The sequence below is a fragment of the Neophocaena asiaeorientalis genome, unplaced genomic scaffold, assembly GCF_003031525.2.
Source record: "Neophocaena asiaeorientalis asiaeorientalis breed wild unplaced genomic scaffold, Neophocaena_asiaeorientalis_V1.1 scaffold49, whole genome shotgun sequence".
Lineage (NCBI taxonomy): Eukaryota > Metazoa > Chordata > Mammalia > Artiodactyla > Phocoenidae > Neophocaena > Neophocaena asiaeorientalis.
Window position 1 is genome coordinate 4,986,104 of NW_020172456.1, and position 133,188 is coordinate 5,119,291.

The 133,188-nt window shown below is 41.3% G+C and overlaps 3 protein-coding genes, 1 non-coding gene and 1 pseudogene across 9 annotated transcripts in view; 1 reads left to right on the plus strand and 4 right to left on the minus strand.

Moving 5' to 3' along the window:
* The window catches only part of YLPM1 (YLP motif containing 1), a 66,817-nt gene extending 29,393 nt beyond the window's left edge, over positions 1-37,424 (minus strand). For 2 of the 3 annotated variants that reach the window (XR_003002241.1, XM_024737776.1), the window contains exons 1-6: positions 36,408-37,424; positions 26,592-26,828; positions 25,452-25,631; positions 23,246-24,240; positions 4,104-6,215; positions 1,353-1,473 (exon numbers count right to left, since the gene is read on the minus strand). Coding sequence is in view for 2 of the 3 variants with exons in the window: in XM_024737776.1 (XP_024593544.1) it covers positions 1,353-1,473; positions 4,104-6,215; positions 23,246-24,240; positions 25,452-25,631; positions 26,592-26,828; positions 36,408-37,280 (4,518 nt within the window). In the remaining variant the exon portion in view is untranslated. The remainder of the gene's footprint in view (positions 1-1,352; positions 1,474-4,103; positions 6,216-23,245; positions 24,241-25,451; positions 25,632-26,591; positions 26,829-36,407) is intronic. The other variant, XM_024737775.1, reaches the window with a different exon arrangement.
* A 12,112-nt stretch (positions 37,425-49,536) lies between these two features.
* LOC112394905 (protein SET-like) lies at positions 49,537-50,397 on the minus strand (annotated as a pseudogene).
* An 8,357-nt stretch (positions 50,398-58,754) lies between these two features.
* On the minus strand, positions 58,755-74,155 carry FCF1 (FCF1 rRNA-processing protein). The gene is made up of 8 exons (XM_024737896.1): positions 74,127-74,155; positions 73,758-73,825; positions 72,490-72,561; positions 71,735-71,883; positions 63,105-63,177; positions 61,141-61,228; positions 59,821-59,915; positions 58,755-58,954 (listed from the first exon to the last, which is right to left on the minus strand). Exons 1-8 carry the CDS (start codon positions 74,127-74,129, stop codon positions 58,906-58,908), a joined length of 597 nt encoding a protein of 198 aa, XP_024593664.1. The 5' UTR covers positions 74,130-74,155; the 3' UTR covers positions 58,755-58,905.
* On the minus strand, positions 65,056-65,128 carry TRNAE-CUC (transfer RNA glutamic acid (anticodon CUC)). Its single transcript has one exon. It is a non-coding gene; the product is annotated as a tRNA-Glu (tRNA).
* A 73-nt stretch (positions 74,156-74,228) lies between the features above and the next one.
* AREL1 (apoptosis resistant E3 ubiquitin protein ligase 1) lies at positions 74,229-115,832 on the plus strand. 4 transcript variants are annotated; one of them, XM_024737830.1, is made up of 20 exons: positions 74,229-74,389; positions 92,545-92,864; positions 96,760-96,820; positions 97,670-97,896; positions 98,836-99,073; positions 102,519-102,688; positions 102,934-103,114; positions 103,314-103,561; positions 105,618-105,695; positions 106,466-106,607; positions 106,738-106,859; positions 108,166-108,241; positions 108,769-108,878; positions 110,410-110,589; positions 110,763-110,888; positions 112,594-112,723; positions 112,811-112,869; positions 114,764-114,853; positions 115,263-115,438; positions 115,548-115,832. In XM_024737830.1, the coding sequence occupies exons 3-20, from the start codon at positions 96,805-96,807 to the stop codon at positions 115,648-115,650; spliced, it is 2,472 nt and encodes an 823-aa protein (XP_024593598.1). In that variant the 5' UTR covers positions 74,229-74,389; positions 92,545-92,864; positions 96,760-96,804; the 3' UTR covers positions 115,651-115,832. The 4 variants fall into 4 exon arrangements, with proteins under 4 accessions (XP_024593598.1, XP_024593595.1, XP_024593596.1 ...); XM_024737827.1 differs by having other exon boundaries at positions 115,263-115,832; XM_024737828.1 differs by having other exon boundaries at positions 92,550-92,864; positions 115,263-115,832.
* The last annotated feature ends 17,356 nt before the right edge of the window (positions 115,833-133,188 follow it).

A 133,188-nucleotide genomic window follows, 5' to 3' on the forward strand; every position in this document is an offset into this window, starting at 1 on the left:
GGCAAAGAAAAAAAGACCCAAAGAGGAAAAAAAAAAAAAAAAAAAAAAAAAAGAAAAAGACATGAAATGTCTATTTTGGCCAGCAGTCACATCAGTGCTGCCTAAAGTAGAGTGTAGGGTAGTCCTAACTACAAAGTGGCATGAGAGAACTTTTGGGGGCAATGGAAATTTTTTTTCTCTTTTGGTACACATTTGTCGAAACTCAAACTGTGGGCTTAAAACATATGTAAATTATAACTCAAAATTTGATTCAAAAATATTTTAAAAATAATCACTCTGGAAGCAGAATGAAGAATGGATCAGAGGGGAATGAGATGGAGAGAGATGAATTAGGGTGTTTCTGAAATAATCTAGGCAAGAACTGACAAAGGCTAGAACTGAGGTTGTAGGGAAGTGGAGGATAGAATACTTGAACAATATTAAAAAGATAGTAAAATTAATCAACAGAATGACTGAACACAGAAGGTTAGAACAGAGAAAAGAGTTAGGGCTGGCTTCAGGTTTCAAGTTCGGGTGACTAGGTGATAATGAGGAGAAAGAACAAGTTTTCATGGAGGATGGTAATGAGCTCCATTTTAAATATGCTGAGTTTGGCAGGAGACACACCCAGAGAGAAACCCTGTAGGCAGATGGATGCATACACAGGCCAAGAGATATGATCTGGGGAGTCAACATCATGGTGGTTGCTGACGTCAACAATTACATCCGAGTGTTGTGTGTTAGATTAGGATGGAAGGGAACGTTGAGAAATGAAGAGTTAATCCGATGAAATGGTTTAGCAGTGTTTTTTTCTCTCTCTCACTTATATTTGCATGATAACGTTTTTAAAGCCCATCACTGGCTTAAAGGTAAAACGACAACAGCAACAACAAAATGAAAACAAAACAAGGGGAGAGCTTAATCACACAAGTCTTTAACGTAGCTTCACTGCCTGAACTGGGGCATGATGTTCAACCCCTTCCCTAGCTAAAGGCTAGTAGCCTGAAGAGGCAGGGAGACTACGAAGCTCACATGAGCAGGGCTCACAGGGAGTCCCTATACTGTCCAAATGGAAAACAGGACTATTTGAACAAAAAGGATTACCAGGAAAATTCTACAATTTTGTGAACACAAAGCCATATATATAGTTCAGGTGTACTTGGTGTACTTATCAAACCAAAAGCATTTCTGTCACACTTTTGACCATACTCATAATATTTTCAAAGGTCCATTACCATTAGCTTTTTACTTTTCCAAAATTTACATTTTTTATAGAGGAAATTTATACTTATTGTAATACAAAAAAAATCAAATGACATACAAACATACAAAGTAAGAACCATTTCATTTTCTGGGCACATATTTTCCCATACCGGATACATTCCAGGTCTTGAAGGTGTATTCTGCAATCTCGAATCCTGGGGTGGTAGATGGTCAGGCATCTGTGGCTCAGACCCATAGTCTTTCATCTTTTGAAGCTGTTCTTTCTGTTCTCTGTAAACAAATAAAATTGCCGTTGTACATAAGGCATGTGTTCTCCATTCCTAAATAACTATAATTAATATTGAAGAACAAAAAAGGAAACTAAAACCTTTTTTCAAACCCTCTACAGTGCCCATAAAACATCTCCAGGGTAATACTCTCTTGCCTTTATGAGCCAACTGATCAGTCATCTACGACCTATAAAATAATGATAAATTATTGATCTTCAAGGACCGATTCTAGAACCTGCCTCTTTAGTCTATTTTAATATCTCACCTACTTGTCATGTTTTTCTTTCATCCGACAAAAACCTCTCTTGCTATTTTTTTTTGTTCAATAGTCTTTAGATAAGAGGTTGCAAAATGGTGGCACATGGGCCAAATATCAATGTATTTGGATATATATGAATATATAAAAAGGTTTTTTAAAATTTAGCTTCCATATTAGTTTTAAAATCTGAGCTAGCTGCCATTACTTACAAAGCAAAATAATGTATTTTTCCATATAAATTCAAATTTTAAAGAGATCTGCAGACACTGGGCCTACATTCCCGCATGCCAACAATCAGCTCAGTGGAGCAGTGGCTGCCCGCTTTAGATGAAGCAGTTTGCCACAGTCCTCACCAAACCCAGTAGAGTTACACTGGCCTGCTTTCACTCATTTTAGTTACCTGTCTGGTTCTTGTGGGCATTTTAGTTTACAGCCCCTGCCGTATACAGTGAGAACAGTTGTCAGTCTAAACCTTTAAAAACAACACTTCATACTCCTAAAGAGTAATTATGTTAACTCTTCCAGTTTTTCTTTAAATTGCTGGTCAAATTCCCTTCACTTTTCCTTACAATGCCCACAGTAAACACATACAACATCTACCACAACCTCTTCAGACCTTTTACAATTTTCTCCCTACCATTTTGTAAAGTGTAATGACCCAAATGGACACAAAGTAAGGGTCAAGTATAAAAAAAGATTATTTTCTGCCTCATGTAAATCATACTATGACTTTCCCAATGCAACGTGACTGACCTGTATTCAACTATGACCACTCTTACCCATCACTTCATATATTTTGTTTTATTATGTGGCCTAGAAAGAGCTTTAAAAAAAGGATGATGAGGCACCTTGTATCCAGCATTTCTATACAAAGCAATAACGGGTGAAAAGGAGATTTCAAAAAGGAAAGGAAAGAAACCTTGGCAGCTTAGTAACACCAATCAGCTTGGTGTTCTCCATAAACAACTTAGATTTTAGAGACCGGGTTCAAATTCTAGGTTTACCAATTCCGGTAGCCAAGTGGTACTCTCTGAGCCTTAGTGTCTTTCTTTGGTGAAGTGGGAATACTATTGCTTATCTTTGCAGGCCTTTGAGATAGGGATTTGAGATAGGAGGATTGAGATAATACATGCTAAATTATTAGCACAGTGCCAGCACACAGTAGGTGTTAAATTAAAGGTGTCCATAATTTAAAAGTGAACAGAGAATAGCTAAATGTTCTATAGCATACTTTCCACATTTACTACTTTCTTCAGGAGTAATCTGGAAAAGTCAAATCTCTTAAGAGTATATCTTCTATAGACCACAGAAATCTGTTTTGTTTCCTGAGGCACCTGATCTTTCATCTTTACTTACAGGTATTTTTCCTCATTATACTTTAGTCATAAAGCTTCAGTTATGATTTCAATCAGCATAATCCACAAATGTAAACCAGAATTGAAAAATGAAAAAAACACAATACATTGGAATATATCAAAAACTAACCATTAATTTATTTTCACAAAACATTGCTAATTCCTAAGAAATTACTCAAAAAGTAATTTCTCATTGCAATCTGTCAGTGACTCCTAAGTTCTCATCTCAGGATATAGTTGGTATAAGGATTACATGAATTAATACATACAAAGCACTTAGTACAGTTCCTGGTACATAGTAAGCGTGCAATAAATGTTAGCTTTTATTATTACTGCTACTAATGGGAAGCATTATGTAGATACCTATAGATAGTTGGGTGATTGTAAATCAAGAAATCCAAATTCTATTCTCCATCTCACAAAGAAAATATTTGATTATGTAGAAACAAGTAACATCCTCAAGTAGAGATACCTGCTTCCAGTTATAATGAAAGATAAAACATCCCAAAAAGAAAGAATCAATAGTTAGATAAATCTGAGGCTGCTTCCAGGTAAACCATTCTTAGCTTCAACAGAGAAAAATATAAATCCTTCCAGCACCTTCCAAAGTTATACCAAAGATTAGTGAATATGAAGTCTATCAGATCTAATACCGAAGAGCAAACTGCCTCGGGGAAAAAGGGGATTTTACGTATGAGCTCTGTGAAATCCAGAGCACTGGGAAGTTGAAGTTTGAACTTGAAACAATCACAGGCATGGCACGTCGGCAACATAGCTACAAAAGCCAAGAATGGCTATCAAATTTTCATATTTCAGGACATAAGTTTATAATTATCAGTTCCTAAATATCCATCCTACCCTAAAACAGCACTCAATGACTAGAAATTAAAATGAAAATCATGTGGTAATAAGAACTTGAAAAAAAATGATTCCATTCAAATATAACACATCATTTTAAAAAGAGCAGTCTGAATGCGGTTTTGACTAAAAAGAAATGATCTTAAGTAGTTAACTTACCGAAGCATTTTCAGTTCTTGTGCAGCTTTCAAAATGATTTCATGCTGCCTCTGACTGAGAACCATTACCCCTCCAAGGCCTTGGTCAGAGTCTAAGTTTGCATCCGACCCCATCATTTCAGAAGAATGATGTGAGGAGGGCATATGTTCCGCCATGGGGGAATGTCTATCCACATCAGATGGGTACCATCTGTCTGACAATCGTTCTCTTTCCCAGTCCATTCTGTCAGGAATATAATCTCGCTTTTCCCGCCACGTATCTCCTCTTTCTGGGTACTCTCGGATCCTCAACTCACCCCTATCACGGAAATCTCGATCATACCCATGGTCTCGATTTCTTTCTTCTCTCCATCTATCATCCCGATATCTATCCACAGGTGGAAGAGGTGGGAGGGGTGGTAAAGGTGGAAGAGATGGAATATCTCGTTCACGGAACTGTGATTCTTGTTCATCCAGTGGTCTCCCATAATCTCTGTCCCACTCATTATCCAAATTTCTATCATACATATCCATAGGTCTTCCAATCCGATCCACATCCCTGTCCAAGTCCCTGTCCATTTCCCTGTTGTAGTCCTCATCCATATCCTGATCTCTCTCCCAATCATCCCACCAAGGGCCTCGTCTATCTCCATCGTGAGATCGAGATGGTGCCGAAAACCTGTCCTCTCTGTTATAGGAATCTAGTGTATCATCTTGATAGTCATGTTCACATTCTCTCCAGTATCTCTCTCTATCCCAATCATCAAGTCTTTCTCGTTCCACTGGAGCATTTCTACCATCTAATGGGAACTCTTCATGCCCTCTCTCTTCTCCATGGTTCCATGTTGCCCTAGGAGGCTCATCTCGGTGATACGAATACATTTTTTCCCCACCATCTCCTGGTTCTGGTCTAAATGGACCTCTGTCACGACCAAACTCTGGTCTTCCCAGACCCCTTTCCCGACTGCCAGGCCCTCGAGGTGGTCCCGTCTCCCTGCTCCCGGCTCTTCGGGGTGGTACTCTCTCTCTACTCCCAGGTCTTCGAGGGGGTCCTCTCTCCTGACTGCCAGCCCTCCGAGGTGGTCCCCTTTCTCGGCTACCAGCTCTACCCCTCTCCTGGCTGCCTTGCAGACCACCTGGCATTTTCTCCCGACTGCTTCCTGGCCTCACCAACCCTCTGTCCCGGCTGCCTTCTCCTCTACTCATCTTCTCTCGACTGTCTTCTCTTCTACCCATCATTTTATCACGAAAGTCTTCTTGCTTGACCAGCCCTGGGCCACGGCTGATTGCCTGGCCTCGACCTCTATTTACTAGTCCTTTATCCCGTGTGTCTTCCATTCTGCTTTGCCCAGGACCTCTGTAAGATGAGCTGCTGCCTCGATTGCCTTCTAACCTATTATCTCTGTTATCTGGCCGAGGCAGCCCTTTATCTTGGTTGTTTTCTGAATGGGGAAGACCAATACCCAAAGGTTTAAAATCATTATCGGCAGTTAGTGATGATGATGTTGCTACTGCTGTTCCTCCCTCCATCCCCCCTGTTTTTGAGGGAAAAGTAGATTGAGAAGGTACAGGTTTATTTGCAAGGGGTACAGGCTGAGTAACAGCTTGGGCTTTGTCCATTTGAGTCTCCATACTTTGAGAATTCTGGTCCCAATTAGAAGGCTCTATGGGCCCTTCCGAGACTTCGCTTTTAGGTGGCTCTTGTTGAGAGTCGCTTAGATTCTCATTTGACTGAGCCGCCTTGGCATCCTTTACATCTGCAGCAATGGAAAATGCAGCTGATTGCATTTTAAAATTCTTCTGCTGGTTACTACTGGTGTCTGCTAATGGTTCTTTGTTTCCTGGTTCTGCTTGTGACTTAGGTTGCTGCTGATGTTGCTGTCCAAAAGCTGGTTTGGGGCCTTTCCACTGTGGTCCACTCTGTCGAGGACTGAGGGATGTATTGGGGGTAATATAGAACTGAGATGCTGGCCCCCGGGGAATCATTCCCCATTTGCTTTTAGCGCCCTCTGTTGGGTGACCTTCATATCTGGGTCTTGGCCCATCGGGGCGATTTCCTTCAAAACGAGGCCCTTTGGGTCTCGGTCCTTCACACCTTGACCCTAAATCCTCAAATCTTCGAGGACCATCAAATCTACAAGTAAAACAAAAGATATTACTCAAGACAGTAAAGCAGAAAAAAAAAATTCTCCATGTAAAAATATTTAAGGCAATCTTGCCTTAGTATCTGTTTACAAAAATGACTCTTAGTCATTAAACAAACCCTGAGATATCTATCTTAGAACCAGTATGTTAAGGTGGCAGAGCTCAGAAGGTCTCAGGACAAATCTCCGGCAGCAAGTCACTGATATACTGAATTGTTAAAAAGCAATTATAAATATTGTGCCTTAGTAGACAGAAAAGGCCACTCATTTCAAACAGAAAAAAAAGTCCCGCAGCTAATTCTGAAAGTACTTTTAGAGTTAAATTATAACTAAAAACTAAATATGAAACAATTAACAAGATAATATAGGATGATTACAGATATTGTTGGAGCTAACATTATCATCTTGACTAATTGACAAAAAGTTGAAAAAACAGCAGCCAGCTATGTCTTAAGAGCATGCCCTGACATTTAAAAATCTGGACAGAGATATTTTTGCTATGGACCCACTTGCATATTTGGTAAATATTTAGTGTATATCCTCTGTCAGGCACTATGCTACATCCAAGGGATACATGAATAAAATGTCTTCTTTACCCTCAAAGGGTTTACAATGGAAAAGAAAGAATCTAAGTGTAAATAACTGCCAAAAGGTACAATGACTAAAGTCTATCTGCATATAATAAGGGCAACAGAGAAGAGAATGGTTAGTTCTACCAGGGTGAAGGTGGTGCTCTCCAATAAAGGCTTTATATCATAGAAGATGCTTAAGTTAACTCTTGAAAAACAAATTCTCAGAGATCAGGTTAACAGAGAGTATCGGAGATGATGGCAGTGGGTGGCAAGGACATCTCAGGCTAAGGAAGCATTATGAGGAAAGGCAGAGAAACACATACCAGCATAGCATGTTTGGCAAACAGTTTAGCATGGCTGAAAGAAAGAGGAAACAAAGTCTAGGACACCTAGGAAAGGAGAAGGAGTGGAAAAGCAGCACACTAAGAGATAAGGTAAAGAGGCAGGCAAGGGTCAATCTCCAGAAGACCTTGTATACCTCGGTGGCATGGACTACTGGTACACCTCCAATATTCATTCCCCCTTTTTCTACAGTAATTGAGCCTCTCCATTATTAGCTAGACATAAGGATAGCCAGACTAAAAACTCCTTTTCCCAAACTCTCTTGCAGCTGGAACTTTTAGCCATGTTCTGGCCAATGAGCTGAGAGTGAAAATGATTTACACATCCTTCAAGGTTGTAAACTTAAAGGGAAGAACACATCCTTCTCTTCACCATTTTCTTTTTCATGCTGGCTCTGACATGGTGGTGAGGCATCCTGAACCATGTAGATAAGGGCAACATACTAAGAGATGGTAAAGTAACAAATCAGAAGGAACCTGGATTCTTGACACTGTAGAGCCACCATATAAGTCCCGAGAGAGAATAAACTTCTAACTTGTTAAAGCCATGTGACTTTGGATCTCTGTTACAACAGATGAATTAATTCAGCTGGGTAAGGAGTTGGAAATTACCTTAAGCACGTAGAGCCACTAAATATGACGTGATTTTTAAAAGATTTCTCTAGCAGAAAAGTAGTAAATGGATAAGTGGGAAAAGCTAATTGTATATTGTCTCTACAATTTGAGTAAGTGAAGGTGAAGTCTGTTCTAAGGCAGTGATTGGTATGAGGATGTAAAGGAGGAGATAAAAGAGAGATGTGAAGGAAAGTAAAGCTGATAAATTTTCTAACAGGTGGGATTAAACTAATGGAAAAGGAAGAATTTAGGATGGTTCCAAGGTTTTTGGCTTCGGTGATGGTGATGCCTTTCATGCCTCTAATGAGAAATAGAAGGGTTTTTCTTTCATTTGTTAGGGAAATAAATGAGAGTAATAAATTCGGTTTCAGCAAAATATTAACTTCCCATCCCTGTGACATCAGTCTTTGGTGATCTAGAAGTCTTAGTTTCAAAGGGAGAATGCTTCTATCAGGGGACACAACAATGATTCTATTAAACTCCAGTTCAGACTGCCATCTGGCCACTTTGGGTTCTGAATCAACAAGCAAAAAAGGGAGTTACTGTACTGGCTGGGGGGGATTAATCCTGTCATTCAAGGGGAAATTGGGTTATTTCTACACAGTGAGGGTGAGGAGTATGTCTGGAATGGAGGAGATCCTCTAGGACACCCCTTAGTACTTCCATGTCCTGTGATTAAAGTCAACAGAAAACTACAATAACTCAATTCAGGCAGAGTTGAGAATAGCTCAGACCTTTCAAAAATGAAGGTTTGGGTCACTCCACCAGACAAGGAACCAAGACCAGCTGCGGTGCTCACTGAGACTAAAGGGAATATGGATTAAGTAGAGGAAGAAGGCAAGTTATAAATACCAACTGTAATTACATGACCAGTTGCTGAAATAAGGGCTGTGATAGTTATGAATATTTCTTCCTTAACGTTTGATATTAAATGTTTAAATATATACTTATTAGTCAAATATTTTTGATTGATTTTTCTTCCTTATCATCTAACATAAGATGTATTAGTACTAGCTAGCTTTATATCTCAGAATTTAAGTTACAGAATATCAAAGAGGGGATGTAAACCAGCTAGGGAGAATGATGATTTCCCCAAAGACAAAAAAGGGGCTTTATAATCTTTTCTGGGGAAAGGGTTAGAAAATTTCTGGTTGACCAGGGATAAATGTTTCATGTTAGACACAAAAATCTCCCCTGTGACCCACCCTAATAAGAAACATAGAAGAAAGAAAGAAACACGGCTGGAAAATGTACTTCAGCCCAGCCAAGTTGACACTATATAGTCATCGCAAGAAATTAAAAAATACATAAACTCATGCCGTGGAGCGACTAGGCCCGTGCGCCACAACTACTAAGCCTGCGCTCTAGAGCCCAAGAGCCACAACTACTGAAGCCTGCGTGCCTAGAGCCAGTGCTCCGCAACAAGAGAAGCCACCGCAATAAGAAGCCTGCACACTGCAACGAAGAGTAGCCCCCGCTCGCGACAACTAGAGAAAGCCCGCGCACAGCAACAAAAACCCAATGCAGAAATAAATAAATAAATATTTAAAAAATAAAAAAATAAAAATAAAAATACATAAACTCACTATAAACAGAGAGAAGGGGCTACCAGTAGATGAGAATTTTGTTTTTAAATTCTGGAAGACAAAGAACAAACATGAGTGGTAACACATGGAACAGGAAGAAGCCGCAGTGTAGAGTGCTGGTAGCAGAGAAGGTTGCAACCAAAATGGGGCTGGCCTGCCCACAGAAACCCAGAGAGGATCAGGATTCTCAGAATCCAGGGATGCTGGGGAAAGACAAGTAAGACTTGGGGCTAAAATTATGTAAATTAAAATCTATATTCAGAACCACTGATCAGCCTTTCCTTGGTCTTGAATGTCTCTAAATGCCTGAATTTGAGGGTCCCATAGCGTTAGCAGTTTTTTGCCCTATCACCTAAAGCAAAATCTGACAATTGGTTAGCCCCCCATATACACACAGAGCTCCCAATCAGCTTCAGTGTCTCCCACTCTTAAACATAAATGGACAACCAGAGATCACAATATATTTGAGAAATGTCTCCAAGATGAAAAGAAGAGTGGGAGCCCCATTGGCAATGATTTTTTGATTCTGACATCAAAAGCAAAGCAACAGGGACTTCCCTGGTGGTGTAGTGGTTAAGAATCCGCCTGCCAATGCAGGGAACACGGGTTTGAGCCCTGGTCTGGGAAGATCCCACATGCCGCGGAGCAACTAAGCCCACGCATCACAACTACTGAGCCTGCAAGCCATAACTACTGAGCCCGTGTGCCACAACTACTGAAGCCCAGCACCTGGAGTCCGTGCTATGCAACAAGCCACCACAATGAGAAGCCCGTGCAACTCAACGAACAGTAGCCCCCGGTCGCCACAACTAGAGAAAAGCCTGAGTGCAGCAGTGAAGGCCCAATGCAGCCAAAAATAAATAAAGTAAATAAAAGTTTTTTAAAAAGCTTCCTTAAAAAAAAAAAGCAAAACAACAAAAGCAAAAATAAAGTGGGACTACATCAAACTAAAAAGCTTCTGCACAACAAAGCAAACCATCAATAAAATGAAAAGGCAGCCTACTGAATGGGAGAAGATATTTGCAAATCATGTATCTGATAAGGGGCTAATTCCAAAATATATAAAGAACTCATACAACTCAACAGCAAAAAAAGAAACAATATGATTTTAAAATGAGCAAAAGATCATAGATACTTTTCCAACAGACAAATGACATTTTTCCAAAGAAGATACACAGATGTCTTTCCAAAGAAGACATCATGAAAAGATGCCCTACATCACTAATCATCAGGGAAATGCAAATCAAAACCACAATGAGATAGTACTTTACATTTGTTAGAAAGGCAATTATCAAAAAGACTAAAAATAACAAGTGTTGGCAAGGATAGAGCAAAGGGAACCCTTGTGTACTACTGGTGGGAATGTAAACTGGTGAAGCCCACTATGGAAAACAGTATGAAGGCTCTTCGAAATATTAAACATAGAACTATCACATGACCCAACAATTCCACTTCTGGGTATTTATTGGAAGAAAATGAAAAAACTAACTCAAAAAGATATATGCACCTCCCCCCAACCCCGTGTTCACTGCAGCATTATTTACAATAGCCGAGGTATGGAAACAACCTATGTGTCCATTGATGGATGAATGGATAACGAAGATGTGGTATATACATTCAATGGAATATTATTCAGCCACAAAAAAGAATGAAATCTTTTCGTGTGCAACAATATAAATGGACCTGCAGAGCATTATGCTAAGTGAAATAAGTCAGAGGAAGACATACTATATGATCTCGCTTATATTTGGAATCTTAAAAAAATTTTAATTAATTAAAAAACCAAGTTCATAGATATGGAGAACAGACTGATGGTTGCCAGAGGCAGGGTGTGGAGGTGGGAAAAATGGGCAAACTTTTTGTTTTCTTTTGTTTTTTAGTTTACATAAATTATAATAAAAATATATTCAACCTCAAATTATATATCCAAATTACTAATCAAGTGTGAGGTTAGATTAAAATATTTTCAGGCATGCAAGGGCTCAGGAAACTCCAACCCACAATTTCTTAGTTGAGAATGCACTCCAGGAAAAGGAGGCACTAAACCACAAGCTGGAAGCCATGAGATTCAGTAAACAGTGAATCCAATCTAGAAGGAGAGTCAAGGGAAATGCTGGAGTAACAGCCATGACAGATCTTGAAAGCAGCAAACCAGCCAACCAGCCCAGGCAAAAGCAAGAGAATGCATGAATCTGGGGGAGAGATCTCAAGAGAAAAAGGGATGTTGCTTTTGAGTCTGGAGTTGGAGGATTATTTTAAAGATGTTGCAAGAAGAGGGACTTACCTGGTGGTCCAGGGGTTAAGCCCGCGTGCCACAACTACGGAGCCCACGCATCACAGCTAGAGAGCCCGCATGCCACAGCTAAAGAGAAGTCTGTGTGCCACAACTAGAGAAGCCTGTGTGCCACAACTAAGAGCCCATGCACTGCAACAAAAAGATCCCACGTGCCACAACTAAGACCCAATGCAGCCGAATATTTTTTTAAAAAAGATGTTGCAAGAAAGGCAACTGGAAATTCTAAAAAAGTTATTATGCTAAAGGAGATGTAATCACAGTACACTGCTTACCTCTATGAACATTATTTACTGAATGAAATAAATATATTGGGCAGATGGAGTTAGAGAACAGTATAAGAACTAAACCTTTATCTATCAGAATAGGAAGTAAACATGTAGTATCTAATGTATACATGTGTAAGTCAAGAAAGTAGCAACACATTATTTAGTGATATGAAGGTAACTACCAAAAGAAACAGCTAAAGAATTAAAAGATGTCATTAGGAAATATGTCTAGTGTGGTTTGGGGCAGTGGGTGGTTGTTTCTCTTGATTTTTAAAAAACTATGTGTGTGTATCACTTTGATAAAAATGTAAAATGTATTTCTTTAAAAGACACACAGAGAGTGTTAGCCCTAACCAGGAAAAGGGCTTCTTCTGAGAGTACAAGAAAGATTAGGATGGTAACTTAAGTAATGGTAAGGCCGGGAAGTGAGTTTCATTGGGCCTGAAAGCCTTGATCTCTCTGTGAAGCAGGAAGCTAAATGAAAGATACAAAGAGAAATAATAATGTTTGCTAAGACAGAGAAAGCAGCATTAGCACAGATGGTCTATGCAAAATAGTGAAGGCTTGACACAGCTATTGTTGGACAAAGAGGAAAGGAGCTGACCAGGTGCTTGTCAAAACCATGTCACAGGGAACTCCCGGTTAGGACTCCGAGCTTCCACTTCGATCCCTGTTCAGGGAACTAAGATCCCACAAGCTGCATGATGCAGCCCCCCCAAAAAAAGGTACGTTGCAGTGCTAAAGATAAAGACCACATATTTATGAAGGAAAAGAAGTATGCCATTTCAGGTTTTGTGATGATTTGGTTCCTTTTCTTGAAGTTACATTTATTAATTCAAAGTGTCAGAAATAACACCTTAGGTCATTAAAGATATGTAAAGTCATCTGTTTTGTATTGAATTCAGCAATTATTAGTTCATATAAGTGATAAGAGAAGGCTATATATAATACACAAGTCAGTATAAGAACACTTTTCAACATGTTAGCTAGTGTTATAATCAAATTCTGAATATGAATGAACTGCTTTTTAACTAAACTGTGAATGCCTTAAGAATTTTACCCATAACTAAGACATTCTGGCATAAGCAACATTTATTGAACACCTACTAATTGTCGTGTACTGTGTTACTGCTGGAAATAAACTGATACCTAACCTCAAGGAGTTCACAGTCCATAAGAAGAATGAAACAAGTAAATCAACAGTTAGAACAGAACTTGATAAATATGGAGCATGTTGGTCTTGCTCACTTAAGTATCCCCAATGTCTGACTCACTGAAAGATCTCGACACATAATTACAGAAGTGCCATCCCCAGGGCAGGAAAAGTAGGAATTGATAAAGCAAAAAATGACAGAAAGGGGATTCCAAACAAGGAAAAGAGCATAGGCAAAGGCCAGAGGGAAGGATAAAGGAAGCAGAAGGCACTAAAAGGTATAAAGATATAGAAGAAGTGAACATGGCGGAAAAGTTGTATAACATAATGAACTCACTTCTGTAAGCCTCATGCCTGCATATATAATATGCAGTGTTTATGAAAAGGTACGGTGCTTTGCTTTTAGATTTAATTGTTGACCAGGAGCCAAGGGTCATCATTTTATTTTTATTTGGGGAGTCAGAATATGTTAAACCAATTGAAATATACTTTCAACACTACATATAAATGGAAATTAGTTATCAATACTGCACTTCAAATTTTTCAAAGTTCAAGGATGTTAAAAATGTCAGACTATCAAAACCTTTTTGATTTATAAAAGTAAAGCGCTTTTAGGCCTTTGGAATAAATATATTAAGAGATACTCATATTAAACATATGTACGAAAATAAGCCATCTTTACATCAACACAATGAACTACTATGACCTTTTTAACATATAAAAACGTACTGGAAATAAAGTACAAACGTAGTATACATCCACTAAATACAATCACACAAAAACACATGCATTGTACATTGGTTAGATGAAAAGAAAAAAAGACAAACATCTGGTGTTTAAATATTTTGAAAATTTTTGCTTGTACAGTTAGGTATTTCATAAACTTCTAAAAAATAAAACCCCTAAAACTAGGTATGAAACCATTAGAACTAGGTATAAAAATTTCAAAACTTGATACAAAAAATATACTCCAAATTGGGTACAAAAACTTAAGAGGGATGCAGAAATACAAATACCCTTAAACAAGATAATGTCTGATTATCACAATATATAAACACATTCACATCAGCAGACCACGGTAATTACAAGATTTTAAATTCTGGAATCAAATTCCTGCCTTTTTAGTTTTCATGTGAAATAACGCCATTTTCTAATATGTATAACCAAGATCCTAAAATCAAAATTCCAAAGAGAAATAATCACTATAAACAGGAAAAGCCATGGCAAATGGAAGCATTAAGAAAAATTATGGTGTTCATAGTCCCTTGTTAAACCTAGTAAGACAGCTACAGAATGGAAGAGGTCACAATTCCAATCCTAAAACTAATCAAAAATAGGTATAACTGATCAGAAGCCTTGATATTATTAAAATGCCTGTTCTTCCTCAACATGGTCAATAGAGTCTATGCAATGTTCAGCAAAATTCCAGCGTATTTTTGAAAACTGACAAGCTGCTTCTAAGCATTATATGGGAAACAGAAAGGACCAAGAATGGTCAAGACAATCTAGATCAGGGGTCAGCAAACTACGGCCCAGGGCCAAACCCAGTTAAGACTGATTTTTAAAACATTTTTATAGGTTAAAAAAAGAAAGAAAGAAAAAAAGGAAGAAAGAAAAATATTTGACAGAGACCAAACATGGCCCACAAAGCCTAAAAATATTTACAATTCAGCCTTCACAGAAAATGCCTGATCTAGAAACACAGAATTGGAGGACTTACACTAAGAGATATCAAGATTTATTATGAAGCTACAGTAATTAAAACTATTTGACGGGCTTCCCTGGTGGCGCAGTGGTTGAGAATCTGCCTGCTAATGCAGGGGACACAGGTTCGAGCCCTGGTCTGGGAGGATCCCACATGCCGCGGAGCAACTAGGCCCATGAGCCACAACTACTGAGCCTGTGCATCTGGAGCCTGTGCTCCGCAACAAGAGAGGCCCGTGCACCAAGATGAAGAGTGGCCCCCACTTGCCACAACTAGAGAAAGCCGTCGCACAGAAACGAAGAGCCAACACGGCAAAAATAAATAAAATTAATTAATTAAAAAAAAAAAGAAAAAAAAAACTATTTGACACTGGTGCAAGGATAGACAAATAAACCAAAGTAACAGAATCCACAGACAAATCCACATATATAGTCACTTGAGTTATGATGGAGACACTGTAAAGTAGTAAGAAAACGATGACTTTTTCAATAAATGGTACTGGGGTCAACTTGATAGCCATATGGAAAACAATGAACTTTACCCTACCTCATACTGTACATTAACAAAAAAATCAATTCTATATGGATTGTTGATTTTAAAATAGAAAGGTAAAACAATAAAAGAAAACAAATACAATAATGTATTTATGGGCTTGGAGTAAGCAAAGATTTCTTAAACAGGACATGAAAAGGCGCTAACCATAAAGAAAAGATCAATAAATTAGATTACTAAATTAAAAAAATCAAGAATTTCTATTAATCAAAAGATACCATTGGGCTTCCCTGGTGGCACAGTGGTTTAGAGTCCGCCTGCCAATGCAGGGGACATGGGTTCATGCCCCGGTCCGGGAAGATCCCACATGCCGTGTGGCTAGGTCCGTGAGCCATGGCTGCTGGGCCTGTGCGTCCGGAGCCTGTGCTCCGCAACGGGAGGCCACAACTGTGAGAGGCCCGCGTACCGCAAAAAAAAAAAAAAAAGATACCATTAACCCTTGGGGTTCATTTGGGTTCACTGGATTCAATTATAGTTTTTGAGTTTTTTAAAAACAGCTCTATTTGTAAGGATTGATATTTCACGACTTTTTTTTTCCTACAGGCTTTCCTAAGAACAAAGAGAAAATTTACTTTTTGAAAAATAGAATGAAGTTTACATTATCTTGCAATTATCATATAGGTCCACTGAATTCTTTCATAAACCTAAGATACATTATGGGATCTTCTTTCTATATATTGAAACATTTTGTGGTCTTCTTATCCTAGAATTCATTATTACTCATCATTCCTTATCAATTATCCCCAACTACGCTAAAGATCAAAATACAAAGACAACAAAAGAATGATGGAATTGTAAAATAAGCTGTCACCCCTCCTTGCATTGTCCAAAATACTGCAGCCTGCTTTTAGGCTTCATTGAGCACAAGTGAGAATTCAGAAATTTTCATTTCCTGACAATGAAAAGTGACAGAGAAAGTTATGTCAAAATTATTAGATGGGCCTTCCCTGGTGGCGCAGTGGTTAAGAATCCACCCACCAAGGCAGGGAACACAGGTTCAAGCTCTGGCCCGGGAAGATCCCACATGCCGCGGAGCAACTAAACCCATGCGCCCCAACTACTGAGCCCACACTCTAGAGCCCACGAGCCACAACTACTGACGCCCGCATGCCTAAAGCCCATGCTCCATAACAAGAGAAGCCACCACAATAAGCTCGCGCACTGCAATGAAGAGTAGCCCCCACTCGCCACGACTAGAGAAAGCCTGCACACAGCAACGAAGACCCAACACAGCCAAAAATAAAATAAATGAAATAAATTTATTTAAAAAAAATATTAGGGCTTCCCTGGTGGCGCAGTGGTTGAGAGTCCGCCTGCCAATGCGGGGGACACGGGTTCGTGCCCCGGTCCGGGAAGATCCCACGTGCCGTGGAGCGGCTGGGCCTGTGAGCCATGGCCACTGAGCCTGTGCATCCGGAGCCTGTGCTCCGCAACGGGAGGGGCCACAACAGTGAGAGGCCCGCATACCCCAAAAGAAAAAAAATTATTAGATGAATCAAAAGATAAATGCAGAGACAGCTACACTCTAGGTCCTAATAAAGATGTGAAATTAATCATACAAGCAAAATCTCTGACTATGAGTCCTCGGATGACAATATCCTAGATGAATATTCTCAAACTCAAGATAGGACGAGTGAACAATACATTTCTAAGGACAGAAAGGAAATGTGGTATCGTCATCCAGTTAGTTATTAAACAGGAAAGACTTCATCACATATTTTTGGCAAGAACCTGGACCATTCTGCTTTGCTAAAAGAATATGTGACAGAATTATTTCATCTTCTATAATGTTTGTCTGTCAAAATTTACTTGATACAAAAAGTTTTACTCTTTAAAAAATTTTTTTTTTTTTTTGCGGTACGCGGGCCTCTCACTGTTGTGGCCTCTCCCACCGCGGAGCACAGGCTCCGGACGCGCAGGCTCAGCGGCCATGGCTCACGGGCCCTGCCACTCCGTGGCATGTGGGATCTTCCCAGACCGGGGCATGAACCTGCATCCCCTGGATCGGCAGGCAGACTCTCAACCACTCCGCCACCAGGGAAGCCCTCTTTAAAAATTTTTAGGGGCTTCCCTGGTGCCGCAGTGGTTAAGAATCCTCCTGCCAATGCAAGGGACATGGGTTTGAGCCCTGGTCCGGGAAGATCCCACATGCTGGGGACCAACTAAGCCCGTGCGTCACAGCTACTGAGCCTGTGCTCTACAGCCTGCAAGCCACAACTACTGATCACTTGTGCCACAACTATTGAAGCCCACACACCTAGAGCCCATGCTCCTCAACAAGAGAAGCCACTGCAATGAGAAGCCCGCACAACTCAACGAAGAGTAGCCCCTGCTCGCCGCAACTAGAGAAAGCCTGCGCACAGCAATGAAGACCCAATGCAGACAAAAATAAATTAATTAATTAAAAAATTTTTAATTAAAATTTCTAGTAAGTTGTTTTCATTATGCCTTTATTCTTAATTCTGTAAATTACTTGTAAAATTACCTTTAAATTAAAAAAATAAAAAGGTTCCAGGGCTTCCCTGGTGGTCCAGTAGGTAAGACTCCACGTTCGCAATGCAGGGGGCCCGGGTTCAATCCTGAGTTGGGAAACTAGATCCCGCATGCATGTCGCAATTAAGAGTTCGCATGCCGTAACTAAGAGTCCACAACTGCAACTAAGAAGCCTGCATGCCGCAACTAACAGTCAGCATGCTGCAACTAAAAATTGTGCATGCTGCAACTAAAATCCGGCACAGCCAAAATATAAATAAATAAATAAATATATAGATTTGGTTTTGGGGGTTTTTTTTTGCGGTACACGGGCCTCTCACCGCTGTGGCCTCTCCCGTTGCGGAGCACAGGCTCCGGACGCGCAGCCTCAGCGGCCATGGCTCACGGGCCCAGCCGCTCCGCGGCATGTGGGATCTTCCCAGACCGGGGCACGAACCTGCGTCCCCTGCATCGGCAGGTGGACTCTCAACCACTGCGCCATCAGGGAAGCCCTTAAATAAATATTTTTTAAAAAGGTTCCAATGCACCATCTAGATGGTAAAGTGAAGACTACTTTTTTAGTATACTGAAGGACAAGAATGCAAAAAGTGCTGCAGAGTGAGAAATAGTCAAGACAATCTAGACATATGAACTGATATCTAGTATACATAAAGGACTCCTACAAACCAATAAGAAAAAAACATAACCCAACAGTAAAACAGGGAAAAGACTTGAATCAGCATTTCATAAAAGAGGAAATCCAACTGAACGAAAATCAAATGGAATGGAAGTCAATCTCATTCGTCATCAGGGAAATATAAATTAAAGCCATATTACAATACCACTAGACATACACCAAGATTGCTAAAATTTTAAAGTTTAATAACACCAAGTACTAATGAGGATACAAGAAAACTGCAATACAGAAACACTGGTGGTGAGAGTGTAAACTGACACAACCACTTTGGAAAACTGTTTGACAATATCTATCAAAGCAGAACATATTCGTACTCTTATGACCAGGCAATTCCCATCCTTGGCATATATCTAAACAAAATTAAATACAAACACACACACACACACACACACACACACACACACACACCCACCCCGAAAGGGACATATATAGCATCAAAGACACAAAGCAGTGTTTTTCATAATAACCACCAAAAACTTAAATGACCATCAATATTAGAATGGATAAACAGATTGTGGTATATTCGTACAATAAAATACTGTAAAGAAATGAGAATGAAACAAACTACAGCTACACACGTGGATGAATCTCACAATAATATAATGTTAAGTGAAAGAAGCCAGACTCAGGAGTACATACAGCATGAGTCCATTTATATAAAGTCCAAAAATAGGCAAAACTAATCTATTGTGTAAAAAGTTGGAATAGTGGCTATCTGTGGGATGAGGAAAAATGGGAAGGGGCATGAGTGGCACTTCTCAGACACTGTTAGTCTCTGTGTCTTAAGCTGAGTCGCTGTAACACAGGTGTGTCTGTGAAAATTTACTAAGCTGTACACTTACGGTTGTGCACATCTCTGTATGTTCCTCTTCGATAAGCAAAGCTTTATTACTGAAAATAAAAGATTCTTGGAAACCAACATCTACTAACATGACAGTTTACTGGAGCTGTGGTAGTCTTCTACAAGACTTCATGAATCCAATGATACATACACATATAAACAGTTTCAAAAAGCTGCCCCAGATGCTCAACAATGTGGTATGCTACTTACATATGATGCATTTATGTCACTTGACTTTTTGAAAACCTTCAGTTTTTAGAAAGCAGCCTAAATCTGGATTTTTCAAAAAACTCAAAGTAATTTCCAGTACTTTATTTAACAGTGCGTAATTGGTAAGTCAGTTAACTGTATTCTCAGTTCTTGTTTTTCTACCCAGCTTTGTTTAAGAAACAACACACACACACACACACACACACACACACACACACAAACTAGAGTGGCTTACCGTATGTTATATATATAGCAAACTCTGAATTCAACTAATAAAGGAAATTCACAAGTTTTCTTAGTAGTGTGGATTATTCTTACCTCAGTCTCTTTTACTCACTGACCGGCTTCCCACTGATCTCTTTTTCTCCCACGTAACAAAGGTTAAAAAACAAAAACAAAAACAACCATGCCTGGGCAACAGTCACAAACTATACTTTACATGGGCTAAGTGAACAAAAGAAGTAGAAGGGTAATAGAAATGGCAATGACACAGCTAGATCAGGGAAAGGTTTTTAAAACAAGGTAGGAAAAAAAAAAACCAAGGTAGAAATGTGAGCAGGATACAATTCAAGGACAAAATATGCCATCCTTATCAAAGCTGCAGGTGGAAAAAGCCAGAAAGGGATATCTCATATCTAAAAACAGTGTAATCTCCATTCGTGAAGATTCAGCAGACTAGAATGCAGGCCCAAACCTAACTAGATGAAATGTAAAGTCTTAGAAAAAAAAAAGAACACAAGACAAAAAACTGTACAAGTTCAGGGTGACAGAGAACTGGCTTAATAACAGTAAGGTGAAAAAGACCTGGCTGGCCAAACTGATGTTAAGCTCAACATGAGTCAACACTGTGAGAGTACTGACCCCACCCCCAAGAAAAAGCAATCTGTTCAGCTATATAAGTACATTTTTATAACAAAGTTAGTAATAGGCCTATGGTCTTTCTCCATCTGAAGTAAGTGTTCATTCTGAAAGAGACTGACAAACCAAAGGCCCTTCAAAGGACAGTGAACAGGGACTTCCCTGGTGGTCCAGCAGTTAAAACTCCACGCTCCCAATGCAGGGGACCCAGGTTCGATCCCTGGTCAGAGAGCTAGATACCACATGCCACAACTAAAAAGATCCCGCACGCCACAATGAAGATCCTGAGTGCTGCAACTAAGACCCAGCGCAGCCAAATAATCAATCAATAAATTTTTTTTAAAAAAAACGACAGTGAACAATATAGCAGGACAAAGCTAGCACCGACGTTAATATGAAGAGAACTTCAGTTTATGTGATGGCACAGCAGAATGGTTAAGGTGGGTGGAGGGAGACAAGAGGATGGTCTTTAAACAACGGCAGGATACACTGTAGAAGAGGGACAGGGTAAATCATTATGTGTTGCACCACACAGGCAGATCTAGAATCAACAGGCAGAAGTCAAGGCAACACATTTATGTTCAATGTAAGAAATATAATTTCTGTAAAACTGTCAGCACCTCGTGGGGCAGTGTTCCTTATCACAATGCCAACGCTCAAGCAGAGCTCATCAGCTGCTTGTCACAGGAAGCACAGTGGACTTAAGAGTGGGTCAGAAGGCCCTGGATTCTAACCCCAACTCAACCATTTATTTGCCGTGTCATCCGGGGCAATTTATTTATAACCTCTCCAAATCTCAGCTCCCTTTATCCATTTACTTCATGAGATCACTGAGAGGAATAAATGAGATAATATGTGCAAGACCTAGGATGACAAAACGCAACACAAAGGTGAGTTGCTATATAGAGGGCAAGTTGCACTAGGTAACTGCTAAGATCCTCCTAGCACTGAAATTATTAACTGTACCCTGAGGCAAAAGAAAAAAAGTTAAAGTAGGTCCTAAATTTACAAAGTCAAGATTTGGTAGGCAAAAGAGAGAAAACATTATTATGACAGAAAAAAGGGAGCAGGAAATCTATGTTTTATGAGGTTATAAGAACGTACTTCTCATATAGCAAATCAGTTACCGTATCTAAAAGGTAATGCTCAATCCAGGAGATAAGCAGGAATTCAAATCAAGATGAAACACATGTCAAATAAATCAGGACTACAAATGCACTTGTAATCACTGACAGGATGAACATCACTGAATCACGGCATTAAACACAGTGCTTAACTAGTGCTCTTGCTCTGGGGACCCTCTGGACTCAGCTCCCACCATGTGGACTTACGCTCTACTCTCCCACCTACATGATCCTGAGCAAGTTATCCAATCCTCTCAGCCCCAGTTTGTAAAGGGGAAATGTAGGGTATGAAACTACCAAGTTCACAGGTTGTCGAGAAGACTCCATGGGATAATGTATGCAAAGCTTCTGACAAGGCTTCTGGTACTCAGCGGAATTCACGTTAATTGCCTTTAATTAGCTTTCATTTTTGGATGGAGTTCTGTTTTCTGAATATAAACTTGGAGAACAAATAAAAAATATATTTTGTTTTCAAATATTGAAATTAGGTTCAAATTTAAAATGATGATGTAGATCCATCAACACTGAGATGGAAAACTAACCAATGCTGACAAGTGGAAAAACCAAGTTACAAAATAATACACTTAGTATGCCTCAATTTTTTTTTTTTTTTTCTTTTTTTGCGGTACGCAGGCCTCTCAGTGTTGTGGCCTCTCCTGTTGTGGAGCACAGGCTCCGGACGCGCAGGCTCAGCGGCCATGGCTTACGGGCCCAGCCGCTCCGCGGCATGTGGGATCCTCCCGGACTGGGGCACGAACCCGTGTCCCCTGCATCGGCAGGCGGACTCTCTCAACCACTGCGCCACCAGGGAAGCCCTGCTTCAATTTTTTATGACATATGTTTTAAAAATTATTACCTCCAGATAGTAGAATTAGGTGACTTTTACATTTTTTCAATACTTTCCTGTCCTGTCTAAATTTTGTATAAGGAGTATTTCCAGTACAATTTCCAACTGGAAAAAAAATCTGATTGAAAATATTTTTCTATAAGAAAATTATCATTTAGGCCAACTTGGGGAAAAAATATTTTTACAAACTTGGAAAAATAAATTTAACACCTTTTAAAAGGTAAAAGAAAACATTTAGAAACTACTAGTAAATGTTTTGTGTGCTTTTCTAAAAAATGTGGTTCAAACAAAAGAAAAACATCTCCTAAACTGAAGAAAATATAAAGGATAAAGTTCCATGGGGGCAGGGATTGTGTCTGTTATGCTACATTCACTGCTGGAGGCACAAATATTAATAAATATTTGCTGAACAAATGGATAAAATAAAAGTCCTATTTACCCTTACACTAAATTCCATTACCTTATTTCACTAGATGCTTATTCATTTTTATCTCCAACAGCTGGCATATCATGTCACAGAAAGTTACCAATCCAGTTATTTGTTACATAAACAAAAAGCAAAAAAGATCAACAAATCTAATACAAATTGCTTCTGAAGCTAAGGAATTGATAAGCATTACTCTAAACCACTACATTCATCCTGGACTAAAATCGTTACATACAGGATAAAAGCAATGACATCAAAGAAAGGGGGGCATGTTGCCATTTCTAGGTTCCATTATGTCATGTCTAGCAAGTGAACAACACTACCATTATTAACTGTAAACCAGGAATGTATATAAAAGTACAAAGAGAACATGAAAGCCTACTCAGCCTGTATCAGCAAAGCAGCGAAACCACCACACCCCCACTCCCCACCCGCTCCCAAAAAAAAGGCAGACCTACCTTGGGCCTCTTGGACCTTCCAAGTAACTGCTTCTAGGAGGATCTGGAAGCAATCCACCTGACCTCCCTGGCATGTCCTTGACTGCAGTGATTGGCTGAGATGGAGCAGCTGAAGGCTCCCCAAGTCCTTGCTCAGATGAGAATGAACTGTACGGCAGAGCAGACTTGCTCAGTGGAGCTTTAGAATTCACTTGTTCAGATGGGCCAATGGCTGATTGCAATGGAGGATGGTACGTTGAGGGTGGGGCTGAACCAAAAGACACAGGAGTGGGAAGCAGTGCTGGTCTAGGTTTCTCTGGAACTTGTGAGTTCTGAGAACTGGAGGCTGGTGGAACTGGGGCTGTTGTTAACTGAGGAGGTATCCCTTGTGGAACTCCAGGGGGAGGTATTCCTGGAGGAGGTGTGGCTGAAGATAATGGTGGGAGGGGCATAACAGGTGGAGGCGCTGTTGAAGAGAGAGACGGTGGGGGAAGAACTGGTGGCGGCCCTGCAGAAGAGAGGGAAGGCGGGGGTAGAACTGGTGGTGGCCCTGTAGAAGAGAGAGATGGAGGCATCACAGGTGGGGGCACAGAGGTTGGTAGAGAAGGTGGCATCACAGGTGGGGGCATGCCAGGTGGTGGCACTGAAGCAGGCAGGGCAGGGGGCATCACTGGTGGTGGCAATGATGGAGGCAATACCGGAGGAGGCATTGTTGGTAGAGGTGGAGGCATCTGAGAATATGGGACAAAAGGTGGCGGCATGGACATGTTCCCCATATACTGGTTCTTCATGTTCTGAAATGAAGTGACTTTCTCCTGGAGATAGGTCTGAGTGGCTTTCATATGTCCCTGCCATGTTTTCCATTGCTTCTCATACTCCTGAAGCTGATCTTTATGAGGATAGGAATGAAGCTGTTCCTCCCACAGCTGAAACTCTCGCTCCCATTCTTGGTAGAGATGTTGAAACTGCTGCTGCTGCATCTCATAATGCCGCATCTGCAAATCTACAGACATGGTCTACAAATAAAGGGATAAAAATTATTTCAAGACATTCATATAAGAAAATTAATAAGTTAAAGTATTAATGAATCAAGGGCATTTGCAGCCTTAGGAAATTAGAACACAAGACTTTGGGAGGCTAAGGATAAGCTTGTTAAATCCTTTCCATGATGATCATTTGCCTTTCGCCCTTTGACTTATTTATATGTTATCACCGAGTTGGAAAAAATCTACCGAACACTAAAGCAAATAGCTGTCTCAGCAATAAGTATTTTTCAAGTTTTTATTACTACTATGGGTCATTTTAAATATTACTATTGAAAACGATCTGTTATAGACATACAGACGTAAGTTTATACCTCACAGATACAAGACAAACAAGTATCTAAGTCACTTCATCTTTTGTGGTGCATTTGCTTAGGTTTTTTGTGGTGGTTGCTTTGATCTTGCTGATGGATTTCTGCTTGTTACTGCAGTGCTTTTCAGGCAAAAACACAGGTTACCTTGAAGCGACATAAGAAGCCCTGGTTCTTCTTCTTTTTTTTTTTGGCCACTCTGCGCGGCTTACAGGACCTTAGTTCCCCGACCAGGGATTGAACCCCGCGCCCTCAGCAGTGAAAGCACAGAGTCCTAACCACTGGACCACCAAGGAATTCCTTTTTTTTTTTTTTTTAAATTGAAGTATAGTTGATTTACAATATTGTGTTAGTTTCAGGTGTACAGCAAAAAAAAAAACCATACACACACACACACACACACACACATTCTTTTCCATTATAGGTTATTGTAAGAGAGTGAATATAGCTCCCTGTGCTATACAGTTAAGTCCTTGTTGTTTATCTATTTTATATATAGTAGTGTGTATCTGTTAACCCCAAACTCCTAATTTATCCCTCCCCCTGCTTTCCCCTTTGATAACCATAAGTTTGTTTCTATGTCTGTGAGTCTGTAAGAAGCCCTGGTTCTTAAATCCCTTACCAACAGTACTCTAACATCTGCCTGGGTTAACATGATCAGAAGATTCCACTATACCTGCCCTTCCCCAAGAGCATTTTCACAATACCACATTTCCAAGCCCCCAGTAATGTGACAAATAACTACTCGGGCACTCCAGGCAAAACATCTGGTATCTTTCCTTCTTCATACTTAAATCTCTTTCATGAGAAACAAATCCCTTTAACATCCTGGGGCAATTTCCCATGTGGCTGAGGAACTGAGGAAGCACTCACCTGTATATGTGGTGGATGCTGTATAATCTGCTGGTACTGTTGTAGGATCTGCTGTAACTGAGTGTGCTTCTGCATTATTCCCTGATACTGGAAGCCAACTCGATGCTGCTGGTGCTGCTGCCAGTGTGCTGCTGCAGCCTGCAACTGTTTTAACCTGGCGTCTTCTTCTGGGTCCTCAGACTAAAGATAAAAGAGAGGGTACAGTCTTTTTCCTTTTTCTAAGTCATAAACAGCAACCAAATTTATAAGAAACCTGACTATTTTATAAAGTATTATGTTGTAATAGTATTGTGTTATAAAGTCCAGAATCCCTGCAACTGTGAGAAAAGCTATTCTATCCTTAGATAAAATACTTAGTTCTATCTATACTGTGATCATGGATACTAATACAAAGGAATTTATAAATCCCACAGTCTTTACGAGAATAATCACCTCACTGTTCCTAAATAGGATAACCATTTCCCCAGCAGAAAGTCAATCCACAGTTACTATCCTTTTCACTATATGAGAAATCTCTTTTTTCACCTTAGTCACTTTTCACCAGCTGCCTACGGTGTAATCATCATGTTTCATTAATGTTTCCATGTAAGGCTCTTGGGAGAACAGTGACCTTTGGACCAATGTGAGAACTTTCCATGTGCCAGTCAGTATGCTAAGCAACAAGGATTATCACATTTAATGCTTTAATAGCTCAATAAGAAAGCTACTATTTGAATATGCCCATTTTGTAGATGAGGAAATTGAAGCATAGAATGGTTAACTAACTTGCTCAGAGTCACCACCAGCAAGTAGCAATGCCTGGACTACAGCCCAGGCAGTTTGACAATAAAAGCTCAATCTCTTAATTATTGCCCTGTACTGCCAATATGAAAACACCCACCCTTGCATCCCTTTAGTGCTTAGAGACACTCAATTCAGAAGAGTGTCTAATTCTTCACTCTCACTTAAACGATGAAAAAATGCCTTTTCTAAACCCGATATGGCACACATCTGACTATTCCACAAATGAAATTTTACATGCACTTAAAAAAAAAAAATGAAAATATATATCCCTTTATATATAACAAAGGTACATATATATATGAATCAGAAAAAAACGGAACAACTTAATAAATACCAAGTAATTAACTTCATGGTTACCTGGGGTTCCTCAGGTGGGAGAGGAGGTGGTACGTCCTCATTAGGGGGTGGTAATGGGGGCTCCTCCGATGGAGGGGGTTCTGGTACTTGGCTGGTGGCAGGTACAGTAACTTCTTCCTTTACCGGCTCAGCTGCATCCTTTGCTACAACAGGACCCTTTTTGTGTCCCGGCAAATGCACTTTTGTCCTCTGCTGCAAACTAAGCAGGTGCTGTCGATACCAGTACTGCTGCTGTTCCTACAACAGAAACCATTTTTAAGTCAGAAAGAGAAAAACAAATATCGTATATTAACGCATATATGTGGAACCTAGAAAAATGGTACAGATGAACCGGTGTGCAGGGCAGAAACAGAGACACAGATGTAGAGAACAAACGTATGGACACCACGGGGGGAAAGTGGCGGGGGTGGTGGTGGTGGTGTGATGAATTGGGAGATTGGGATTGACATGTATACACTGATGTGTATAAAATGGATGACTAATAAGAACCTGCAGTATAAAAAAATTAATTAAATTAAAATAAAAAATTTAAAAAAAAGAATTTTAATTGACAATCCTGTATATCTGCAACTTGGTTTTGACAGGGAGCTACACTTGTGTCTGTGTTCACGTATTTATATATAAGAAAAGGCAAACCTGAACTGAGAAAGGCAAATAAATAAACATGATCTTTCAATTCCTCCCCCAAATTTATATGTTTAAATTAAATCATACATGTTAATTCAACATACTTCTCTATTCTCATTAAAAAAACATGCTTTTGGAGGTGAGAGTAGTCTTTCTGATAAAAGATCAGAGTAAATCTTTTCAGTATTCATAGCTATTGTTTTTAACTTGCCTTTAGTTGGTTCAGTTTTATCCACGGGGGTCTCGTGATTAATGAATATAATAAATAGTCCTACCTCTTCTCTCTGTCTTCTCTTCTGCAGTATCCTTCCCTCTTTTAAACACCTGCTGTATCATTAATCTTGCCATACCCAGGTATATATACATAAATGAAAATACATTGGGTTTTAGAATGCTTTCTATTTATTTTAAAAGTTTCACTTTGTCTTCCAAGTTATACTGTAATTTGATTTTCTGGAAGCTTATTTTGTGCTTCCACTTTCTAAAAATTACCACAATAATAAGTTTAATGTGGAAAAAAATTAGAAGATACAGCCTATCCTGATTATTCATGGATTCTGTATTTGTGAATTTGCCAACTTGCAAAAATTTATTTCTAACTCCAAAATCAACACTCAGGGAACTTTCACAGTGATTTATGGACACGCGCAGATGGGCAAAAAATTAGTTATCTGACTTGCACGTCCCTGTCTGAGGCAGAACACAGCCATGCTCTGCCTTTTTGTTTAGCTCTTATATTGTAAATAAGTGTTCTTTTCAAGGTCTATTTAGGGCCACATTTTTCACATTTCTGTACTTTTTGGTTGAAGATTTTGCTGTTTAAAATGGCCCCAAGCATTGTGCTGAAGTGCTGTCTAGTATTCCTAAGTGCGAGAACGCTATGATGTGCCTTAAGAAGAAAATACTTGTGTTGGATAAGCTTCTTTCAGGCATGTGTTATAGTGCTGTTGGCTGTGAGTTCAATGTTAATGAATCAACAATATACATTAAATAATTTGTTTTTAAACAGAAACACATATAAAACAAGGTTATGTATTGACTGGTTGAAGAAAATGTGACCAAAGGCCCACAGGAACCTAACCCTGCACTTCCCCTAGGAGCAATTGTTCAGTATTCACTAATTCAGTGTTCTTGACAACTTTATAAAATATAAATACCTCAAATAAAGAGACTCGACTACAAATAAGCAATAATTAAAATCAATTTTAAAAAATCTCACCACTCAGAAGTAACTACAGGATCTTCATTATCCCAGAGTTCACTATATAATTCCCCATGGTTACAAGGTGGCATAAGGAAAAAAAAGTTGTCATAACACTAAAATATTCACTAATGAACTGCCCTATATACTTCTATAATTAACAACAGCATATAAACAGAAACAAAAACAATAGCATACACTTCTATTACAATTATAAAGATGCAGGATCTAGCAGAAGTACTACCAGTTAACAACCAAAAATAATTCTTATAATAGGAACTGCAAAAGAGAATGACATGAATATCAAATGTTGAAAAACAGCCCTTGGAAAAATGTATAAATCCCCAAAATATTTTTTCAACATATTCAAAAATGAAATAAATGATGATAATATAGTGTTATCACACAATTTTGTCACAAAAATTATAGTACAGAAACCTAATCTACAATTTATTCTTTATAAACTCTAAGACTCAGCTGTTCTTTATGATTTTTGAGCTTTATTTTTCAAGATTGTGTCCCAAATAAAATTTTTTACTTTTTACAATAAACTTTTGGTCCTTGTGTTAAATGGATTCATTTTACTTGCATTCACTGAGATTCATTATCTCTGGATAACCAGGATTTCCTATATTGTTACTATTTTACTGTATATCCACTCCAATTTTCCACATGCAAATATACATGATACTCTTTTCTCATGAAACATACTGTCTTGTTATCTGTTTTCTCATTTGCAGAAAGTAACTGTCTTGGGAGAGAGGTGTTTCATGCTTTTCTCATATCCTGTCTGGTGCTTAAGCATAGTGCTGGAACACACAGTAGAATGTCAATAAATAGTTGCTGATCAGCTAAAGACTTCCCTTCTAGGCTACTAATTTCTATGACCTGAAACTTGCTACATCCCTTTGGAAGAGTAAATTCCATCTCACTAACTCCATCCTGAAGTTTGGGTCATGACTCGGTTTTTCTCTTTTTAATTATCATACACATAATCATCAGTTCCTGAAATATAATTACTTTTACTATTCAACATGAAAAAAAAGAAAAAAAACCAACACACTGTTCATGATAGTCAACAATTATGTGGTATTAGAACATTTTCAACTTTCTTCCATTATTGTATGAAAATACTGAAAACAGCAACAGGCTTGTTTTTTAGCTTTAAAAAATTAATAAACTCTTTCAAGTAGAAGTTAAAAGTTTCCTTTTTTTTTTTTTTTTTTTCCTTTTTTTTAAGTTACTTTGAAAGCATCACCAAAACATACAAAGATGCAAACTATCTTTCATAAACTAGAAGCCAGTGGCTATAGATAGGAAGATTATTCAGGTCTAGATTCCTTATCAATTTATACCCACCTTATTCCTTATTCTTGTGCTTTCTATCTCTTTGTCTTAGACCTAGTCTAAGGTTAAGAACCGTGTTAGGAGCTCAAGTACTTGTTGATTTACTAACAGTATGCACTGCAGATCAATTTCTATTTAATATGAACCCAATAAGCAGAAACCAGATCTAATTCAATCCTAGGACGAGGCTTTGGCACATTTTTAAAGCTCTGCAAATGAATAATGATGAAATCATTCAGAAATGTCCTCAGTGACCCCAGAGAAGGTTGCTTTATCTCTATTTTAAAAAGGAATAAAACCTGCCTGGACTTGCTAATGAAGCTGAAATAGTAGCCAGTTCTTCTGAATGTCCCATTATATCAGACAACGCCATCTCATATGGGATGTTAGTTCATAGGTAGAGGAAAATCACAGTAAATGTCACATTCACAAAGAGATTGAATAGGGCTCCCCTGGTGGCACAGTGGTTGAGAGTCCGCCTGCCAATGCAGGGGACACGGGTTCGTGCCCCGGTCCGGGAGGATCCCACATGCCGCGGAGTGGCTGGGCCCGTGAGCCATGGCCGCTGAGCCTGCACGTCCGGAGCCTGTGCTCCGCAACGGGAGAGGCCACAACGGTGAGAGGCCCGTGTACCACACACACACAAAAAAAGAGATTGAATAGAGTTAAAAAGTAAGGATGTATCTGTCATAAATACCAAAAAAGATGCTAATTAATTCAGCAAGTATTTACTGACCACTTGCTACCAGTACAGTAAGGAACTAGGTACTAAAAGATTCTGCAAGTAGGGAAATATAAAGAAGGAGGGACAGGGAGAGAGAGAGAGAGGATGAATGAATGAATGGATGAATGAATGAATGAACACATGTGTCTATGTGTGTGATGTTTTAAAAATTTTGAAAGGTTGCCTTTCCTGTCCAGGTTGATTAGGATAAATGCCTGTAACATTACATGTTCAATGTCATATCCTAAAGCAAGTGGGATGGGGAGGGGAGACTTGGTAAAATAATGAAATGGATTTCCATTTTTTTAATTTATTTAAAATATATTTATTTTCAACATTTTTGAAGTTCACACTCTACTCCAGGAATTAAGGTCCCATCTTAAAAAAAAAACTCCTTTACTGTGCCTCTTCCTCCAGCTCCTGCCCACATTCTCTCTCTCTCTCTCCTTCAGTCAAACTTCTTAAAAGAGTTGTCTATACTCACCATCCCCATTTCCTCACCTTCCATCACTCCTCAAATCAATGCAATATGGCTTCAGTCACTATGAAACTGCTCCTGCCAAGGTCAACAATAATCTACATGTCAGTAAATGCAAAAGATAACTCACAGTCTTCATCTTGCTTGACCTCTCAGCAGTAACACAGCTGACTACACCCTCCTCCTAGAAACAGTCTTCCCTTCACTTCTGTGGCACTGCACTGTCCTGATTTTCCATCTACCTATTTGGCCTTTCTTCCCATTGGTTCCCTTAGGTACTGTGGTTCTGCAGGGCTAGGCTCAATGTCCTTTAAACTTTATTCTTACTCTACACACACTCTTCAGGAGACCTCATCTATTTCTGTGCCTTCAAATACCATTTTTATGCTGAAGACTCACAAGTCTATGTCTCCCAGATCTCACTTCTAGACTCCAGACCTGTATCTAACTTCTAACTGGACATCTCCATTTAGAATCTTATGTCTCAAGGATCTTAAACTCAGTAAGTCTAAAACTTAACTCATCATTTTCCCTTCCTCCCCAGACCTGTTCTTCCCCCTCCTGTAGGTTATTAGTATATGGAACCACCATCCACCCAGTTTCCTATCCCAGAAACCCAGGAATCGTCCTTGATGCCTCCCTCTCCACTACTGCTCAATCTCCAACTGGATTCTAGCACCAAAATATTTCTCCAGTCTTTCCACTTGTCTCCATCTCCTCCATCACCATCCAAGTCCAAGCCACTACTAACTCTTGCCTGGATCACTCTATTCACTATTCTCTCTAAATCACTCTTGCTCCTTTCGATTCCACTCTCCCCAAAGCAGTGTGAACTTTCAAACAAACCAATCTGTCACATTTGGCTATATAAAATCCTTCAATGGCTTCCTACTGCCCTTGGGATAAAGTCTTCATAGGTCCTCCCTGGCCTGGTTTGTACATTCAGTAAGCCCTACTGAACTTAATTCTTTGAACTCGTATCTGGTTATTTCCTACCCATTCTTCAGGTTTCATTTAAATATTACTTGCAAAGGGAGGTCTCTTCAATTAGGTTAGAGCTCCCAGCTATATTCAATCATTTGAAAAATATTTATTGTTCACCTACTATGTGCTAGACCCTGAGCAAGTCCCTGTGAATACAATGGTGAGCTTAAAAAAGCTCACCTTTTCCTAATCCTTATGGAATGGTCTAGTGATATTTTCTATTTTATAATTCCACAGCACCTTACATGTCTTCAATTACTTTTTAAATGTCTTTTCCCCGCACTGGAACAAGTGAATGAGGGCAGGTACCTTGTCTATTTTGTTCACCATTTCATCTCCAGTACTAAGCACAGTTCTTGGCACACAGTTGTTACTCAATATATATTTAAGTATTAGATAGTGACTAAAAACTCTAATCAAAGTCAACAGCTTTACCTAAATAAGTTTTAAGAATAAAAGAATAAATCACAGTTCATTAAAAAAAGACCAGTATGGGCTTCCCTGGTGGCACAGTGGTTGGGAGTCCGCCTGCCGATGCAGGGGACGCGGGTTCGTGCCCCGGTTCGGGAGGATCCCACATGCCGCGGAGCGGCTGGGCCCGTGAGCCAAGGCCACTGAGCCTGCGCGTCCGGAGCCTGTGCTCCGCAACGAGAGAGACCACAGCAGTGAGAGGCCCACGTACCGCAAAAAAAAAAAAAAAAAGACCAGTATGCATTTTAACTAGCCAGTCCTTTAAAACACACAGAAGAGTTAATTCTTCAAAAAAGACACATTCCATTATATCACTTTACTCTGAAAACTAGAAATTAAATGGAAGAATATCAAGCACTTATCCTGTCTTTTCTATATAGGCTAACTGTATGTCCAATCAAACAGCCCTAGTTCACGAGTGAAAGTTTTTCTTTACAGAATTCCTTATGGTAAATATAGAAGAAACAGCAGGAAAAAAAATCACCATATTGCAACCTCTAACAAAGAAATAATTTACTCAAGCAAAGACCATCAACGGATGAACCACTAGATGAAATATTAGATTCAAGATTGATGGGAAGCTTTACAGCGGAGAAACCAGTCACCCCCCCTTGATCAATCTTGGCACCACTAACTATGGGACAACCAGGCACTGAGTGACTCCTGATGGGATGCAAATGAAGTACACAGCACTACCTAGGTTACGAAGTACACTTGCCAAAAGAAAGGTGAACTTAAATCTAAGAAGGTTGCACAGTTAATGCCTAGTTTACAAAAAACAACATGGGAGAGAGAGGAACAAGTCAAATGACACCAACGAGACAGCAGACAAATCCAGGACGTGGGACATTCTACAGGATAACTAACACAGATTTTTCAACAAGCTCAACGGCAAGGGTAGAGAAACAGAATAGGAGAGACTGACCTAAATCAGGGATTCTCAAGTGAGAGTGATTTTGCCCCCCAGGGGATATTTGGCAATATCTGGAAACATTTTTGGTAGCCACAACAGGGGGCTGCTACTGGCATCTAGCAGGTAGAGGCCAGAGTTGCTGCTAAACATCCTACAATGCACAAGACAGCCGCACAACAGAATTATTCTGCCCCAAAATGTTTATACTGAATCCCAATTTGAACAAACCATCAACACTTTATTAAGTCCACGGGGGAATTTTAACATGGATAATATCAAGGAATTATTTTTATTAGTATGATGAGACAATAGGGGAAATCTGAACAGATCTGGCATTAGATGATAGAAACTTGTTAATTTTGTTAGGTGTTATAACGTGTTTACCTTAGAAAAAGTCCTTTAAAAAAAAATGTCTAAGAATGTAGGAAGGAAATGATGTGAGATCTAAGATTCATTTAAAAATATTTCAGCAAGAACAACAGTAAAGGGGCTTCCCTGGTGGCGCAATGATTGAGAGTCCGCCTGCCGATGCAGGGGATACGGGTTCATGCCCCGGTCCGGGAAGATCCCACATGCCGTGGAGCAGCTGGGCCCGTGAGCCACGGCCGCTGAGCCTGCGCGTCCGGAGCCTGTGCTGCGCAACGGTAGAGGCCACAACAGTGAGAGGCCCGCGTACCACAAAAAACAAAACAAAACAAAACAAACAAACAAACAAAAAGAACAGTAAAGGCCTAGGTGAAGCATACATGGCAAAATCTTGATAGCTGTTGAATCTGAGTGATGGGTATATGGGGAGAATCATACCATTTTCTCTACTTTTGTGCATGTTTAAAATCTTTCACCTTAAAAAAATTTTTAATGAAATATTCCAAAAATAAAATATGAATCAACAGAGAAGCGTTAATTGTCAGAGATTGGCACTGGCATGAAGAAAATGTTACCACCTGATAAACCAAAGTAACCTAAGTATAGAACACGACAACTCTTGTATCTTATTCAACAAAACTTTGTGGAGAGCTGACAAATTGGCAAGACACTGGCCTAGGTGCTACAGGGGATAAAAAGGTAAGTGAGGCAGTCCCTGTCTGCAAGGGACTTAAGATTTGAAGAACAGAACCAAACCACACGGGTAAGCTGAAGCACGGCTTCATAGAGACCCTGATATTTGAGATGTGCCTCGAAAGCAATACAACTGTAAGGGGGGAGAGAGGGTTGAGGAAGTTGGGATGAATTCTAAAGAGAGATTAAAAAAAACCTAAAGAGGCTTAGCAAGGGCCTTCTTGATCTGGCCCATTCCCACCTCTCAAATCTCATCTTCCACCACTTTCTTTACGGCTCTCATCAAAGAATCTGAGGCACTGAATAGTCAAAGCACTAAAAGAAGTTCACTATATACAAGGGTACAAAGGCAGAAAAACAAAAACAGTGTTCGTGCTAAATATTCATATTAAGGACCAGTCTGATTCCCGCCCCCCCTCCCCCACTACCAAAAAACAATTCATTTGTCTAAGAGGCCAGAAAAAGTCCAGTAGAGATGAGGATATAAATGTCATATTTTGGCTTGGACTAACTCTGAGAGTGCTGGACAACAAAAGCACTGGAAATCTCAGAGTGGGGTGGTAAAGGGGGCAAAAATTCCATCTCTATTATAATGGAGGAATCTGGAGAAATAACCTGATGGGATAGTACTAATTTGGTGTAAGCTAACAGAATCTCTCATTCTACCGTTTTACCCCAGCATCTCAAGTGTTTTCTCCTGATGATGTGCCAAGCACCACATCTTGCTTACTTAAAACAACCTGTTTTCAGCCCGGTGCTTTGTGACCACCTAGAGGAGTGGGATAGGGAGGGTGGGAGGGAGGGAGACGCAAGAGGGAACAGATATGGGAACATATATATATGTATAACTGATTCACTTTGTTATAAAGCAGAAACTGGCACACCATTGTAAAGCAATTATACTCCAATAAAGATGTAAAAAAAACAAAAAAAACAACCTGTTTCTCTTCTTAATTTCTAATGCCAAACCACTGTAAAATTAGAATAATATCTTTTGGAAATCTTTATATGTGAATCTGAGCTTGTAGATTAAACGATTCTCTTTTTTCATGAGGGAATCTATGTAGATTACTAATTGCTAAAAGTGTCTATTTTAAGAAACCAAAACAAATTATTTCTTCCACTTTAATTTTATCTTCTTTCTTAAGAAAGGAATTCATTTATTACTGCTACCCTATCAATCTTTGACAGGGAAGCATCACTTGAAAGAGAAGTTTAGAAGACTGGCTCTCTCATGAATGAAGAGATGTCACCAGCATTTTTTTAAAACTTGGCCGAATTCCAAGGCTGTTAACTGTGGAGTAAATGGTAACAACAATGCAATGCAGCAAACTGGTCATGTCTTAAAACTACCTTTAAGTGATGTGAGAACAGGATGTATGGGTCAGTTCCTTAAATGACCAACAGATTCCCAAAAAGGTCAAATATGTAGACTTCCCTAGGTATTGCATATATATCTATAAACATAATTAGGATGTTCCTGATTAGAACAAGATTTCCACCCTTCATTTGCTGAGACTTCTTAATTCAGGAAGCTGACAGCTATCAGTGGCCCTTAATTTTCTTTTAAAGAAACTAACTGGTCATAAGATTCATATGCATTTCAGGTGTCAGCCCTTTGAGAAGCTTCTTTTTTATGCTGCCTCTAAAATAGAATTTTAGTTTAAGTTACAATTAAACAACAACAACAACAAAAAAAAGCCCTTTGCAACAGCAATAAAACCTAGAAGCATGATCAAAGGAAACCAAGGAATATATCTGAGAAGTAACTCTTGAGCCACCCCATCACTCTGGTGTCTAGAAATATCTTCAAACACTGTTCTTTTAATAATCCACATTTAGCTAATTAAAAAGCTGGGATGTCAGACCTTTGACTTTTATGGAATACTCTGGAGTGTAAATTAGCCAGTTATTGTGTGTTGGAATTAGGCTAAGCACTGGGTAAAGCCCCCAGGCCTGCTCACTTAGGGCCCTCTAGGTGAGAGAGGCAGCTTGGGCAGATGTTTTCTTACCTGTGGAGTCATCGTAGAGGGATCTGGCTCAGGGGCAGCTTGCTGCTGTTCAGCACTCTTGTTCTTGGACCCGCTCTCCAAAGGCTCTTGCTGGACAGTCGTCTTATTCCCAGAAGGGGCGGACGGCGGTGGCGGAGCTAGCAGCTGGGATTTAGAATGGCCTTGGGAGGGGCGGGAAGGAGATGCCTGAGAAGAGGGCAAGTAGGACTGGGAATGGCTCAAATAGGACTGCGAGGAGGAGGAAGAGGAAGAATAAGATGGGGTGGGCGCCAGGTAGGACTGGGAAGGTGGGGACTGAGAAGGGGACGGCTGAGCGGGAGGCAGGTAGGGCTGAGACGAGGCCGGGGGGTAGTACGAGGGTGGTGGCTGAGGTGGAGGCATGTAAGATTGAGACGGAGGCATGTAAGACCCTGGCGGTACTGGGGGAGATTCAGGGGGAGAATCCAGCTCCATGGGAACCAAACCAGGAGGCCCGTCTCGTTGGTGGTGGAGCATCTGGTGTTTGTACTGCTGCTGCTTCTGATAGCTGAGAGCCGGCCCAGGTGGCGGGGGCATCGGCGGCGGCGGTGGCTGCCAGTCCCCGTAGCCGCCCCCCGGCATCACCGGCGGGGGCGGCAGGGGGGGCGGAGGAAGGTGATGGGGCTGGAGCACGCACTGCATTTGCTTCTGGTGCATCTGCTGCAGCTGCTGGAGCTGCGCCAGGTGCTGCTCGCGGAAGCTCATGAAGCCAGAAGAGGAGGGGGCCGCGGGAGTCGTCGAGCTCGAGTACCCGGGCCCCGGCGAGGCCTCAGGAAGCGCCACCGGCGGTGGCGGCGGGACCGGCGGCGGCGGATAGTGGCTGCTCCCGCCATACCGGCCCCAATTCGGGTACATATCGGAGAAGAAGGCGCAGCACTCGTCCCGGCGTCGTTACGCGTCGCAACCGACCTCCAGGAGCTGCGGCGGCGACGGCGACAGCCGGAACTCGCGGCGCCTACAGGCCCCGGAGCGTGTAAACGGAGCGCACCAGTGCGCCGGCGCTACCGAGCTGCGCCCGCGACCGGGAAGGTGGGGACGGTACCGGGGCGATTACGCCTGCGCAGTAGCCACAGAGAGGAGAACAAAGGCAAGATAGAGCGGCCCTTTGCTTAGCGACTCTCGGTTGCCACCTTCCTTCCGGTTCGGATAATGTAGGGGCGAGCTGAATGTTCCTATATAGCCAAGGAACCATAGAGTCTCACAGCTGAGAGCGGTGGTAGAGATCCTATCGCTCTACGGGTTCGCTTTTGAATGGAAAAAAAAAAAGGTTCCATTCACAATAGCAACAACAACAAAAAAACATGAAGCAGGTAGGAATAACACTAATAAGAATAAGCAGAATCTATATAAAGGAAACTACAGAACTATACAGACTCATATCCGAGTGGAATAAAATTAGACTTGAAATAATGGAGAGGTTTACCATGGTTCTGAATGAAAAGAGGAAAAATTATGAAGATGTCAGTTCTTCTCAAATTAAGTGAATAGACTTAATTCAATTCTAACAGAAAATCCAATTAGGAACAAATCTGTGAAGATGTATTCTGAAGACAGAATATAAGAGTACATCAATTCCTGCAGGTATTGTAAAAGGGAAGAAAGGGAATTCTTTAGAATAATTCAATGCAGAAGGCTTTATGTTGGAGAATATCAGTCAAAGGAAAGGTAGCAAAAGCCAGATAACAAGATTGTCTAGAGAGGACCAGATTGGATTTAGAAAATAATCCAATCTCATGTAATACTAAACATGAACCCATTTGGCTTGAGAGAATCACTGAAAAACAAAGCTGATACATACTGAATTCTGAAAACAAAACAAAACAAAAACCTACCTAACTCTGAGACTATTAAGTGTGTCAATGTGTCAGTTGTGCACCACTTAAAAGTTTGACCTTGCTTCCATCTTAATAACCCAGATCTTCACCTCTCATAGGAGGTGGATGTGAGCGGAAAGTGGGGCAGCTAAGTTTCCTTTGGAAGAGAAAGCTTTTCATTCTCAAATAGGAATTTAGCTGTGTTTCTTTTAGCTTTTATTGAAATATAAAGTATATACATAAAATTACAAATCATAGTGTACAGCTTAGTGAATTTTCACAAACCAATCACACTTGTGTACAGATCAAGAAACAGAACATTACCCAACTCAGAAATCCCACTTGTAATTTTAATATTTTCAATTGAAATTCTCTTTGAAAACTATAAAAATAAATGTAATTTACTATAGAACAGACAAGGAGAAAATCAGATGATCATCTCATTAGATGCAGAAAAATAATGTTTTCTTTCATTTCATAAATTTCAATATCCATTTATGATTTTTAAAAAGATTTGCAAGCCAGAAGTAAAAGGAAACTTCCTTAATCTTATACAGAGTATTTACTAAGAAAACTACAGCAAACATCACAGTTAATGCTGAAAAGTTGAAAGTTTTCCCACTGAGATCAAGAACAGATGTCCACTACTATCATGTCTGTTACGGGTTGAACTGTGTCCCCCCCACACCCCCCCAAAAAAGATGTTTAAATCCTAACCCCCAGCACCTCAGAATGTGACGTTATTTGGAAATAGGGTTGTCCCAGGTGTAATTAATTAAGATGAAGTCATACTGGAGTAGGATGGGCCCAAGTGGTCTCCTTATAAGATGGCCATTTGAAGACAGCACACAGAGAGGATGCCATGTGATGGTGAAGGCAGAAATGGAGTTATGCAGCTGCAAGCCAAAGAATGGAATAAATGGAATTCTCATATGCTGCTGGTGTGAGTGTAAATTGGGATGACTACTCTGAAATACTATTTGGCACTATCTACTAAAGCTGAACAGCCCCAGAGCCTATGACCCAGGAATCCCACTCCTAAACATATAACCAACAGAAATGCATATATATGTTCACCAGAAGGCATGTACAAGAATGTTCACAGCAACATTATTTGTAATGGCTGAAAACTGGAAAACAACACAAATGTCTACCTACACTAGAATAGGTAATCAAATTGTGGTATATTTGTACAATGGAATACAAAACACCAAAGAGAACGAATAATCTATAAGTACATGAAACCACTCAGATGAATCTCACAATGTTGAGCAAAAGAAGCTAGACAGAAAAGAATATATACTATATGTTCTCACATATATAAGTTCAAAAATAGACAAAACTTATATATAGTGTTAGAATTCAGGACAGTGGAGGGATAGTGACTGAAAGGGAGCTGCGAATGCTGTTTCTCGATCTGGGTGCTTGTTACATAGGTATGGTCAGTTTATGAAAAGTTCATCAAGCTGAACCACTTTTGATCTGTGCACTTTTCTGTTCGTATAATTCAAAAATAATGTACCACCAAGAAAATTGTGAAAGATGGAAGTTCAAAAGAATAGTTACTGTAAAATTGACTTTACATATAGTTCAAAAATAGACAAAATTAAGTCATAATGTTAAAAGTGAAGGTAAGGACTTCCCTGGCGGTCCAGTGGTTAGAGCTCTGCACTCCCATTGCAGGGGGCATGGGTTCAATCCCTGGTTGGGGAACTAAGATCCCGCATGCCACACAGTGAGGCCAAAAAAAAAAAAGAAAAAGAAAAGAAAAAAGGAAGGTAGTGGCTGCCTTTGGGGAGAAGGAAAAGTGTAGTGACCAAGAGGGGTCACAAGTAGGGTTTTAGGTGCTAACAATGTTCTGTTTCTTGAACCAAGTGGTAATTACATAAATATTTGCTTTGTTAAAACTTACTGAGCTGTAAATTTATCCTTTGTGGTTTCCTGTTTGTGTTTTGTACCTCACAATTTTTTTTTTAAGTTTTTAAGAGTGGGAAGGAGAAGAAAAGTGATGGTAGTGGAAGACAAAGAAAGATGAGATTAGGTTGAGGAAGGCAGGAAGCTCTCTCTTTGCCTTTTCCTTTCCTACCTGGCATGGTAAGTTCTAGCTGTCAGGCCCCAGGCCCTGTATCCAGAAACCCTCCCTCAGCAAGGCACCTAACAGGGAAACAGCAACGCTGTTTAAAACAGGCCCTTCCATGTTCCCCTCATTGTTTCAAGATAGATTTCAGCATTGTTCTAGATCCTATAGGAAATCCTATCTGCTACATTCTTTTTTTTATATATATAAATTTATTTATTTATTTATTTTATTTTTGGTTGCGTTGGGTCTTTGTTGCTGCGCTTTCTTTAGTTGTGGCAAGCAGGGCCTTCTCATTGCAGTGGCTTCTCTTGTTGTGGAGCACCGGCTCTAGGCGCGCGGGCTTCAGTAGTTGTGGCACACGGGCTTAGTTGCTCCGCGGCATGTGGGATCTTCCCAGACCAGGGCTCCAACCCGTGTCCCCTGCATTGGCAGGCGGATTCTTAACCACTGCATCACCAGGGAAGCCTCTATCTGCTACATTCTTACACTTAAGGAACTAACATATAGTTGGCCATTCAAATTTTGTAGCCTGCACAATTAATTCTCAAAAGTCACAGCCATCTTCGTTATACAGAACCCGTCTCCAGAAAATTATTTAAAAGAAGACTCATTGTTTGTGTAATACTCTCCTCATGACATTTTAGTAACATTAATTTCACGTTATATGATCAACCCCAAGCCCATTTTTTAGAGACTAATTTTACTAATCTAGAATGTAGAAAGTAAAGTTACAATGAAAACGTAAAGTGCTCTTATTCAAAATGAAATAAGGGATGAATTAAAGCACAAATCACACAGAAGGTTTTGTGTGGGAAACTCTGGGGGGTGGGGTCAGCTGTTAATTGTCAATGCTGTCAAAATCAACTCAGCATGAGCCTTCCCTGGGTTAGGTTTATAATCCAGCTGCCCGGGACTTTCCTGGTGGTCCAGTGGGTAAGACTCTGTGCTCCCAATGCAGGGGGGGCCAGGGTTCGACCCATGGTCAGGGAACTAGATTCCACATGCCACAACTTAAAGGGTTCGCATACTGCAACTAAGACCCGGTGCAGCCAAATAAATATATAATTTTTTTTTTTTTTAAATCCAGCTGAAAAAAAAAAAAAATCCAGCTGTCCTTCTTTCCTTATGTTTCATTCTTGCTGTTACTAGGGGGACTTGGGTGAGGGCGGGGACAAGGGGGTGACATTTGATTGGTTAGTGGTTTGAAGCCATATTCTGATTGGCTGGTGGCTTGCGTATTATTTTGTGGAATAAAATCCCTGCTACCTCTTGCAGTTTGTACCATTCTAAACAACAGGATCTAGAGGCAGATTATCTGCTATTGGACCTCTTAAGATTTGGGATGGATAGTGTCTAGGCTCAGGGTAACCTGGTCATATATAACCTGGGCAGTGTGAGTACTTCCTTCCCTTCTTATCACCATGGAGTCACGCTTTCATTTTATCCTAAAAATAAACTCCATAGGTGTTAATAAGTAATCTCAATTGCATGTGGTCAGTCCTTCATTCCCAGTGGGTCTGCACAGTTTAGGAGAGCCTGTAACTTAAGAGCAGTTGACCGCTTACAGTTCTTTGGATGGTATCCATAGCAGCAGCTAAAACTTTAAAAGAAATATACTTGGAAAGATATTATGGAAGTCACAAAACAGACAAGAAGGCCATATAACTAGGTCTAGGAGCAGGAAAAAGCCAATCCAGGAGCTATTCTACTATCAAAGCTCTGGATGCTGTATGAAACAAAGTTAAACTCTTTTTTTTTTTTTTTTTCCTTTAGCCACTCAATGCCTTCTCAGATATAGGGGGTGGTGAGAGTGCTGCAGGAAGGGGAACCTGTTCCAGGGCTAAGAGTGGGCTCTTGTCTAACACTCGGAAATGAATTGTCTGAGGAGACACACGTGCTGACAAAACAAGACTTTATTGGGAAGGGGCACTCAGGTGGAGAGCAGGAGGGTAAGGGAACCTGGGAGGACTCTCTGCCACGTGGCTTGCAGTCTTGGGTTTTATGGGAATGGGGTTAGTTTTCGGGTTGTCTCTGGCCAATCATTCTGACTCAGGCTCCCTCCTGGTGGCTCGCGCAGTGCCAGGCCAAAATGGGTTCCAGCAAGGATTCTGGGAGGTTGGAAGGACATATGGATTGGCATCTCCTCTCTCCTTTTGACCTTTCCCGAATTCTTCCGGTTGGTGGTTGCTTACCAGGACCTCCTGTTTAAGATAACTCATGCAAGTGGTTACTACGTTGCCTGGCCAGGGCTGGCGGTTTCAGTCAGTGTTTCCCTAACAAGAGGAAGGATTCTCCAGTTCTCCCCTTCAACATCTATAGTGAAAAGGCTGGGCACTCTGATCTAAATCCTAATACAACTGCATATGATTTGAGTGTAACATGCCAAGAAAAAAGTCTGGGTACGGCTAGAAAGAAGGAGTGGATGTGAGCAAACAAAAGCAACAAATACCCACTCCCCTGGGGGAAGGGCCTCCATTTTCAGGCAAATGTATTCAAAGACCTGGGCATAAAAAGGAGATTAGCATTATGAATCAAATGCAAAAAGAATACCACCACAAAGATTTTGAGAGAGAATAAACAGAGGCTTTCTGAGCAAGGAAAAATTGGGAATGATTTTAAAATCAAAGAATAAATGTAATAATTAGGAAGTAGTCCAAGCTGCTATAGCAATGAGACACTGAAGTACAGTGGATTAAGCAAAACAAAAGTTCATTTTCACTCATAGAACAATTCAGAGGTAAGCAGTCCAAAGTTGTCATCTTCAACCTAAAGCTTCCATCTCTGGGTTCAAGGTGGCTGCTCTGGCTCCTGCCATCAAATCTGCATCTAGTCAGTAGGGAGGTAGAATGGGTTAGGGGAGCATACCTTTTTAAAAAAAAATTTTTTTTAATTAATTAATTAATTTATTTTTGGCCATGTCAGGTCTTAGCTGCGACACACAGGATCTTCGTTATGGTGCACAGTCTCTGTAGTTGTGGTGTGCGTGCTCAGCAGTTGCGGCTTGCGGACTTAGTTGCCCCCCAGCATATGTGATCTTAGTTCCCTGTCCAGGGGTCGAAGGCCCCCTGCAGTGCAAGCACGGAGTCTTAACCACTGGAGGGCCGGGGAAGTCCCAAGGAGCATGCCTTTTAAGGTCATAACCCAGAAGAGATACTTATCATTTTCAGTTACACCCTGTTGTCTACAACTTAAATGGTAGGCCATGCCTAACTGCAAGGAAGGCTGGGAAATAAAATTTCTACTTGGGCAACCCAAATAAAACTCATAAGACCTATTATTAAAGGAAGAAGGGAAGAGTGAATACTGGGACAACTGGTAATATCTGTTACACTGACAATGACAAGTTCTAATATGGCTGTGGAGCAACAGAAACTCCCATACTGTTTATGGGAGTACGAATGTGTACAGTACTTAAAGAATAATTTGAGAATATTTTATCGTCAATAATTTGAAGACATACAACGCCTTATGACACAATTTCACTTCTAAGTATATTATCTTGGATTACAAATACTTTTTTACATATGTACAAGGAGGCATGTAAAAGAATAAAGCTCGGTTTCTAATATTAAAAACTGCAAAAACTTAAATGATCATCTACACGAGCATGAATAAGCAAATTGTTTAATATTCACACAGTGAAATATCATACAGCAATTAAGGTGAGTGAACTAAAGCTAAAACTAACATGGATGAATCTCACAAACATAACTCAGAAAAAAAGATAAAGTTGCAAAAAACTATATACTGGATATATAGTCCAAAGAATTGAAAGCAGAAACGTGAACAGGTATTTGTACACCCATATTCATAGCAGTATTATTCACAATGGCCAAAAGGTGGAAGCATCCCAAGTGCCCCATCCACAGATGAATGGATAAACAAAATGTGGCTTATACATACAATGGAATATTATTCAACTTTAAAAGGAAGGAAATTCTGATACATGTTACAACATGAATTAATCTTGAACATTATGCTAAGTGAAATAAGCCAGTCACAAAAGGACAAATACTATATGATTCCACTTATATGAGGTAACTAGAGTAGTCGAATTCATGAAGACAAAAAATAGAATCAGGATTGATAGGGGTTGGGGGAAGGGAAGAATTGGAAGTTTTTGTTTAATGGGTACAGTTTCAGTTTTAGAAAACAAAAAAATTTGGAGTTGGACGGTGGTGATGGTTGTACAACAGTGTGAATGTACTTAATGCCACTGAACTGTACACTTGAAAATCGTTAGCATGGTGAATTTTATGTTATGTATATTCTACCACAAAAATTACTATATACAGCATGTTTTCATTTATAGGCAATTCAAAAGCATACACATTACAAACATATTGTTAAGGTATACAAGTAACGGGTAAAACTATAAAGTAAACCAAAAGGATGACAATTACAAAATCCGGGAGAGTGGTTACCTAAGAGGTGGGGTGGAGGTGAGAGAAGGAGGGAACGTAATCAGAGAGGATTATATAGAAAGTGTCAAAGTTATGGGTAATATTCCTTTTCTTAAATTAGGTTATATGTACAAGGGTGTTCATCTTAGTAATATTCTTTATCCCTTAAATATACTCTACGTATGTAATATTTTATAGTATCTGTATATGTTATACAGTATTTCATACAAAGGTATACATTTAAATACACATATCATATATACTTAATATAAATGTATGCTTTTGAATGTATGAAGTATTACATATTTTTACGTGGGAAAATTAAAGGAGAATTAAGAAACATTAAAGTGGGTTACTTGAGGAAAACTTCAAAAAACTAATGTTCAGAAACTCTCTCTAGGCTGAAACAGTTCCAACTTGTATAGTTCCACCTCAAACAACAGGTTTGTTTGAGAATGAGGTGTAGTGAATACTATTGTCTGCCTTCAGGACATCCATTTCCTTCTTTCTTCCTTCTTGATAAAATCCTAGTTTTGTTCAGGAGTCGACATCTCCCCTTACATATCCCATGTCACTGAGAAAAAGACGACTATCTTCAGCTCCAAGAGTAGGTCGCTGCAGTTAAAGTCAGTCATGCCCGTACCATTCCCTTGCCTTTTATTGGTTCAGAGATTCTGGCTTAACCTAATCAGCCTGTGGCATTTCTTTTTTATTTTGTTTTGTTTTGGCTTGGTTTTTTGGCCCTGCTGCGCAGCTTGTGGGATTTTAGTTCCCCGACCAGGGATTGAACCCTGGGCCCTCCGCTATGAGAGCGCAGAGTCCTAACCACTGGACCGCCAGGGAATTCCTTGCATGTGGCATTTCTTAGGCCATTCAAAGATTGGCATCTGTCCATAGTTGGCACAATCATGCTGACAAGCAGGATTTTTATTACATGGTTTGGGGAAGAGACCCTATTTCTCTCTAACCCGTACACTAACACTAACCCGTACCCTAACACGTACCCTAACCCTAACCCGTTGTCGTAACCTAACCTGTACCCTAAATCGTACCCATTCCCTAACCCTAACCCTAACCCGTACACTAAACCTAACCCGTACCCTAACCCTAACCCCAAACCTTACCCTAACCCGTACCCTAAACCTAACCCGTACACTAACACTAACCCGTACTCTAACACATAACCTAACCCTACCCCGTTGTCGTACCCTAACCTGTACCCTAACCCTAACCCGTACACTAAACCTAACCCGTACCCTAACCCTAACCCCAAACCTTACCCTAACCCGTACCCTAAACCTAACCCGTACACAAACACTAACCCATACTCTAACACATAACCTAACCCTAACCCGTTGTCGTACCCTAACCTGTACCCTAAACCGTACCGGTTCCCTAACCCTAACCCCTAAACCTAACCCTTACACTAACCCATACCCTAATCCTAACCTGTACCCTAACCCTAACCCGTTGTCATACCCTAAACCGTACCCATTCCCTAACCCTAACCCTTACACTAACCCGTACCCTAATCCTAACCCGTACACTAACACTAACCCGTACTCTAACACGTAACCTAACCCTAACCCGTTGTCGTACCCTAACCTGTACCCTAAACCGTACCCATTCCCTAACCCTAACCCTTACACTAACCCGTACCCTAATCCTAACCCGTACACTAACACTAACCTGTACCCTAACACGTACCCTAACCCTAACCCGTTGTCGTACCCTAACCTGTATATGAACAAGGAACATGTCGTTCCAACTGCTGTTTACAGCCAACTGGGGGCTTTGATGACAAAGCCAACAGAGGGGGAAGGTCAGAACTGAGAGATATGGAGCTTCAGCCCTGATAGTGCTGTTTATAGAGTTCACTACCTTTGAAACTCCTGTTATTTGAGATGTATTTCCTTACTGTTTAAGGTAGACTGAGTTAGGATTCCCGCTACTTGAACTGGAACCACCCTAACTGAAACCTGGAGGTACATTTTAAGGATACATAGAGAAACAGGAACCTCAGACACACAGTTGGGCCCCATGGAAGTTCAGGAACCCTACTTGTCACTACAAGAAGGGCTGAATATGTAGGTCTCACAGAGAGTGGAACGTAGCTCAGGAACTGGGTGGCCCTTAGGACCCAGTGTAGACCTGGCTGTCACTCCCTCAGCATTAGTAAGTTTTTGATCAGTTCTTATCCCAGGACTCTGCCATCTTGGTACTCTTGTTTCAGGTGCACCCCTGCTTTTCTTTATGTATGATTTCTTTTCTTTTTTTTTTTTTTTTTTTTTTGCGGTACACGGGCCTCTCACTGTTGCGGCCTCTCCCGTTGCGGAGCACAGGCTCCGGATGTGCAGGCTCAGCGGCCGTGGCTCACGGGCCCAGCCGCTCCGCGGCATGTGGGATCTTCCAGGACCGGGGCACGAACCCGTGTTCCCTGCATCGGCAGGCGGACTCTCAACCACTGAGCCACCAGGGAAGCCCGTATGTATGATTTCTAATCTTGCTATAGCTGTTCAACTCTTCATGTCTTGAGATCTAAATTCCCCAAAGAGAGGATCAATTTCCTAAAGACAGTCCATCTCATGAACCCCCTGCCAGTCTATAGATAAGATGTTTGTGGGTAAGATGCCCTACCCTTGACTCAATTAACAGTAGTCGAGGGACTTCCCTGGTGGCACAGTGGTTAAAAGAATCCGCCTGCCAGAACACTCTATGACATAAATCACAGCAGGATCCTTTTTGACCCACCTCCTAGAGAAATGGAAATAAAAATAAACAAATGGGACCTATGTATACGTAAATGTATATGTATAACTGATTCACTTTGTTATAAAGCAGAAACAAACACACCATTCTAAAGCAATTATACTCCAATAAAGATGTAAAAAAGAAAAATCCACTTGTAAAGGATTATTGAGATAGGCCTTCTCACACCCTGGTGGTAAAAGTATAAATTAATATAATTTATCTAGAATGCAACTTATTAACCTATGTCTGAGTTTTAAAAATATGTATTGTGACTTCAGGAACTTGAGCCTGTAAATATACTGTAAAATATAAACAAACACTTATGAAAATAGATGTATAGTTCACCATTATTTCTAGAAAAAATAGGAAATAATCTAAAATCTAACAATAGAAGAAATAGAAGAGTCTGCAATAATTAAGAGTTTCCATTTATTGAGTTTTCATAACATGTCCAATTTTGTTAAGGGCTTTGCAGATGTGATCTTATTTTGTCTTTATAATGACACAGGGAAGTAGGGACTCTTCACATTTTATATTTGAGAGATTTCTATCAGAGAGAGTAGGGACATAGTGGACATTACCAAACACACATGGTAAGGTTTGTATTCATGTGATTAAAAAGTGAATGTTCTTCAATACTACGTACTTCTTTCCCCTATAGTAATACTATGCATCCTTTTAAATGAGCTGTTCATTTTGTTGAATCACCACTGAATTGACCTAGAAATAATGCTGGTGAAGCGTAAATGTTATTTCATTAAAGTTTAGTCATTGATATCGAAAAAAAAAAAAAAAAGAATCCGCCTGCCAATGCAGAGTGCACAGGTTCAATCCCTGGTCAGGGAAACTGCAAGTTGCAGGATGCAGCCAAAAAAAAACTAAGTAAATAAACACCCTATACACTTCATTTAGGCATATCATTTGTTGATGTTTTGCTACATTCTCTCTCTCCCTCCCTCTTCTATCTATCTATCTATCTGTTTTTCCCCAATCCATTAAACAGTTACTTGAAGCTATTGTGACCCTTCACACCTAAACATTCAGCGGGTATTTCCTAGGAACAAAGCTATCCTTACATGCAACTACTATATACTATTCACTCTAAGGAAACTTAACATAAATACAATTACAATCGGCCCATTATTTAAATTTCCTCAATTGTCCCAATAATATCCTTTACAGTTTCTTTTTTTTGGTGTGTGTGTACACATTTAGTTTTATTGTAACAAAGTAACTCGTACACTTTTAACGTTTAAAACTGAACATCATCTTTCCTTTCCAGTGAAACAAAAAGAAAAATTTTAAACTAAACAGGAACAAAATTACAATAGAGAATGTCAATTGCAAATAAGATCCTACAGGTTCTGCTGATTCTCCCATCGAGTGGTAGGGCTCAAGTCATCATTAGGAGATAATTTTATTTTAAAAGTGTCATCTTAAATTGCAAGGATGTCCGTTAAACATCACAATTAAACATGCCAAAGGAGAAGCCATGTTGTCAAAATGCCCACTTAACCCACCCAAACATCTCAAACCCACCCTTTGCTGACCTTCTATAACCCCATTTTTTAAAGGTTTTTTTTCTTTTTTTAAACAAGAGAAAGTAGACAGATACATGTTGGTAAACGCTAACTGTCCATACTCACATAGAGACACAGTGTAATCTCTGAGCCCAATATACAGAGAAAGGAGGGAAAAAGCTAGAATTCTATGTATTACTACACAGGGGCCTAGCACCCTCCAGCTTCCAGCAGAGCTAAGGGAGCAGAAGGTTTTTCTTTTTTCCCACAGAGAATGGTGGTGTTGATTCCATAAAGTTTTTGTTGAGACAGGAAACGATAAAAATGAATTTGGAACAGAAAGGGGTAGAGCTTCTTTTCCCACTGAATTCTGCTCAAGGTATTTTCCCCCAAAATAAGTTGTGAGCCATGGTATAAAGGAGAAAAGAGACCTCAAAAACAGGGTGCCTGAACACAAGAGGAGGAGAAAAGAAAAAGACTGCAACTTGCTCCCAGAGACTGCAGAAAATTAAAAAAGGAAGGTTGGAATCCATCAGTGTTCCATTAGTCATCTTCTCCATCTTTCTCTCCTCCCTCCCCCTCATCATCATCTTCATCTTCTTCACCTTCATCCGCACCCCCTTCTTCATCAGTATCTTCCAATCCTTCTTCCTCTTCATCATCATCTTCTTCTCCTTCCCCTTCCTCATCATCCACGTCTAGAACCAAGTAGTACTGTAATGGATTTGGCCAAATATCATCTTTGATGACCTCTCCTAACTCATCTGCACCTGCATCAGAATGATCAGTAAACCAGGTGAAGCAGCTTTCTGGTTCCTCATGCTGTCTCTTCCTGCTGGCTTTATTCTACGTTTGATTTGAACATTTTGTCAAATCCTTTCTGGATTTCCATTTGAGTGGACTTTGAAGATGGATCACCACTCTCATTCAGATGAAGTTCTTTGGAGAGAACTTTATTTTCGAAGTCAGGGTTTTCATCAAAATAAAAATCTATTCTGTAACCTGAGTTAGTATCTTCAAATTCTGTCACTTCACTCTTGTCAAATAATGCAGCGCCTCTTCATCCTCCTCCCCAAGCAGTGCAGACACTTGCGGATGGGTAACAAATGTTACCCCAAAATTTGGGATTTTGGCCATCAATTCCGACCTCTTCTGAAAAAATGGTTGGCGGAGTTTGTTCTATTTCTGTTCTACTTTCAACATCTCCTCACTGGCTTGTTCGTTAAGTCTGTCTGTTTCATTTTGTACTTCATCAATGTGTTCAATTGCTTCTTGCTGTTCCTTTTCTTCGTTGGTCAAGTTCGGAGAAGCAGACGTTTCCTCTGGCCTGGAGGCAGGAGTCAGTCTCGGTTTCTTTGGTTTCTTTGCTTGGGGTGGAAGTGAAGAGTGGTGTTTGGGGGCCATGCTGGGAGAAAAGCCAAGAATCCACCCAAGGGAAGACGATCGTACCAGGAGCTCTGAGAACTCTACAGTTTCCTATTTTTTTAATTCAGGGTACAATCAAGGATCACACATTGCATTTAGTTTTCATGCCTAGTGTCCTTTAATATAAAAACAGTTCTGTAGCCTTTTTTTTTCTTTCATGACATTGACATTTTTTAAGACTCCAAACCGACTGTTTTGCAGAATGTCCCTAATCTTTGGATTTCAGTTTCCTCATAATTAGATTTAGTTTTTTTTTAATTTGGGGGGACAAAAATACTACATAGTTAATGTATCCTTATATACCCCACACCATGATGTACATTATGTCAGTTTGTCCCATCAGTAGTGACATCAAGTTTGATCACTTGGGTAAGGAAGTGTTTGCCAAATTTCTCTATTGTAAAGGTATGTATAGTAATCTATGGGATAATACTTTGAGGTTCTGAAAGTATCTTGTTCCCTACAGCTTTTTACCAATGGTTCTGACATCCACTGATGATTCTTGCCCAAATCAGTTATTACAATGGTGATTGTAAATGATTTTATATTTCTATCCTTCCTTCTACATTAGTTGTAATATTCCTATACAAAAAAGCTCCCCCATCTCTCCCATTTTCTTTGTTTACTCTTAATATCTTATGGACACATGGATTCTTTATTAAAAATGAACATGTTGTACACCTTACATTTATACAATGTTATACATCAAATATATATCAATAAAAATTAAAAATAATCATGTGATAATCCACTACTGTCATTACTAATTTTGATCCTTAAATTGTCTCAAATTTGACCAACATGAGACTTTTCAAGCTGGTTCCTGTTTCTTTTGGCAAGTCCCCATCAATTTTTGAGCACTTCCTTGCATTTTTCTATAAGTAAAAAATTTCCTTATTATGAAGAGGGACCAAGATGGTGACATAGAAGGCTCATGAACTTCCTTCCTCCCATGGACACACAGAATGTACAGCCACGTACAGAGCAATTCCTCTGGGAGAAATCCAGAAACTAGCTTAGCGACTTCTACACATCGAGTAGATGAGAAAATACTCACCTCAAAATGGGTAGGAAAGGCTGAGACACACTCTCACCATGAACCTCATCCTCAGTACAGGGCTGTACAATTGGGTGGGGAACCCCCAATTCCCACCTTCTCCCTGAGGAGTGAAAGGTTTGGACCCACATCTTGTGCGCCAACTTTTAAGGGTCTCACATCAGGGATGGGTCCCTAAAACACCTAGCTCTGAAAGCCAACAGGGCTTGTGTCCATGAGTCCCACAGGACTACAGCAAACAGAGGAGCAATTCTTAATGGGTCTGTGACTTCCTTTGATCATTAAACTTTCATTTCTCACTGTGCCATCACTTGGATCTTATAATACGTTTTATTAATTGCAGTAAAACACACATCACATTACACTTGCCATCTTTATCATTTTTAAGTGGATATTTGGGTTTCTTCCACCTCTTGGTTATTGTGACTAACGCTGCAATGAACATGGGTGTGCACATATCTCTTTCAGACTCTGCTTTGAATTCCGTTGTATATATAACCAGAAGTAAGATTGCCAGATCATATGGTAATTCTATAATTGTTTTGAGGAACCACCTCAAAAACGACTATTTTCCATACCAGCTGTGCCATTTTACATTCCTACCTATACTGCACAAGTGTTCCAATTAATAGGATGTTGGTCACATCCTCACCAGCCCTTGTTCATTTTCTGTTCTTTTCATAGTGGCTACCCTAACGGGAGAGATGTAATACCTCATTGCGGTTTTGATTTGCCTTTCTCATGATTAATGATGTCGAGCTTTTTCATGTGCTTGTTGGCTATTTGTATATCTTCTTCAGAGAACTGTCTGTTCAAGTCTTTTGCCCGTTTTTAAAATCAGACATTTTTGTTGTTGAGTTGAAGTTCCTTATAAATTCTGGATATTAATCCCTAATCAGATATATGATTTCCAAATATTTTCTCCAATTCCATAGATTGCCTTCCACTCTCTTGATTGTTTCTTTTGATACACAAAAGGTTTTAAGTTTGATGTGGTCCCATTTGTCTAGTTTTGCTTTTGCTGTCAATGCTTTTGGTGTCACACCCAATAAATCATTGTGAAATCCAAAGTCCTAAAGTTTTCTCCTAGTTTTATAGTTTAGGTCATGTGTGTAGGTCTTTAATCCACCTTAACTTTTGTATATGGTGTAAGAGTCTAACTTCATTCTTTTGCATGTGGATATCCAGTTTTCTGAGAACCATCTGTTGAAGAGACTGTCCTTTTCCCATGTGTGGTCTTGTACCCTTGTAGAGAATCATTTGGCAATACGGTCAGCCCAACATGTCCGAAGGTATTGCACCGGTGGATTCAAGCAGCTGGGGATAGAAAAAATTTGGGGGAAAAAGTTCCAGAAAATTCCAAAAAGCAAAATTTGAATTTGCTGTGCACTGGTAACTATTTACATTGCATTAGGTATTATAAGTAATCTAGAGATGGTTTAAAGTATATGGGAGGATGTGCATAGGTTATACGCAAATACTTCACCATTTTATATAAGGGACTCGAGCATCCACAGATTTTGGCATCTGTGAGGGTCCTGGAACCAATCCCCTGCTAATATAAAGGAATGGCTGTATGTGTATGGGTTTATTTCTGGGCTCTCTATTGTTGCATTTGGTCTATATATCTGTCTTTATGTCAGTACAACACTGTGATTACTACTTTGCTTTGTAGTATGTTTTGAAATCAGGAAGCATGAGGCCTCCAACTTTGTTCTTCCTTTCCAAGATTGTTTTGGCTATTCGGGATCCCTTGAGATTCCATACCAGTATTGACTTTTCTTCCTTTCCATTTCTACAAACGTTATTGGTATTTTGATAAGAGATTGTATTGAATCCATAGGTCACTTTGGGTAGTATGGACGTTTTATTGCTATTGAGTGTTCCAATCCATGAGCACAGAATGTCTTCCCATTCTCTTGTATCTTCTCTGATTACTTTTAGCAACATTTTGTAATTTAGTGCACAAGTCTTTCACCTCCTTAGTTAGGTTTACTCCTAGGTATTTTATTCTTTTTGATGCTATAGCAAATTGGATTGTTTCCTTAGTTTCTTTTTTGATTGGTCACTGTTAGCGTACTGAAATGCAACTGATTTTTCCATGTTGATTTTGTATCCTGAAACTTTGTTGAAATCATTAATTAGTTGTAACAGATTTTACAAATGGATTCTTTAGGATTTTCTACGTAAGATCATGTCATGTGTGAACAGAGATAATTTTACTTCTTCTTTTCCAATTTGGATACCTTTTCTTTTTCTTGTCCAACTGCTCTAATCCAGACTTTTCAACATGTGCTTTATCAGTCAGTATAGGCTAAGTTATGCTCTTGTAAAAAACAAACAAACAAACAAAAAAACCAACCCAAATCTCAGTGGCTAAAACAACAAATGCCTATTTTTCATTTACCCTAGTGTTGGGATGTTCTGTGGGATCCAGGCAAAGCAAGGTTCCATCTCTATGTTTTCATGATTTGAAAGGCAGGCCAAAGGGAGCATAGTTCATCACATAATGACTTTTAAAACTTCTGCCTAGAAATGATATATGTCATCTTCACTCACATTGCCACACCTCACTTCAAAGGTGGTGGAGAAGAGCCATCCTACCCTGGGTCCATAAACAAGAGAGCCAGAAATATTTGGTAAACAGCACCAACAACTGCTACACTCTACCCTTCTAGTTACCAAATGTTGATTTCACTTTCTCTACCACAGGCCACGTATACACTACACAACCCCCTCCTCCACACAGACATTCTCCAAGTCCTGTCCAATCATGACATCATGCTCAAAGTCCAAGAGATCTAGGTGGAGCACAGCTGTCTCTACAGCAAGGGGTATATGTAGTAGTATCAATATCAGGAGGTGTGGCTTTTTTTGATCTAGAGACCTATGCACCAAGAGGGCAAATTATCTGCCCTTATAACACCAAATATACAATTGGTAGTATAGGAACAGGACAACTACAGTGAACACTCCTATTCAGAAACGGAAACAAAACAAACACACAGAAGTGACTAGTCTCTAGCAATTTTGTCTACAAGATGAACTGTGCAAGGGCACCTTACTTTGGGGGTAAGGAATTCAGAAAAGCTAAAAATAAAAGGACAGGCAAAAGTAGATAAGGCAAATGCATTACAGAAAAGAAAAAGAAAGCAAAGAACCTTTTCTTTTTTTTTTTTTTTTTTTTTTTTTTTTAAGATCCTGTTCTTAATATAAGAAAAAGTAGAATTCAGGCTAAAGAGCATTAAATGAGACAAAAAGAATACGCTCTAATGCTAAAGGCTACAGTTCACACACACAAAAAAAAAATCAGTTATGAGTATCCATACACAAAACAACATAGTAGCAACTTTCATCAAGTGGAAACTCTAAGAAATGCAAGGAGAAATAGACAAAGTATACTAAGATTAGAAAACTCTATTTCTCTCAGTGTGAGACTGATCAAAAATAAATGTAAGGATACAGAAGACCTAAACAATCAGGTAGATCTTATGCATAAATATCAAACCTTTTACCCTGATAATACCAGATAATACAGAATGTACCTCCTTTTCAGGTGTACATGGAACTTTCATGAAACTGACCGTGTTAGGCTACAAAGAAAACCTCAATATTTTCCATATCGCATATTCAAACAGCATATTATTTTTGCATGCCTTTTCCCATCTTTTAATTTACTGAGGTGTAATTTACAAATAATAAAATGTACCCATCTTGTGCACATTTCAATGCTTTTTGACAAATCAATATATCCAAGTAGCCATCACGGCAATCAAAATACAGAAAATTTCCATCATCCCCCCAAACTCCCTTGTACCTCTACAAGAGCCAATCTTCTCTCTCCACATCAGGCAATCAATTTACTTTCCATCACTATAGATTGGGTTTGTGCTTCCTAGAGTTTCATACGTACGGAATCATACAGTATACATTCTTTTGTGTCTGGCTTCTTTTGCTCAGCTTAACAGTTTTAAGATTCATCTATGTTATTGTATCAGTAGTTCATTCTTTTTATTGCCAAATAGTATTCCATTGTATGAATGCACAGTTTGTTTATCCATTTACTTGTTGATGGATACTTTGGTTGTTTCCAGTTCCTATCCATTGTGAATCAAGATAATATGAACATTGGTGTACAAGTCTCTGTGTAGATTAAGTTTTCATTTCTCTTGGTTAGATTTCCTAGGAGTGGAGTTACTGGGTTGTGTGGAAAGTGTATTTTCCCATTATTTCCAACAGTTTTGTGTCATCTTGATTTAGGCACATCTTGTAAATACCATATAGCCACAAGATTTTAAAAATAGCCAATCTGAGCATTTGTCTTTTAATAAGGGAGCTTAACCTAGTCACATTCATTCATCATGACTACTGTGTTTGGACTCTTCCCTACCCAACTTAGTTTTCTATTTTCCATTATTTCTTCTTCCCTCCCCCTTCTGCATTTCTTTTTCCTCTTTCTTTTAGAATTTACATATAGTGAAGTATACAGATCTCCAGTGGTGTATTCTGCTTTTTTATTTTTAATTTTTTTGTTAATTGAGCTTCCCTTTTCCACTTAATTTCTGTTGGTTTAGGAGACGTACATCTTACATTAGTTAGGATTAGGTTTGGCTATACAATTAAAGTAAAACCCAGGTAGCCTTTTCTAATGTACTGGCACAACTGGTCACTCAATTCCAAAGCCAACATTATCTAACAGTTCTCTCGCAGAAGAAGAACAACTCTCCAGTAAGAGCTCTGATTAAGACTATTTGGCTTGACCCTGATCACCCATGTTTGAAATAATCACAATGGCAAAGGGAATAAGGAGGTTCTAATTAGTCCAGTTTGACTCTAGGTACCTCATATAAGTGGAATTACAGTATTTGTCTTTTCGTGACTGGTTTATTTCACTTAGCATAATGACGTCAAGGTTCATCCATATTGTAGTATGTGTCAGAATAGTATAAACGCATACTATTCCACTGCATGTATATACCACATTTTGGTTATTCATTCATCTGTTTGGACACTTGTGTTGCTTCCACCTCTTGGCTATTGTGAATAGTGATGCTAATGAACATGGGTATACAAATATCTCTTCAAGATCCTGCTTTCAATTCTTTTGTATATATTCCCAGAAGTGGAATTGCTGGATCATATAGTAGTTTATTTAAAAATTTTTGAGGAACCGTCATACTATTTTCCATAGCAGCCGTACCATTTTACATTTCCACCAGCAGTACACAGCAGTCCCAACTTCTCCACATCCTCATCAACACTTGTTTATTTATCCTTAACAGCAGCCATCCTAATAGATATAAGGTGGTATCTCATTGTGATTTCAATTTGCACAATGATTCAATTTCCCTAATGATTAGTGATGTTGAACATCTTTTCATGGGTTTTTTGGCCATCTAAATGTCTTCTTCAGAGAACTGTCTGTTCAAGTCCTTTGCCTATTTTTAAGTCTACCTCATTGTTTTTAAATGCACACGGCATTCCATAGTATAGACATAACATAGTTAAAACTTTCTGACGGATATTTACATTCTTTTCAATTTTTCTTTATTATAAATAGTGGTGCAGTAAGCATCCTTCTACATACACTTCCTTGTACACATGTGTGAATATTTTTTACACATTTATCATGCATTTACATCACACTGAGCATGTGATGCAAAGGCACTGATCATTTTAAAGGAAGTCACCTATATGATACCTGTAAATAACCAAAAAATAGAATTGGGCTCACACGATATCTGCAATTTCTATTTTAGTGGATCCTGCCCAACTGATGTCTGAAATCGTTATACTTATCTGCATTCTTGTCAGCACTACATGACTATCCATTTCCTCATACCCTTGTTATATATATTGGAAAATCTTCTGGTCAGTCATTTGTCTTAATTTTGGGGGAAGCTGTTTTGCAGAAAAATCTAATTTTAATGTATCCACACTTAGCAATCTTTTCTTTTATGGCTTTTACGTTCTTCGTCTTCTTTTAAGAATTCTACTCAGAGCCTATACACATTTTTCTTGTATTTTTCCTAATACTTTCATAGCTTAAAAAATATTTAGACTTTGATCCAGTTGAAACATTTTCTCGTGAAGGATATGAGGTAGAAATCTAATTTTTTTTTCAAATGGATAGCCAACTTGTCATTATAATACAATAATCACTAACATTTATTGAACAACACTTACTTGTAACAGGTACTGTTCAATTCAACCCCATCTTATTGGGGTTGTTTTGAGGATTAAACAAAACATTTTAAAAGGGAAGCAAAGAAGGTATCAAATGGCTATGTGGTTTGCCCAATTCATACAGATATTAACTGGTGAAATTAGGATTCTAACCCTAATGAAATGACTCCACAATATTTGGCTTTTAATGTAATTTCCTTTTCATATAGATTTGAAATACCAGCTTTATAACATACCAAATTGCCATAAATATATAGGTCTATTTATGGACTTTCTAGTCTGTTTCAATGATCTATATGTCCATTCTTAGCTATGTTGTGATCATGAAAAACATCTAATCTGATTATGTTATCCACCCTAATTAAAGTTTTAATAACTCCCCACTGACCTTAGGATTAAGTCCAAACCCTTTAGCATGTCATATAAAGCCCCTCCCTCCCACCTCCTACCTCTGGAGTCTCAGATGTGGGTACAGACACCTTCCCTTTCTAATTCTTTTTAAAGATTAACTCAAACATAACTGCTTCTGGTCTTTCTCCCCTCCCCATCCCAACCAAGTAGAAAGAAATCATTCTTTCCACCTGTATGTCTACTCCCTCATACTTTTATCTTAGCATCATTATTTTACCGTATTTATTCATCTACACGTTTCTCTTTTCCACCATAAATGAGTATCTTGAGGATAAGACCATATCTTATTAAATACCTAGTATCACCTTAATAAATATTTGTTGAGTAAATCAATATAAAATGACCATCAAATTATGTGAGCAATTATCTGATTTATAAAAAGATGCAACAAATTTTAAAATGACACAAAATACAATTTTCAAAACAACATTAAAGGGGCTTCCCTGGTGGCGCAGTGGTTGAGAGTCCGCCTGCTGACGCAGGGGACACGGGTTCGTGCCCCACTCCGGGAAGATCCCACATGCCGTGGAACGGCTGGGCCCGTGAGCCATGGCTGCTGAGCCTGCGCGTCCAGAGCCTGTGCTCTGCAATGGGAGAGGCCACAACAGTGAGAGGCCCGCGTACCACAGAAACAAAACAAAACAAAACAAAACAAACAAAAAAAACCCAACAACAACAAAAAAAACATTAAAAAGTGAGTGTATTTAACCATATTCAGCTCATTACAGAACAAATGGGTGAGTGGAATAATAATTCATGCTACAGCATGTTTAATGAACTGGCAAAAGAGAAAGTTGGTCGAAGGAAGGCAGACGAAATTTGTCTTTTAAGAATTAGAACCGAGGGGCTCCATAATCATCTGGCATCCGCTCAATATTGTACCTGGTCAGAACAAAAAATTAACACTGGTAAGAAATGTGGGTCCAGAACCAACCTTAAAAACCCATCCTTTACTGATTACATCACTCTCACCTCCTGTTGTGAATCCTTTTTGTCAGTGGGAACTAAATTTTAAAGGCCTATCATAATGAATGATTTACAGCAAAATGCTGACTATATTATCTTTATTCTTCAAAGTGAGAAAGTTAAGTTGGGGAGCCAGGCTCTAAGTCCGGGTAAGTCCAAGGCCCTCACCCATATTCTTCCCATTCTGTTGTATTTGTCCCAGGATAAAAGCTGGCCAATAATATCTGAGGACTGACATAGGAATATCCAAGAAGGATAAAAAGCAGCTTTTGTTTGTTTGTTTGTTTGGCTTAAAATAGTGGTCATTTATTTATTATTTAGTACAATTGTGAGGGCTGATTAGGTGGTTTTGTTGCGGCCTCCCTGGACTCACAGACCTGCCAACAGCTGGGGGCACAGCTGGCACTGGGTGTCCACAGCTTTTGTTGTTTTAATAAACTTTTAGTTTCCCAGATGAGGTGCTAATCACATGCACTAGGTTTCAAAAAAATATTTCTAGCCAAAAAGATTAGCTTGATTTTAATTACTGCTTTGTATTTAAGGCCACACATCTCCCTATTTCTTCTAGTGATCTTATTGTAACAATGTGAATGTCTGCCTCATTCCTAAATCCTAGCTCTATCTTCTGCCTTTGTTCTTGTTACTTTGCCTCATTTCTTCAAACAGAACTATGTAAACATTTGATACATCAATCTCTTTCAAATCCTTCTATAACTTGACCTCATTTTTAATTGATATCAATTATATACTTTTAATCACTTCCCTAAGAAAAAAGTTCTCACCTATGGTTAGAAATGTACATGATGGGAACTCCAGGGATCTTCCGGATTCTCCGTTTAAGGTCCCGGTCAACTGTGGCCACAATGTAACACTTGTGCTGGAAGAGACCCATTGGGTGTTCACATAGAGCTCATTCAGTGATACTGGATACAACCACTGTCTAGTCTGAGGAACTATTCATTTTCACAGTAAATAGGAATGGAAAGGCTAAACCAATTTCTTGAGTAGCTACTATGTTCTAGGAGCTCAAATTTGTAAGCTGCCTGAGCTGAATGTAGTTCTAATAATCTTGAGGGGGAGAAGATAGAAAAACTATTTAAAAGCTGCAAATTGGTTTTTGTCTTATAAATGGAGAGGATTTTCGTATCTGGGACAGACAATTCCTTGGTTTTTGGAAAAAGCCCTTAGAGACTCTACACAAAGGTAGAGTAAGTGCCTTAGATCCGAGGGCACAACTTTTGTGGTCTGTGGCATCTCTGGGGCTGACCTACTCTGAGGCCTCCTAGCAGTGGGGGTAGGCTGCCTCCTTGGCCCTAAAGGCAGAATAGGAGGATCTCCAGGACAAGTCTGAGTCAAACAGCTCTGAAAGCACTAACATTTAGCTACCAGTTTGGAACTAATTTGTATTGTACTTTGCTTCCATCCTACCCAAATCTCTCACTGAGTTCTAAAGAGTTGCAGATTGGTGTCAGCCATGCTGTGGGAAATTAAAGTAAATGCTGGCCCCACCCACGGGATGAAGTGGCTAAAAAGACGGCAGTGTGGTCACCAGATGAAGATGATTATCCTCAGCAGAGAGAGGCTCTTTAAGGGCAATCAGTAGCAAAAGTTCTTGTAGTATTTGACAAGGAAGCCAGAACACAAGAATCAAAAACCTACTTATTCTAGGGTATGTGTGAAACAGCATCCTGGGAGACTTAGACGTAACAAAATTCCTACACAGGGAGTAAATGGAACCTCACTTTAGATTCACAGGGAGGTGGAATCTGATATATTATTATGTCTATACTCACTCACTTAAACCATCTTACAGAGAAGATTTGTGGAATAAAGAATCAGTAAATGCTCCAAATTACACACCCAATAAATGCAAGTGCTAAGATTTGAAATCCTCCCTACGCCAGTGATCTTTCCATCATGGTTATAGTATACACTTCCAATCCATTTTCTCAAGTAAACGAGGACACCTACACTTCCCATCAAGGGATTCTATATACTTTTTTTTATCATTTATATTCCTAGATACTTTACATGAACATTCAGGAAATAAGTTTATCTTTTTTTTTTCATAGCACAAAGTACATATTAAAAAATGATGATACCTGAGTTACTCTTTGTACTAAGCAGTCATCTGCATAGGTTCCTTTGTGTGTGCATGGTAATCGTTCAAATCTTGGATCCTTGGCAATCCTATATGGTTATAAAAGGGGACTGGTGAAAACATTCAAGCAATTGAATAACTTCATGACTCTCAATCAGTGAAATAAGAGTAATGTGATCTATCTGGAGATTTTAAGACACCCCTCTCCTCCTGAAGCTTATCTTCTAATTGAAAGACAATTTAGAGAGAAGGGAATTAAAGCTTACTGACTGACAGCTGCTGTGCCTTACATCATGTACTTGTCACAAAACTGAATTATTATATTTCCATTTTACAGATAAAGAAGCAGATTCAGAGTCAGAGAGATTGATTAATTTGTTCAAAGCTACACAGCTGGGAAAAGCCAGGATTCAAAACCAAATCAATTTTAACCTAACCATTTTACTTTTAGAAAGTTGTCTTACACACACGTACAAGAATACAGGCACAAGGATGTCACTACTACACAGTTTAGAAGAGTGGAAAACTGGAGATAATCTGATTATCCACCAGCAAGGTAAAAGTTAAATACATTTTGGTACCCCTATCCTATTTTAAAAAATGAGGTAGAGTTGTATATACCAATGTGGAAGGACATATAATAAATTGTTAAATAAACAAAGCTGACCATATATATGTGTGTGTGTGTGTATACACACACACACACACACATATGTAACATAAAAAAAATCATATTCATTAATATCTTCACTGGTCTCAACAGAAAGGTCTTTAGTATTGGGAATGTGATAAGCTTATGATTTTCCAAAACTCTAGTTTTTCACTTGAAAGCTCAATTTTTATCATTGGTAACTAACAGAGTAAGTTGTTTTCCTTGAAGTGACAGGTTCATTTCATTAATTTTTGAGAAAATACCTGCTAAATACCAAAGTCTGAAAAATCAGTGTTTGCCAGTTGTTCTTCACATAAAAATGATATTTCATGAAAAAGAAGCTGGTTCAGCTCACAACTCAAGCACAAAAATGCTTTTCATAGAGACAACGTTCATCCTTTGGTATGTTTTTCTTCTTCTTCCAGTTTTATTGAGATATAATTGACATACAGCATTGTGTAAGTTTAAAGGTATACAGCATTATGATTTACTAGTAACAGTAAAATTAGTAACAGAACTTACATACATCATGAAATGATTACCACAGAAAGATTACTGAGCATCCATCAGGAGAAATGCTTTATGTGTACTTCACATTTCACCACACAGAATACTGATGTGTACAGCAGGGTTGAGATTTAACAAAGTTAATGAATTTTACTGCTCTGTTAAGCATATTCTTAAGTGACTGGCATTTTTTTTCAACTGCCAGTGGGTGGTAGTGAAGAATACAAAAACTACTAGCATTATTTGGGCCCACTGCCTTGATTTGTACTAAGGCACTGGCATTTTTTGCATTCAGTGCAAATGTCAGCACAGTGAAAAAGGCAACATCTTGGAATTATTATGAAAATAGTTTTGCAAACTCCCTGCAACGATCTCTAGGACTCCTGGGGTGGGGGAGGGTTCCATGAGCCATACTTTGGGAACCACTGCTGTAAACTCAAGGGCACTTTCCAGAATAAACTCAAAACCTCTTTAGGTAAACTCAAAATGCTTTACGTGTGAAATTCTGAAGAAGATAACTAGATAACAAACTAACAGAAAAACACTTTCTAATTGAAAATCTAGAGGAACTTAAATGGAGGCCCATGAGACCAATATGACTAATTAACTTAGTTCAAAAAGCTTCAGCTTGAAAACCTCTAACCTTCCAATGTTTGCTTTCTTAATTATAAATAGTTAACTAATTTTGTATGATTTTTATTTAAACTAACCAGACAAGAAATCTTCGGATAGCAAACAGCTGAAGGAGGGTCAAAACAATCTTCCTTACACCAATCTAGAACAAATCTGGACCAGGTCCTTCCTACCTTAGAGCCACTCGATACTTCTGCCCCAATTTCTCAATTTCAGCCATTACGCAGTCAGTTATACAAGGGATACCTGTTAGGAAAAAAAAAATTAGTAACAGAACTTGTAAAGGAACTGATTTAACTCTCTCTGAATTATATCCTGTTGAGAGTATGTATGTATGTATGTATGTATGTATATGTATTTACTGTTTGCCGTGCCACACGGTTTGAGGGATCTTAGTTCCCTGACCAGGGATCAAACCAAGGCCCCCAACAGTGGAAGCGCAGAGTCCTAACCATTGGACAACCGGGGAATTCCCCTGTTAAGAATCTTTGAAATGACAGCAAAATAAGCACCGTACAGTGAACAATAATAACTAGAGAAGAATAAAATCCCTATCTATAAAGAAACTAGGGAACTATTCCAACCCCACATCCCATTCCATAAAGTATCTGTCATAAACATAGCTGGGGAAAAGAACTGAGCTGGATCCCTGTCATTGTTTATATATTAAAATAAATTCTAGATGGAAAAAACTTTAAATGTGAATCAAAATACTTAAATGTGAACCAAAAGAAACCATGAAATTAACCAGAGAATATAAATTTGATCACATAAAAATATAAAACTTCTGTTTGACAACTATCAAACGAAAAGTCATACTAAAGTAAAATAAAAATAAACTGGGAAAAACATTTCTACACATTTGTCAAAGGGTAAATTTTCTTAATATACAAAGAGCTTTATAATAATAGCTTGGAAGCACTGAAATTGAAGCTGTGATTAAAAAATCTTCCAACAAATAAAAGCCCAGGACCAGATGGCTTCACAGTCGAATTCTATCAAACATTTAGAAAAGAGCTAACACTTATCCTTCTCAAACTCTTCCAAAATATAGAAGAGGTAGGAACACTCCCAAACTCATTCTACGAGGCTACCATCACCCTGACACCAAAACCAGACAAAGATGTCACAAAGAAAGAAAACTACAGGCCAATATCACTGATGAACATAGATGCAAAAATCCTCAACAAAATACTAGCAAACAGAATCCAACAGCACATTAAAAGGATCATACATCGTGATCAAGTGGGGTTTATCCCAGGAATGCAAGGACTCTTCAATATATGTAAATCAATCAATGTGATAAACCATATTAACAAAGTGAAGAATAAAAACCATATGATAAGCTCATTAGATGCAGAAAAGGCTTTCAACAAAATTCAACACCCATTTATGATAAAAACTCTCCAGAAAGTAGGCATAGAGGGAACCTTCCTCAATAGAATTAAGGCCATATTATGACAAACCCACAGCCAAATCCCTGTATAGCACAGGGAACTATATTCAATATCCTGGGATAAACCATAATGGAAAAGAATATAAAAAAGAATGTATATATATGTACAACTGAGTCACTCTGCTGTACAGTAGAAATCAACACGACGTTGTAAATCAACTATACTTCAACAACAAAAAATAAAGAATACTATAAGTGAAAAAAAGAATAAGGCCCATCTATATATATTGGCACAGAAAAATGTTCAAGATGTATTTGTTCAATGTAAAAAGCAAGGAGAAATAGATAACTAAGACGTGATCTATCCATACAATGCCATACAATGGAATATTATTTGGTAGCAAAAAGAAACGATATACTGATACATGCTTTAACGTGAATGACCCTTGAGAACATTACACTAAAATGAAAGAGGACCAAAAATATGTGACCCCATTTTAACGAAATGTCCAAAATAGGCAAATCTATATATAGAGAAAGCAAATTAATGGTTGCCTATGTGCGGCAGGGTGGGGTGGGGGGTTGGGGGGAATAGGAAGGGTTGGGGGATGATGGCTAAGGACCTCAGTTTCTTTTCACATAATGAAAATATTCTAAAATTGACTATGAATACACTAAAAGCCACTGAATCATATATTTTATTTATTTATTTTTTTGTGGGATTTTAGTTCCCCGACCAGGGATTGAACCTGGGCCCTCGGCAGTGAGAGTGCAGAGCCCTAACCACTGGACCACCAGGGAATTCCCTGACTCATATATCTTAAATGAGTGACTTATATGGTATGTGAACTAGATCTTAAAGCTGTTTTTTTTTTAAAAAAGCATGAAGATAAAAAAGTAAATAATGCATGATCCATTCTCATTAATAAACAAAAGTAACCTTCACCCCACAGAAATTGTATATGAATTTTTAAAAGCTGCCCCTTTCTGAGGAAAAGCTTTATAGGGAACTTGCATTTTCTTTATGCTAGATTTTCTTTTTACAAATACATTAACACTCTTGAAAGCAAACAAAGTTAAAAAATCTTAAACTAAAATACAATGCCCAGAAGAAAAAGCAGTTGTAAAATGGAGGAAAGAAGAAGTCAGGAAGAGCAGACAGTCATGGAATCAGAGGGCAATACACGCCTTAAAAGGATCAATTTCAGAGCCATGTAGCACTGAAGCAAGGGCTTGCATCGGGAGCAGGGAAGCAGGCTCAGGAAGATCACTACAAAGAGGACTCACGGGCAGAAAAGAAAGCTCATGGGTAGCTAACCATGCTCCTTTGTTAGAATATCAAATGCAAGGGACCAGGAGCTATGAAAAGGTCAAAGGGGCCTCTCCAAGGCAAGAGGAAGATAAAGGCATTCTTTTATAAATAAAGGCAAGTGAAGAAAAATTAAATAAGCAGAGCTTCAAACAGTTAAGGAATCTCCTAGGTAACTGAATTTGTACTGTAGTAGAATGTTTCTTCAGACTTTACTTTGAGGTATTATGTTACACAGAAAGTGGTATTTTCCTTAATAAGCTTGTTTTTGGAAAAGGCACCATGAGAACATTTAGCTGTATGCATTATAGCTATACTCTATGGTATCCATATCTGCAGAAAAACCTAACTATAGGACTAAAGCTATCCTAAACAATCATCTTTTTTTCTTTTTTCTTTTTTGGCCACACTACGCGCTTGTGGGATCTTGGTTCCCTGACCAAGGACTGAACCTGCACCCTCAGCAGTAGAGTGAAAGTGCCGAGTCCTAACCATTGGACAGCCAGGGAATTCCCCTAAACAATAACAATTTAGATAATAGTGGCAGAGCTATACAGTCAGGGAAGCAATTTCACCTCCAAGGGGCCATGCTTGAATCCTCCATCTATTTCATTTATATATAGGTCACAGCATTCCTGGAGAAGCAGGAACGCCATAGGAATACAAGAAGTCTACCAAGATTAGTGTCTTCCCTCATACAGGCCACCCTAGGACACTTTTACAGGCATGGTAGTACGTCAACTTCAGACTACTCTTTATGATTTCTAAGAAGCTTTTTAAAAAATTAAAGTATTAGATGTGGGCTTCCCTGGTGGCGCAGTGGTTGAGAGTCCACCTGCCGATGCAGGGGACACGGGTTCGTGCCCCGGTCCGGGAAGATCCCACATGCCGCGGAGCGGCTGGGCCCGTGAGCCATGGCCGCTGAGCCTGTGTGTCCAGAGCCTGTGCTCCACAATGGGAGAGGCCACAACAGTGAGAGGCCCGCGTACGGTTAAAAAACTAAATAAATAAAATAAAATAAAATAAAGTATTAGATGTACACAGCTTAAAAAAAATACGAAAAGGACTATATGAAAAAGTAACCATCCCCTGATCTTTTCCCACCCCACCAATTCTGATCCATAGAGATGACTATTTTAATTCATTGGCTGTTTTTCTCACTTGGTGGTTACCTTTATAACTTGGTTAATAATAAACTTATGCAGTTACTTTTTTTTAGGAAGATAATCAAAGATATTTATTGGTTATGTTAATGTATATTTTCTAGATTTTTTTCATCTTAGTGCATCCAAGTTTTGAAATGCTTGAAGCTGTACAAAGGTCTTCGTAGCATGTATTAACATGGAAAGGTGTTCATGATACATTACTCAGTGAAAAAAAAACAGGTGGCCAAAAAGCATGCATAGTATAATTCCAATTATGTTTAAATCTATATTTTTATTAATTGTAAAAGGTTGGAAGGTAATACCCAAACTATTAACAGTGATTATTTCTGGGAAGTAAAATTACGGCCTGATGCGGGGGAGAACTTTTGCCTATTCTTTTTATGTTCTGTATTGCTTAGTTTTTCGTTTTTTTGTTTTTTAAATATATATTTATTTATTTATCTAGTTGCACTGTCTTAGTTGCAACAGGCGGGCTCCTTAGTTGCAGCTCACTGGCTCCTTAATTGTGTCACATGGGCTTCTTAGTTGCTGCAGGCAGGCTCCTTAGTTGCGGCACATGGGATCCTTAGGTGAGCACGCAAACTCTTAGTTGTGGCATGCATGTGGGATCTAGTTCCCTGACCAGGGATCAAACCCAGGCCCCCTGCATTGTGAGCACGGGGTCTTAACCACTGTGCCACCAGGGAAGTCCCTGTATTGTTTAGTTTTAATGTACATGTTACTATTATAATTTACATAATTTAAACACATGTTAAATGATTTTTGACTCACCACTTCCTGTAAAACAAAGTCTAAACTCCTTAGCTTTTTACTTAAAGCACTCAACAATTTGTCTCCAAACCATTTCTGCCAATCTTTAAGAAATGTTTGTGGATAGAATTGAGTTTCACCTTCACTGTCCTACTTATACTCACTTGAGCCCAACTATTCTCACCAAATTTGCTCTCATGTTTTCAACCTTTGGGAGTGTGCTTTCCTTTGCCTGGAATGCTCTCTCTCTCTCTCTATTCACTAAAATCCAACCAAGCTATGAAGCTCAGATCAAGTAGCACTCACCCTCTCTTGAATTCCTATATTATATAATATCTGATACTCAAGAAGTACTTTTTTTCATCTATTGACATCTCCTCTCGCCATCTAGATGGTCAAATCCTGGATGACAGAAAGCACACCATATATTCTAGCACCCTTCTTTAAACTCTGTGTAGTAGAGCCACTTCATGTTTATTGTTAATGGTGACAATGAAGATTATGAAAGAAATATACCACTAACTTTCAAAGAAATAACAAATCACTTAGTTTGGAAAATACTATGACTTCATGGTACCAAGAATAACATATTAACATGGAATTATAATAGTAAAACATTACTGAGATGAAATATACAAATAAAACAATATGTTCTTTCTTCAGTGAAATCACAGAAAATAGGATAGGTCATTCCTAGAATTCTATTTTCACAAACGTAGTCAATAGTTACTAGATGCCAGACAATAGTAGGGAATTATTTACGGAAAACACCAGACGAATTTGGTTTAATATCTTGTTGGCAGATAACACATCATGCTTCTATAGAAGCTCCATGTGTTCTAGAATTTTGATGTAATAGGATTTTACATACTGTCATAAAAATAGAATGCTCTACTGCAAAGACATAGCAGGAGTGACCAAGTCTTGTTATGTTTAGTTCCTCACATTGTTCCAGTCCAAAATCACTGCTACATTACAGCCTTCAAATTTCAGTCAATTTACTGGCAGCTTGATTGGATCAGCTTCTGTTCCCACTTAATCCCACCTGACAGATATGGTCTGGGTGGCACGGCACAGTGCCACTGAAACAACTGGAGTCCCTGATACAGTACATTACCCTAGAACAATAAAGTCAGATTGTTATTTTATCTTTGGAGGCCTAAAAATTATTTTTCTGAGCATGGCTTCTTGTTTGGTTTGTGTGTCTGCTCAGTACTTTATAGTTAAACCAACTTTGTCCCTCATCAGTGTGTAACTGTGTCCAGTATTCCAAGAAGTCAAAGTGTGAATCATTTAAATAAGATACATAGATGCCTTATTTTTTTTGTTTTGTTTTTGTTTGTTTTGTTTTAGCATTATTTACTTATTTATTTATTTATTTTTGGCCGCGTTGGGTCTTCGTTGCTGTGCATGGACTTTCTCTAGTTGCGGTGAGCGGGGGCTACTATTCATTTTGGTGCACGGGCTTCTCAGTGCAGTGGCTTCTCTTATTACGGCTTCTCTTGCTGTGGAGCATGGGCTCTAGGAGCGCAGGCTTCAGTAGTTGTACCTCGCGGGCTCTAGAGCGCAGGCTCAGTAGTTGTGGCGCATGGGCTTAGCTGCTCCGCGGCATGTGGGATCTTCCCGGACCAGGGCTCGAACCTGTGTCCCTGCATTGGCATGCAGATTCTTAACCACTGCGCCACCAGGGAAGTCCCTTAAATATTTTATTTAAACTTAAAACTTGGGGGCGAGGGATAAATTGGGAGATTGGAATTGACATATACACTCTACTGTATATAAAATAGATAATAAGGACCTACCGTGTAGCACAGGGAACTCAATACTCCATAATGGCCTATATGGGAAAAGAATCTAAATAAGAGTGGATATATGTACATGTATAACTGATTCACTCTGCTGTACATCTGAAACCAACACAACACTATAAACCAACAACACCCCAACAAAAATTCTAAAAAAGCCTTAAAACTTATACGTGTAACTAGCATCTTTTTTTTTTAACATCTTTATTGGAGTATAATTGCTCTACAGTGGTGTGCTAGTTTCTGCTTTATAACAAAGTGAATCAGCTATACATATACACATATCCCCATATCTCCTCCCTCTTGCGTCTCCCTCCCACCCTCCCTATCCCAACCCTCTAGGTGGACACAGAGCACCGAGCTGATCTCCCTGTGCTATGTGGCTGCTTCCCACTAGCTATCTGTTTTACATTTGGCAGTGTACGTATGTCCAAGCCACTCTCTCACTTAATCCCAGTTTACCCTTCCCCCTCCCTGTGTCCTCAAGAGTCGTAGTGTGTTCTGCCTATGTTTTCCTCTAAGAGTTTTATAGTGTGCAGTTACTTTTTATATTTATTAATTTTAGGCATTTAAATTATTTACCTCTCTTACTCATCATACATGCCTTATCCCATCTTCCCAATTTAATTTAAAAAATTTTTTAAAGTATTTAAATAGTTATTTATTTATGGTTGCATTGGGTCTTTGTTACTGCACTCGGGCTTTCTCTAGTTGTGGCGAGCGGGGGCTACTCTGTTGCAGTGCGCAGGTTTCTCATTGTGGTGGCTTCTCTTGTTGTGGAGCGCCGGCTCTAGGCGCATAGGCTTCAGTATCTGTGGCACTCAGGCTCAGTAGTTGTGGCTCGTGTGCTCTAGAGTGCAGGCTCAGTAGTTGTGGCACACGGGCTTAGTTGCTCTGCGGCATGTGGGATCCTTCCGGACCAGGGCTCAAACCCATGTCCCCTGCATTGGCAGGCGGATTCTCAGCCACTGCACCACCAAGGAAGGCCCCCGATCTTGCTAATTTTAATAAATCAGTCAACAACATTCACATTACTTTCATTCTGTAAATGCTCATTATATAGTATCTTTTAAATATTAAAGACGGAGGTGTGCATTTTTTCCTTTGATTCCAATAATTTATTCTTTACAGCCAAGTTAAAGTCTAATTTTCATTTGTACCTTCAACTAGATGACTGGAAAATATATGAATATAAAGCCACCACAATACGCAACAGATCTATTAGGAAGTTATTCCCTTGTACTTGGCCTAAATTTTTTTTTCCTTCTCATGGTAGGAAGAGAAGATCATTTGAAGGAGGAGATACCCAAACACACAAGGGAAATCTATTAATGGTAAATTGCATACCTACGTGTAAATAAATTACCTTAGATCCTTTGTGGTACAAATAAACATCACACTGAATAAACTTAAGAATAGTAGACCATCATCATTTCTGGTTCTCTGATTGTAAATGGCAAAATGTCTTATTTAGCTTTTCCACATTGGAGTGGAATGGAGGATGTTTCCTACTTAATGTAAATAAATAAATAAATAAATAGTGAGAAGTGAAATAAATTTTCATTTATCCAGAATTTTAAAATCTGTTTTAAAATCCTAAAACAGAAAATTCCCCACCTATTTTTTTTCTAAATTGATGTCTATAATGATGGTCAAAGCATGCTAAGTGTTTTATGAATTGTGAAAGTTTAATTATTCCCAGTCAAGTTTGCATCATATTTCTGTGGTTTTTTTTGTTTGTTTTTGCGGTACGCAGGCCTCTCACTGCTGTGGCCGTGCAGGCTCAGCGGCCATGGCTCATGGGCCCAGCCGCTTCGCGGCACGTGGGATCTTCCCAGACTGGGGCACGAACCTATGTCCCCTGCATCAGCAGGCAGACGCTCAACCACTGCGCCACTAGGGAAGCCCGTATATTTCTGTTTTTTCATAAATGTCTTTTTTTCTTTTTTAACATTTTTTGGCATATTTCTTTTCAGTCCTTTTTTTCTTAAAATTTCTTTATTTATTTGGCTGCGTTGGGTCTTAGTTACAGCACGTGGGGTCTTCGTTGTGGCCTGTGGGATCTTTAGTTGAGGCATGTGGTATCTTTTAGTTGCGGCACACAGGCTCTTAGTTGCAGCGTGCGAGAACTAGTTTCCTGACCAGGGATTGAACCTAGGCCCCCTGCATTGGGAGGGCGCAGAGTCTTAACCACTGGACCACCAGGGAAGTCCCTGCATTATATTTCAATTCACTGAAAATGGTCATTGCTATGGTGAGCAAATTAAATAGCCAGCAATTCAGTTAAACTAGAACCCCATTCCCCTCTTTTCATGTATTTGGATAAGTATGATTATTCTGTACAAATGTCACAGAAATGGAAAGGTCTGATACTCACACTTGGCATACAGACAGTCCATCATTGACTGCACTAAGTCCAGTTTGGCTTTAATGGAAAAGTTGATAAAGTTGGTATCGACCAGGATGTGGTAAGGTGGGCCCAGCTGTGTGTTATATTGGAAGAATAAGCAGGAAGGGTGTTGGGGGCTGAAGGAAAAAGAAACAAAACACAAAGTAATGTCTACACTGATATTTGGTAAAAACAAAAAAAAGAAGTCTCTGCTTGGAACAGTTTGTTCCTTTTTCCTTTCTTTGGAAATAAATCCTAATAAACCCTGTGATGATATATCCATCACCAATCTAGAGCAAATAAGAAAAATAAGAAAAATGTGATGAGGTTTCATAAAGTTAAGTGTATTTATTTAAAAGGAATGACGTTTATCCTGAAAATATGCCCTTACTACTTTTTGGTGACACATTCTCTCTTTTATGAAATGCTGGTATGTTAAAACAATGGCGATTATTTCTTTTGAAAGATTCTTGGCAAAGAAAAACAAATGATCCTAGATTTAATCCCCAGGATTTTAGGGAAAATTTTACTGCTCTATGAAGTCCAGAAACCTTCAAACCATTAGAATTGGTATATACTCATCAATAACACTTTCATTTGCATAGCTTCATTTGTATAGTTGTGCCAGACAGACAAATGACTGAGCAAATCAGTTCAGGAAAAGCCTGAATTTCTATGAGGTCTACAGTTTTAGAATCTTTCTTCTAGTTTTAAAGGAAAACTTGAAATTCTTGATTACTCACACTTCTCTTTCCTTGAGTGCACTGGGATCTTTCTTTTCTTTCTTTTTCGGTTTTAATCTATCCTTTTCTTTACTAGGAAAAAAAACAAGTAAATTCAATGTAGGGGAGAATAAAAAACCATAGCAGTTATAACCTCATGAAAATTAAAAGTTTCTTCTTTTGTTTTGTCTACAAAGGAAATTCTACTTTGTTACTTCATTATATTAATATCAGCATACACTTTTTGAGCACGAATAACTATGTGGGAAATAGCCTGGAATTAACACAATTAATCAGTAAAACATAATTAAATTTTAAAACCATTAGCTAATAATCCATAAAAATTGTTAATGGATAAATAAATGTTGGTTAGATTATTATTTCGTTCTTAGTCAGAAGCTCTCATATCAAGGATCAAAATCCACTTCCAAGCAGTGGGTAAATAGGCTGACATTTATCTTCTAAAGACTGAGATGTTTCAACAGCAGGAGGAAAAGGGTTCCCCTACACGTCTCTTAAAAAGCGCTAAAATGTGACAATATATATACAAAATTTAACTTTAACTAGAAACAGAATATTATTAGTGGGGCAAATTTCCTTGAAATTACATAATAAATACATACTAAAGGCCAAGAATACAATTTAATAACAAATGAAGGCTCTAACAACCACTCACTCCTTTGTTCTAAGGCTCAGAAACAGTGAAGTCTAGTCCTTATTTAATAACTCAGTCCATTGTTCACTGAAGCAGGCAAGCTGTTTAGTTCCTCCTTATAATAGGGAATATCATTCTACTCTTCTTCCAGTCATAAATCTTCTTATAAGATTTATAAAGTGGAGACATCTATGTATTGTCCCATTTTTTCTTTCAAAAATACTTGAGTTGTCAGGTGCTGGTACAGCCATGGTCTCTGACCTCACTGCCTTTCAAAAATTATAACAAACCTTTTTTCCCGGGGAACATGCAGTGTAATGGCAAGAACACAGAGATAATCCTACCTACCTCACAGAACTGTTAGGAGGCTTAAATGTGATATGGCAGATACAGTATATAAAAACGGTGGTACAAATTGAACACTTAAGCGATGATGAATTCCCATCCCATTCACCAGCGTACTTGCTCATCAGCTAAGTGACTGTTATACTTTATTACCCTGTGCTATATAAATCCAAGACACAATAATATCAAAACTAAACACAAAACAACAACAAAAACTTTTACTACTCATCCCCTCGTGACTTCTATATCTCCGGGCAGTCTATGAACCCAGTTGATTCCAGACACTCACAGCCTCTGATCTCTGAGACTAAGCATTCGCTTCATGGTCGCATACTTCCGTGTTTTCTTTTGTTTCCCCTTAAAACAAAAATTTTAGAGTTAAAAGAGTTGTAAGTACATTGCATCTTCTTGAGTTCCTTTTCTTTTGTCCACACCCCTCTTCCCTCAAATACCCAACTCTTCTTATTCTAGCTGCCTCAACCCAGCGCTCTCCCCACTCGCTAGAGCATAACAGGAACCACTCCAAGCAGCTTAAAAGCTAAGATCAGAATGAAAATAAGCAAGGGGAATATTGTGGAAATTTGGCCAATGGCTACTCCCTCAATCTCTGTCCCAAACGTGGTCTGAAAATGCCCCTTCTCGAACCCTCGTCTCTCACCATGTTCACGCCGCAATGTTGTTCCTTCCGGAATCACCAGCAGCGCGACACTTTTGCGTCAGCCGTATAGCGCTTCCGGCAAAGGCTAGCCCGGAAGCGGAAGCCGTTTTGGGCAACGGAAAAGCTCAAGCCGGTTCCCGACCCTGGCAGTGTTTTGTACTGGGTTTTCTTGGCGAGGGTCGAGGGACGGTTTTCTGCTGGTGCTGCAGCCGCCTCCCAGGGTAGCAGAGCTGGGACTTCGCCGTGCTGCATCCCCTGCTCGGGTAATGTTTCTCTATTGCATCTCTCCAGCACGGGGCAGAGCCTAGAGGACCTGCCTGCACTAGAGTTCCAGAGAGAGGTAGCACAAGGGTAGGGGGGACGAAATTCTGGGTTGCCCAGTAGCTTGGGGAAACACATTCTCCTCATCCTTCAGCGCTGGGACATCAGGTCTTTATCGTGCTACGCGGAGGCTCTGGTTCCTACTTGGTTCTCCCAGCCGGCATTGTGCCTGGTGTAGCCAAGTGGACGATCCTCATGATTCTCCCCCGAGTGATTACCGTGTATTCATCTCGGTGAAGCGAGGGAGGAGCAGCGTTTGAGGGCCTTCTTTAGATTGTCTCTAGAAAATTGAGGCATAAGCTTGCATATGTTACTAGTTACCAAGCCAGGAAAATGTTGGGAAATAATTAACATGTATTGTGAAGGCTTGGTGTGTCATCTCTAATGGAAAAGGTAGAGTTTTTGAGAACAAAAAGGGAAAGATAGCTTCCATTCTTTGAGTACCTCCTAGGTACTCTGGTGGTTCTTAACCTTTCGGAGATCCACAGACTATTCTTTAACAAATGGGTACACATACAACATTTGTCATACAATTATGAGACTCTTGGACTCTGAAGCCCATCTGTGAACCCTCTAGGTGTCTGCGCTTTAAGTTAAGAACCCCGATCTTACATACTGTATTTGGCACTTGAATTATATTACCTTTTTTGACCTTCACAATAACTTCAGTATCCTCTTTTTACATATGGGGAAGCTGAGGCTCAGACTTTGTTCAGGGGTTTGTTTGGGTCTGTTTGATTCCAAAGTCTGTACTTAACTTATTGCACAAAGCTGTCCTAGTGTTTGAAATCCAAAAAGGTTATGAGGTTAAAAAAAAAAAAAAAAGCTGACCATTGCAGCATAAGCCTTACTATGAAATATAGTATATTAACATGAAATTTGGAGGCTAACTGATGGAACTAAAAATCCCTGTTCTGCCTCTTACTAGTTGTTTGTAATTGGGTGATTTTATCTGTGCTTCAGATTCTTTACCTGTAAAATGAATAGTATCTGTCTTACAGGGATGTAATCAAGACTAAATTAGTTGAAGTATGAAGTTCCTAGCACGACTAAACCCTATTAAAGTGTTTTCTGTTATTGTTGTGTGTCTTCTGTCAGAGTATGCCAATTGTGTATTTAAATATAGTTGCTCAATTTGGAACTTGAATGTGTTGATAACCTCAAAAACTTTATTACGTTTTCAGTTCTTGAAAAGCTCAATTGCAGGGTGATTTCTTGTATTGATTTGAGTAGACAGTTTTCTTCCTACTTCTGCTTCCCCTTTTAGGCACACGTGCATTTAGATAACTTTGTAGGGCACATATCTGACTTTGTAGGCTCTGAATTTTTGATATGGAAATAATTTTATTATGGGAGCATCTACAGATACTGTATGTGCCTCTTGCTTTACCCCATTTGTGGTTACTAGAAGTTCCTTATCTTTCGGGAACAGCCTTTCTGCCAAGCTGTCATGGTGATATGATAGCCACCACTTTTTCGATGCATTAGAACCTCTTGGTGATTAGACAATTAGCTTCTTTTTTTTTTTTTTTTTTTTTTTCCGGTACGCGGGCCTCTCACTGCTGTGGCCTCTCCCGCTGCGGAGCGCAGGCTCCGGACGCGCAGGCTCAGCGGCCATGGCTCACGGACCCAGCCGCTCCGCGGCATGTGGGATCTTCCCAGACCGGGGCACGAACCCGTGTACCCTGCATCGGCAGGCGGACTCCCAACCACTGCGCCACCAGGGAAGCCCGCAATTAGCTTCTTAAGTAAACATGATTGGTGTGTTTATTTTAAACATTTGGAGACTGATTAGTGTTATATATAGGTTCAGAGGGAAAATTGCATATACTTAAATAGTCATTTGCATTTAAATTCAGGCATTGACAGAAAAACACTCTCTTGGTAATGTGTACCCTGAATTTTGGAATCCGCGAACAATAATACATTAAAAAAAAAAGCAGTTTGTAATATCTATTCTGAGACTTTTCTGATTTCCTTGATTGTTAAAACTTGATAGGGAGCTAAATTAATGTAGGAACACCATGGGGGATGAGACCATACTTAGAAAAATATGTTTTGTTGCATTGTAATTTTGTTGCAATCTGAGATTCTTATGGTCTAAGATTAAAGTACTCGGATATTCTATAGCATATTTTGATGGTGATGGGAGGGGGAGATGGTGTTTTGTGTTGGGTGGGGGCAGAAAGTAATTGCTTTTGATTACATACTTGAGAGAAAAAGAAATAATTTTAGTCCTTCTCAGCAGTCAAGAGGTTGTTTTGTACTTTTCTGCAGTCTTGAAGAGAAAGAATTGTTCAAGGCAGTCGACCCACAGTTTGAACACATAAATGGGCTTGGACTTCATTCCATTCACTAATTGGTCTAATTTACTAATGTTAAGTTGTTAACAAATTTCTATATAAAATTTTGGATGATGAAAGATTCCAACATCTTGTATTTCAATATTAGAAAGTTAGAGGTAGATTCACTTTTGTGGCCATTAAGAGAAAAAAAAATTCACAGATATTTTCTTCCTTTTCAAGTTACAGTTTTTACACTTATTTTTATGTCTCATGTGATACGAGTTTTTCTCCCAACAAACGTTAGTTGCTGTTAGTTATTTTTCAGTTAGCTTGACTGCCTCTAAATATGGTAGCATATGTGTATAGCATTCCCTACTCCTAAGGTATCGATATTGAATTGGTTCGTAAGGATACCTCAGAAGTACATTACCGCTGCATGTTCATTCATTCAGAAGGCATTTATTGGGGGCCCATTCTGCTCCAGGCAATGTGCTGGTTACTCTTAAAAAGTTCAGGCCTGTATTGGAGAAAGACTTGTGTACAGATAAATTATGGTAGGTGGTTGAACAGATATGCAAATTGAAATATTTTAGAGGAATTATTCTACTTGTTCATCTTTCTGGTAGTGGTTCAGGTCAGAGTAGTGTTGTGTAATATTTATTTAACACTGTAACATACCATATAACAGATCAAATTTTATGACCTTAATGGATCAGTTTACCTTTTAAATCAGTTTACCTTTTAAATGACTTTAGTCATTAAATAGCTTAAGTGTAGATTTTAGTTATCTTTCTTTGGTTTCTTTGCCTTTTGAAGGATTTGTGAATAGTTAGCCTTCACTAATATTCTTTTGTATAGCAGTTTCCAAAGTTTTGAGGTTGTTTAACCTTATTGCAGTGTGTGGGTATGTGTGAGCATGCCTGAGACTTGATATGGTGTTATGTCACCATGACATTTTCCTGAAGGGACTCTTGAAGCCTGTATTACAAATTATGGTTTAATAGAAAGAGGTGATATTGTTTAGATATTAGAAACCAAACAGTTATGGTAGCTATATGTCTTGTCATTTAGCCTGAATTGGAAACAGCACCATATGATTTTAATATGAATTTTTGTTACCTTCAATAGTTGAGGAATTGGTTATCATGTTTCTCAGAGCTTTTACCTGAAGCATTCATTTCAGTGCAGTTTGCCTGTTGGTGTTGAGATGCTAATTATCAACATCTGTTCATTGTATTTTTAAAAATTAATTAATTAATTAATTAATTTTTGGCTGCGTTGGGTCTTCGTTGCTGCGCGTGGACTTTCTCTAGTTGCCGCAAGCGGGGGCTGCTCTTCGTTGTGGTGCGCGGGCTTCTCATTGCGGTGGCTTCTCTTGTTGTGGAGCACGGGCTGTAGGCACGCGGGCTTCAGTAGTTGTGGCATGTGGACTCAGTAGTTGTGGCTCACAGGCTCTAAAGCACAGGCTCAGTAGTTGTGGCACATGGGCTTAGTTGCTCCGTGGCATGTGGGATCTTCCCGCACCAGGGCTTGAACCTGTGTCCTCTGCATTGCCAGGCGAATTCTTAACCACTGTGCCACCAGGGAAGTCCTGTTCATTGTATTTTTAAAAACACTAACACAATAAAATTTTTTAAATTATTTATTTGTTTGTTTATTTATTTGGCTTGCTGGGTCTTTAGTTGCGGCACACAGGATCTTTTGATTGTGTAATGCGAACTCAGTTGCGGCATGTGGGATCTAGTTCCCTGACCAGGGATCTAACCCGGGTCCCCACATTGGGAGCATGGAGTCTTAGCCACTGGACCACCAGGGGAGTCCCACAATAAATTTTATTAAAAGATTGAATGGTTTAGTAATGATTTTGAGATCCCTTCCTGCTTAGGCACTCTAAGATCTTATACAATATCCCTGTGTAGTTTCTACTTTCTCTTCCCAAGGCATATCCATCTTTTTGCGGTACGCGGGCCTCTCAGTGTTGTGGCCTCTCCTGTTGCGGAGCACAGGCTCCAGACACGCAGGCTCAGCGGCCATGGCTCACAGGCCCAGGTGCGCCACGGCATGTGGGATCTTCCCGGATCAGGGCACGAACCCGTGTCCCCTGCATTGGCAGGCAGACTCTCAACCACTGCACCACCAGGGAAGCCCATATCAATCTATTTTTATCCTTTAACAAATGCTAGTTCCTTTTGGACTAGCCTTAAAGACAAAGTGAAATAAAACACTTTAAAAAGCATTTAAAATACATTTCTGTTTTGAAAAATTGGGATTGGCTTAAGTAGATGACCTGTCTTTATGCTTCTGTATGTCTGCAAGGCCATCTGATTCCACTAGAACCATACAAGGAACATGAATTTGGTACCCCACATAACCCACCCAACAGACACTAAGCCCACTACTCCTAGAAACCTACTAGCCATACTTAATTCTCTGTCTTTTTTTGGCACTTGTATAAGCTCCCATGTCCACCCCAAGAACTTTGACAAAGCAAGAGAAAATACAAGTGCTAGTAAAAGTAATTACATAGTAAAAGTTGCTTTTACATTTTCAAGTTCCTTAAATGCTGGCATACTGTGGATATAAAAGTGCAGAGGATTCTTTTGGTTGATCTCCCCCGCTCCCGACCCCTAGCATCCATTTCCTCCTTCCTCCTAACAGACTTTTCTCCATGTGTTCACTTTCCTCCCTTGCAGCCACGTGCTTCAGGGAAAGCCAACCACCTCTTCACGCCAAAGGATGGGGCTGGTTGGCTAAGAATAATTCTATCTGTCTTTACCAGTCTCTAATTTAGGAAAGAAAATGTAATTCAATCTTGGTCAATGACGTGAGGGATTAAGTTTGCTGTAGGCTTCTGGAAAAGTCCTTCCTATGCTTTCATTGTATTTTCTATTCATTATTCTTTTTGATCAGAGATCAGGTAAAGATATTCTAAGAATATACAAGATACATTTTCTGTTGTGTCCCTTTGTTTTTATCCATAGATCCAGCCCAGGTTATTTTAAACCCCTGTCTTGTCCACTTAGGGAAGTTTAACTCCAAGGATACCCCTTGGTGTATGTGGTGAAACTATTAGGAAAACAGTTAAAACCTCCCAAGTGTGATCTAGTTTTTCATATCTTGGTGAAGACGGAAACCCAACTGGGCTGCATAAATGGTTTATATCCATAGAAAAGGATCGAAAAGGTTTTGAAAAAACGTTTTAACCAAGCATTACCTAAACTGGGGCAGTGACTTGGGAGGCATGATCAGGATCCTAAGGGGGAGTGAGAATGTAAAGTGGGGAACCATATGTACTTTTTTTAAAACCAGATTTTACGTTGGAAAAAATTTAAGTTCATAGAAAAGATGCAAAATAGTACAGCAAGTTCCTGTATACCTTTCACTCAGATCTCTCCCTGATGTTAACGTCTTACATAATCACGGTACATTTTGTCACATCTAAGAAATTAACATTGGTATGACATTGGACTACAGACTTTATTTAGATTTCATAAAATTTTCCACTAATATCCTTTTTCTGTTCCAGGATACCACACTGCTTTTAGATCATGTGTAATTTTGATAAATTAGGGTTTCCAGTGAGCTTTTTCTGTGCCATGTATGTGGTCCAATAATCCCCTCTGACCAGTGCTGAGGAGAGAAAGTCATTGACCATGAGAATAAACAATACCACATAGGTAGTGTTTTGTAGCTTTGATTCCCAGAGCACTGTTAATTCAGTGGGAGAGTTGGCTTTGCTCCCAGGAGAGTGGTGTGAAGTTTCCTGAGAAGCTTAAGAGCTGATCCTGATTGAGGGTCCCTTCCCAGCCTCCACTAACACTGTGTGTTCACCTCATAGATTTTTTTTAATAGTGTTTATTTATTTTTACTTGTTGACAGTTTGCTTTATTTATTTATTTATGGCTGTGTTGGGTCTTCGTTTCTGTGCAAGAGCTTTCTCTAGTTGTGGCAAGAGGGGGCCACTCTTCATCGCGGTGCGCGGACCTCTCACTATCGCGGCCTCTCTTGTTGCGGAGCACAGGCTCCAGACGCACAGGCTCAGTAATTGTGGCTCACGGGCCCAGTTGCTCCGCAGCATGTGGGATCCTCCCAGACCAGGGCTCGAACGCGTGTCCCTTGCATTGGCAGGCAGACTCTCAACCACTGTGCCACCAGGGAAGCCCCACCTCATAGATTTTACTATATGGAACTATCACCAATTATTTACTTGTCTGTCTTCTTTACTAGTTTGTTTCTAAGGGGTCAGGGACTATCTTATTTTGGAATCCTAAGCATCCAACATATTGCTTGGCATGTAATAGGTTCTTTTTTTAAAAAATTTATTTATTTTTGGCTGTGTTGGGTCTTCGTTGCCGTGTGCGGGCTTTCTCTAGTCGCTGTGAGCGGGGGCTCCTCTTCGTTGCGGTGCATGGGCTTCTCATTGCTGTGGTTTCTCTTGTTGCAGAGCATGGGCTCTAGGTTCATGGGCTTCAGTGGTTGTGGCTCACGGGCTCTAGAGTGCAGGCTCAGTCAGTAGTTGTAACGCATGGGCTTAGTTGCTCCGTGGCATGTGGGATCTTCCTGTACCAGGGCTCAAACCCGTATCCTCTGCATTGGCAGGGGGATTCTTAACCACTGTGCCACCAGGGAGGCCCCATGTAATAGGTTCTTAATACACATTTGAAGAAATTAATAAACCCTTGTTTGGTAACATTGATTATTAGGTCAACAGAAGTTTTGTTTTGAATACCATAAGTGTTGAGTTTCTCCTTCAATTTGAGCCATCTTAAGTTGAGTTTTTCTTCCCAGAATCTTAAACAAGGAACTATGAAGCATTCATTTAAGGTTCCTCTTTCTTCTGATTATATAAATAATTTATTTTCCTTAAAAAATAAGAGTAGAACTGAAAGTTATAGATGGTAGTAGAGTTAGAAATTGTGTTAGCTTTTGAGTATATGTGTGACAATTCCAGTTTCACCCCACTGGGCTGTAGATCTGGCTGTTTGCCTGCCACTTCATGCACAGTTAATGAAATAAAAACTTCCTAGACTTATTGAGGGAGACGGCTTGTCAGATTCAGAGAATTAGTTTAAAATTTTTCCCATTACAGCCAAGATTCGGTGGCCCAGGGTCACCTAAGCATAAAAGCTGCCATGGTATGGGAACACAGGGGCCTGTTCTACATCTGTGGATTGGGCACAGTAGAGTCAGTTTGGTAAATAGAAAAAACATCAGGGTAGGAGGGAGTTGTAAATAAAGCTGCTGTTTTCTTGATTTAGAGTAAAGACTGTGACAGGGACAGAGATGAGCCAGTCTTCTATTTTGTTTTTCTCCAGGCATCCCATGAAGTTACAAAATGAGCAATGATAATTTCTTGTTTCATTTCTCCCTGTTTTACTAACATTAGCTTTATATACCTTTCTCCTACTTTCTTTGAACTATTCTCTATTCCAGGGGGCATAGAATAGTTTTATATATACTGTTCATTTAATTTTGAGTCTGAAGAACTCTGGATTATTTGAAAGAGACTGATGTAATGGAATCCACATTGAATTAAGAAATGTAGAATTACTTTTAAAAACAAGCATCAGGGGTCCAGAAATTTTATGTCACTTGAGGAGAACTGAGGGACTAAGATCTTGCCTACATTTAGAAATGCCATTTATTAGATTGAAGAAGTGGAACATCTGTTAAAAGATAAAAATCTTTCCAATTCTGAAATAGACTATAACTTAAATAGTGGTTCTTAATGTGGGAAGCTGATTTTGAAAGAAACAAAGGGATAATAAAACTGTGTGACTAATTATGAGATAAGTGGAATGCAGGTGTTTCTTAAAAAGTCTTGCTAAAAACTTTGACAGTGGATTTCCCTGGTGGCACAGTGGTTAAGAATCTGCCTGCCAATCCAGGGGACACGGGCTCGAGCCCTGGTCTGGGAAGATCCCACATGTCGCAGAGCAGCTAAGCCCGTGTGCCACAACTACTGAGCCTGCGCTCTAGAGCCCGCGAGCCACAACTACTGAAGCCCGTGCGCCTAGAGCCTATGCTCCGCAACAAAGAGTAGCCCCCGCTTGCCCCAGTTAGAGAAAACCTGTGTGCAGCAACAAAGACCCAATGCAGCCATAAATAAACAAACAAACAAACAAATAAAGAAAGAAAGAAAATTTTAAAGAAAACTTTGACAAGAGATTTTCTTATGCAAAACTTTTGGGTAAAACTTACAGAAGAAAATCTTTGTGACGTTGAGTTAGGCAAAGATTTTTTTAAAGAAATAAGACACGAAAAAGCACAAACTATAAAAGGAAGAAAAAGATTAATAAGTTGGATTTCATCAAGTTAGGAAAATTAGAAACTTTTACTCTTTAAACAACAGTTAAGAAAATGAAAAAGCAAGCCAAGAAAATATTTGCCGAATGTATATCTAATAAAGGACTTGTATTCAGAATTTATAAAGAACTCTTACAACTCAGTAGTAAGAAGACAGCTCAGTTTTTTAAAATGGCAGAAGATTTGGATACCAAAGAAGCTTTATAAATAGCCAACAGGCCCATGAAAAGATATTCAATATTGTTAGTCCTTAGGAAAATTAAAACCACAGTGAGATACCACTTCACACCTGTTAGAATGGGTAAAATTTAAAAGATTGATAATACCAAGCATAAGTGGGTATAGTAACGGGACCTCCCATACATTGCTGGTGGAATTGCAAGGTGGTACAGCCGCTTTGGAAAACAGTTTGGCAGTTTCTTGTAGATTAAATATATACCAACCACACGACCTGGCAATCCCACTCTTAGCTGTTTACTCAAGAGAAATGAAAACGTGCATCCACATTACACTTGTACTTGAATGTATACCCATAATAGCCCCAGCCTGGATAGAATGTCCTGTACTGGTGAATGGATAAACAAATTGTTGTACGTCCACGTAACGGACGACTACTACCAGCAGTAAAGGGGAATGAACAACTGATACAAGTAATGGTATGTATGGAGCTCAAAAGTGTTATGTCACACACAAAAGACTACATTTTCTATGTGATGTCATTTCTATGGCATTCTGTAAAAGACAAAATTATAGCAAAAGAAAGTATATCAGTGGTTGTGCAGGAGGGTGGAGGAGGGGGCTGACTGCAAAGGATCATGAGGGAACTTTTGGGGATGATGAAATGTTCTGTATCATGATTGTATTTTATATCATAACCTTATACAGTTGTCAAAACTCTTAATTGTATGCTCTAAATTGGTGACTTACTAGATATAAATTATACTTCAGTGAAACTGATTTTGACAGGAGATTTGACAAGAGATTTTGTGATTTATATAGGATTAGAGAATGGATTTAAATTAGTTTGGACCTGAATTTGTTATAGGCATTAAAATAATTTTGAAATAATAATATCACTGAACTGAGTTACAAAGAGCTTACTAGTTATCAGTGTTGGGTCAAGTTGAGATTAATATTATTAATGAAAATAGATGGAAATAAATACAAATTTTATTTGAAGAAGTTGCTAGATCAGAGAATGAGAGTTCTAAAGAACTAAGGAAAAAAAACTTGAGAGCTGATTTTGAATTCCCCCTCTGGCCTAAATCTTTACTCGGTCTAATACGGTTGACCATCAATTTCTAGAAATAGTCACTTCCTTTTGCCTCCAATAAATTACTTTTATTGGGTGGACCAAAAAGTACCTTCAGTTTTTTAAGTAAAAATAAAAGACACAGTTTTCATTTTCACCACGAACTTTATTGAACAACATTTTCACCCTTTTGTTCCACTACCTTCTGCCATTTTTCAGGCCATTTCATAATTCCATCTTCCCAAAACTTTTTATCTTTTTTGAGCAAAGAACTGTTCCAGGTGCCTTTTACAGTGTTTCAGGGAATTGAAATTTTTTCCATTAAGAGAATTTTGTAAAGACCAAAATAAATGGAAATCGGAAGGTGCAATGTCTGGTGAATACAGCGGATGAATCAGAACTTCCCAGCCAAGCTCTAACAGCTTTTGCCTGGTCATCAGAGACATGCGGTCTTGCGTTATCCTGATGGAAGATTATGTATTTTCTGTTGACTAATTCTGTATGCTTTTTGTCGAGTACTACTTTCAGTTGGTCTAGTTGTGAGCAGTACTTGTTGGAATTAATCATTTGGTTTTCCAGAAGGAGCTTATAATAGAGGACTCCCTTCTAGTTCCACTATGTACACAACATCACTTTCTTTGGATGAACTGGCCCTTTGTATGGTTGGTGGTGGTTCATTTCGCTTGCCCCACCATCTCTTCCATTCCACTTTGTTGTACAGTATCCACTTTTCATCACCTATCACAATTTGTTTTAAAAATGGAACGTTTTCATTACGTTTCAGTAGAGAATTGCATGCAGAAATATGATCAAGAAGCTTTTTTCTCTTAACTTACGTGGAACCCAAACATCAAAGTGATTCACATAACCAAACTGGTGCAAATGATTTTCAGTTCTTGATTTGGATATTTTGAGTATGTCGGTTATCTCCCGCGTGATATAACGTTGATTGTTCTCAGTTATTGTTTCAATTTGATTGCTATCAACTTCAATTGGTCTACCCAACAGTGGAGCATTGTCCAGCAATAAATCTCCAGCACGAAACTTTGCAAACCACTTTTGACACATTTGATCAGTCACAGCACCTTCTCCATACACTGCACAAATCTTTTTGTGCTTTTCAGTTGCATTTTTATCTTTCTTGAAATAATAAAGCGTAATATGCCGAAAATGTTGCTTTTTTTCTTCTGTCTTCAATGTTAAAATGGCTACACAAAAAATCACCAATTTTGATAAGTCTTTTTTTAAATGCACACTGATATGACAGCTGTCACATACAATCTAACAAAATTGTTTCAAATGAAGTTAAAGACAGCTAAGTGCTACTAGAGCCATCTTACGGAAAAAACAAAATGAACCTTTTGGACAACCCAATACAATTTTTCTCCTCTGAGTTTCTTCTCATTTTGATTTGCTAGCTCTTTTTGTGGGGCGAGGGCAGGGTATATTTAAAGTTGATCCCCTCAGGCTTCTATGATTAGTCTTTTTCTTGGTCTGCCTGCTTTCTCTGGCAGTCTTTTCCCATTCTCCATGTCTTTTAACTGCCCTCAGGATCCTGGTATCTGTAGCTTCAGATGCTGATTTCCACTCATCTTGTGGATATACTCGACTGGATATCCTATAGACACTTTAAACTTAACATGTTCAGTTCTGCACTCATTACTTTCCTTACATATTTGCTCTGCCTCCTTAATTCTCTACCATTATTCATCCAGGCTCCCAAGCATAGAAAATCCTGATTTGTCCTTGGCTTCTTGCTCTCCTTGATCTTTTCAGCCTTGCAGATCACCAGTCTGTTGCTTCTAACAGAAATAAAGCGTATGCTAGTCTCTCCCTCTCTACATCACAGCCAGTGCCTAGTAGCTCCCTTGGACCAGTATCCTCTTGTCTCTCAGCCATTGATCTGTCTTTCTCTTCAGAGCCTCTTTCACATTGCCCCCAGAGTTACTTCTTTTTAAATGTGTGATCCTCTTACTCCCTTAGTTAAAAAACATCTCTTGGGGCTTCCCTGGTGCCGCAGTGGTTGAGAGTCTGCCTGCCGATGCAGGGGACACGGGTTCATGCCCCGGTCCGGGAAGATCCCACATGCTGCGGAGAGGCTGGGCCTGTGAGCCATGGCCGCTGAGCCTGCGCGTCCGGAGCCTGTGCCCCACAAGGGGAGAGGCCACAACAGTGAGAGGCCCGCGTACCGCAAAAACAAAAAAAACAAAAAAAAATCTCTTGTGGTTTTGTTGTCATTGTTGCTTAGAGTCTAATAAAATGAAGTCATATTCCTTTAAAATTACAAATTAAATATTTCTGAGCTCTCATTCTTCCTATCCCAAGAATGTCTTTCCCTCCTGCCCCTTTTTGGAGGTTCTTCTTGATGGATCAGTATTCCTGGGTAAGAGGGTAGGCTCTGGAATCACACTGCCTGGTTCCTTCAGTTGTCAGCTTAGTGACTACAGACAAGTTATTTGAGCTCTCTGTACCTCTGTTTCCTAATCTCTAAAATATGCATAATAATATGGTTACCTTATATGGTTGCTGTGAGAGTTAAATGAGATAATATATGAAACACTTCAAACAGTGCTGGCATATAGTAAGTTCTCAATGCAGATGGATTCTTCTTTTTATCATTATACTTAAAGAAATCCAGAAAGCTTATTATTTTGGATTGTTGCTGTGGTTGTTTCCAAATGAGATTTCTCTGGATCTCTCATCTTTCCTGATGAGGAATGAATATAAATGAAAACTGTATAACTTGGCTGAACCAAGTTCCCTCAGGTACACTCTGTGCCATCTTCCTCATTTATTTGGGTTGGGCTGCTTGGGCATAAATCACCATCATAACCTGGCAACCCCACAGCTTGGTTTGCACATAAAGCCGTATCCCCCAGGGCTCTCGTGTGGTCCCAAGTCACCTGGGTCTAGTTGCCAGTCTCAGCTGGTCCTCCCTTCCCTTATATTCCAAGTCTTGCTTCCCAAGCGCAGCTGAATTCCTTTCTTTTCTCAGTGCATCTCCATTTTATATCTGAGGCAGCTGAAGATGAGCTAAGTAGCTTGTCCAGGATTGCTTCGTTGTGAGATTCATGCTCTTGACCACTGCACTGTACTGTACTTAGAATCAGTCACCCTGTATGGCCCAGGTGGTTTTCTAAACACTTTGCTTTTGTAATGCTTAACTTTTTATCGCTCTCTCTCGACTCAGTACTTTTACTTACAAAGTTTTAGCAAATAATTTTTTTTTATAATTGTATGCAGTGTTTCACAGAACTAACCCCCGAGGGTTTTTTTTTTTTTATATAATTCTACAGCATTTCTATTGACTGATTGATTGGCTGTGTTGGGTCTTCGTTTCTGTGCGAGGGCTTTCTCCAGTTGCGGCAAGTGGGGGCCACTCTTCATCGCGGTGTGCGGGCCTCTCACTATCGCGGCCTCTCTTGTTGCGGAGCGCAGGCTCCAGACGCGCAGGCTCAGTAGTTGTGGCTCACGGGCCTGGTTGCTCCACGGCATGTGGGATCTTCCCAGACCAGGGCTCGAACCCATGCCCCCTGCACCGGCAGGCAGACTCTCAACCACTGCGCCACCAGGGAAGCCCAGCAAATAATTTTAAGCTAAGAGAAAATACAGATATCTAGGGATGGAGGAACATAGCAGAAAAAATAAAATGTGAGTATGTGAAATGGGTGGTAACGGGGTAGTGTATCAGCAGTTGAGGGGAGGCTGCAGTGCTTTTCCAAATTTTCGGCTCAGGTACCTCTAATGGTAGAGGATAGGGGGCATGTCACCCTTTGGGGGCTGGGAACAGAGCCCCAAGGAGCCTTTCTGCCTCAACTACAAAATATATATGAACGTTTTGAACCTACCCATGTTTTATCTTTAGGAATTCTTGCATATTTTGCATTCTATTTTATTATCTATGAGTTTGTTTTAACATGAGAATATTTTTTCTCCCCATTACCTCATCCTCTAATAACTAGATGCAGTGGGAATGTGTCTATTTATCCTCTGTCTTCTAGCACATTCTGGCATGCCCCAATGCCCACATCTGGGGAGCATGGAATGGGGTTATAGTCTAGTACAGCAGCATTCTAGCTTTCTGTTTTGGGGGATAGTCTAGTCAGGAGTATTATGTCACAGAACCGAGGAGGGTGAGCTCATCTTGTTCTGACTAACGAGGCTGTTCCTGGAAGGCTGCAGTCAGTTGGAGGCACCTCATTATCAGATCGCTGGGGACCAGCTGGAGAGAGTTCACAGAAGACCCACAGGAATGATTAAGAGACTGGAGGGGCTGACGGATGAGGAACGGATAGAAATGAAAATTGCATAACTTGGCTGAACCAAGGTAGCAGGAATATACAACTGTATAAATATCTCAAGAGTATTAACTTGATGGGGGAAGGCAATCTTTTATGGTGGGATTTCGGGGTGGGGAGAATAAACCAAGGGTGAAATTAAGCAAAGGAAAATGTAAACTAATAATCTAAAGTGTCTGTTGGTACACTTTGTTTCTTGGAACCTCCTTAGTTGGACCACTCTACCTTGTGGGCCTTTTGCTAATTGAATGATTTGTTTTTTTTAGTTTGACTTCCGTGGACTTGCGGCTGCTGCTTCTCTGTGTAGAGAACGCTGGAGACTACTTCTTAACAAAGCGAATGTCTTTCTTTTGTCCTGTCTTGTTTTGTGGGACTCAGTGGTTGATATTTGGAGCTCCTATGTGCTGCCACTATCTCTTTATGCACCAGAAGTCTGAAGTGGACTTTCACATAGTTTTCTTTTTTTAATTAATTTTTTACTGGAGTATAGGTGATTTACAATGTTGTGTTAGTTTCTACTGTACAGCAAAGTGACTCAGTTATACATATACATATATCCACTCTTTTTTTTTTTTTGCGGTACGCGGGCCTCTCACTGTTGTGGCCTCTCCCGTTGCGGAGCACAGGCTCCGGGATGCGCAGGTTCAGTGGCCATAGCTCACGGGCCTAGCTGCTCCGTGGCCCAGACCGGGGCGTGAACCCGTGTCCCTTGCATCGGCAGGCGGACTCTCAACCACTGCGCCACCAGGGAAGCCCTATCCACTCTTTTTTAGATTCTTTTCCCATATAGGTCATTACAGAGTACTGAGTAGAGTTCCCTGTGCTGTATAGTGGGTCACAGCTTTTTAGAATAGCACTGTAAAAGTAGAAACTCAGTATGTATTGTAGTAATTTTAGAAACCCAGATACAGTATTTGGTCCCTGCGGTACTGGTTGGTTTCAGGAAATTATAGCCTTGATGAAATCCAAGCATGATTATATGAAACACGTACTTGGGAAATGATTGTATGAAATTCCTATTTGGAGTGTGGAAGGCATAAAACTTTTAAATAACAGTTGAAATTAGCCAGGAGAAACATTGGCATAATGTTGCCAGTTTTATAGCCCTTTTCCTAAGAAGGGGTAGTAGAACTGGAAGAAAGTGATTTTTATGCTTTTTTGATATATAAAAATGAGTTCATTTATACAACACATTTATGTACTTTTAAGACTAAGTCACCTATACCAGAGATTGGTAAACGCTTTTTGTAGACGGTCAGATAGGAAAGCTTTGTAGGCCATACATCTCTGCTGCAACTACTCAACTCTGTGTTGTAGTTCAAAGGCAGTCAAAGGCAAAATGTAAACGAATAAACTTGGCTGTGTTTATTCTTCTTTTACAAAACTTTTTTTTTTTTAAACAAAAACCAGTAGCTGTCTGGATTTGGCCTGATGGCTGTAGTTTGCCAACTCCTCCTGCAATAGACCCTTGCTCCTGAAAGCATGGTCTGCAGACCAGCAGCATCAACATTACCTATGAACCTGTTGGAGATGCAGAATATTGGGTCCCTTCTCAGCTGACTGCTCTAGAGTCTAGACCATGTTTCCTGAACTTTAACATGCATAGGAATCACCTGGGTAGCTTGTAAAAGTATGGACTCTGAGGACTTCCCTGGTGGCGCAGTGGTTAAGAATCCGCCTGCCAGTGCAGGGACACGGGTTCAATCCCTGGTCTGGAAGATCCCACATGCCACAGAGCAACTAAGCCCGTGCGCCACAACTACTGAGCCTGCACTCTAGAACCGAGAGCCACAACTACTGAACCCATGTGACACAACTACTGAAGCCCTCGCGCCTGGGCCTGTGCTCCGCAGCAAGAGAAGCCACCGCAATGAGAAGCCTGTGCACCGCAACGAAGAGTAGCCCCCGCTCGCCTCAACTAAAGAAAGCCCGCGCGCAGCAACAAAGACCCAGCGGAGCCTAAGTAAATAAACAAACAAACAAAAATATTGTTTCCTTATTTGAAAAAAAGGGTAACTTGCCTTTTTAGGGAGAAAAAAAAGAGTATTTAGAAACTTTTTATGTGTTCCCGCATCATTAAGAATTTGGGGGACTTCCCTGGCCGTCCAGTGGTTAAGACTCTGTGCTTTGGGCTTTCCTGGTGGCACAGTGGTTAAGAATCCACCTGTCAATGCAGGAGACACAGGTTCGAGCCCTGGTCCAGGAAGATCCCACGTGCTGTGGAGCAACTAAACCCATGCGCCACAGCTACTGAGGCTGCGCGCCTAGAGCTCGTGCTCCGCGAAGCCACCCTAATGAGAAGCCTGTGCACCGCAACGAAGAGTAGCCCCCGCTCTCTGCAACTAGAGAAAGCCCATGTGCACAGCAACAAAGACCCAACACAGCCAAAAATAAATAAATAAATAGATTAATTTAAAAAAAAAAAAGACGCTGTGCTTCCACTGCAGGGGGCACAGGTTTGATCCATCCTGTATGCCGTGTGGCACAGCCAGAAAAAAGAATTTGGAAAATACTAAAAGGTACAGGTAGAAAATAAAAACGTCTATAATTCAAAACACCTAGAGATAACCACATTTTTATGTTGCTCCTTCCAGTCTCCTGTATGTAATATAATATTTTAAAAATTGGGCTCATGATATGTAAATAAGTTTGTGCTTGCTTTTTCATTTAACATTTTATTTGTGAGTGATTCACTGTGATATTCCTTTAAAGTGTAAGTTTTTTAATGCTTATATAGCATTCTAATGGATCTCTTATAGTTTATGCAGTTCTTCTCTTCTTTGGGGCTCCTTTAAACTGGTTCCGATTGCTAGTTGACCCAGGTTTTGGCTGATGTACTTGGCGAGTCTATGACCATATTTAAAAATAATTACACATACTTATTTATTTTTAATTATAAAAGTTTGACAACTTGTTGGATCTGGTGGCTTTCACCCATTCTGTTCTTCTGGTCTTGTTAGCATTTTGTGTTTTCTTTTTTGGTCTCCCATGATAGAGAAGCAGTAGAGTGGTCATCAGAAGCATGGAGTCTGAATCCAGGTTGTCTGGGTTTGACTCAACTCTACTATGTACTGTGCGTAATCTTGAGAAAGTACCTTGAGAAAATGCCTCAGTTTCCTCATCTGTAGAATAGGGATAATTGTATCTGTGTCTTAGGGTTGTGAGCTAATACACATGAAGCACTGAGAACAGTTCCTGCCATGTGGAAAGGGACTGTCTCTTTTCATTTAATGATCAGTAGTTTCTTCTCGTGTTCTCTGGTGGCTGTTCTTGCCAGAAACCCCTTTCTGCTACATTTAGTTCATGAATATCTTTGAGTTACAGACTGACTTTACTGAACTTTGTTACTCAGTGACTTTATCTTGAATGTTCACAAAAATTTTCCCCTTACTCACAGTAGCAAATTTTACTGTTTTAAAGATAAAGTCAGTATTGTTTAACCGTGTCTTGGAAATGCATACATGGGCACAAAGGGAGTAGACTGCATAGGCTGATTGATTGGGTTTTAAAGCTCTTTGGTGGTTTCCTCTTTCCAGCTGAGTATTACCTTGATTCCTTATCAGGGCATACAAGGCCCTCTGCAACCAAGCCCTGCCTGTGCTCTCCTTTCATTTCTCTTCACCTTGTTCCCAGCCCCATTAAAGTGAAACTGGGTGTGTGGTTGTGACGAGGCTCACTCTAAATCTGTGCTCTACTCTGCATCTACTGAAGGGTTGGAATCCACTGAAGTGCTGGAGCTGTCTTCTGGGGAGTGACACAGCTAAGCCCGTGAGATCGCCACTTGGCTTTTCTTGCGGACTTTTAATTGGGAAAACTTGGTCAGAGATTACCTGCCCTTGGTTATTTTTAGTGCCACAGGGTTTCCATTGTCTATTCTATACCTCCTCTTTGTTGTTTTCTGGGGGTTCTCTTTGAGAGATAAAAATCTATTCCACTGACTCTTTTTTTCTTTGTAGCATAGGATCCCGAGACAGCAGAACAGATGCACCCTTTGGCAGCCAATTGCACCCTGCACTAGAGAGAAGTCCAGGGATGTTATATTTGGGATTATATTTCTCCACCGTGGAATTCATGCAGTTCATTCCAGAAACATTGACCCTCTGCTTCTGTGACACACCCTCGCTGAAGGTCTGATGGACAGACACTTTCTCTTGACCTTGCAGCTGTTTTCTTTCATGTGGAAGTTGGAAGACAAGGTGAAAGTGGCCAAAATTTACCTGCTTTGGTGGATAGGTGTGCTCCCCTTGGTTCTCAGAACATGGGCCCTCGTTTAAAGGTAAGGTGACAGACTAGTTAAGATTTACTTATTACTGGGATGTAGAACATGGATTCAGTGACCAGTTTCTAAGCCCTCTCAGCAGGGGATAGCATTGACGTGCACAGCTGCAGTTGGAATTGACTTTGCTCCCAGCAGAGCAAATTTGAGTATGAAGAAATCAATTCTCCATTTCTGGGAATAGACTTTTTCACAACCAATCTTCAATGTTAGGGCTAAAATTTATTTGATATTGTAATTATAAATCTTTTACTAAAAAAAAAACGCAGAGAGTTTTAGAATATGTATGTCAATCAACTTTCTAACATTCCCTTGAGACATTTCCCCTTTCCCTTTTTTGTAGGTAGTGTGAGCCAAAGGTCTGTAGTATTGAGCAACTTGCCCAGGATCTTTTAGTAAGCAAGTGATATTTTTGCATTAGATAATTGGTACTGCATTCCATTTTCCTTTGTAACGTTTTATTTTTATTTCAAAAGATTTAAAAAGGGGCTGTAAGCATTTGTCTTTCTAATTTTATCCTTGGTAAGATTGGGTAATGCTTTTCACACTTTCTTTTACCGGTTTCTTAAATCTTTTCTCTTCCCAAATACTTCACTATCCCTATGACTCCACTCTTTTTTATGATTCACTGTTACATGAGGTTAAGAACACTGGGCTTCAGAGTTAGACAGGCTTGAGTCACTTAACCTGCTGGAAGATGTTCAGCAAGTCAACTTTTCTAAGCCTAGGGTTTTTTTTTTTTCAAGTCTCTAAAATAAGAATAATAATGCTTATTTACCAAGTTGTATTGGTGACAATTACTTGGGCTAACATGTAAAACACCTAGTACATTGTTTGGCCTGTGGTAAGTGGCTCAATAAGGGGGTGTAAGTTATGGTGGGGTGGGAGCCGAGACAGGGCAGAGAGGGCACGACAGGTACAGTAAGAGGACAGAAAATGCCTACAGAAGAGGTGAATCTGGAATAAAAGTGATTTGAGGGGTCACCCTAAAAGGAAACCCTGTACTCAAAGACAAAGGCATGGAAGCTTTGTGATAGCATCCAGAAAGGAGGAAAATGCAGAAGGAAGGCAAGTTTAGAATGTGACCATGGGTAAAATTGAGAGATGGGTAAGTATTGTTGGGGAGTTTTTTTGAGAGGTATTGTAGAGAAGTGGGACAGTTTATAAAGATCACATCAATGAGTGATGAATTGACAGAGCTAACTCCCTGATCACAAGGAGGCTTCACAGAGAAGAGAGGAGAGTTTGGAAAAAAGTAATAATTGGTATGCTGAGTTTTAAATAATAAAGGGAATTGGAGTAGAAATGTAGAATTGACCTTTTGGAAAAGGTCTAGGTGATCTAGATCAGTGGTGATGATTTGGTTGAGTGACGAGTGAATGGGGAAAAAATGGACAAGGACTTAACAAGGTCAAGTTCATTATTATCAGCCACGAGGACCAAGAAAGACTATGGCTGTTCCACACCGTTCCCCCAGTATCTGGCATATTAAGTAGGTACTCAGTATTTGTTGGATGAGTTATTTTAGTATTAATTTTTAAAATCTTCATTATAAAAATTTTCAGACATAAAATTAGAAAAGTTTAAAGAACTCCCACATAGGCAGAGATTTTAAGTATGGTAAGAGAAGCCTTGCCTTTTGTAGTTCTGATGCATTTCTCATTGAATGAAGTGTGGACCAATAGAGAGGTTCCCTCAGTTTCTTACTGGCTCTGAAACAAAAGAGTAGTGATGCTGCTACTACTATTGATAATAATTATAATACTAATTAAAACTGAGAACTCACTGTGTGCCAGGCACCATTCTAGGCTGTTTACATGTGTTAACTCTTTTCATCCTCACAACACCCCAGTGAGGTACACACAGATATTAGTCCCATTTGATGGATAGGGAAACTGGCAGATTATAGGGAGATTAAATAAGTTGTCCGTGGTTACCCTGTGAGTGGCAGAGAACGGATTTGAACCCAGGTAGTCTAGCTCTAGTCTAGTCATGCCCTCATCCTCTATATTATTCTCTTTGCTCTGCTGTTTGATTTGAGAGTCTTGATGGCTATGGAGAGTTATATTGAAGTCCTATCACACTAAAGGAGATGGTGTCATAGAAATTATTAAACTTCATCTCTGTTTACGGCAATGAGAATTCTGAAGCTTAGACAGGTCACACAGTTGCAGCCCTGGAACTGGTCTCCAGGTTCTGACTTACTGCTTGTCAGCTGCCTCTCACAGAAAAGGTTGTTGTGGTTGTCAGAGACAGTACATAGGAATTTTCCCAGCCCTCATGATGTGTGCCATAAATTTAGCATTGCTCTATTCCTCTAAGGAGTAAGAGACTTAAGACCACAAGTCTGTAACATCACCTACATATACTTCATTTTCTACTGAGTGCTGTAACTTTACTGAGGGCTAAATGTTCACGTCCAGGATCAGATTGAATGACGTCCAACTGAGGGAGTATTTAAGACAATTAAACTGCTGGTTTCGGTTCCACCAAGTCACCTAGTATATCCTATAAGGCACAGAGAGTTGCTTTTTGAGGGATGATAGCAGCTTTTCAGCATAAGGTCCCAGGAGATGAGATCCTTGTTTGGGAAGGAGGCTCACTAGTTGTGATCTCAAATATTGAGTTAGTTTATTGTCCTCTGGAGAGAGCTTAATTCATGTGTATTGACAGTGCTAATGTTCCCCGTGTGGATTTCTTTTCTGGTAGGACTTTGGACACCAGTCTAAATGGGGATTTCTATGAAACTTGACATGGTCATTCCTCAAATTACCTACTCCCTGTGGATTCCATTGGATATATTGTTATCAAAGGATCTAATGGTCATTTTTGGTCACTCTTTCTCTTAAATTTTCCCAGCATAATCAGACATAAAAGCACACTTGGTTGGGAAAAAAAAAAAAAGTTGTTTTGGTCCCTCCCAAATCTGAGCATAGAAATTTTCAGCTGTCTTGTCTCTAAGTTATATATTAGTGCTGATAAAAGGTGCTGGGTTGAGATAACATTGATAACCTTAATATATATTGACTTGAAAAGAAAGAATGAATTTAGTGCATTGTGGATTGGAGAGCATGTACAGTCTATGCTCATGTGGTCAAAACTCAGTGGTAAGATAGGAATGTCAGTGTGCATTGCATTTTTCCTTGGCAGTACCATGGGTGGTTCAAATGAGTAATAAGATTGAAGTCTTATTCTGGAGATAAGTCTAATAACAGTGTAAGTTTCCCCTCAGACTCTGGCCCCTATTTGAATTGTTCTGACTCTGGCAGGCATCACTTAGGATGAGAAGTACAGTCTCCTCCTTTGCTTCCTTCCTCTCCTTGGCCTCTCTGCTGAGCTCATCTTCCACAGGGCCTGTTGGTTTGTCTGATTGGTAACAGCAAAAGAAAATGGTTTCTCTTACATGCCCATTGCTTATTATTGGGATGACCCAGAGTTCATTTTAATTACATAATGCCAACATGATGATAATAATCCTTTTAAACATTTTATATAACTATTTCTACTTAGATGAATTACTTCCAGAAGGCAAACATAAGGGGAAAGTGACTCCATTATCTTCCTTGCCTGTGTTATTTAGTACCACTTTGCATGGGGGAGGTAAACTGTCTTGGGGCCCTGGATCCAAGAAGATGAAAGCCATGCTATTACATTTTGTAATTAGAAGTGGCTGTTTGTGGTATTCCTAGGGTGGTCGGTAGATTGGAAGTCTTTAGGAGGGGGAATGACGGTCTCTCTTTCTCTGAAATGTTGTAGGGCACCTGTCAAGCTAGAGAGAGAGCAGGGATAGTAAGGCTGGAGATGGTAGGCTCAAGCCACATGCTCTGCTTTGTCTCTCTCTGAGACAGCTGTAAGGAAGAGTTAGAGGAAAAACTAAACAAGTTTTCTTTTGCAGCTGCAGCTGTGATCCTCGGCTGTCTGTTGGCATTGAAGGGACCTGATGTTTTACGTCATTGGTACGTTATAGAAAGAGCTCTCTATTATTTCTTTGTTAGGGTTGCTTATATCATTTTTTGCCTCCTTACCTCCCCCTTTCTCCTTGAAAATAGACTTAGAAATATTTCCAGGCATGCCAGAATGTACCTTCACAGAGTCGGCAGTGTTATTCATTCATTTGGGAAATATTTATTGAGTAATTATGACCAGTGCCAGATGCTGTTTCCTGTTGAGTCAAAGTCGAATAAGGCAAAAATCTGCCTCCATGGAGTTCATAACATGAAGGGGGAGAAAGGTTATAATAGATGAATGCATGCACGGGAGTTTGAGGGAGCCCAGAAGAAGGAGCCCCTAACTGTGGCGGGGATTGGGGAGGGCTTTTGCCAAGTGGCCAAGGAAGGGGAAGGCTTCCAAATGGAGAGAGCAGAGTGCACGTCCTTTTTACTATGTCAGGACCCAGTACACGACGGGAGGCTGCGGGCAGGCATCGTGTGTGGACTGTGGTGTAGAACAAGGGTTGGTAATCTTTTTCTGTAAAGGGCCAGAGAGTAAATATTTTCAGCTTCCCAGGCCATACAGTCTCTGTCACAACTACTGAACTCTGCGGCTTTAGGGCAAAGGCAGCCCTAGACAACAGTAAATAAGTGGGTGGGGCTGTGTTTCAGTAGAATTTTATTTACAAAAACAGGCAATGGGTGGGATTTGGTCTGAGGACCCTGGTATGGAAGTTCCTCTCTTCACCCACAGAGGTAGTGACCCAGGAGAGGGTGTCTTTGGAATTCTTGCTGGACAGATGACTGGCCTGTTCCACAGTGAGAAGCTGTAATGTGTAACCGGCGGGTGGTGTGTGTGTTCTCTCTTTTACATAGGTGGCATCACAGTGTCTGTGGTTGCATTCTTCTTCACAATTAAGTTCCTCTTCGAGCTTGCCGCACGTGTAGTCAGCTTCCTCCAGAATGAGGACCGAGAACGCCGAGGGGACCGGACTATATATGACTACGTGCGGGGAAATTACCTGGATCCCCGGTCATGCAAAGTCTCCTGGGATTGGAAGGACCCCTATGAGGTGGGCCACAGCATGGCCTTCCGAGTGCATGTAAGGGAATGTTTCTGTCTCCGTACCCACTGGGGTTTCTGAGTCAGTTGCCTTCCAGAATCCAGTTCAGTCTGTTGGTGGTGCTGGCCTGAAACGTTCATGTTCTCCAACACCTCCCCACCCCCACCCCCCAGGAACTTGGGAATTGTTGACCTCTGAAGAGTCATACATTTCTCTATCATTTTGGTTTAATAGGTGCTTAGCTTGGAAGAAGTATAAAGCTTAATGTTACATTTTCAAAGTGAGAAAAATATTACTGAAAAGAGTAGGTGCTACAGATTAGGGGTTGGCAAACCGTGGCCCAAGGGCCAAATCAGGCCCACTTCCTGCTTCTATAAATACAGACTTACTGGAACACAGCCACACCCATTCATCTTCCTGTACTGCCTATGTATGCTTTCACGTTTGAGGAGTTAACCACAGTTGAGTAACTAACTGTGTATGACCCGCAAACCAACAGCTTTACTCTCTGGCCCTCTGCAGAAAGTTTGCTGCCCCTTGCAATGACTTCTCCACTGTAGCCTTGTGCTTAGCTCCATAGTCTGAACCCCACTAGCCCTGCCTAGTGCTTTTGTTCACTCAGTGCCAGTGGCACCCACTGACTTACCTTTACGTTTGGATTAGCAGTGATAATATAAGAAAAAAGGGCAAGTAAGACAGGGTAGGCAGCATCTGTGGTTCAGAAGTGTCAAGTTGAAATGGACTCAATGGTGTATTTTACCGCTCTCCTCAGAATACATTAAGAATTTGTTTGTGACTTAATGGTTTTCTTTGAAGCATTGAGAGAATTTGTTCCCTCATGTGTGAGCAGGACTGTAGGAGTGGGTGGATACAGAGATTTACCAGTCACCTCCTCCCTCCCCACACTCTCTCAAGTAACACAGGAAATGATTTTCTCCCCCTGATCAATAATGGGTGTCCCTCTTCTCCCCACCGCAGTTATTCTATAAGAACGGGCAGCCCTTTCCTGCACATCGGCCTGTAGGACTAAGAGTTCACATCTCTCATGTTGAGCTAGCAGTGGAAATTCCAGTGACCCAGGAAGTCCTCCAGGAGCCCAGTTCCAATGTGGTCAAGGTGGCCTTCACTGTGCGCAGGGCTGGGCGGTACGAAATCTCAGTGAAGCTTGGTGGATTAAACGTGGCCTATAGTCCCTACTACAAGATTTTTCAGCCTGGTAGGTTGTTTTTTCTTTCTTTCTCTCCCTCCGTTCCTTCCTTCCTTTTTCTTTTCCTTCCTTCTTTTCTTAAACAGTGCCTTTGTTGAGATTTAATTCACACGCTATATAATTCATACATTTAAAATACACAATTTAGTGGTTTTAAAACTTTGTAGACTTGTATAACCATCACCGCAGTCAATTTTGGAGCATTTTCGTCACCCCATCACCCTGTACCCAGGTCACTCCGTATTTTCCCCAAATCCCTTAGCCCTAGGTAAGCGCTGGTCTGCCTCTCTGGATTTGCGTACTCTGGGTACTCCTCTACCACTTACATTGCATAAAAGCGTGATCGTAACACAGGTGGCCGTTTGTGTCTGGCTTGTTGCACTTAGCATAATGCTTTTGAGGTTTGTCCACACTATAGCATGAATCAGTACCTCATTTCTTTTATTGCTAAATAATATTACCTTATATGGATATACCACATTTTATTTATCCATTCATCAGTTGATGGACATTTGGGTCGTTTTCCCTTTTGACTACCATGAATAATACCGATGTGAACATTTGTGTACAGTTTTTGTGTGCACATATCTTTTCATTTCTCTAGGAGTGGAATTGCTGTGTCATCAGCCGGGTAAGTTCTTAAGGGGTGAGGGTGCCAGAATAGACCAAAGTCTTCTGATTTTTGAAACCTTTTCAAGTAAAATCACCCTAATCCTACCCTTGCTGCCAGTATGTGTTTTACTTCTTACTGAAGAGTGTCTGCCCAGGCTTCTAGCATCTTAAGAATTGAGGCCTCTCTCTCAACTTTTTTTACCCCCTTGTGTCCTTTGTGCCAGATAATAGATGTTCATGTGCTTTAAAGCCTAAAAGTATAATCTCTGACTCCTGGTTCTGCAACATACCGTTTAGTGTGCTGAGACCCTGGCTGCCCTGTTTGCCCTGCCTTGGCTTCCTTTTGACGGTGTCATTAGATACTAGCCAGGTTGGTGTCCACTTTGGGAGTCAAACCATAACAAGAGGGGTCTTGAGAAGATTTGCATATGTTTGCATGAAAGGTCCTCAGTTTTCTTTCTCTTATAACAGAGGAAGCCTCTGGACAAGGTAGCTCCCAAGCCTTCTCTCTCTCCAGGTATTTCCTCCTTTGCTTCAGTGACTCACTCACAGACTCCTTTCCACCCGAAAAGGAGTTGCCTCACCTTGCCTCCTTGCCACCAGTGGAGAACAGTTCATATCCTTATAATGTGTACCAGCCCTTTTCTTTTTAAACTAAAACTGAACTGTTTATTTTGACATGATTTTAGATTTTCCTACAGTTGTAAGAGATAATACAGAGAGATGCTCTGTACCTTGACCCACTTTTCCCAGTGGTGACATCTTACAGAACTAAAGTACAGTATCACAGCCAGGTTATTGACATGGATACAGTCAAGATAGACCATTTTCATCACCACAGAGATCCTTCATGTTGCCTTTTGACAGCCACACCCATTTTCCCTCCCTCACCCACCTGCTTTTTAACTCCTGGCAGCCCACTAATCTGTTCTCCATTTCTGTAATTTTGCCGTTTCAAGAATATTTTATAAATGGGATCATAACGGTATGTAACCTTTTGGTTAACGTACCTTTTTTGCACTCAGCATATTTCTCTGGAGGTTCATCCAGGTTGAGTATATCAGTAGTTGGTTCCTTTTTATAGCTGGGTAGTATTGCTTGGTGTGAATATACCATACTTTGTTTAACCATTCACCAGTTGAAGAACATCTGGGTTGTTTTCAGTTTGGGGCCATTATAAATGGTGGTTTTAATTTGCATATCCCTAGTGGTTAACAATGTTGAACATCTTTTTATATGCTTATTTGCCTTGTGTGTGCCCTTTTTTGATGAAATGTCTTTTCATGTATTTCATCCATTTTCTAAATGTATTTTTTGTTTTTTACTATTGAGTTTTGAGAGTTCTTTAAGTCCTTTGTTAGAAATGTGGTTTGCAAATATTTTCTCTCAAGCTTTAGCTTTCCTTTTCATCCCCTTAACAGGGTCTTTCACAGAGCAAGACTTTTTAATTTTGCTGAAGTCAATTTATTGTTTTCCTTTTATGGATCATGCTTTTGGTATCTGAGAACTCTTTGACTAGTCCTAGATTCCAAGGATATTCTCCTATGTTTTTCTTCCTAAAAGTTTCCTAGTTTTACATTTAATATTTAAGGTCATGATCCATTTTTAGTTAACTTTTGTATATTAGGTCAAGATTTTTTTTTTCTTATAGATGTCCAGTTGCTCCAGCATCTTTTGTTGAAAAGGCTAGCTTTCCCCTATTACATTGCTTCTGCACCTTTGTCAGGGATCAGTTGGGCATATTTGTGGGGATCTACTTCTGGGTTCTTTGTTCTATACCATTGATCTGTGTGTCTGTCCCTCCACCAATACCGGAATCTTAATTACACAGCTATGTAATAAGTCTTGAAATTGAATAAACTGACTTTTTCCACTTTACTCTTCTTTTTTATAATTGTTTTAGCTATTCTAGATCCTTTGCCTTTCCATATAAATTTTAGAATAATGCTGTCTAAATCTACCAAAAAATCTTGCTGAGATTTTGATAAGAATTGTGTTAAAATTATATATCATTAGGGAAGAATTGACATCTTTGCTATGTTGAGTCTTCGAATTCATAAACATAGTATGCCTCTGAAATTCTTTTTCTTTTTAAATTAATTAATTTTATTTATTTATTTTTGGCTGCATAGGGTCTTCGTTGCCGCGTGTGGGCTCTCTCAAGCTGTGGCGAGCGAGGGCTACTCTTCATTGCAGTGCGTGGGCTTCTCAGTGAGGTGGCTTCTCTTGTTGCGGAGCACGGGCTCTAGGCATGCGAGCTTCAGTAGTTGTGGCACATGGGCTTAGTAGTTGTGGCGAACAGACTTAGTTGCTCCACGGCATGTGGAATCTTCCCGGACCAGGGCTTGAACCCATATTCCCTGCATTGGCAGGCGAGTTCTTAACCACTGCGCCACCAGGGAAGTCCTGAATTTATTTCTTTAATCAGCGTTTTGTAGTTTTCAACATACAAATCTTATACGTGTTTTGTTAGATTTGCACCTAAATGTTTCGAGTTTGTTTGTTTATTTTGCAATTATTCACTTATTTTTAAGGCCTGCTTCACTTGTAGGTTCCCAGGGGGGTTCTTGGTACTATATCTATAACTCTCAGTTCTGTTTTCTCCAAGTTTTTCTGTCATTTTGTTTAGTGCTTGCAGTGGTTAGGAATTTGTAAAAATGAGTTCCCAGAAGTTCATTTGAATTAATCTCTTTGTTTTCTTTCTTTTTCTCTGCCTCATAATGGTATTGTTTATCCCTAGGAACTGGGCTGGCACCCAGCTTTCTAGGACTCACTGACTGAGTAGATCTTTGTGCCCTAAAAATCACCTCTCTGACGTTATGTTCCATTGTCTTTGTTCCAGGAATGGTGGTTCCTTCCAAGACCAAAATTGTGTGCCATTTTTCTACTCTCGTGTTGACCTGTGGGCAGCCACACACTCTTCAAATAGTGCCCCGAGATGAGTATGACAACCCTACCAACAATTCCACATCCTTGAGAGATGAGCACAATTACAGTCTGTCCATTCATGAGGTAAGCAGGCTCCCATCTTGCCCTGCGTGCTCCCACCTGTCACTCTCACCCTCTCTAGTTCACTTCCATCCATCTCCTTCTCCCTGACTGTTGTGCCTGCCTTCCTTCATCTGACAATACCTATCTCATTAGTAACTGTGAGACTTCGATTAGCTCGTAGATAGGAAAATTCTTTGTAGGAGTAAATTACTGTGCAAACAGGGAAAATTATGTACGGTTCATGTTGCTTTGTTTTCCTCCTGTAGCTCGGTCCTCCGGAAGAAGAGAGCACTGGTGTCTCATTTGAGAAGTCAGTGACATCCAACCGGCAGACCTGCCAGGTGTTCTTGCGGCTCACCCTGCATTCTCGAGGCTGCTTCCATGCCTGCATTTCATACCAAAACCAGCCAATCAATAATGGCGAATTTGACATTATTGTCCTAAGTGGTGAGTTGAGAGAAGAGCTGTGATTTAGTCCTCTTCTCAGGCCACTTGTTCTTTGCACGTCTGCATTCTTCTGACCAGCCCCACAGATATTAGATATTTGAGCCAAACTTGGTTTAGAGCTCTGTGGACTAAAGGTCTAGTGATAGGTAACTTTCTCCCCTGTCTTGCACTTTAAACCTTATTCCTTGTTATACTTCAGAGAATGAGAGGAATATTGTCGAACGCAATGTGTCCACCTCAGGAGTGAGCATTTACTTTGAAGCTTATCTGTATAATGCTGCCAACTGCACCAGCACGCCGTGGCACCTCCCCCCCATGCACACAAGCTCTGCCCAGCGCCGGCCCTCCACAGCTCTGGAGGAGGAAGATGAAGACTCACCCTCTGAGTGTCACACGCCTGAGAAGGTGAAGAAACCGAAGAAGGTGTACTGCTACGTGTCACCAAAGGTTGGAACTCTCATTCTTGCCCACCCCCCCACCCCCCGCAACCGAGCCTGCTTGTAATTGGTATTTGGTTACAAAATCCACAAAGCAACCGTCGGAGAATCAGAGCGAGATCATTGCCGTGTTGGGGTTCAGGGATACTGAGGAGGCTGCTTCAAGTTGAGCAGAAGGCCGTGCCTCCTCTTCTGTTGCCCATGTCTGGTTTGGCTGGATTACATCTCTGTCTAGAGAGTCTGTGCCTTGGGACTTTAGAGCACCTGTGGCGTTCTGCTGTTTGATTGCTTCTGGGAAGATTTTTCAAGGCATGGCTCTCAGAGTTTTAAAGAAAGCTACTTTTAACCATTAACAATTTCTCACTAGTGTAAAAATTACTGTTGGACCCTTGTACTGTTTCAGAATAATTTGATCTTTCATTCAGTGATTTGTGAAACCACAACAGATGTCATGATCCATGTACAGGATTGGAATAGAGAAATTTTGGCAGAGACGAGGTGAACTTCCCAAGGCCCCTGAGCTAAGAGGCGCTTTGTCTTAGGGGTTTTCTTTTTTAGTGTTTGTATTTTGCTTATTCATACAGACCTCAGAAAAAGAGACTCTTGAAACATCCCATTACATTCCTTTAATTGCATAACCAAACCTGAGTTCTAATTCTGTTCTACTTTAGAACACTTTGCTATGCACTATTCATCATTTAAAAATCTAGCCTTAATTTGGCCTGGGGGAATGGCAAAGAGGGAAATGGTCAGGTAGAGATAAAACAAGATTGGCTGTGACCTGATAATTGTTGAAGCTGGTGATGACTTCATTGTACTGTTTTCTCTTCTTTAGTATGTGTTTGAAATTTTCTTTAATGAAGAGTTCTTTAAAAATCAAGAAAAAGAATCTGACCTACTACATGTTCAGATAACAGGGTTTTAAAATTTTTATTTATTTATTTTTCAATATTTATTTTATTTATTTATTTTTGGCTGTTTTGGGTCCTCGTTGCCACACAGGGGCTTTCTCTAGTTGTGGCGAGAGGGGGCCACTCTCTTTGTTGCGGAGCACAGGCTCTAGGCGTACAGGCTTCAGTAGTGTGGCACGCGGGCTTAGTAGTTGTGGCTTGCAGGCTCTATAGCACAGGCTCAGTAGTTGTGGCACACGGGCTTGGTTGCTCTGCAGCATGTGGGATCTTCCCGGACCAGGGCTTGAACCCGCGTCCCCTGCGTTGGCAGGCAGATTGTTAACCACTGCCCCACCAGGGAAGCCCCACAGGGTTTATTTTTATTTTTTATTTTTTTGCGGTACACGGGCCTTTCACTGTTGTGGCCTCTCCCGCTGCGGAGCACAGGCTCCGGACGCGCAGGCCCAGCGGCCATGGCTCATGGGCCCAGCCGCTCCGCTCCGCGGCATGTGGGATCTTCCTGGACCGGGGCACGAACCCATGTCCCCTGCATCGGCAGGCGGACTCTCAACCACTGCGCCACCAGGGAAGCCCAGGGTTTTTTTTTAGATTAAAAAGTTATTGCATTGTCTTTTCTTTTATTGTAAATGGCAACAGACCTCTTTTTATTCTGACATAAAGGATTTTTATGAACTTTTTTGTATGAGACTCCTCCCATCCCCAACCCCCTCTTCCCCAGCAAATCCTTGGTGCCATTCAAATAGAGATAAAGCAGTGGGTGTGGGCCACTGGTGTTCCCTGTCCGCTGACTTGGAAGAAGTCTCTCTGAGCAGCATCTGGCTAAGCAGAAGATTTTGATTGTTTCTAGGTGAAATGTTATCTACTTATAAAGTGAAAACCTGATCTCAGATATTTGGAAATGGTAGTAAGACTTGAGTATTAAGATTATGAAATATCTATGTGAAATTGCATGGTGAGAGTAATACTTTAAATTTGCCTATTTTAAGATAGAGTTGATGTTTTCTATTTGATTTCAGTCCTAAGTTATCTTCTTTGTTCAGAGAGGAAAAGGGTTATCATGAGAAATGTAGATGGGGACTGATATTTGAATTACTATACTCAAATAGAACCTCTTTATGTATCATTCACTTCATTTTCTATATGTTGGTCCTCCAGCAATTCTCAGTGAAGGAGTTCTACCTGAAAATCATTCCCTGGCGCCTTTATACCTTCCGAGTGTGCCCAGGAACAAAGGTAAGTTGAACCTTACATCCGGTTCATGTAGAGCAGGCTTCAGCCTCCAACATCTCAACCTTTTCTTTTTTCCTTGAAGGACTTTTGGTGTTTCTGGAAGTTCTCATTGTGCACACAGGATTTATTGCCAAATAAAGAAAGAGTTGTTACCTCCTCGTGAAGGATGTAGTTCTAGGAGGACACGTGCCTACAGAAACAGCAATTGGTAGCAAGTCAGAATACTTCAACAGTTATCTTTTTGTCCCTAAGACTAAGTTAATGGAGAGGGTGCTGGTAACTCTGACCTGAGCTTGGCTTCCCAGCGTGCCAAAGATAGCTCTTTTAGCACCAGTAGTCTCATCTATTAAAAAAATTTTTTTTTAATTTAAAAAGTGTTTTTTTTTTTTAAACTCTTCTGAGCTTTTGGAATCTAAAGGCAAATCATTTTCCTCCAGCCAGTTTGCCCAACCTATTCAGGTGCTCATTTGCTATTTTACATATCCTTCCTGCTTTCACCCTTCTTATATTTTACGTTGGAAAGTCTGTAGTGTTGCCTGTGATCCTTACTAAAGGTGGTCTCTGTGACTCGAGTAATTTAAAATAAAATCTGAATCATAGAGCACTGAAGTGAAAAACAAGGAGATGTACTCCTGGTAGGTACTTACTTGGGGAAAACAGGCTTAACTTGTTTTTGTTTGTTGGTCAGAAGGGTAGGGATGTGAAGGTTTTTTGCTGGATTTGAGGGCTTTATAGATTAACTCCTTTTCTTTTTTTTGTTTTCCTTTTGTTAGTTTTCATACCTTGGCCCTGACCCTGTCCATAAGCTGCTCACACTGGTGGTGGATGATGGCATTCAGCCTCCTGTGGAGCTCAGCTGTAAGGAGAGGAACATCCTAGCGGCCACGTTTATCCGCTCACTCCATAAAAACCTAGGTGAGTTTGGACAGAGATTCTGATGGGGTAGGCATTGACCCCAGATATCTGGGTGCCTCAGGGTGTAGAGGTGGCTGCACAGGTATCTTATAACGAGGCTGTAATCATGATGGATCTTGCTGCTCCTTAGGAGGCTCTGAGACCTTTCAGGACAAGGTGAACTTTTTCCAGAGAGAGCTTCGGCAGGTACATATGAAAAGACCACATTCCAAAGTCACCCTGAAGGTCAGCAGACATGCCTTGTTGGAATCGGTGCGTAAAGTTTCATCCCTGTCAAAAGTTTCCAACTAGAAACCTCTGTGATATTTGGTTATATTCTGCAGGTTATCTTTTTTTATGAAACCCACATCTCTCTCTTCTTTAAACGTATTAAAGATGGTGTTCTATGCATTTGATTGTACTGCATTTGGGGCAGATTTGTTGGAGGTATGTTATCGAAAGGAGAGACTAGTTGACACATTGGCTTTAAAATCAGACTGAACTAGCTCCTGAACAATTTCATGGAACTCTTACTAGTCTGAACTAATCAGATTGCTTCCCTCCTCTTTGCCTTCATTATGTCATCTGTAAAATAAGAGAAGATGCAGACAGATGACTATTTAACTTAAAAGCATTAAGGGCAGGTGTTAAGTTGTTGTTATAGAAGAAAGTTCCTGTTATTGAATCCCAGGAATAGAAGAGCTCTTGTGGGATTAAAGGAAATGATTTTTGTTGTCACTCTGGCCTGATGGAAAAGGAACGCCTGATGTGTGTCTGACTCCACTACATAGACACTGGCATAGTTCTTACGTTCCTTGAGAATGAGAAGGCCTTGGTCCCTGTCCAGAAAGTGTTTGTGATATTTAGCTCTGGTAGATGCTGCTGGGAACCCCTTTTCTCAGCCACATTCTCCTTGTGGCATGGCTTCCTGTTCTGAACCTAGCCTTGTGGCTAAAAATGTCTCGTGGATAGACTGTACTTTACTGAAAACCAGGACTCCTTGGTTCTGTTGCTGACAGCTTACTGATCTGAGCCATTGTTACTTCTTTATTTAAGAGTTTTCTCATTAATAAAATGAGGATTATTTAAAAAAAAGAAGTTTCAACTTTCCAGTAAGGCAATGGTATAAATATGAATTAGATTATTTTTTTAATTTTAGATTTCTTCTGGAGATATTTACATTTTAAATATAAGATGGAGGGCTTCCCTGGTGGCGCAGTGGTCGAGAGTCTGCCTGCCAGTGCAGGGGACATGGGTTCGTGCCCTGGTCCGGGAAGATCCCACATGCTGCGGAGCAGCTGGGCCCGTGAGCCATGGCCGCTGAGCCTGCGCATCCGGAGCCTGTGCTCCGCAACGGGAGAGGCCACAACTGTGAGAGGCCCACGTACTGCAAAAAATAAAAAATAAAAAAATATAAGATGGTAGTATTAAAGCTTATTTATGAGTAATATATTGCCTCCAGGTACTTGTGGTTATTACATGGACAATGGCAATGTTCTTGTGTTTTTGTCTTTAACACCCAAGAGAGACTGGCCAGTGTTCTGACAGTTTCCTTTCTTTTTCTTTCACTGCTTTTCAGTCTCTGAAAGCCACTCGGAATTTCTCCATCTCAGATTGGAGCAAGAACTTTGAAGTGGTTTTTCAGGACGAAGAAGGTCAGTTTTGAAATTTCATATTCATCTTTTTTAACTCTCCTTCCCACTCCTCCTTGTCTCCTTACCCCGCATCCACAAAAACAAAAGCAACCCCCCTACACATACTCGCCACCCCTGCCCCAGCTTCTTTTTCCTTGGGAAAAAGAAGTCATGAGTCAAGACAAAAAGGGTGGCGTTTAATGGCTAATAGCGTGGTAGACCTTGTAAAGCACATACATACAGGGACTTGGAGGGAGAGTTTGAAGCAGAAGGGTAAAGTAACCTTTGTAGAGAAATGTCAGTTTCCTAGGCTCTCTGATCTGTATCCCCACACTAGGAGGCATTAGCTTAGTGATCAGAATACCTTTAATCCTACAGAAAGAGGGGATTTCAATAAAAGTCCATAGCTGAGGTGGGATGGAATGGGGGACACCAGGGTGGTGGAATGCAGGAAGTAAGGATCGGAGAGTATAAAATGATGAATAAATGAACAAAAGTGATAAGAGGTGGTAGGCCAGAGTCACTTTTTATTTTTATTATACTTTCAGCTCTGGACTGGGGAGGGCCTCGCCGGGAATGGTTTGAGCTAATCTGCAAAGCACTATTTGACACCACCAATCAGCTCTTCACCCGATTCAGTGACACCAACCAAGCATTAGTGAGTCTGTGACTTCCGCGTGGGTGGGAGGAAAATGTGGATTGTGTTATAATGAAGAGACTAATAATAAGAGTTTGAACTAATCAGATTGCCTCCCTCCTCTTTGCCTTCATTATTTCATCTGAAAAATGAGAGAAAATGCAGACAGATGAATATTTAACTTAAAAGCATTATAATACAGTGGCTATTCTACTCCTTAGTGTTTTAATAATTAAGCCACTTTTCTCAAAACATGCCTGAGGTCTTCCCTGGTGGCGCAGTGGTTGAGAGTCTGCCTGCCGATGCAGGGGACACGGGTTCGTGCCCCGGTCTGGGAAGATCCCACATGCCGTGGAGTGGCTGGGCCTGTGAGCCATGGCTGCTGAGCCTGCGCGTCCGGAGCCTGTGCTCCGCAACGGGAGAGGCCACAACAGTGGGAGGCCCATGTACCACAAAAAAAAAACATACCTGAAGCAATTGAACTCTGTACAAGATCTCTCTCTCTTTTTTAAATTTATTTATTTTATTTATTTATTTTTGGCCGTGTTGGGTCTTCGTTGCTGTGCACGGGCTTTTCTGTAGTTGTGGAGAGCGGGGGCTACTCTTCGTTGTGGTGCACGGGCTTCTCATTGCGGTGGCTTCTCTTGTTGCGGAGCACGGGCTCTAGGAGCGCAGGCTTCAGTAGTTGTGGCTCACAGGCTCTACAATCGTTGTGGTGCATGGGCTTAGTTGCTTCACGGCATGTGGGATCTTCCTGGACCAGGTCTTGAGTCATGTCTCCTGCATTGGCAGGTGGATTCTTAACCACTGTGCCACCAGGGAAGCCCCTGTACGAGATCTTTGACTAGGTGGAGTAGAGAAGTAGACTTTGGCTGAAAGAAGTTCTGGTTTAGGGAAAAGGCATTATATCATCCAGTGATTAACTTCTGTTTGCAGCCAGGGACCGTGAAATAAATATAAGATTCTTCAATTTAATGTAAGTTCATCTTTGCCCTTTATCCTCCAATCACTTGTTTTAAAAAAAATAAATTTATTTATTTATTTATTTTTGGCTGTGCTGGATCTTCATTGCTGCATGCGGGCTTTCTCTAGTTGCGATGAGCGGGAGCTACTCTTTGTTGCGGTGCGCGAGCTTCTCATTGCAGTGGCTTCTCTTGTTGTGGAGCATGGGCTCTAGGCATGCGGGCTTCAGTAGTTGTGGCACACATGCTCAGTAGTTGTGGCTCGCAGGCTCTAGAGTGCAGACTCAGTAGTTGTGACGCACGGGCTCAGGTGCTCCGCGGCATGTGGGATCTTCCCGGACTAGGGCTCGAACCCATGTCCCCTGCATTGGCAGGCGGATTCCCAACCACTGTGCCACCAGGGAAGCCCCATCCAATCACTTTGAATTACTCAATGGTGGCTACCAAACAACTAATGCCATTTGGATGGGCTCTTTGATCTTAACACTGAAATTTTTGCTCCTTTGGGATAGAGTTGGGGAGGGAGGATCTTCACAGAACTAGTCTTGAAGAAAAATGGCCCAGGGCCTTTTAATCGTTCTCTTTGACAGGTGCATCCCAACCCTAATCGGCCCGCTCATCTGCGCCTAAAGATGTATGAGTTTGCAGGGCGCCTGGTGGGCAAGTGTCTCTATGAGTCCTCTCTAGGAGGAGCCTACAAGCAGTTGGTCCGAGCTCGCTTCACCCGTTCTTTCTTGGCCCAAATCATAGGACTGCGTATGCATTACAAGGTAACTCTTAGGTGTGCATTTTCTACTAAGGCCCCTGGTCGTTAACTCTGGAATCTCTCCACCCTCAGCTTATTATTCTTAAGGTTGAGTGGGTAAGTGGTTCCAAGCAGTTACAAATTTCGTTTCTGGGTAAGAGTAGTCATGTTCTGTTCCGTGTCTTTCTGTCTCCTCAGTACTTTGAAACAGATGACCCAGAATTCTACAAATCTAAAGTTTGTTTCATCCTCAACAATGACATGAGTGAGATGGAGCTGGTCTTTGCAGAAGAGAAATATAACAAATCAGGTCAATTGGATAAGGTGAGAAAGAGAACTGAAGCCTGTGGATCCCATTTCCCACCCTTCTCTAGAGCAGGGCTCTCTAGTATAACTTTCTGCAATGATGGAAGTGTTCTCTGTGCTTTTGAGCACCCAGAATGTGGCTGGTATGACCAAATAACTGAATTTCTAAATAACCACATGTGACTAGTGACAACCATATTGGAGAGCATAGCTTTGGGGCACTGCATCCCACACTGTATGGTCTTGGCCTGTTTAAGTGGAGCCAAAGGCACGTATACCCATCCATCCCACCCATTCCTACTTTCCAGTAGAGAAAGAACTAAGTGATAGTGAAATGTCACTGCACAAGCAGCTTTGGAAGGGATGACAGTGTCTTTCTTAACATTAGGGGCAGGGAGGTAGATGACTCCTATTTTAACACTGTGCGTATATATTTTTAAACTTTTTACTAGAAAATTAATGGCCAAAAGTATTTCTGATGCAAGTGTGGTTTTGTTTACATCCTTGGGTTAAATAATATCAAATGGTAACGATGAAGCTAAAGTTGCAGTTATAAATAATTGAAAGCAAAATAGCGATGACTGAAAACTTGTGATCACTGATAGCACTGAACTGATAATCAGATACCTTTGGGAGCATTGTGGGGATCCCAGCTGATGGCCTTTGCACGTGTGTGGGCGGAGCCTGTCTTCCTGACCCAGCACTGCAAGGTGTCTAGAGTCAGTGGAGTACTGAATTAGGGTCCACAGGCCTAGGGGAGTACGGATTTTAAATGGATTTAATATGAATACTAAATCTTAGTAATTTACTACTTAGGCTACTAGTTAGAAATGCTTACACACATAAAATAAAAGTATCCAGAATTGTGCACAGTCACAGAAAAAAAGTCTTACACGTTTAGATCCATTGAGAATCCTTGCTTTGGAGCAAAGTTCCGTCCCTACCATGCTGTTGTCAGGACCTTAAAATCTGATCTTGTAACTAAATGGAGGCCTTCACTACTCACCTATGAAGACAACCATGGTCACTGTACACAGGTTTTTCTGGGGTTGTGGCATTAAACTGTGCTTCAGGGCTTCCTCAAAGCTCCCTTAGGAGTTATTTATTGGAAGGAGTGTGCCAATTCTGTTTGAGAATCGTGCAGTTCAGCTTTTTCTTTGCAGATAGAAAAATCGGGAGCCCAAATATCTAAGTGACTGAAATCCTGTAGCAAGTTAGTCTCCAAGTATCAAGCCGTGGCTTCTTCTGTTGACTCACGTTGGAAATAGAAGAATGTAGGGAACATCTATGCCTATCTTAGAATTTTTGAGACCTGAGAAGACCTCTTCACTACTTATATGGTTTTATTTATTCTCAATTGGCTCAGGGGTTTAAGAGAAGAGGTCAGTAATGGTTCAATTTTGGATCATAGAAATGTTAAAATATTGCTAACAAGGAACCACAGTATCTTCCTGTTGCATCACCACTGTTTGGCCAGGTCAGAGGAGACTTACTGAGAGACCCACTTCAGAAACAGTAGCGAGGAGAATATATAGCAATAGCGGTAGGAAACCTTAAGCTTAGTAACTAAATAAAACCAAGTGTGTTGAAAACCTGAACGCACAGTAGGAACTTGTGACCATGGTGGAGTTCAGTAATGCTGTGTTTGTGGGACATAATGGGCAGATGTCATCTTATAAACTCCAATCCACATCCTCTCCCTGTCTTTTGCCTCTTCTTTCAGGTCGTAGAACTTATGACAGGTGGAGCTCAAACCCCAGTCACCAACGCAAATAAAATCTTCTATTTAAATTTGCTGGCCCAGTATCGGCTGGCCAGTCAAGTGAAAGAGGAAGTGGAACATTTCCTAAAAGGTGGGATCCTGTCTACTCTTGGCTTTGAGGTGAAAATACTTGTATCCATGGTGTGGATATGGCTTTAACTTGGCTACTTTGTTTCAGGCCTGAATGAGTTGGTCCCTGAGAACCTTTTGGCTATTTTTGATGAGAATGAGCTTGAGGTAAGTGCTTACAATCGACACCCCCTATTCTTGGCTTGCTTTTTATTATGCCCACAGGAACTGGATTACTGCACCTTTTGTTATGAGATGGAGTAGGAAAGCCCTTTAAGTGTTGGCTTTACTTTTGTCACTCTTCCATGCATGGACCCTTTCTCCACCTTTTAAAAAATTTGAATGTGAAAATTAGGAATCAGCAAATTACTAATTATGAATATTAATAGTTAATATTTATTCATCAAATATTATTGATACTGGTCAAGTAGTAAAGAATGTTGGTATCCTGTACAGTCTTTGTAAATCCTGTGACCTTTAAAGTTGATTTAAGGGAACAATAGAATTTATTTGTTCAGACTGTTTATTGAATGTCTTCTATATGCCATGTGCTTTTGAAGAACTGGGGAGCTAGGAATGAATAAGACCAAGTCCCTGTCCTCGTAGAGCTACATTCTAGTGAAGGAAACAAACCAAAAGATGTGATGCATTTCACAGCTTTGTGTTACAACACTGTATAGTTAATATATTCTTATTTTAGATCCTGTAACACCCAAAATGTGGCTATAAGATGGTAAATACCTTGCTATAATTAGCAAAATTGAAGTTCCATGAACTTCAGGTATAGACAAAAAATAAAACCAGTTTGCTTTTACCTGCTGCTCACAGATGATACACACAATGCAGGTTACTAGCTTTAGCTTTAACTTCCCGTAGCCTTTATGAGGGGCATGTTTCTGTAAACTATTTCCTGTAGGGAGGAAGTTCTTCTTTAAAAATGGGGAAACAAAAAGTAGTTTCAAGTAGTCTTGCACAGTTTTTATCCTTATTAATTGAATTGGCTTCGAAACAAGAATCAAAGTCTCATGCAATTTTCAACATGTTTTGTACCTTTAGATATGAAATCTGAATAATGAACTCTCCATCTCTCAGCCTGAAGTTTCTGACAGACCTGTCACCTCTTGCTGTCATTTTCTGGGCTGAGGAACAGCTTCTGGTGTAATTTGTTTTATCCTGAAGCAAAGCATTTGTAACACTTCATGGAGTGCATAGGAGGGAGGACACAGTCTCTTAACGGTTGTTCCCCAACCTGCTCTTAGTTACTCATTAGTTTAGCCAGTTCTTTTTGAAGGAGCCAAGCTTCTCAGGCTTAATTTGGGCTTTTCTTTTCTTTGATTAGGTTGTTTCATTCTTTATAGCTATTGGATGAACACTTCGAGTCTGCTAAGTAACTTGCTGGATCTTGAACCAAATTAGAACATCAACAAGATGTTTAGGGTTCTGATGTCATTAATGTTCTCATTTTTTGGCATTCTTTTTCATTTATCTGACCAAGTAGAGGCAGGGCTGAAGGGACGGTAGTAGAAGTTCAATCCAGAAAAGAAGGATGGATCCTGGGAAAAAGGAATCATAAATGCGGCTGGGGGGTCTTCATGAAAGGGGAAGGGCCTGCTTTTTCCCTTGGTATTCCCAGGCCACATGCAGAGCGGACAGTCAGTAAATACTTGGTTCCCTTTCTGTCCTCTGTTTCAATTCAAAATAATATATAGCAGCAGTTCTTAATTAGGGGTGCGCGTCAGAAGCCCTTGGGAAACTTTTTCAAAATACACAAGTTTGTAACCTGTCCCCAGAGATTCTGATTCCGTAGGTCTGGGGTAAGGCTGTAGGCATCTGTCTATCTATCTTTTTTTTTTTTTTTTAAGCTGTGTGATTTTTACCACACTGTTTAGGAACCATTGGCCTATTATAGTGGATTTTCCTGAAGCATTCTGGCATTCTGACCTCACCTTATGTCTCTTTCTTGGTGTTTTCCGTATTCCACATTTTGCATGTTAACATCCTTTGACCTTCTGGTGGGACTTTGCCCCTCTGACTATCCTAGTAACACCTGGCTGTTCTGCAGCTGCTGATGTGTGGGACTGGGGACATCAGTGTGTCCGACTTCAAAGCCCATGCGGTGGTCGTTGGTGGCTCATGGCATTTCAGAGAAAAGGTAAGTGGGCCAGATTTCTTTCAGTCGAATTTGTGCTGTCTTGTAAGGAAAAAGTTTCAGAAGGAAAAAGTCGAGTAGTCGGAGAAGCAGACATATCAACTGGGATATATGTGGGAAAGGCAGGTGGTCATCCAGGCAGATGGGAACCCTGGTCCCTAAGGGCTGTCACGCTGCTGCCACAGAGGCAGTATGTTGGAAAGGCAGAGAAATAGAACCAAGTAATTAGCGACTACCCTCCTGACCGTGTAACAGTATCAATTCCTTTTAAAGAGGTTGTCGACTCTAGCCGTTCCTACCTGCATGCAGTAACTGGGGCCCACCCCCACTTCCGGATATCCTGTTCCTTCCCCAGGGGTCAACTCCTAAGCTGCACATAGGTGTGACCCCAGCCTTGTGCTCTCCCTGCCAGGTCATGAGGTGGTTTTGGACCGTGGTTTCCAGTTTGACGCAGGAGGAGTTGGCTCGGCTGCTTCAGTTCACAACAGGCTCGTCTCAGCTACCACCTGGAGGCTTTGCCGCCCTCTGTCCCTCATTCCAGATTATTGCCACTCCGACCCATAGCACGCTACCAACTGCACACACGTGGTGGGTATCTGACTGCCTGGTGCGTGCTGTCACGGGGGATTATCTTTGCAGCCCTTGTCGGTGTTTCTGGTGGTGTGAGTTAATCACTTCTCTCCCCTTGGCCTTCCAGTTTCAACCAGCTGTGCCTCCCTACGTATGACTCGTATGAAGAGGTGCACAGGATGCTGCAGCTGGCCATCAGTGAGGGCTGCGAGGGCTTTGGCATGCTCTGACCACTCTCTTGGCATCCACTTGGCTCCCGTGCTTTCTGGAGCATCCGGGTGCACATAACAGACACAACCACTGACCCTAACGTGCACAAAACCATCAGCCAGAAGCTGCTGCGTGCTCTCCGTGTCTGGAGTATTCAGTCACCTGCAAGCCTTGTCCTTCCCTCGCCCCTCCTTTCCCATCCCCACCCAAAAAAAAAAATCTGAGCAACTCACTCAGTCACGCGAGGAGGGCCATGCTGCTATGCTTGCACTTGGTTCTTAGAAAGCTCTCAGTAGCTGGAGTGGCACTGGACTACCTCTCATGGTGACTGATAGCACAAAAGGATCTTTTCTGTGGTGTCAGAACTGGAAAAGGAGCTTTCCTTGCAAGCGTTTCTGGAAATGATCATTAATCAACAAAGAAGAACTCCCTAATAAGCTTTTTCTTGAGTATAAGCCTGTGAGATAGACAGACCTAAGAATGTGAAAGATAGCTGGGCTGTTGCCCCCAGTGCTGAATGTGACTCTCCTTTAGGGTATGGGGCATGTCTAGGCACGTGGCTGGCTTGAAGACTACTGATGCTTGTCCCTGAGTTTGTTCTTTACACTGAGGTGTGGCTGGGCTCGGCCACTCACCTCCAGCTTATGCGGTCTGCTAAGAGCTGGGGGTTCTTTAGATTTCTATTGAAGAAACTTTTGGAGCAAGAGATTGGGACAGTATGATAGCATGCCACCGATCCCTGGTTCTCTCTTTGCTTGGTGTTCCCTGGCAGCACTAAGGCAGGGGAAAAGGAATCAGTAATTTAATTGCTCCTCACAGGTCCTTAGGGTCAGGACACAGGGAACACACATAGAGGAGATACATCAGATGATAAATAAACACCTAGCTGTCCCAGTTACTTCCTGTCACTCCATCAGTTACCAACAAGGGCAGCTAAGGAGGGAGGAAGATAAATTAGGTTCACTGTTATGTGATGATTGAAGAGAACCTGCAGCTGTTTCTTGGTAGATGACAACCACCTTTTTCATTACGATTTGAATGAAGACGTTTTCAAGACTCAAAATCTCATAGAATTCCCAAATTTCTGTTTCTAAGAAGGCTTTGCTGCAAGCTACCATTCCCAATGGGGCATTCGACTCTGAAAATATTTACAAGCCATCTTTATTGCCAAAACCAGCAAGTACAAAGAGTCCAGAGATGAGGCGGGACTTGCAGCAGTGCCTTGGCCTCCTGGAAGCACGCCTGAGCCCTCCTGTTCCCAGAGATCACGAGGAACAAGCCTTCCTGAGCTGCTACAATTCCTGCCTGACCTCACTCCTTCGCAGTTGTCATTTGTCCTTCTTGGCATGGGTGCTGACCTCACTCATCCTTGGGGTCTAGGATCAAGCATCAGGGCCTCTGTACCCCAGGGTCCTCCATGCCACACGGTCACTGCTGTCCTCAGGGACCAGGACAAGGTGCTGCTGCCTGCCCCGGTGTTTTCCTATGGGACATGTACAGACAAGTTCCATCATCCCCCGGGAAACCTGATGCTGCCCCTCGGGCCCAGAGAGGGTTTCCAGCTGGGGGGCACGTGGGTTGGTTCTGCTGTCTTTGGCTGTTGTTTCTCTCCTGGATTCTGCATTCTCCTCTCCAGAGACTCATGCTGGAGCTCCAGCTGATTTTCTTGGTTAGATCTGTCCTTTTAAGCTCTAGTCATAGCACTTTTCAGAGCATCCTGGGTACCATTGCAGCCCAGCTGCATCCTGCAGTGGTCCTTAGCCCCAAGGTCTTTGTTTATTAACAAGACCCTTTGGTACTGTTGTGGTTTTCTGTTCTTCCCGTTTACCCTCTCTCTCCTAACTATTTAAAAGTATCTTTGCTCTTTAGGCCTTTCCTTTGACCTTTTTTTCTAATCCTGCTTTGGAACTAGCCAGTGTGGGGAGAGGTACACCATGTCGGAGAGAAGGAAGAGTGTCTGTTACTTCTTGAGCAGTTTTCTATTCACGTTTCTTATTTTGGCCAGCTTGTTTTATTTATGCCCTTGTGACCCAGATGCTTGGGGAGCCAGCTAACCTCCTGGCCTTTAGTCTCTTCAAAGGAGACCAGGCACCAAGTGAACACCAAGGAAGATGTCGGCATGTTTCTAGAACTTCAGCAGAGACCAAGCCCTGCTGCTGCAAACTTGTCAGGCCAGACAAAAGGGCCAGACAGTTGCAGCAATAGTGTAAATGTTTTGTACAGTAAATAAATGAATGTTTGAAAGGACTAAGGAGCAAGCGACTGCTTTACGTGATGATTCAGGGCTTAAATTGGAGGTGGGGAAGGAACAGAAAAATTTAGAAATGTTTTTGCATTTCCCCAGTAATGCCTCAGAAGCAGTCAGCTTGGGGTTGAATGTACTCCCGGAGCCCTGGCCTGGCCCAGACTTTCTTGCCCTTTCACCCTTCCCTGATTGCTGTCCATGGTGCCAGGCAGGGCCACAGTGCTTGCTTGCACAGAGGGCCAATGGCTGGGACAAGCAATTGTGCTCAGCTCCAGAAGGAGAAACCAGTTTGGCAAAAGTAGAGGATGTCTGTTCTCATCAGTCTTTTAAACATTAATTAGTTGTTGTTTTACAACATAAGAAACTCAGTGTAGAAAATTTGGAAATTAAAAAAAAGTACAAGAAAAAAAGTTACTTGCCATCCAGAGGGAATAACACTTCGGGGATGGCCTTCTTATTTGCATATAATCACACATGTATTTCTCAATGTGCCCTTGACCCTCCCACAAAAGTTTGCATATGGCAAACAAAAACCCTGTTCCACAAAAGTTTTTGGGTGGCAGGCGGGACCAATTCTTTTCTAACCACAGATAAGCTTGGCAGAAAGACAAGATCAGACCTCTGATTTGAGCCTTGTAGGAAAAGTGTTAGGGACCCTGACTTTCTTGGGGAAGTAATCATGGTGTCCTTGTGCATTGGTTCCCATTCTGGAAAATCAAAACAAAATCCTCATTATAATTGTTTTTCTTTTTGTTTTGTTTTTTGTCATTTTTTGTTAGTTTTTCTTTGTTTTGTTTGGCCATGGTGTATGCCTTGCGGGATCTTAGTTCCCTGAGCAGGGATTGAACCCTGGCCTGGCAGTGAAAGCGCCGAGTCTTAACCACTGGACCGTCAGGGTTTTTAAAATACAGATTATTTTTTCTCCCCACCCCCACCTCCCAGACCCAGTGGATTGGAATCTTAACTTGAAAATTACTCCTTTAGAGTGCATTCAAGGTACTCCCACCTCATCAAGCCCCCTTGAATGGTATGAGATGTCTTAAACACACAAAACAAAATTCTATCCCTCCAACTTTACACTTATAGGTTATTTAACAGTCCTACATCATTTACACATGCTGCTCTTGTGGCTTTGAACGGGTCACTATGGACATTTGTCACTGAGTGATTTCATCCCATCATGCAGTTATTCATAAGACTCAAGAGGCTGGTAGAATTGTTCTTAAATTAGCACAGTAAAATCCTGCCTTCAGCTTCTCATGCACTGTTACCTTTGAGCCACTGCAGCTCAAGCTCTGAGACCTCTGCCCAGCTACACTTCTCTTAGGACACAGTAGAGGTTCTCCAGCAGGTGGCTTGACCAGAGGGCTCCTTACCTCTGCTTTGGCTTCGCTTAGGCCCTCAAGCATAATAGACCAGCTCCAGGTATCCTGTTATTGTTTCTTTTAAAAATGAATAATTCTTTTTTCTTTTATTTTGAGAAGAACATATTAAAAAAAAAGGCATACAAGCATGTACATTTTAACAAATAATTATAAGGGAAGAGCACATGTAACCACTATCCAGGAAAGAAAGAAAACATTACAGCACTGCAGAGCAAGTCTCCTCCCACCCTTCTAGAGGTAACTTTTCCTGACTTTTAGAGTAATTGTTTTACCAGTTCCCTGTTCAAACAGCATGCCCTAAAAAATCACAGTGGGGAGGGGGAAAAAAGAGCCCATGTGATCTTTTATTTATTTATTTATTTATGGCCGTGTTGGGTCTTCGTTGCCGTGCACAGGCTTTCTCTAGTTGCGATGAGCAGGGGCTACTGTTGCAGTGTGGGGGCTTCTCATTGCAGTGGCTTCTCTTGTTGCGGAGCACAGGCTCTAGGTGTGTGGGCCTCAGTAGTTGTGGTATGCGGGCTCAGTAGTTTGTGGCGCACGGGCTTAGTTGCTCTGCGGCATGTGGGATCTTCCCGGACCAGGGCTCGAACCCGTGTCACCTGCATCGGCAGGCGGATTCTTATCCACTGCACCACCAGGGAAGTCCCCCCATGTGATCTCTTGATAAGATGCTAACCAAAGTCAATTTCTCCATAGTAATTCCTGTACCTCACAATTAGTTTTAAAAGTCTTCTGAAACCACTGTTGGCCTGTGAGAATCTAGTTCCCGTTCCTGATGCTGCATCTGAGGAATGATATTCAAAGACCACCAGGTCTCTGCAGAGGTCTTTCCCCAGATACCGTAAATTGGACACTCCTTTGCTTTCATACCCCGAAGAGGTTTTATGGATCGATCTGATGTGATCATGATTCTCTTTGGTGGTCAGTAGCAGGTTCTTGAGTGTAGTCGTATTGAAAATGACTTGGTACTAAATCGTCCCCCAAACTGTGGGATGGGCTAGTATTTCTGATTCAGAGTACTGAATCTGTGCACCTTCTAACAGAAAGCCATCCCAAAGTTCTTGGAGAGCTTAGGCTTTCGCTTGGAGTACAAAGGGAGGGGATTTAGAAATCTGCAGAGGCTATGGTGATGATCTTGGTCTGTATGTGATAGAGGGGTGCTGCTAGTTGGGATATGCCTTGCTACAAATACCTTCCTTCCCAGATCAGTTCACTTTAACGTTGCTTGTATATGAATACTTTGTGGTAGCCACAGCAGGGACCTGGTTCGCTGTGGTGAACTCAGGTGTGGTCTCTACAAGATGCTCAGTGAATTCCTGGTGAGGAGATGTAGAGGACACAGCCTCTTTCGAGAAGTTAGAGGAGTGTTAGCTATAGTTCTTTTTTTGTTTTTCGGTACATGGGCCTCCCACTGCTGTGGCCTCTCCCGTTGCGGAGCACAGGCTCCGGACGCGCAGGCTCAGCGGCCATGGCTCACGGGCCCAACCGCTCCGCGGCATGTGGGAACTTCCCGGACTGGGGCACGAACCCGTGTCCCCTGCACTGGCAGGCGGACTGTCAACCACTGCGCTGCCAGGGAAGCCCGCTATAGTTCTTTTGATATGGCATCAGAGGTGGCTTTAGCAAAGTTGTCCAGGTTGTCGGTAGGGTCCTGGCTTGTTAATACCAGCCAGCAGCCACAGCTTCTTAAACACAAGGTGGAAATAATGTTGATACGTCTAAGGGCAGGGATCAGACACACTAGCACAGAACCAGAGCATCTAGTCACCTTGTAAGAACAGTAAGAGACTCTCCTTGTAGTCTTTCTTCAGGGAGATGATGGATAATTTTTCCAGGATGAAGCCTGTGGATATGGTTGCTACTTCCTTGCAGTCCCCAGTTAGCAGGCCAGCACGGCCTTTGTAGTCTTTGATGGCCATGAATGCCTTAAACCATGCTTGGCCGGCCAGCCAGGCAACTTTCCGAGTGAGCAAGGTCTTAGGACTTCATCTCTTAGGGGTGAAGAAGTCAGTCGAGCTAGGTGAGGATACAAATTTCTTTTACAAACTTCATTGTGTCCTAGACCAGGTGGCTCCTCCTGATGACAGGAACCCACCTGTATCCTGTGTTTCTGACTCCAGAGCCCCTGGGCCTCCAGCCTCCCCTGCGGGACGGTCATCTCCTGTCATTTGGCCTTTTCTAAAAGAAGATGCCCCTGAATGCTTTTGCATCCAGTGTGCAGAATGGAACCCTCAAAGGGTAGAGAGCCATGAATTGATGAGCTTGGACTTTCATATTTTATTTTTAACTCCCACGGTTCAACCTTGGGCAAGACAACCTTTTAGTATTAGTTTTCTGACCTGCAAAATGATGTTGTTAACTAAAGAAAATTGACTAATAACTTGGAGCCCTTGGAAAAGTTTTCCTATATATAATATGTGTGACACCATATTGATTATGGCTTAGGGCCCTGGTAACTTCCACAGCAGGAGACTGTATGGGTCTGGGGGCAGTAGGGGATGCTAGAGTGGATGACTGGTGTGCGGTGGGGCTCTGGCTCCACCTTGCCATGTCCAGGCAGGCCAGAGAGAATGGGTATTCAGGATACCTAGTCCAAACACCTGTGAAGAAGAGCCCAGGTCAGAAGAGACCACCTCTCTCTTCTTCATGTGACCCTCCAAAGGCCAGAGGAAGTATTTGAAGGGACTGCATCTCAAGCCGTGTCATGCGGTAGGCAACCTAATACCCTTGACTTGCCTTAACTCACCCGATTACTGAATCATAATAATAGCTACTGATTTTTGAGCTCTTCCCTTATGCTAGGAGCTTTAATATATATTGTCTCATGTTGACAGTGACCCTGCAAGGTAAGTCTTGTTTTCTCCATTCTACACGAGACACAGTTGAGACTCAGAAAGGGTAAGTAGCTGCCAAGGTTCCTTAGCTAGTAAGTGGCAGAGCAGTATTTGAACTTGGGTCTGTTTTATGTCAAAGCCCAAACTCTTTCCACATTGCTGGTTTGTCTCTAGCAGGTTAGCTTAGACTAAGAAACAACCCAGGCACTGGGCCACCTGTGTTCACTGACTCTGTCTCACATTCACTTGGTGACACTGTGTGACAGATGAATACTTTACCTTTGTTTACCTGTCAGTCATTTCAGGCTTTGGGGTTTATGAGGAGAGGACCCTATTGATTCAGCATAGAGAGCTTCTAAGAGATAGAGCTATTGGCAGTAGCTCTAACATTTTTTTGTGTAGAAAGTTCCAAAGAAAACCAGCTAATGACTTGAGTGAAGTGACTTCCAAGTTTAAATGAATCCTGCATAAAGTGTACAAGACACCGTTGAGGATATAACTGAGGAAGAATATCCTGAAATTTTAATATCCCCACTTTGGTTGAAAATCCATAGGTTGCAAGCAAATGAAATACTAGAATGAGGTCTGACATGCTACCCAATACCCTGATGTTTATCTCTGGTAACTAAGTCTGCAGAAAAAGCCTCATTTAAATAAATCTTTTGTCTCTAAACTCTCCTGACATGAAACGCAGCACCGTTTGGCATAGGCCAAATCTCTGGTGGTTATCTTGCTGAGGAAGTAAACATTTTCAAGAATGCCAGAGTTAAAGGGAGACACACACCTCAAACAAGACTGACTCTATTGGAACTATAAACATAGTATCTTCTGCAGGGTGAGGGGTCCTGTGCCTCTCTAGGGTGAGGTCACTGTTTCTATGGATTTGCACATGGAGGAGTCTTTCTGAATCTTCCCATCTTTAGATGGACCAACAGTGTTCCCTCTCTATGCAGAACTCCCACTCGAAGGAGTTGCCAAGACAGTCTTCTGTTTGCCCATTAGCAGAGTCAGGGATCTCAGTATTTGCAAGCCAGCGGGAGAGCCTTTGATGGTGTTTATGTTATGTTGAAAACAAAATGTTGTGTTATTATGTAAGAGGAAGATTATGTGTGTGTCATCATTTTGTGCTAGTTCTCATAAATCCTGGGTCTAATCCTACTCTCAAGTTGTCATTTCATTTCCTATAAGTGTACCCCTTGCCCCCACTACCAAAAAAAGAATCTGATGTTTCTGTTCCATCACTGGGTTTATGGCCTCCCTTTTCCCTTTAGTTCTTTGCATCTCTGCATTTCAGCAAACATCTGTGGATCAGGCACTATGCAGGGAGCTGGGGACACAAGATAGAATGTGATCCCTGCTTCTGAACAGCTCACAGTCTCATGGGGGGAGACAGACACATAAACAATGCATTTTCCTTAGAGTTTCCTTCCCCCAAGGCTTGAGCACCCAAAGCCATCACCACCTACCCCCATAGTTTCTCTCATTCCTGTTTAATCTGGTGGGGGAGGGGCATTTCTGTTTATGCATTTAGAGATTTCCCAAAGGATAGAGTAACAGCTGCAAGTGAAATTTGTTGAGCTCCTTACACATATACAAAGGGAGAGAAGTTAGTCTCCCTGTTGATCTTCAGAGAAGCAAGAACCCTTGCAAGGATGGATTCCAAACCAAGACCCCAAGCAGCAAGCCCCTAACTGTGCCATAAGTCAGCCATCACGCCTGAGCCGTTCCCAGAAAAGGGAAGTCGGTCATCTTAGGACCCCACTCCCCCTTTAACCTTCTCTCCCAGACAAAGCAGACCTGAGGTGTTGACTTCGGCAGCAGGGGACTGGCTAGTAGCCTGCAGATCAGTGAATGAAGGTAAAATCTTGAGTGAATGGGGAGAGGGACGTATCTCCAACACTAACAGCAATCAAAGGGTTCCTCCTATGGTCAGAATAACTAGGGGGTGGCAGAGGAAAGGCAATGTTATTTCCCAGGAACCGAGAGGCATGAAGAGGCAAGTCAATTTCACGAGTAGCCATGCAGTTGGTTGTGGCCACTGTAGGTGGAAACACCTTCACTCCAGTTTCCCCTGGAGTTTCTCAAGCCCAGGAAGCTGGAGTCCTTGGTCATGTCTTTGTAGCGTGCTGCAGCTGACACTTAGCCCTCTGTGGTTTGGGCAGATCTTAAAGGTGATCCCCCTAGCTTCTGGGCTGCATTGCAGCTGGATGGGCCATTGCCTTGAGGATAACTTTCAGGCTGCTTTTCCCAGAGTGATTTCTCTGATACCTTGCCATGGTCATGCCAGGCTGCATCTCCTCAACAAGTCAGAGCAGCGGAATTACACTTGGGTGTTCTCCTATAATCTGACATTTGCTATCCCGGTAGGGGTAGACAGACGTGTTGTCGGATCCTGGCAGGCGCACGTGTGGCGCTCTGGAGAGGTCTGGAGGTGGGTGTGGGTACCACAGCGATGCATCTGCCTGCTCCATAAGGGTCTGGTTTCAACAATTCTGACTGAGATCCCGCTACACCTTGAAAGTTCTGTTGTTTTGGCATGCAAAGCTGTGTATTCCAGACAGCCTCTCATACTCGGAAGCAGCACGAAACTCTTTTGTCAGATCATATCTTGGGTTTTGGCTCCAAAAATATCACTGGGGATTAACTATGGGAGGATGAAAAAAAAAAAGCAAAACTCCAGTCCTGACTTTTGGGGGTCAGGCTGGGCTTAGGGGCTTGGCATGGTGGGGAAAGGGGGCCAAGACAGTGGTTGGCACAAGGATATGGAGAACTTCGGAAGCAGAGCCAGAGACTCTGAGGACTGAGGCCCAGGAAAGCCTGGCACGAGTAAACGCTGGGTATTTAACCAGGAACAGTCGCTCTGTTTTTCTCAGCCTTGGCAGTAAGTCAGGGCAACAAGCAGTTCTAGCAGGGTCCACATCCTTCCTGTTGTCTCCACCCCAGCCTCACTCCTCATCCCAAACATCTGCTTCAGATTTGGGCCCTTTCCTTCTCCCCGATTCCTGTACCAAACCACGGGTGGCAAGGGTGAGGGGTCTGCAGGTGTGGGACAAGGAAGAAGAGGAGGAAAACTCTGGGAAAAGCTTCTGAAACAGAAAAGTTCTGTTTCAGGTGCTGCAGAAGGGTCTGACCTTTTTTTTTTTTTTAATGTGCCTATATATCACCAGAATCTTACCAGTAAGTTGTTTCCCTCTCGGGGTAGAGGGAGCAACCAAGGGAGGGAATTGGGACCAGGTGGGGAAATCTCCGGGCATCACATGGCCTGCTTTTCAAAGGCAGCTCAGGGTCACTGCAGAGGGAGCAATAGATTAGTTCCCACGATGAGCAGTCGAGTGGTGGGGAGGTGCTAACGGGCTATTAAACACCTCTTCTCTGGCGAGCAGCTGCGATGACAGCCTGTGAGCCAGAGCAGCAGAACTAGCCTAGGACTGGAGGTGGCAGGAGAGAAGAAACAAGCCAGTGCTAGCCGTCAGTCACAGAAGCCTCAGAAGTCTCACTAGAAGGGATCTAAGTTTCTCCGGTACTTGCCCTGAAATCCCAATCCATTTTAAGTGACAGGGACACCCCAAGAGAGAACGCTGGGACATCTAAGGGAGTAATCTCAAAATTCTTGTAAAAATAACAATAGCCAGGGCTTCCCTGGTGGCGCAGTGGTTGAGGGTCCGCCTGCCGATGCAGGGGACACGGGTTCGTGCCCCGGTCCGGGAAGATCCCACATGGCGTGGAGCGGCTGGGCCCGTGAGCCATGGCCGCTGAGCCTGCGTGTCCGGAGCCTGTGCTCCGCAACGGGAGAGGCCACAACAGTGAGAGTCCTGCGTACCGCAAAAAAAAAAAATTAATTAATAAAAATAACAATAGCCAGCATCTAACACTGTGCCTTGCCCTGTTCTAAGCACCACCTATATTAACTCATTTAATCTTCACATTGGTCTACAAGGTAAAGACAATTACTATTCCCATTTTACGGAAGAGGAAAATGAGGCACAGAGAAGCAGCTCGCCAAGGTTACATGTCCAGTGATGTGTCTAGGTGTCAAGCGGGCCCTAACACCTTGTATCACACAAGGTCAAAGGAAGTGGAGTTTGGGGGCAGGACAGTCAAATCCAGAGTGTTCTGTTCATCCTCCAAACCAGAGACAGGTTGTGTGGGCTCTGATTTCTGGGACCACAGGGAGCCCGTCTGGCAGGCACTTCTCCATCCAGTCCCACTGTTCTGTGCCTCCTCAGCCTTCTGCTGCCCTTTGAGCCTTTGGTTTCTACCTCCGCCTGCAGGGCAAGTGGCACCCCTCCATCTCCAGACCGAAATCAGCTGGGGGAGGTTCCTCAGGAAGTTGCCTGGGCTCCTGGCCCCTAGCGGGGAGTGGAAGAGGAGCTAAAGTGCAGGAGCTGGCCAAGGTCTGCAGACCAGGAGTCCCATTAAACTTCAAAGCTGTGGGGTAGGAGCCAAGCCCATCATTTGGCCTCACTGACATCCAGCTCACCCTGGCAGGCCTCTATCTTGTATAGTGACAGGCTGCAGGCCTCTTCCAGCTGCTGCTGCCAGGACTATGCCAGAGCCCACTTTCCACTTTATGTGGTTGCAGCCCCTTTCCACCAAGAGGGAAGAGTGCGCTGGTCCTAGGAGGCCCACCTGACTGGCCGGGGGCCCGAGGACAGCGGTTCTGCAGTCATGGTGAATATGGTCTGGCCAGGCCCAGCTCATCCTGCCTTCCAGCCTTTGCTTATATTGTGGCTCCATGAGGACTGCTGCCCTTCTCATTCCATCCAGTGACCCCGTCCTTCAAACCTAGCGCGTGTCAGAGAATGTGAGGATTCATGAAAATGCGTGAAAGCGCTAGCAGAGCCTGACACATATCAAGCCTTAAAAAATAACAGAGAGGTATCATCATCATCATTAACAATGGTAAACCGATATCCATAGCTATCTTTGGCTTTATTGTGGATTTGAAGTTGGAAGATCTGGGTTCAAATCCTGACCTTGCCACTTCTTGGTTGAATACTCTTTGGATAAATTGCTCAACCTCTCTTAACTAGAAAAGATGGATTCTAACACCCACACAGTGTACCCCACAGAGGGAGTAGGAAGCTCAGATAAGATAAAAGATGTGAACAATATTTTGTAAATCACAGAACCTGCTGCAAATGCTGGCATTGCCTTTCTTACCTCCACTGGCTCACAGGGACCTCTGGTGCTTGTGAACCTCCTGCCTGCACCATGCCTGTCCCTTGGGATGATCTCATCCCTGCTACTGGCCTAGCCTGGGGGTGGCTAAATCCATTTGTCCTTCTAGCCAACAAAAACAAAAGTGGAATTTTTTCAGAAGAAACTTTGGTTTCAAAATTAAGGAGGTAGGGACTTTTCTGGTGGTACAGTGGTTAAGAATCCGCCTGCCAATGCAGGGGACACAGGTTCGAGCCCTAGCCCGGGAAGATCCCACATGCCGCGGAGCAACTAAGCCTGTGCGCCACAACTACTGAGCCTGTGCTCTAGAGCCCATGAGCCACAGTTACTGAGCCCACACGCCTAGAGCCCGTGCTCTGCAACAAGAGAAACCACTGCAATGAGAAGCCCGCGCACCGCAATGAAGAGTAGCCCCCGCTCGCCGCAACTAGAGAAAGCCTGCACGCAGCAACGAAGACCCAACACAACCAAAAATAAATAAATAAATAATTTTTTGTTTTATTTAAGAAGGTAAATGAAACCAAGAAAATGCAAAAGAAGAGGAGCAAGTGGACTTACAAATACTGATGTCTCCTGCTATGAAGTCCAACCTCAGGGGCCAAATTCATTGTGAGCCCTGACCCCAGGTCTCAGCCTTGCCTGGTGGATTTGGGGTTGAAAAGCACCAAAGGAAAAGAGAGCCCAGAACAACAGTGAACCACGCTACACACACACACACACACACACACACACACACACACACACACACACACACACACAAAAACACACGGTGGGGATAAAACACACAGACCTTACAATGTTATGTGTCTGAGCCTCAAGTGAGTCTGGCCACCAAAGGCAGATGTCCTGAGAAGCTAACGAGGTACACAAGCCCTTTCCAAGTTTATGTATTTTTTCAAGGTCATAGATTTTATAATACTTGCTAAAGTTAAGATTTTTTAACTGTAGTAGGTTTAGAACACTGTCTCCACCCCAGTTTCTCCTCTGTCACGCCTCCCTTTGTGTCAGTGAGGGGAGGTGGCTGTAGCATTTGGAAGTGTGACTAAGGGAATTTGAGTTGGCGATATATTCAGTTGGATTTACTGTCATATGTTCATTGGTTATTTTGGGAAAACATCCATTTGGGTCATGTGTAATACATTTATGTCTTGTAATATATTTACTGCTAGCCAACCTGGTTAGAAATGGCTTTCTGGAATATTCCCACCGCACATTCTGGGGGTATTCTTACCTGATGCTGTGACAGGTGCAGAGCCAGAGCCTTATCACATCTGGCACCAGAAGTCTGCAGGCGAGGGAAGAGAAACAAGGGTTGAGATGGATGGAGCAGAAGCCAGTCTGTGAGAAATTCTTCCACGCCTCAGATGGTCAAAGCATGTTGAGGTTTTCTGTTGCCTGAAGCTTATAAAATTTGGGGAGCCTGCTTTAAGAAAAAATACAAAATTAGGTGTGAATGAGAATATTTACTTAGAATAAGAAAAAGAATCACAAATTACAAAATTTTTAAAAGCTAGTAAATACGACAAACATCACGAAGTCCAGAAAAATAATCCAGACCAGCGTCTGGATCTGCCCCTGCCAGTGCTGTGTGTAGATCTGCCATTTCTCCTCTGATGGGATGTGGGCAGAGGGACAATAAAGACAACTTCAGCTTACCCATTTAGGGTTCCCAGGAACGGAGAAAGGTGGCAATAATTAAATATGAATTTTATGCCATCTTTTGGCACCCTGTGCAGGCCCCTGGAGGGAGGACACAAACACTCCTGAAGCCAGTGGCTCAGACAGTTTCCCGAATTGAGGGCTGAGAGCTACAGGCCAGCGTCCCACGTCACTGGCCTTTGCCATGTTCAGATGCAGGGAGCAGAGATTTCCTCCGAGTTAGAAGGCTACAGTGACTGATTCCTTAGGAACTTGGGAGGACCTGCCTAGGCCAGAGGGTGGCTCTGCAGGAAGACTGGGTCACACAGCTTAGTGGACAACTCCTAATGTTTACTTGGCACTTCCCTGTGTCTTAAATCGTGTCCCTCAAAAGGAGACCCTGCAACAAGGATTTGTGTGAAAGTGAAATTCTTAGGAGTCTTCCCAGGAGTTGGGGAGGGAGACTGAGAGGAGAGAGAGGCCAAGCGAGGATGTGATGTCAAGCAAGAGGTCACGGGGGGTGGGGAGGGGGGGAGTGGTTCAGTGTGCAGGGAGCTTGGGAGATGGAGGTGTTTATACCCCTCACTCAGAGCCGTTGTCGGTTAAGGGCTGCCTGGGGCCTGAGGGAAGCAACTTCCCACGCACTTCCCTGACCTCCATGCAGGCAGCCAAAGCAGGTTCCAGCAGCTGCGGACAGGTGCTGGCAGCGGGGGATGGGGGCGGGGCGGGTCCTGAAGTGATACGGGGACCTGAGGACCCGTGGGCAGAGCACCGACAGCATATGCTATGCCCATGCCCTGTCTGCTGCTACTAGCCACTGTAGCTGCCTGGTCCTTATCTGTGCTTTGTTATCACTACCAGTTACCATGCATTGATCTCAGTAACTCCTCAAAACAGCCCCATTATCGCCCCCACTTCAGGGGTGAAGCAACTGAAGTCAGAGACAGCAGCTGTGACCTGCTCCAGGCCCTTCCTGGCTGCCACCCCAGGTCTTACCACCCCGTTTGCTTCCTTCAGGAGCTAAGACACCCTGTCTGGTTTGTGCACCACTCCTACACACTGCCTAGTGTATCATCGGCACGAAATAGGTGCTCAATGCATAAAGGATTCCAGAACAAAGGGCTCAGCGGGGGACCATGTCTCATCATACAGCACTGTGGTGATGCCCCCTTGGTGCCAGCCCTGTGCCAGGGACTACAGGGTGCCCCTGGGGCCGGGAGCAAATGCCTCAGGGCAAAGGCAGCCCTGAGCACAGGCTAGGAGAGTGCCAGGCTGACGGGCCCCAGCTGTATTCTGATAGCACCCTCTTTCGCCTCGGCAGCAGCATTTGTGAAATCACCCTCTAAACGATTCCCGTCTCCTGGGAACGGCAGCAGCCTACTTGGGGATGGTTTTCAGTGTGTCCCTCGAGTTTCCCCAAAAAGTTGTGTCGCATTCTCAGCCTGTACATGAGTTTAACGTTAACGTGTGGGACCATTAGTGGTCTCTGGAACGTGCCACAAGTGGTCCCAAGATCCTGCCTGAGAGCTCAGAGGGCTGTGGACAGCCTCATGGGGAAAATAAGGCAACTGGAGGTGGAGCCCATATCAACTGGATAAAGTATTTAGACTGTACACAAGCCAACGAAAAAGCACGTTTGCCTTTGGAGGCTGTCTGAGGCCCTGCAGGGGTTGAAAGGGAAGAGCAGTGAGGAATATAAAATACCCCATTCCGTCCTGCTTGCAGTGACCATGGTGCCCGGCTGTGCTGCCTCTCCCTGCTGCTGGAGTGGGTAGGGTCTGGGCCAGGAGGGAGAGAGAAATGTTACACTGAAGGGAACCTCAAGCTGGGGAGGGGCTGCAGCCGAGCTGCTCTTGCAGGCTCGGGAGCTCCAGGCTGGTTGCCACCTGCCCTCCCCAGCTCAGACTAAATATCCAGCCCTGCGGGTAAGTGAGAAATTCTTGGCCTCGGCCTGCCCGGGCCTCCCTGGCTTAAAATCGCTTTCCTTCATGGAACAGGGGCTGCCGTCTGCCCTTGGCCTGTTCTTCCTATTCCTCACTCTGCGGGCTCAAGCTGATTGGCAGACTTATCCAAGCATGGAGGGTAGGGGCACTGCCCTTGGGAAGCAGTCAGGAAGAGTGAGGGAGTGAGATCCAGAGACCAAGCACAGACATGGGGTCAGAGACTGAGACAAGAGACAGGGTAAGACAGGCAGTGACATGAAGACAAAGAGATGGAGTGAGAGAAACGGAGAGAGACTGCAAGACAGAAAGAGAGACAGAAGCAGAGAGAGGCAGAGGAGAGGTGGGGAAATAGATATATCGCATAGGACTGCCAGAGAAAGAGAAATGCAAATGAAGGAGAAAAGAGGGGGCAACAGCTGAGCAGACTAACTGGGCCCTGAGCTGGGATTCCCACATCTGAGCGCAGCCTTGCCCATCAGCCTTCCGCAGGGACAGGAATGAGTTCTCCAAGGTGGGCCTTAGTGGATGGAGTGGGGACTTCGCACATCCCCACATCTGCTTCCCATCTGCATCCCACTCGTGGATTTGCATCCCCAGGCTTTTTCTCCAGAGCCACAATCCATTCAAAACAAACCTCAGCTTTTCATTTGTAGCTGCAAATCCATGCAGAAGTCTGTGGCTCTCTTGAGTTGTAGGGGGCCCCGCAGGCTCTGGCAGCGCCAGTGCAGAACCAGGGAAGGGGAGGAGAGGCTGGAAGAGTGGAAGAGAGAGAGATACTGGCCCCCTGGCTCTGACCTGGAGAGGACTTGGAGTCCACGCTGAAGGGCTTTTGGGAGGCGCCCAAGACCACCAGACCTCCCAGGCCCCTCCCCAGAGGCTGTACCTGCTGTGCTGGTGACATGGCCAGCTGTCCTTTCCACATCTAGGGGAGAGATACACCAGAGCAGAGCCCTCAGCCATCAAGACTGGCCACGTCAAAGCAAGATGCACAAAGTTCTTGATGAATGACACTTATATTAAAAAAAAAAAAAAAGTTTTAAAAGCTAATAAATGGGCTCTGTAAAGGAGTCCGGGCCCAAGCCCCAGCATCTGTCTCCTTCACGTCATTCTGCCATGGTAGCTACCTATCCTCTCCTGTCTCCTTTCTCTGCTCCTCCCTTCTCTGAGCCCACCCCCTCTAGGGCTTTTTGATCCTTCTATCATGTCACTCCAGTCCTACTACTGCCTCTCCTCATTAGTCCATTCATTTAGTCATTCACTCACTCATGTCAACCATTCATTCAATAATTCACATATTCAACCACTGATTTCTTCATTCAGTGTTCCCTGAGCACTGCCCTAGGCTTACAGTCCCGTTGCTGTGGATTGAATGTTTGTGTCCCTCAAGAATTCATATGTTGGAGCCCTAATCCCCAGTGTGATGGTACTTGGAGGTGGGTTTGAGAGGTAGTTAGGTTTAGAAAAGGTCACAAAAGTAGAGGCCCCATGATGGAATTAGTGTCCTTATAAGAAGAAGAGACCAGAGCTCACTCACCCTCTCTCTCTGCCGTGTGGGGACACAGCAAGAAGACGGCCATCTGCAAACCAGGAAGAGGGCTCTCACCAGACCCTGAACCTGCTGGCTCTCTGATGTTGGACTTCCCAACCTCCAGACTGTGAGAAATCAATTTCCATCGTTTGAGCCAGCCAGTCTGTGGTATTTTGTTATGGCAGCCCGAGCTGACCAAGACACCAGTCAGTCAAAGAGGCAAATCATATACTGAGTGAAAGTTAACAGGAGAGGGGTTAGAGGACAGCACAAGAAATGTCATAAGTCAAGGTATGATGATGAAGTAGTTTAGACAGCAAGTTCTCTAGAATATTGGAGAAGGGAGATGAAAATTTTGTGAAAGGAAGTGGAAGTTTGGATTCCCCTGGTCTCCCTTAGGATACGGCTTCTACCAGGACATGGAGGGGGAGAGCTCCAACATCCTCAAGTCAGCCCTGAAGCTGCCCAGGCCTAGAGTTACAGGAAGACCCCAGGGACAGATTAGGTAATGAAGGGGGGCCTTCTGAGGTGGGAGTCTTAGTGTGACTCCTGAGGTTGCCCGCGGCACTCTCCCGCTGACCATCGGGGACTGCGCAGGGCTCCCTCAGTCCTGCCGGAGAGGCGGGGCAGGGCCACAAGAGGCAAGACTGAAGGCTGGGAATTCAGCCAGACTTGCCTCCAAGGAGAGGCTTGGGCAGAAGAGTTTGGGGGGTGGGAGGGTCTAGGTGAGCAGCGGGAGAGACTCCAGCTCTGGAGGATGGGGGAGGGGAGGCTGATTACTGTCCTGGGGCTTTCCTGGGGAGG

Coding starts and splice junctions, on each gene's coding strand:
- AREL1 (XM_024737827.1), top strand. Junction 102,689..102,933: donor ACAGTCTGTCCATTCATGAG/GTAAGCAGGCTC, acceptor TTCCTCCTGTAG/CTCGGTCCTCCGGAAGAAGA. Junction 105,696..106,465: donor GAGTGTGCCCAGGAACAAAG/GTAAGTTGAACC, acceptor TCCTTTTGTTAG/TTTTCATACCTTGGCCCTGA.
- FCF1 (XM_024737896.1), bottom strand. Junction 63,178..71,734: donor GGACTGTCTGTATGCCAAGT/GTGAGTATCAGA, acceptor TTTTCCTAACAG/GTATCCCTTGTATAACTGAC. Junction 59,916..61,140: donor TAGTACAAAGAGTAACTCAG/GTATCATCATTT, acceptor GGTCTCTTCCAG/CACAAGTGTTACATTGTGGC.